This window comes from Leucoraja erinacea, chromosome 3, assembly GCF_028641065.1.
Source record: "Leucoraja erinacea ecotype New England chromosome 3, Leri_hhj_1, whole genome shotgun sequence".
Taxonomy (NCBI): Eukaryota; Metazoa; Chordata; class Chondrichthyes; order Rajiformes; family Rajidae; genus Leucoraja; species Leucoraja erinaceus.
The window spans coordinates 60018505-60162683 of NC_073379.1; positions in this window are offsets into that span (position 1 = coordinate 60018505).

Consider the following 144179-nt stretch of genomic DNA (forward strand, 5'->3'; position numbering starts at 1 on the left):
ATATTTTGACCATTATTGTTTACTTAATCAAAATGTATTAAAAAAAATTGGGTAGTTATGCCTAGTCTGTCTTTGAGGAAGCTTGCTTCCAACAACTCAGCCATTGTATTTCCCGCAATGTACTTCAAGATACATTGGGAATTGGATATAAAGTGCTTTGGGATGTCCTTAAGTTGTGAAAGGCAATAATAAATGTAAGTCTATTTTTGTTTCAATTCCGGCTTTGATCTGAAGGCCACGTATTGGGCTCTTTGTTAGAAGTTCCCATGTTTAATGATGTTCATGTTAAGGAAAGAGCACACAGCGGGAATCTGTAAAGGGCCTGTTCCATTTGTGCGTCATTTTCGCATCACACAGGTGGCGTGAAGATTTTATGAATCCCAAAATCATGGGGCGCCGCACACGACCATGAGTCACTGCCTACGCCACCACGCACTATGCGCGTGTAATGCACGCCATGCGCGCGTCGTGCTTCGTGACGCGTAAATTATGTCGGGTAAATGACGTGCAAATGACGCCCAAGTGGGACAGGCCCTTAAGAAAGCAGATTATTTAATCAGCATCACAAAAGAAGCAGGACATTTCTCAGTTACCCACCCAGCAAGATTTGTAGCACAAACATATATTTTGAGACATCAGGAGACTACTTCAGTGTTAAAACCTGGACGAGTTATGTGTTATAGGTTTTATACTCAATATCCCTATCCCAGACATGACGATAAGAGAACTAAACCAGTTAGTAAATGCCCCATTCCCCAACACACATTTCCTGATACCAATAGAAGGTATATCCTCAAAATATACCAGTTATAAGAAGAATGAGCTCTGTTCAGTAACTCATCTGAGCTTTAGAATAGATGCAGCTTCAGTTTTACAGTAACATTGTCCTGAAGGGAGAGATTTGTCAAATGATATGTTTAATTATCTAGTGTACATAAATATTCTGTCCATCCTGTTAGCCTCTGGAGAGGTTGTAGAAATGAAACTGGAGACAAGTTTGGAGTTTGCTTCCTAGGATGTGAACATTTAGAACATATTCTTCCTATGACTGATGAGTCGGTGTAAACTAACTCCAGCATTTCATAATAAAGTGTTGATGTTTCAAGTATTAACCTCTTGTACATATTGATTAATAAGATTGGACATCTTTTACAAATTGTAGCTAGATCTGCAATCAAGGTCCTTTGCACTGGCGGCCCTTTCTGGGTCATTACATGTGATCATAAACTCATTCCAAGCAGCCCCAGGTAAGCCTCTTTTTGGTGGGCACTTCTGGAGTGTACGTCACCAATGCACTTCCAGTAAGGGCCAAGTTATTCCATTAATGATGCCCCACAGAAATGTCTGGAAAAGCTGTCACAATATTAGAATTTTTCTGATTCGGTCATTGCTAGTGATTTATATCACATGGTGTTTTGCAAACCCTAATTTAATTCCATATTTATAAGTTATCATTTAGCAGATTTGGGGCATAAATTATACTATGGTAACGTCTTAAGTGCGCAGCTAAAGTGATGCTGACACTCCAGGGAGTATTGTGGGTGTGTGTCACTGAGTGCGATTTTAAAATGAGGCTTTGACTTGCCCCAAAGTAACAAATTCCATTGAAGTAGATATTAATAACTCTTCCGGGATGTGAAGCTTTTTTTTATGATCATAGTTTCACCTTATAGCACACAAAACTACAGCATATAGAAGCTGTAATCATACTTTAAAATGTGTGTGACAAATGTTTCATTTTTATTTCAATGGTGCAGTGCAAAGCCCATGATGGCTCAAGGAGATGAGTGATGCTTGCTATTCTCATGATCCTTCTTTGGAGGATCATCGGTCAAATGTCAAACCAAATGTGGCTACAATAACATCGATGGGAAATAGGGGGAGAAGAATTGGAAAAAACCCCAGAAAGACTATAATGTCTGCTTGAACTGAGGCTGTCTTGTTACATGCCCCTTTTGAGGAAACATAGCTCCATAACTAAGCAATCAGGGGAGGAGCAATGGGCCATGACGTCAAAGACACTGATCATCACATTATTGTAACTATATTATAGCTACTGTAAAAGCCAGCCTATAAAGCAGATGCAATTTCAATCACAGTTGATAGTATGTCCAGAACGTAACACAGCCACAGTGGTGGAGCTGCAGTCCCTCGCACCAGAGACCCGGATTCGATCCAGACCTCGAGGAGTTTGCCAGTTCTCTCTGTGACCATGCGGGGTTCCTCCGGGTGTTCCAGTTTTCTCCACATCCCAAAGATGGATGGGTTTGTAGGTCAGTTGCCCCATAGTGTGCAGGGAATTTATGCAAAAGAGAGAGAACGTAGAATTAGTATGAACAGACAATTGATGGTCGGTGTAGATTTTGTGGGTTGAAGGCCTTGTTTCCAGGCTGTATCTCTAACAAACTAATCTAGATTGATCGCTACTTTTTGGAAATCTCACCAGGTAATTAGCAGTAACATAAATGGAATGTGTGTTATTTTCTGAACAATGGTGATCTTTGTGAGATTATATGCTGGGATCTTTTAGGATCTTACATTGCTAGTTTAGAGGATATTTTAAAAAATGAAGAAATAGGAGCATGGGGTGGCCATGCATCCCCCTGAGCCTGCTTCACACTCAACCAACTCGTGTCTGATCTGATCTCAGTCATAACTCCACTATTGATTTGGCTCTCCTTATCACTTGACTCCCATAGTTCTGACCAACACAGACTTGAATATATTCAATGATATTCCTATTGCCCATAAGAATAGGCATTCCTATGAAGCCTATCCTTCAAAGGTTGGCATAGCTATCAATGATATTGCTTTGAGCAATATATTAGTTGATAATGCCAAGCTATGTAGTCAGATCACAGCATTCAAGGTTCTGACAAATTAATCAGATGATCTAAATAATTGCATCTTAAATTTAATGTGACTAAGTGTGTTAGATTATACAGATCAGAACAGGATTAAAAAAAAATTAGTAATAGAAACATTTTCCATGAGCAGACATAGGAAAAACAGTACTTGTGTTTAATTCATTTTATTCTCCTAAATGTTTCAACTCCAAAATAAAACAGCTACAAAGAAAGCTGATCATACACCACGTTGCATTTTGTGTGCACTGGCATTGAATTAAAATACGACAATGCTGCAGACACTGTTAATTAGCATTTGGGAAGTTCGGTACTAATTGAATCATCCTCTTTCCAAAGACTGTGCGGAGTAAGGAATTATACACATGCCTGTTCTTGGGTAAAAACAAATTTCATTTATTTTATTGACCATTCATCTCAGGACAGAGAGGTCCCATTAACCACATGGGTGTGGTTCGTGTACTTATCACAATGGTACAGAATATTTATGTATGCTTAAGGATGCTACAATTACAATTTTAACAATGTGCAATGGTGTAGGTAGCACTTATGAGCCATCCCAGGTTGACACAACTTCTTCTGTCTGACCAGCTATAAGGAAAGATTGGACAAATTTTAACTGTAAGGAGAGGTTGGACAAACTTTGAGTGTTTCCTCTGGAATGCCAGAGGTTAAGGGGAGACCTGGTAGAAATATAAAACATTATCTTTGGCTTAAGATAGGGTAGACAGTCAGAAACTATTTCCCATTGAGAGGGGGAAATTTTAAAGGACACTAGACCAAGTGGGACCCGTTGGGTCCCTGTCACACGGGAGGCCTGGACCCCCCAATGCTACCCGTTTCCCCCAACGCAATATTCCACCACTCACCCATAGCCCCCAACTGTGCAGGTCGGCTCTCCCTCATTTTAAACTTTAAAAAAAAATGCAATTGCACTAACATTTTTTTATTCTTTAAAGTGATTAAAGAACCGACAAGCCCATCTTTTGTTATCCAAATCTAATCATTAAACTTTCAATTTAGAGAGCAATTAAAAGGCTTTGCAATCACATATGTGCTGGGCTAAGCTGGCAGATTCTTCCCCTGAAGGTCATTTGCTGCCAAGGACCCAATGTCCTGGAATAGCAACATTGTAGCTGGTAGGGCTACACTCCCATTGTGACATCATAGCTGTTAGCTGCTGGTGCAGATTTGAAGAAATCCTTCCCAAAGTGGGGTTTTATAAATTTTTAAATGTCAATAACTTGTGAAATATAGTGTCAATCTGAACGAAACTTGACACAAACGACCACAGAACAATGGTGAGTAAGATGGTGCAAAAATGGGACCTGTTCCTGTGCTGCACTGCTCTATATTCAATGTTGTTTTATTGCAGAGCTCAAGACAATAGTATTCTTTGTCCTAGTCTGTTATCTCTAATGCAAGCTTTACAGAGATATATGGGATGCTGCCTTTTCCTTTAGACAACTGGCTGTGGTTTAATGGGGAAAACCCCATTGGAAACTTTGAAATTCATATCAAAGTTATTCATCAAATTATATCAAATATAGATCAAATATCAAAAGTAGACAAAAAATGCTGGAGAAACTCAGTGGGTGAGGTGGCATAAATTGAGAAAAGTGAGTGGGCAATGTTTTGTGTCGAGACCTTTCTTCAGACTGAAGATCAAATATCAAATATATATATATCAGTTGTATATCAAATATATTCATATCATATTTTTGATCAATTATAAGCCTTGTCATAAATTGAGCATTTGTCCTTAAAAATAATTCAAATTGACTGTTTGAATTCCTTCCATTACTTTTTCCCGTCGTTGCATTGTCCTGCAGCCATGTGACAGTACCAGCAATGTGTCTTGTCTAATCCAATTTTTCTTGCGCCCACCGTTAGCAATCACGTATTCAGCCATTTTGTATCATTCTCTGGAGTTCCCTCCATTAATATTTCCTCCTTCGTCATCTTTAAGACCCTCCATTTGGTCAGGCTCCATAATTTTTCCATTTTTGGCTTGGTATCCATTTTATTATCCCTATGTACCATGGCAGTTTTTTTTCATACATAAATTCAAGGTGCAATATAAATAGAATCATTTTTCCGCCAAGCAGCCATCACTGCAGAGTTGATTTATTTTCCTCTATATCCCAGTGTACCGAGGTCAGCTGTAGTATCCAAGCAATTGCCTTTCACTCAGATCGGTTAACTCAGCACAGGCCTGCATCAAACATGAGGCGTTATAGTCTGCATGGCTTATTGCCTCTTTGTTGTTGAAACAAAATCCCACCTTAAGAGGTTATGCCAGTACTTTTAGTAAAATACACTGCATCGTCGCAACACCTAAATGGCATAAATGAACATTTCTAATTTGTGGGATTCTGATGTTCTATTCCGAGAGCAACACAGCAGGAAAGAATTTAACAAACATGTATTAAATAAAAAACAAGGCACAAAAGCAGATTTTATTCAAGATGACTGAGGGGACGAAATGGATCTGAGAATAAAGGCACTAGTCTGAAAAATCATTTCCCTGCAAACATATGGTGGGGAATAGACTATTTATTTGCTCTATAAATGAACCAAAATCAAACAACAAGGTTACAAATAGGACTGAATTTGCTTATGGAAGCAAGAAAAGGTTTGAAAAGAAATTGCTAGTGAAAGAGATTTTCAAAATTATTGCAGATAAGCAATATTCTGATGGTCTAAGTATTATGAGGCATTTGGCTCAGATGCAGTGTGTCCATGTAATGGAAAAAAATGGTGCATTTTATATCGAAGTCACATGAGTGACTATGTGAAGAACCCGCCAGCCCGCATGCGCATTAATATGTCGACACATGGCGCGGGAGTCGGATCAGTTCGAAACTGCTCTGGCAGGTAGTTATTTTGTTTTCAGCGGGCCGCCGCGGAACAGCGGACCCTGAGTAGCTGACGGGCACAGCCTGTGCGGCTGCCGCCATTGGTGCTCTGAACGGGAGCAAGCGGCCAGATTTGGAGGCCGCCGTGGAGGCTCCATAAAGAGCTGGGATTCGATATTGCGGCTGCCAACGTTGGAGCTCCGAATGGGAGCAGGCGGACGGATTTGGAGGCCGCCGTGGGGCTCCGTAAGGATCTAGGATATGATATTGCAGCTGCTGGTGCAGCCAGGTTAGCGATCGCTTCAAAAGATTAGCTGCAGCTGATGAGTTAAAAAAAACTGCGGCCAGGAGCAACTGCCAGGTAAGCTCAGCTGCTGTAGCACCGAGCAATTTTAAACATAGATGCTGCCGGCTGAGGTCGGCTCAGCTTACGCTGGAGCAGCATATAGTGTATGCTTTCTTTTTAGGGCGGCTATAAATAGAGTTGGCAGGTTGGCAGATAGCATACAAAGATCATGTTTAATACTTTGGCAATATAACGATGTATCTTATCATGCCAATAAAGTTTTTAATTGAAAATGAATTAAATTGAATACAAAGGACATTTATTATCACATACACCAAATGGTGTAGTGAAATTTGACTTGCCATTGCAGTCCAGAGCTCCTGGCTTCGGAAGCCTTTTTTGAGCTGTGTCTATCAAACAGCTGTAGGAGCTACACCTGGTTCAGGGTGGTGACATGATAATTTCCGCTCTGTAGAGGGGACAGTTGGAGATTCTTTCATAAGAGACTCCAACTATGTGAATATCAATAGAGCAGTCGCATCTCTGATCTAATGAGGATATGCTTCTTTTAATCAAATGAACAAACTATGCTCCATGTACCGGAGGCATTAACAGGCGGCTCCAGCCATATGCCTGTGCTAACACCTGGCAGGGTTGCAGTATTTCTCCCACACTGTTGTGGGGAGTATCGGAAAGAGGTGACTCCGATTACGATGCCGGCTCATCCAGGTCATATGGGGGCCAGAGGCCTGAGGTAGCGACACCTTGTGCATGGTTGCGCTCTATTTCCTCCCCTGATATACTCCGTTGAGGCTCCAGAAGGGAGCAAGGACTCGGAGTCACTAACAGGTGCAACCTGTCTGGTAAGTACAATAAATAATGATGATTTATACCGACAGCAGAGGACCGCAGCAGTGCGGAAAGCCGGCGGCCACTTCGGAGTCGCTGACAGCGCCGATCTGCACAGCTAGTTCCGATTCAGCTCCAAGAGGGAGCAGCTTGGCAACCCCAAGTCGGGGCAAAGCCGAAGCCGAGTCTGTGAGACAAGTCCTGTCGGATGATTTGGGACAAGAGGATTCTGTCCCCACATCTATGGCAGATGTGATTGACTGTTTGTCTCAATTGGACTATCTTATGGATCAGATGGTGGCACAAAATATGCTCCATGTTACGGAGGCATGTACAGGCAGTTCGAGTCATACGCCTGTAGCAACACCTGCTTCAGGGTTGCAATATTCCTCCCACTCCGATGAAGCGAGTGTTGGTGCCAATAATCTGCTCCGTGTTACGGAGGCATGCACAGGCAGTTCGAGTCATACGCCTGTCGCAACACCTGATTCAGGGTTGCAATATTCTTCCCACTCGCATAAAATAGTGTCGGAGATGGTGGCACAAAATATGCTCCGTGTTATGGAGGCATACGCAGGTAGTTTGAGTCATACGCCTGTGGCAATGCCTGGTTCAGGGTTGCAGCATTTCCCCACTCTGTCGAGGGGAGAGTCAGAGAGCAGTAGAGAGCTGACTCAGAACATGAGTATGTGCCTGAATCCCATGCTTTAATGCATGATGTACGAGAGTCACATCAGGAGCTGCCTGCTCTTGCCCCTAAATTTGCTGTTCCCTCGGGGACGGGCAAGCCACTACAAGAGGAGTTGGCCAGCGGCATCAGCTACCTAACATCAAATCAGCTGAAGGAGATGTGGTCAGACCGGGTCTGCAAATGGAACTTCGCTGAAGCTCCAACAAGCAGATTGGCCTAGGTTCAGAGATGCTGGCAGGTAATGTCTCTTTATTAACCACTGTAAAACTCTGAAATGGAGCAGTCTGTTGGTCCAGGTTTGGGTTTACTGGCAGCATGGGCTGTCTAGTATCTTTTCACTGTCTCTGGGAAAGATCAGGTTGATGCAGAGACATTGGCGGGGTGCCTTGCATAGTAACCTCTGTAAGTTCCAAGTAGGAACAGCTTGGTTACCCTGGTTCAGGGTGTACCATCATGGAACTGGCTGGCCATATGGGTCATATTGACCCGGGAAGCACTGCCTCAACATCTGTGATTGAGATTATCAGGCTGCTCAGTAGAAGGAAGTAGTTGAAGTCTCCCTCAACACATGTTTAAATTTCTGCTCAGTTAGTGGAGTTGCTAGTTCATTGGAAACATCATTGCCGTCCTCTCTGGGATAGGTAGCTACCAGAAGGAAGCTGGTCTGCAGATTCATGTTGTGAATCAAAAATGTATTTATAATAATCCATAGGGTCTCAATACCAGTAGTCCTGATTCAGTGGCAGGTCGAGATTGTATTGCGCACTCTGGCGACTCATACAAGTGGTTTCAGTCAGAGGACTGCGAAGCAATTCCTGATTCAGGCTTGCATTATGCTAAATTCCACTCTGAGGAAGAACACTGAGAATTCGTGCTGACTCTTATAGTCAAGAGTTGACAGGGAACTCGTATTCCCACATTAAGGGGAGACTGTGTTTTCAGCTCTAGTCATAAGGTCCTGATTATATGTTATCAGCGAAATGTATGAATAACTAGATAATGCATCTTCCGCAGCAAGAAAAGCCAAATATTTTCCGTCCGTATGGTCAATAGAGGAACGATGGTTCCAAGTGGAATCAGTGACATCTCACGGAGGATGAGTGGTCTGCCCAAGAACAAAAGGGGTATATTTGTGATACTTCTCAAGATTACAGAAACATGGAGCATGCCGAATCAGGTTAGGATTTGGCTAATCTGATCATGTGTTTAGTTACCCAGTTTAAGATGGATCATTGGCTTTCAGCAATTTAACTGATTCAGAGAATCGATCTTGAAGATGCATACTTTGCCATATCTATACACATGAGCCACAAATTATCTGGTGTTTTGATAAGAAAGCCAGTGGTGGAAGCTAATGCTGCCCTACTCAGATCAAAGGGCATTGTGTCATTGAGGTTTAGATAATATGCAAAATTTGCAGCTGATAAAACCTAGGGGTTTATCAGTAGATACCTCTTGCGATATTAAGGATGAGGCAACATGAAATTTACTACTGCCAACTTTGCCTATTCATTCAGGCCATGGTAAGGCGGCTGAAGCAACTCCTATTTACTCGGTCATGAGTGATGGCTGGGCCAGCCTGTCTTCTCGGGCAGCTAGCTCTGCATGATTGTATGGGAAGTTTGTGAAGAAAATATGTGAGTTACTTTTAAACAGAAGTAACGGAGGTTTTAAACGGAGGTTTGTGTGGCTTTCAGTTTGCGCTTAGAGAAGCGTTTATGTGATAGCAAAATTGACACTGCTTGTGCTGCTTTGTCATTCTCTATAGTACCATGTGGGGACAATAAATGATTGGTTATTCACCCACTGTTCACTAACGTTATGCAGGGTGTCTTTTATATGACCACTCTAAAAGCCTACACTCATTGTAGTGTGCGATGTATATCAGTAAATTATTATGCAAATATTCTTCTACTGTATTCCTAATGGGAGCAGTATTTTTAAGTTGATTATGCTTTCACCAACTGATTTCAGCACAAAGAACACAGTCCGTACTCAATCTCTGGCTCGGTCTCTGAGTCATAACTGATATTGGGGTAGCTTGTTATGAGAATTATCTCATAAGCAAAATAGGCTGGATTGCGTACCTTTGGAGTGACAGCATACCCACCAGAGCAGAGATTGGGGATGTCATTAGGTATACAAATACACTGAGCTTGCTAGTACCTATGAGATGAAAGATCGTTTCTTTATTGTTATTCAATAGTCTCAAGATATTGCTGATGGCTCATTAGCAGCCAATAGAATGGATAGTTCCCTTTCATCATACAGCAAGAGGCTTACATAGTGCGTGTTTATAAGTTATAAAATTTGGTTGAATATGTCTGGATATTTGCAGATAGAATTCTGCACAGCTACATGAGTTATTGTCTAACTCAAAGTCAATCGGGACTATGGTCCGGTTAAGAACAATGGCCATGTATGAAAGTTAGCATCATGGTATTAATAACCCATGTTTTTCTACCATTAATGGTTTATCTGTTTAAGTGTTTCACACACAGATTGGAAACCACAAAGCCTTAAAGGTTTCACGTAGTCACTCACGTGACTTCGATATAAAATAGAAACATTAAACAAGAACTTACCAATTGAAGTTTGATCTTTATTTTATGAGAAGTTGAAGTGAGGGAATACGTGCCCTCCACTCCCAACCCTATTTCTCATAAAGATAATTTGGTAATTCTAAGGTCGTTAATCTTTCTATAGTTTAAATTCAGCAACTAGTCTGTGGTTTCATACAGCTGCTCTGAAGATTGACACGCATGCAGGCTGGTGGTGTCTTCACGTATTCCCTCACTTCAACTTGCCATAAAATAAAGATCAAACTTCAAAAGGTAAATTCACATTTAATCTTCTATTCTAATCTGGATTAAGTTACACATCCAAGTCTCTTTCACCATGTTGCACTCTAAAATAAAAAATGAGGAAGAAAAAATTGGACCATTGGAAAAAAACCTTTTTGGTATACGCTCTGTGAGAAAATCTTACTTCAAGCAGCAGATTCATTTCCCAGAAATAAATATTTTGTATGAATATGAATAGTGTATGCACAGGCTCCAGTCTCCACCAGTATTCTGATTCATTTATGCCTGCAATGGGAAAATGCAACCTGTCGCGTCTGATCATTTTTGATTTCCAAAAGGATTCAATCCATTAATGTCAAGTTTGGTTGACGTGACAACACTGCTCTGTTTAGCATGGGGAATTTGATAAGCTTAAATAAATATCCACCTGCATGAATCAAATTGTAGGAGAGGTATTTCCTAGTCATTAAGTGCAGCAACATCAGGATAATGCCATCACATATGTAGATCAATTCCTCAAACATGGCACTCACTTGTAGTTGGATATTGAACAAAATGCACTTTCAGATATGCTCCTTACTTGGCAGTGGACAGTAAGGATTGCTGTGTATGCTGGCAATAACACTGGCTGTGGGAAGAGATCCAGAGCCACAAAGCACAAAACCCACTCAATTTCACCACCATCGTCACAGTTAGGTTGATATTATTATCAATGCAGACAAGCTGTTAGTGCTAGACTCACATCAACCCACAGGGAGACTATTGATGTCTTTTATAGTAATCAGGGAAGATCATTTAAGATGTTGGTTTGCTCACAGTGCGATCACCAGGATTGGGAGAGAGTCTTCTTCCAGGAAGCTGCAAGCATATTCCATCATCTATTTATATAAAAAGGCCTTCCAGACGTTATTCGAACCTCACGGACCACTGACCTCTCCTGCTCACTTCACTGCTCCTCTCACCTTTCCCCTCTCTGCTGTCCCTTCTCTATTACCGTTCCGTTCTCCTCTCTCTGTTTCTGCTCTGCTCACCTCTCCCCTTCACCCACTCTGTCCTTTCTCTTTTCTTATCCTGGCCCTTTTGCCCCTTCCTAATTCCTTACTCTGGCGGGCAGGTTTGCTAGTGCTGCACGGGTGTGTTTAAACTAAATAGTGGGGGGGGGGGGGGGGGGGGGGGGGGGGGGGGGGGGGGGGGGGGGACAAATTGGATATATAAAGGATGGAGTTAAATGGAAAGAGAGCACGGTGAAAGTTACGAAAGACATCCAAATTAATGGGATGAAAAGTTCAAAAAGGGATAGGAGAGTAAGGTCAGGTGAAATAGGAACCAGTGTGAGAGGGGAGGTGAATACCGAATAAAAAGTTTTAACTAAATATGAATGCGTAAAGTACAAGAAATAAAGTTGATGAGATTGGGGCTCAGTTAATGATTAGTAGGTTTGTTGTTGTGGGAATTACAGAGACATGACTGCAGGAGGATCGGAGCTGGGAACTGAATTTTCAGGGTTAAACGTCCTATCGAAATGGCAGATGGGTGTGCAGAGGGGGTGGGGTAGCTCTGTTGATAAGGAATGAAATTCAGTCTTTTGCAAAGGATCTTATAGAATCAGAAGATGTAGAGTTATCGTGGATAGAACTGAGAAATTGTAGAGGTAAAAAGACCCTGATAGGCTCCCAAACAATAGACTGGATATAGGGTGCAAGTTGCATCAGGAGTTAAAATTACATGTAACAAAGGTAATGCTACGGTGGTTATGGGAGATTTCAACATGCAGGTGGGTGCTGGATCCCAAGAATGGGAGTTTGTAGAGTGCCTCCGAGGTGGATTCTTAGAGCAGCTTGTACTGGAGCCTACCAGGGAGAAGGCAATTATGGATTTAGTGTTGTGTAATGAACTGGATTTGATAAGGGAACTTAAGATAAAGGGAACCTTTAGGAGGTAGTGACCATAATATGATAAGTTTTAATCTGCAATTTGAGAGGGAGAAGGTAAAATCAGAAGTGTCAGTATTGCAGTTGAACAAAGGAGGCATGAGGGAGGAGCTGGAAAGGGACCCTAGCAGGGATGATGGTGGACCAGCAATGGTAGGTATTTCTGGGAATAATCCAGAAGATGCAGGATCATTTCATTCCAAAAAGGGGAAAGATTCTAAGGGGAGTAAGATGCAACCCTGGCTGACAAGGGAAGTCAAGGACAGTATCAAACTAAAAGAGAAGATGTATAACAAAACAAAGATGAGCGGGAAGCCAGAGGATTGGGAAACTTTTAAAGAACAATAGAAGGTAACTAAAAAGGCAATACGGGGAGAAAATATGAAGTACGAAGGTAAGCTAGCCAAGAATATAAAGGAGGATAGTAAAAGCTTCTTCAGGTATGTGAAAACAAAAAGATTAGCTAAGACAAATGTGGGTCCCTTGGAGACAGAAACTGGTGAATTTATTATGGGGGACAAGGAAATGGCAGAAGAGTTGAACAAGTACTTTGGTTCTGTCTGAAATGTGTCACTAAGGAAGACACAAACAATCTCCCAGATGTACTAAGGAACAGAGGATCTAAGGTGACGGAGTAACTGAAGGAAATTCACATTAGTCAGGAAATGGTGTTGGGTAGACTGATGGGAGAGAAGGCTGCTAAATCCACAGGGGCCGATGGCCTGCATCCCAGGGTATTTAAGGAAGTCACTCTAGAAATCGTGGACGCATTGGTAATCATTTTCCAATGTTCTATAGATTCAGGATCAGTTCCTGTGGATAGGAGGGTAGCTAATGTTATCCCACTTTTTAAAAAAGGAGGGAGAGAGAAAGCAGGGAATTATAGATCAGTTAGCCTGACATCGGTGGTGGGGAAGATGCTGGAGTCAATTATTAAAGATGTAATAACGGCACATTTGGATAGCAGTAACAGGATCGGTCCAAGTCAGCATGGATTTACGAAGGGGAAATCTTGCTTGAATAATCTTCTGGAATTTTTTGAGGATGTAACAAGTAAAATGTATAAGGGAGAGCCAGTTGATGTAGTGTTTCTGGACTTTCAGAAAGCCTTTGATAAGATCCCACAGGAGATTAGTGGGCAAAGTTACAGCACATAGTATTGGGGGGTTGGGTATTGGCATGGATAGAAAATTGGTTGCCAAACTGGAAACAAAAAGTAGCAATTAACGGGAGCCTTTCAGACAGGTAGTTACTTTTGGGGTACTGCAAGGCTCGGTGCTGGGACCGCAGCTATTTACAATATATATAAATGATTTAGATGAAGAAATTAAAAGTAACATTAGAAATTTGCAGATGACACAAAGCAGGGTGGCAGTGCAAGCTGTGAAGAGGATGATATGAGGATGATGGGTGACTTGGGTGAATGGGCAGATGTATGGCAGATGCGGTATAAAGCCGATGAATGTGAGGTTATCTACTTTGGTGGCAAGAAGAAGGCTAATTATTATCTGAATGGTGACAGATTAGGAAAAGGGGAAGTACAGCGAGACCTGGGTGTCCTTGTACATCAGTCACTGAAAATAGGCATGTCGGTACAGCAGGTAGTGAAGAAAGCTAATGGCATGTTGGCAGTTGTACAGGGCCCTGGTGAGACCACACGTGTAGTATTGTGAGCGATTGGGGTCTCTTAATTTGAGGAAGGACATTCTTGCTATTGAGAGACTGCAGAGTAAGTTTACGAGGTTAATTTCCGGGATGGCGGGACTGTCGTATGATGAAAGAATGGAATGACTGGGCTTGTATTCACAGGAATTTCGAAGGATGAGAGGGGATCTAATAGAAACATATAAAATTATTAAGGGATTGGACATGCTAGATGCAGGAAACATGTTCCTGATGTTGGAGGAGTCCAGAATCAGGGGCCGCAGTTAAAGAATAAGAGGTGTGCCATTTAGACCTGAGATGAGGATAAACTTTTTCATCCAGAGAGTTGTGAATTTGTGGAAGGCTCTGCCACAGAAGGCAGTGGAGGCCGATTCACTGGATGCATTCAAAAGAGAGTTAGATAGAGCTCTTAGGGCTAGCGGAATCAAGGGATATGAGGAAAAGGCAGGACGGGGTACTGATTGTGGATGATCAGCCATGATCACACTGAATGGCTTGAAGGGCCAAATGACCTACTCCTGCATCTATTTTCTATGTGTCTATGTATCTATGTACCACGTTCCCTTCAATTCTGTCTTTTCCTCCTCCTCCCTCTATAGTTAAGCCCCTCTGTGGAGGCTAGAGTTGCTGATCTCTTGGTTGTGTCATCTGCCCTCATCCTGAGTCTCAATGCCTCCAAAGTCCACAAATCAACCTCTCAGCTCAGTGAAAATACTGGGTGATAAATTTGGAAGTTGATATCTAATACTAAACAAGGCTAGAAAAAAAAATCCAGGGAACATGTAAAATTAATATATGTCCATTAAAATCTCAATCAAAAACAACACCAACTTTCCTTAATGTAACACCATTATGAGATCAAGTGCAACACTCAGTACTTTACAGGACTGTCTACATAATTCAAACAATGAACTGCCTTTTCTGAGAGCATTATACATTTGCATCAAAGCATTATTCAGTTAACAACTGAAGACTTGGAGCTAATTTCTGGGTTTGCTGATATTTCTGCTGACCAAGTATTCCGAACTTAAGTTTATTTTTACCATTCCCACACAACCCAAATTTTTGATGCAAATTTTTTTATTAATGGTTATTTCAGACATCACTCTTTCTTCTGCCATGTCCTTATGCTACAGTATGTAGTGGCTCGCCATTGCTGTACACATTGTTGCGCTAGTGGGTTGTTAAGTGCAAGGTCTGCAGTAATGCATGGATTATCCAGCAATGGGCATTGCAGTAGGTGTTGCTTTGTTTGGGTCTGTGTGCCACAGTCACAGGTTGTTGTACCCTCTGTGCATTGTCATCCTTGACCGCCCGGCCCCGGTTCGCAGTCGGTTCAGACATATCCAGTTCAGCCAGTGTTCATCAGCACCTGGTGGTAAGCACTCTGCTGCTGCTATGCCCATCTTGGTGGAAATAGGGACAGTGGCTAGTCTGTTCTTCCACATCTGGAGGCGAGCTTCAGTTGGTGTTGTTTCCAATGGGATGACGCTGGTTAGGAAGCTCTTACACAATTTTAATTGCCTAGGAGGGGGCACATGGTTATGTAATGGGTGTCTATTGTCTGTCAGTTATTTCTGTCAGCACTCTATCAGAAAACTAATACCTCAAAATAGCAACAACATTCTAAAGGAGGGTTGCCAGTTATGAACTTGTAAAGTTCTTTAATATTTCCTCATGTACGATGGGTGTAGCAAAATTATAAACTTTAAAGTCAAAATTCCCCAGATTCAACTTTTGTACCAGTGTTAGAAACTGCCTACTGAGCTGTCTCCTGGCCCGAAACATTGCTGAGTCTGGAGAAGGACTCCATCCCGAAATGTTAACTATAATTTTTCTCCCGATTTGCTGCCTGACCCGCTAGTTTATACAGCACTCAGTTCTTTATTTCTACTCCCAAGCGAGAATATTTGGTTCTTAGTTCTCTGAGTTTTCTTGAGTGATGCCTGCCTGCACAGTGACCCTCAAATGGGCAAAGATTAGCTGTTGGTTTTAATTTTTCCCAGATTTATCGATGTGGATTGATGTGGCATAGGTACATTGCGAAGACCCAAGCTGTATGAACATTGGAGACCAAGAACTTAAAGCATTAATTCCTTTTTTCAATTTCCTTGGTGCTCCAGGAACATTCAGACACGTGACAATTAGTGTATTTAAAAACAGCTGCAGAGAAAGTATGCTATTGGAAAAGTGTGACTCGTGTTTTGCTCATTTGTTGATGTCTGATTCAGAACATGAATGCAAGGGCAATAGGTATGTTTTGACCTTCATTTTTTGTTGTAATGTACAGCACAGCTGACATATTATGTTGAGATAAGAATTATACATAGAATGATATATATCATTCAGTAGAAGCAACTGTGCAAAACACTGCACGTAAAGCCCATACTGAGGTACTTTTATTGACTATGTATGTGTCTCCAAGGACAGATAAAACTGGGAGTCCTTAACACAGTATTTTCTATTTTACGTTGAGCTAGTTCAGTAAGAACAGAGAGTAATCTGTTTCTGTCAGAATGTTTTTGTTTGGCCATAACAGCATAAAAGAAGAGAAGGTGAAGAAGTGTACAAGGCACCCAATTTGTATATAGATTCCACTTAAAGCTCCTGCAGTCTTATTACATCCTAAAGGCTTGAATTATTTATGGTGAATACATTGATTCATTACCAATTCTTAAATGCATTGTGGCACAGCCATGTTTTAATGCATATAAGCCCGAACTAATAAATTAAACATTAGCTTTGAGAATATTTGGCTTTGCATCAAAACATTGAACTTTAAGAATTTGCTACCAACTTTATTTGATCTTGTTGTTTCCATTGTGCTGGGGGTCTGATTTGACATTCTTGTATTTCATTAGAAAAGGTAAGTTTCATAACATTGTGTCGTTTTTACACCATTTGAGGTTTGAACATGTCACTGCCTTGTGAACATTTCAATCAGAAGATATCAAATTTATAAAATCTTTATTGCCCATCTTACATTTTATGGGTCTATCATGTACTGTTCTAGTCCCTGCTTCATGCTCTATGTGGTTTTGTAATACTCTCCTGGCCTGAACAATGATCACTACTGCTAGAATTACTTTATTGGAATTAACACAAATCCACTTGTGTTTTCCTACTAAGCTTCAGATAGGAGAATAATATTATCTAACTTCTGCTGTAAAGTGTGGATGAGTGGCATATAACATCACAGGCCCGACATCTCACAATGAGTGTTAAGACACACCCAGATTTTACGCCTGGTGTCAACTCTGCCAGGAGCATTCATGTAGAAGAAATCAGGGGTCAGGCAGCGCCTGGCCAGGGAAATGAACCGTTGAAGTTTCAGGTCAAGACTCTTCATCTAGACTGGAAGAGTAGAGGGGAAATAACCAATATAAGAAGTGTGGGGGTGGGGTGGGGAGGAGGGAGAGAGGTGGGTTGGAGCAAGAGATAGAAAGTGTCTTCTCACCTGTATTAACTTATTGCTTCCTAGCCCTTTCCCCATCCTTCCCTCCCATCACTTTATACTGTTTACTTTCCCTATAGTGTTTCAGTGTAGTTTAAGTGTCACAACCCAAAATGATCGCTCATTTCTCCCACGGATGCTGTCTGACCCCTCGAGTTACTCCAGTTGCTATCCCTTTTCTTGCTAAAGATTCTAGCAGCTGCAGTCTCTTGTGTCTCCAGTGGTCATGCAATTGTTATACTACAGGGAGGGTTTTTCAATATTTATTTCAGTCTGGTTGCATTTACAGTTTTACATTTCTTAAGTATATCTCTTCACTTGGGCATGGACTGCTAATCAACCCCAGAATCTGTGGGATCTTCCCAGCATGCAGGACTGGATTTGTATGAGTTTAGGACAGGTATTGCAATAGGCTAAATCAAAAAATCAATGGGACTCAGAGAGTTTTTGAATATGTCAAGAATCTAATAGCTCTGCTGTTAGGAAAGACCTTCATCGACCCAAAACCCATGTGTGGAAGAAGTACATTTTAATGTTATATGCCCACCCAATATATGGTTGCATTGAAATGAACAAAGCCTGCAGCAATGAGCATTTTGTGCCATCAACCAAGACAAATGATGGTTCCCATGCTCCTCAAACCATTCATCAATTGACACCACACTGTGTGCCTAATTGATTAGAATAGTTCAAGAGACTTGCTCCAACAGAAAACAGAACCCAGTAAATAATTCTGATTCTATATCACATAACGTTGCAAAACCATTGGACCTAAACATATTTACCTTTACCCATTGGTTATGGCCTACAACATCCTCTTTGTAGGTCAGCTCATCCTTGGCTTTGCATTGCAATGTGGGAATCAGGTATGCACTGGAGGCAGGATGATGCCACTTCCGCCCCTGAGCAGAGGGCCCAGGTGCACCTCACAAACCTCAGCATTATAGTAGTGGTTGGCATGTGCTGTTAACTGTGACTACAAAGGGAGGTGAAGATAAATTATTTATTAATTTCTCTGTTTTGCATTGTTTTTAATTAATTTGTAATTTTGGAGATATTTACAACCAAACATCATCATTTTTAATGAGGGGATCATGTTTCATAAAATCCACTTCTTCTTGAAGACTTCACCTCGACCTCCATTGATAATCCACTTAGTGACATTTGCACAGTCCCATGGGTCCACATGAGCTGAATGCCATTTTACGGCAATCATCCTGCAAAGTGGAGGTGTCTGGGAACAGTAAGTGTACTCCAGGCAATGGGCCTGGACAACCCTTATGCTCATCCAACAGCTTCATGGAGTCATGGAGTCATACAGCATGGAAACAGGCCTTTCGGCCCAACTTGCCTATTCCAACCAAGATGGCCCATCTATACTAGTCTCATGTGCCCACGTTTGGTCCATATCCCCCTAAGGTTTTCCCATTCCTATTTCCTATATCTGTACCTGTCCAAATGTCAAAGGCATCTTCAACTGCATCTAAAAGTCTCTGATTGTCGGACATTTAAAGAAAGTCAGAACAGATGATCTCTACTGCTAAAAGAGCATCAGGCTATTTCTGGAGTTCTGTCATCTGAGGCCTAGTCATTGCTCACAGCCTCCTCCAGCTTACAGTGTAACCGTGGCAACCAATGCACCTGCTCAACTGGTCCAGCGGGGCTACAAAAGGTAAGGGCAGCAGCAGGGATAATGGCCAGCCAGATCGAACACAATCCAATTTATTAAAGCCAAAGCTAAAGTGAACACTAATGCCTCACACATCAATGTTAATAATTCAAGGCAGAGATTTCCACTGGTGCTAGGCTAGGATCTCAGAGTGATCCCAAGGGAAACTGGGGAAACTCTCTCCAGATGAATACCATTACTTTCCTGTTATGCACCATCTCTGGGATTTTCAGTGTGGCCAGGAATAATATTGGTGAGTAAATGACAGAAATATTGCACGTTACTTTTCTGTTGCAATAACTCTGAGTGATAAAACGTCTGTGTGTCAAGGTTTGCAATGTGAGAGAGAGAGAATAAATGGCATTCATAGCTAATACTTGGATATATTTTTGCTTTAAAAAGAGATTATACTGCTTGGATCAGATAATCGATTACAGCGCAGATAAGTGCTATTGCGTCACTATAATTGATATCAGCCTGCTTCAAGTATGGAGAATAACCTACCCTATGAAACCCATTGGTTTTATCTCAGTTAATTGTAATTCCACTAAGATGTGAAATAGGCCATGGGATTTTCTCTGTTTTGTGATGTAACAAATGCAATTTCATTTCTTCATCTCAGGTAGGTTCCTCATAAACATTGTTGACAAATGTCTTAGACAACTTACTCAATGCAAGGGTGACACGGTGGCTCACCAGTAGAGTTGCTGTCTTACAGCGCCAGACACCTGGGTTTCCAGGTGCGACAGAGGTTTACCTGCATCTCTTCCAACCTCATCTATTGCGTCCGCTGCTCTAGATGTCAGCAGATCTATATCGGTGAGACCAAGCGGAGGTTGGGCGATCGTTTCACCGAACACCTCCGCTCGGTCCGCAATAACCAAGCTGACCTCCCGGTGGCTCAGCACTTCAACTCCCCCTCCCACTCCATCTCCGACGTCTCTGTCCTGGGTCTCCTCCATGGCCACAGCGAGCAGCACCGGAAATTGGAGGAACAGCACCTCATATTCCGTTTGGGGAGTCTGCATCCCGGGGGCATGAACATCGAATTCTCCCAATTTTGTTAGTCCTTGCTGTCTCCTCCCCCTCCTCAGCCCCCCTGCTGTCTCCTCCCATCCCCCAGCCTTTGGGCTCCTCCTCCTTTTCCCTTTCTTGTCCCCGCCCACCCTCGTCCCCGATCAGTCTGAAGAAGGGTTTCGGCCCGAAACGTTGCCTATTTCCTTCGCTCCATAGATGCTGCTGCACCCGCTGAGTTTCTCCAGCTTTTTTGTGTAACCCTGGGTTTCCATCATGACTACAGGTGCTGTTTGTACAGAGTTTGTACCTTCTCCCTGTGACCTGTGTGGGTTTTCGCCGGGTGCTCTGGTTTCCTCCCATATTCCAAAGACATATAGATTTGTAGGCTAATTGGCTTGGGAAAATTGAAAATTGAAAATTGAAATTGTGCCTAGTATGTGTAAGATAGTGTTAGTATGCAGGGATTGCTTGGTGGGCCGAAGGGCCTGTTTCCAAGCAGTATCTATGAACTAAACGAAAAAATATCCCAAATCTTGGTTTTCTGTCAGCTATTTAAAATCCTCCCCAAAATAAAACGTGCTACACTCCTTTGCTGGCACTGCCCAACTTCCTGTAGATGTTTTAAAGCAGGTATTAGGTCCTTTGGACTCGTATGTGAGAGGGGGCTACTGGCTGAGAAGTTGTCAAAGCCCACATGGCAGCAACCTTTGCAGATTATGCCCACATATAGGTCATTTTCACAACTACTTTATGTCAATAAAATAAATATATGTTCCTCAGCTATTTTCACTGCAAGCTCATCCAAAATAGAATTGACTGACCAACATGCAATTCCTGCAATCTATCAGTCACTTTATGTCCTTCATCATTTTCATCTTCCTGTTACATGCAGCATGTAGCATTGATTCTATAGGCTGTGTTTATCAGGAGGGGTCCTTGTCAGTAGCTTGTCAGAAACAAGTAAACATGAACTCCTGATGCTTGTAAAGACTTTGAGCAAGCACCTTGGTTAGATAGTCTCTATATAAAATTGATAATTTGTACAAACCAATCCCACCCAGGCTAACTCATGGTGTTCAGCATTCATGAAGTGCCTTCATAAAGCTGCCTACTAAAAGAGTCCACACTTACACAGTGGTACACACCACCAGGGGGCACCGCACGATGGTCTGGTCTTCGTCTTTTTCATTATTTGTGTTTTTAGTTTGTTGTAAAATGTATGTTTTAGTTTATTTTTGGTTTTTGTATTTGTGGGGGGTGGTGGGGGATTAAAAAAAAATCCCTTTCCTCGATGGGGATGCAACTTTTTCTGTGTCGTATCTCTGCCTGCACTGCGGCCTAACATCGTGGAGTTGGTGGCCTCTTGTTTAGGATTTCTAGAGCATCAAAACCACGGAGCCTGCGGACTTTAACATCTCGGAGCAGGCAATCCCTTTGCCAGGAGTCGGCCTTTAGTGATCCAACCTGCGGGAGTTGATGACTTTAACATTGTGAAGATCGCGGTCCCTGGTTAGGGACCGATTTTGGGAACTCCAAGCCACAGGGGTTTTGACCGTTCCGACGTGGGAACTTTGATCGCCCCGACATGGGAGCTCAATCGCCGGCTGTGGATGGTTCAACTCCCCCGACTAAGGAAGGAAAGAAGATAAGACTTTATTGCCTTATATCACAGTGGGGAATGTGGAGGAGCCGCTGTGGTAGATGTTTATGTCAAATTTTTATGCAGTTGTGTGTCTTGTTTCTTTTTTGGATAGTATGGCAAACCAAATTCTTCGTATGTTGCAAAACATACTTGGCTAATAAATTATGATTATTTTGACTATTTATTAGTAGTAGTAGTAGTAGTAGTAGGAGAAGGAGAAGGAGAAGAGAAAAAAAAATAAAATAAAACCGGGTGCTGTGGTTTCCTCCCACATCCCAAAGATATGCAGGTTTGTAGATTAATTGGTCTCTGTAAATTACCCCTAGTGTGTAGGAAGCAAAAGTGGGATAACAAAGACCAGTGTATGGGTGATTGATGGTCAATGTGGACTCAGTAGCTGAAGAACCCGTTTCCACATGGTTTTTCTAAAACAAAAAAAAACCTTTAAAGAAAATCTAAAATTACACAAGATTACTGTTCAGTCAAGTTTGCAAACTGATTGACCTTGGCTCACTAGACATGATGCATTTGCTAACTTTTGCATTCCTTTCAATGCATGTCTCTGAAACCAATTGTGGTTGAACATTTTCAAGGCTTTCCCTTGGCTTGTGTGGACATTTGCTGATGTTCCCTCAGCTGGCATAGGTCCCCAACCTGGGGAGGCTTATGTCCCTTCTCTCCAATAGGAACAGTACTTTTTACAATATCTGGTCAGATTGCCCTCATTTGTTCCAAAACGCTTTGGGATGTCCTGAGGTATTATCTGAATTAATGATTTTATTTACCTATTAAATCTTCAGATCAACACCCATCTGAGATTGACAGGCTGTTAATGGAAGTTTGCAAATGTTTTAAATTAGCAATGCACTATGCCTGGGTGCCCCTGTAGGAAAATATATCTATTTTAGCAGTTCATTTGAATTAACAGAGAGGTATTAACTTGTGTCTCAGCCAACAGTCCAGTTAACCAAAAGGCCCTTGTTTCTGCCTGGAAGCTGCTTGGTGTGAAATGGCTGCTGAATTTGCCTGCACAGTGGAAGAAACCAATGATTCCATGTGAAGAACTTTGGAAAGTTTCCAGAATTACTAAAACTCAATATAAATTATATGTTTATAAAAGTAATACCCGGAATAGTCATAGTTAAAGCCAGACTCGTGAAATGAGTGCCATTGTTCTTTAAGCTTCTGTATTGTCGCAGTTAACAACCCTGTGGGTGGTGAAAGACAGAATGGATGCTGACTCTTCTAGAAGACCAGTCTACTATGTTGATGCTCTCTGACCTTCAACTGCCTTTCTTCAATCTCAGTATTTCTGCTTCACGGGTAACTTCTACATTTTTAGGATGTGAAGATTATTATCTAAAGTGAAATGTGTGGCATATTACCTGAAGATTAAAAAAAATACCTTTTGTGATTAAGAAATACATTTTCAATAATTCCCACTATTTGCTCCATGACTCTAACGAATTGCTTGATCATCTGGAAAATATGTTACTGGTGCAATAACAACTTTGCCTTAAGGGTTTTTCTAAAGTAATCTATCTCCACAGTCTCCAATTGAGCTTGCTGTTGTCATTGGCTGTGGTCCACAATGAAAGTCACCATTATGTCTTAAACTGACAACACTGATTCCTCCATGGCAGAAGATACTTTTATGTATATTTTTGAGATTTACCCATTCATATGACATAAATGACCACTCATTAGGTAAATACTTAATGCCCACTTTTAATAGATTTCAAGCCAATTTCTACACAACTGTGCCGAAGAGGTACAATGGTATACAGTGGGAGGTATTTTGGAGGTAATGGTGTTCCTGTACATGTCACACAGCCAATCGGCTCTATAGTAGAGGCTGTGTGTTTGGGAGTTAGGATTCGACAATGGCATTTCCATTTAATGTTGGTTAGACACAACCTTGTTGCAGATTGCTATTGTGCAGTATGAGCAACATCGCTATTACTTGCCACTTATCTGGTCAGTCTGAGTTTTCAGGTTTTGCTCTATACACTCACAGGCTGCTTCATTACTTGGTGCTTTGTAAATGGAACTGACGATGAATGTTTACACAAAGGTTACTGCACCTTATGACCTTGTAATGAAGGGAAAGTTATTGAAACCCCAAAGATGTTTCAATAACATTGCCCTAAGTGACATTGCATCAAAGTTTTGTTTAGTTTAGTTTAGTTTAGAGATACAGCACGGAAACAGGTCCTTTGGCCCACCGAGTCTGCACCGACCAGCGATCCCCACACATTAACACTATCCTACATACACTAGGGACAATTTACACTTATACCAAACCATTTAACTTACAAACCTGTACGTCTTTGGAATGTGGGAGGAAACCGAAGATCTCAGAGAAAACCCACGCAGTCACGGGGAGAACGTAAACCTCTGAACAGACAGTACCCATAGTTGGAATCAAACCCAGATCTACTGGCACTGTGATGGGCCTGTCCCATCTAGATGACTCTTTAGGCAGCTGCAGGAGACTATGCGGTCGCCACATGGTTGCCACATGTTCGCGAGTGGTTGCCGGGGAGTTGCCTTCATGGTCGTGAGGAATTCCCGCATTCTGGGAACTAGTTGCGGCCTCATTATGGTCGCCACAAATTTTTCAACATGTTGATAAATTAGCAGCGACCAGAATTAAGCCGCCATGGAGAGTAGCGAGAATTCTCGTGCCGTAGGTGCAGTGGTTGTGGGTTGCCAGGAGGTCGAAGGTTGTCGTAGGTTCTCGTAGGTTGTAGCCGGTGAATTTCATTGGCTCATTGGGGAAAAAAAAGTAAACAGTAGTTTTCAGAACCAAGGATAACCGCCCGGTAAGGTTAATGTCCGCCGAGCTTCACAGCCGGGTATCTCTGGCTTCTTAAAAGTTGTCTCCCCTCCTTCTTCCCCTTTCTCCCCCCTCTTCCACCTTCTCCCCCCCCCCCTCTTTTAAAGGATTTACGTGACCCTTGCCGTACACTGTTATTTCACCGTCTTAATTACAGCGCCAACCTTCCTGTTCATCGCGGTGTGTGTCTGTATCACATTGGCTTTGCACAGTGTGAATTTCACTCGGACAGCGCTCCCCCCGCTTGCCCTGTCCCCCGCCTGCATAACTGGTTGGTGAAGGAAGCGATGTGTGTATGTGTGTGTGTTCTACTCTGACAGTCGCCATTCCAGTCCCCGATGAAGAATCACTCAAGTGGGACAGGCCCATAAGGCAGCAACTCCATTGCTGCACCACTTTGCCGCTCTGGGACTGAGATGATTACTCTCCAACAATGATAAACATCTTACTCTATGTCAGGTATAAATTCACCCAGTGGACAGTTTACCTCTTTTTCCCAATGGCTTGGATTTTCCAAATGTGTTCTTGATGCCAGGAACAATGAAATGTTGCCTTGCTATCTCAGGCAGTCACTTTCTTTTCCCTTCAATATTCAGACCAAACGTATAATGAGGTGGGAGACCAATGTTTTTCTGGCAATAACCAAACCAAACATTGGTTAGCAAATTACTGATGAGCAAGTGTTGTCTGAAATGGCTGTTGAAGATATCTTCCATCACTTTACTGATGAGTGTTGACAGTTGGGGAGAAAAAATAGTGTGATTGGTTTGACCTTGCTTTGTCTTGACAAAATGTAACTGAAGAATGGAGTTGCTGCCTAGTCTAATGAGTTCCTCCAGCCATTTATTTATTACTCATATTACTGAGCAACTTTTCAATAGAATGTAGCTGAGTAATTTTCCATTTTATTGGGCTGAACCTGGTCTATTACCTGGAGGAAAATATAACTGGAGGTTCAGCTAGTAACAGAGGAACAGTGTTTCTCCAGCATAATCAATGAAATGTTGTCAGTTTGTCAGGTCTCATATTATCTCTGTCCCTTATGTTCAGATCACATGGATGAACTTGTTTCTCTGATACAATGCATTTTTCATTCATAACAATACAAACAATACAAACATGCACAGATACATTCCTTATATTGCAACCATGCACAGGTACATTCCTAACAATACAGCCATATACCAGATCTATTCCCAACAATACAACAATACAATAGTACGCAGGACGATGAAGGGTGATCTTATAAAGGTGTATAAAATCATGAGAGGAATAGATCAGGTAGATGCACATAGTCTCGTGCCCAGGGTAGGTGAATCGAGGACCAGAGGACATAGGTTTAAAGTGAATGGGAAAAGATTTAATAGGAATCTGAGGGGTAAAGTTTTCACGCAAAGGTTTGTGGGAGTACGAAACAAGCTGCCAGAGGAGGTAGTTGAGGCTGGGACTATTCCAACGTTTAAGAAACAGCTGGACAGGTACATGGATAGGACAGGTTTGGAAGGATATGGGCCAAACGCGGGCAGGTGGGACTCATGTAACTGGGACATGTTGGCGAGTGTGGGCAAGTGGGGCTGAAGGTCCTGTTTCCACACTGTATCACTTTATGACTCTATGCATCTATAAATATAACCATGTATGGATGCATTCCTAATAATTCAAATGTGCACACAAACATTCCACCAATGGATGGTTTCTGGGAACCAGACTGATTCCTGGGATGTCAGGACTTTCATATGAAGAAAGACTGGATAGACTCGGCTTGTACTCGCTAGAATTTAGAAGATTGAGGGGAATCTTATAGAAACTTACAAAATTCTTAGGGGGTTGGACAGGCTAGATGCAGGAACATTGTTCCCGATGTTGGGGATGTCCAGGACAAGGGGTCACAGTTTAACGATAAAGGGGAAATCCTTTCGGACCGAGATGAGGAAAACATTTTTCACACAGAGAGTGGTGAGTCTCTGGAATGCTCTGTCACAGAACGTAGTTGAGGCCAGTTAATTGGCTATATTTAAGAGGGAGTTAGATGTGGCCCTTGGGGTTAAAGGGATCAGGGGGTACAGGTACAGGCAGGTACAGGATACTGAGTTGGATGATCAGCCATGATCATATTGAAATGGCGGTGCAGGCTCGAAGGGCCGAATGGCCTACTCCTGCACCTATTTTCTATGTTTCTATGTTTCTATGGATGGATAAATTCCTAACAATACAAATATTCACAGGTACATTCCTAGAAATAAGCCTAAACATCAATCCAGAAAGGACACTTCTAATGGTAATGGAGGACCTAAACATTAACTGATGGGCATGATTATGTGAATGGAAGATAACATTCCCAATTTTCAAATCTAATGCTTTATGATCCTTGTAGTTTAATTCTTGCTACTTTTTTCTGGTCATTTAAACGGGGTTTCAGGTTATTTCAGAAGATACCATTGCTGTGGACCAGAAGTCAAATACAGGCTAGGCAGAGATCAGTCAGCCGATGCTGATGTCTTAAATGAAACAGGTGAAACAATTGAATCTTTGCGATAATTCAGCAACTTCATTCTTATTACTGAAGCTGGGTTTTCATTCCCGATTTACTAAGAAGAGTGAATTCCAGCCCCGGTATCAATTGAGATAAGAATGCTGTTCATCGATTACAGCTCAGCATTCAACACCATTATACCATCAAAACTGATCACCAAACTCGGTAACCTGGGCATCGACCCCTCCCTCTGCAACTGGATACTGGACTTTCTAACCAACAGACCCCGGTCTGTTAGGTTAGACAAGCACACCTCTTCAACCCTCACCCTGAACACCGGCGTTCCACAGGGCTGTGTGCTGAGCCCCCTCCTCTACTCCCTCTTCACCTATGACTGCACACCTGTACATGGTACTAACACCATCATCAAGTATGCAGATGATACAACGGTGATTGGCCTCATCAGCAACAACGATGAGTTGGCCTACAGGGAGGAGGTCCAGCACTTAACAGCATGGTGCGCTGACAACAACCTGGCCCTTAACTCCTAGAAGACCAAGGAGCTCATTGTAGACTTCAGGAAGTCCAGAGGCGGCACGCACACCCCCATCCACATTAACGGGACGGAGGTGGAACGTATTTCTAGCTTCAGGTTCCTGGGAGTCAACATCTCCGATGACCTCTCTTGGACCCACAATACCTCAACTCTGATCAAGAAGGCTCACCAGTGTCTCTTCTTCCTGAGGAGACTGAAGAAGGTTCATCTGTCTCCTCAGATCCTGGTGAACTTCTACCACTGCACCATCGAGAGCATCCTTACCAAGTGCATCACAGTATGGTATGGCAACTGCTCTGTCTCCGACCGGAAGGCATTGCAGAGGGTGGTGAAAATTGCCCAACGCATCACCGGTTCCTCGCTCCCCGCCATTGAGTCTGTCCAAAGCAAGCGTTGTCTGCGGAGGGCGCTCAGCATCACCAAGGACTGCTCTCACCCCAACCATGGACTGTTTACCCTCCTACCATCCGGGAGGCGCTACAGGTCTCTCCGTTGCCGAACCAGCAGGTCCAGGAACAGCTTCTTCCTGGCGGCTGTCACTCTACTCAACAACGTACCTCGGTGACTGCCAATCACCACCCCCCCCCGGACACTTATTATTATTTATTCAAATCATTTGCTATGTCGCTCTTCCATGGAGATGCTAAATGCATTTTGTTGTCTCTGTACTGTACACTGACAATGACAATTAAAATTGAATCTGAATCTGAATCTGAATCTGAGATATGTAAGAATTGTGCTTGTGTTGTCAACTTTAACTTTTGTCATGTAAACAAAGGCCAGAGGGAAGCTGGTTTGGGGTCTGGCATTAGCCTGTCTGCAACAATCTCCCTTCAGTGCTTACTTTACATATATTAAATACAAGGATGCACAGCTAATTTATGGAAATGAATTATTCAAAGTATAGTTGCATTCACAAACATTGATCCTGCTCCATTGTGCGTTTGGCAGAGCTGGATTGATAAGAGCCTTATGTTGTTGGAATTTTTGGGATAAGACAATTTGTGTCGAGGTGGCCAGTCGTTCTTCCACATTTCAGAATTATAGAAGGATTAGTTACGGTTCTTCTTTGTTATGGACTGTTCATGTCCTGGAAGATTGTGCACATGGGCACCATTTGGTTTGACCTGATAGCTTGGGTCTTATTTGCATTTGCATTGCAGGATATGGGCTAAATACCTGAGCTCTTGGACATTTTGCATGCTGCCTCAATTTTGCAGGGCATACGAGTTGGACTCTGGTCTAGATGGGTTCAAGCAAAGAGTAGGTATGTTGCAAAGCCTACCTGAAGCGTCGCTGAAAATCTGTCGCTGCGGGTGTGCGCGATTTTGGCGCCGTTTAGAGGGGGGCGGGTTTAAAACGCGATTTTCGCTAGGCTGTTCAAATCGAAGATGTTCAGCCTAGTTAATTATTAACGAAAAATCGCTGGAAGACCCCGTCGCAAAAGCTATTATTAGTTTTAAAGGCCTCGTATAATAGTTATAGCAGTTTAAAAATCAATCTCTAAACCCGCGACCACCGGCAGCTGTCAGGGTCGCATAGAGCAAATAACAGAAGGTAGGCTGCTTATTTTTACATTAAAAAGGGCTTCTTAAGATCCCTTTATACAAAGTTTAATATTGCGATTAGCTCATTTTGGGCCCATTGTATCCCGCAGTATTTTTCTGGGCATTTGAGGCACAAATCTACCGCAATGTGAACGTTCTAAACCAGCGCGTTCACAGGAACCCACTAGAAAGCTGATTTAAATGGACTTTAATTTGCAGCAATTGAACACTAAATTCCATCCATTTGGCCTACAAATTAATGTAAATGAGATTTAAAAATCATGTTTTATTGTGAATTTTTTATGAATATTATTTGGACACTTAGGCTATTTAAAAATGTTAATCATTTATTAAGAAATTGATGGATGTTTAGATCTAGTAATTGGAAGTTTGAAATTAGCTACACTTGGGTAACTAACTAATTATATGCTTTAATTTCAGGTCATCCAAGTAAGATTATTTTATATTTGTTTCAGAATGCTTCAATCTACGATAACTGAAAATTTCATTCAGTTCTCTTAATTTTTAAGAAGGTTATGGGCTTTTGACTGCACACGATCACAGCTTTTTTGTTATGTCCATAGAAAATCAACAGGGAACAAGATGCTAATTTCCGAGTATGAAAATGGCCATAACTTTTTAAATCCTTGAGATATGAAAGTGAATTAGGTGTCAAATTAAACTTCTTTTCATGCTTTATCTGATGGGATAAATTACGGACTTGATTTTTTTAAATCTCAAAATTTTGTAACATTGCTACAAAGAGCACCTTGATCAAAAAAAACCTTGACAACTATGATTATTCATAATATCCTGCTTGCCAAGGTAAGGCAGTCAAAACATGAACAACACTGATTCTAAAGATTATCCAGCCATAGTGGTCTAAATTGACTTATTTTCTCTTTCTTGTGGAAACAATAAGAGAAGTAGCAGTAATGTGATCTACCACCACTCTGGATCCCAACACCCACTAACTTCAATTATACAGTATTAACTTCTCCTGCTATCTAATGGACCAAATCCAGGGAACCTGGTTTGTGAGAGGTCTATCCACTGATTTGAGGCATTGGTTTCAAATGGCTCCAACCTTTTCATTACTGGGTTCTGCCAATTGGCAACTTGATCGTGAAAATCCTTTCCAAAGATTTGCATTCCAACATTCCCAACTACCGGGCTCTGAGGGGAATTATATGTACCGCAGCCTGTTCATTTGCATTTAGCCAAATAAAATGAGTACAACCACTTCCACAATGTAGCTTGACATTTATCACCAGATGCTGTAATATCCTACAATGAGAATGCATATTGATCTTTGCATACCTTAGGCTCCAGATTCTGAATGAATGAATGAGTGAATACTTTATTGTCACATGTGTCAAGTCACAGTGAAATTCTTTGCTTATAAAGGGCGCCATCAACATTTGTGGGATGCATAGAATGATTGGTGTGAAGGAGTGTGAGAAGGTTGTAAGAATTGAAGGCGCTTGTGTAAATTATTCGAGTGCTGCCAAATAACTTCAACTTACAGTACATAAATATAAAATGATTTTCTTTTTGTCCAGGGTGCTTGCTGGGCTGTAATTGTGGATTAAGAAACCATGAGATGGCTTGTGAGAAATTTTGGACATTGTGCATAAGGTTTTCAGAACATTTTACAGTGAGGCTGTGTCAGAAATAGCTAAGATTCACTTCAGTTTAAGTGATGCCAATTAGATTATAGTGTTGAAGATTGCAAACAGTACTTCCTGTGATGTTGTGCTGACTCTGAATTGCTCTACCAAGCTGTAAACGACAAACGTCGAAAAGTCACTGTCAGTATCACGTAATAAAGACAGTGTCACACTGCTAACTTTGTCCAACAAAATTTGGGGCATCATCATCAAATCTTTACTAACCTTGCAAGTGAGTCCTTAGGCTTGTTGAAGGTATCATTTCCACTGCTTCATGCTGTCACATGGCTTGCAATTTCCTTGCATTCGTCCTTTTCCCAAATTGTACCAGTAACACATTCTTCCTCTTCAGTCTTTCTTCCAAGCATTTCACTGCATGAACTCCACCAAATGAGAGAGTTCCTCAGCAGCAGTGAATATTCATACACCCCTTGAACTAATTGGCCCTTGCTACAAGAACCTCCACTCATGTCTGGTCATTCTTATTTGCATTAGCTGACCCTACGATTTTTGATTGGAATCCAAGAATCCAGGTCTACCGATTTCACTGACCATCAACTTCACAGCACTGACAGGCCCCCAGTAATTTCCAGCCAAAATATTTATATGCTTAAATATTAAATTTAATAGGATGCAGTACAATTTGTACCAGGAACACTCAGAAATATAATTAATAATAAAGGTGGTTACAGACCAGCAAGAAATGGGGCATTGAAATGGACAAAAACAATAAAGCTACAAATAAAATGTAAGAATTTAAGACGAGGAGCAGGAGACGGCCATGTGGCCCCTTGAGTCTCTTTCACTATTCAATATCATCACTGATCCTGTGCCTTATCCACTTTCCTGGCCAATCAATAAATCCCTTGATTCCCTCAGTGTGCAGAGATACACTCATCTCAGCCTTGCATATACTCAACAATTGATTATTCACGGTCCTTTGTGGGAGAGAATTCCGGAGATTCACAGCCGTCTGAGTCAAGTTTCTTTTCATCTCAAGCTAACTTATTCTATGACTACGCTCTTGTGTTCCTGGCTCTCCACTGAAAGAAAACAACCTTTCATCATCTACACTGTCAATCACATTCAATGAGATTACTTCTAAATCTTCTAAACAATAAGTATAGGCCAATCCCACTCAATTTCTCCTCAGTAATAGCGGTATGAAGAAATACATGGTGAAAAAAGTGAGAAGAGACAATTTAAGCAAAGGCTTCATTCTTAAAGTGGAAGTACAAACTGGAAGACCAAAGAGAATATGTAACTAAATCTTTGGAATAGGCAAGACAAGTTCACAAACCTGTTTTAATATAAAAAGAGGGTTATGAATGGAAATAATGAAATTTAAGATAGACCTTTATAAAACATGAGCAAAACCTCAGTTTAAATATTATATTTAGCTTTGGACTTATTTTAGGAACAATGTCAAAACCTCAGATGTACATGAGTTGCATAAGGAATAAGGGACTTAAATCATGTAGAAAGCCTGGGGGAACCTGTTCTTTCTATGGACAAGAAGATTTTAGAACCTCAGAAGAGTTATTCAAAATCATGAAATGTTTCAACAGAATAAAGGGAAAGTTACTTGCTTAGAGATTGGAACTCATCCATCCATGCTGTGCTTAATATCTTCTGCAAATTAAGTCAACATCTACTTGCATCTTCCAAGCAAATCTTGAAATTGGGCAAAAATATTTGAGTCATAGTCATACAGTGTGGGAACAGGCCCTTCAGCCTATATTTCCTGCACTGACCAACATATCCATCTACACTAGTCCCACATTCCTGCGTTTGGCCCATATCCCTCTAAACCTATTCTATCCATGTGCCTGTCCAAATGTTTCTTAACCATTGTGATAGTAAGGGAGAGGGGGCGCTGTCCTGTGCATGGCTGACCAGCCAGCAGCTGTCCATCTTTTCATCTCTTTTTTTAAATTTTTAGTTAGTTTTTGTTCTGGAGATCTAGACTTTTTTTATGTGGGGGGGGGGGGGGGGGGGGTATAGGGTGAAACTAACTTTCAGGGTCCCTACCTGGTTGGAGAGGCAGCTTTTCGCCGGGCTGCAGTTTCGACCCGTCCTCGTGGCCTACCAGCGGGTCTGGAGCGGTGTTTCCTGTCGGGGACCACCCAGAACCTCGGCTTCAGTGGCGGCACAGGGCTGGAACGCTATCGTAGAGCGGAGCGGGTGATGCCTTGCTCGGGTCGCCGTGCTGGAGCTCCGAGTGAGCTGAAGACCGCCGAGATAAACATTGCGGAGCTGCAGGTCTTTGGAGCGGCCAGCTGCGGGCGGCGGCGCTGAACTTAAACATCGGGATATCCTGGGATCTCTCGATGAGATCGCCAGTTGTGGAGCTCCAACCGGCACAGCCTTGTTGGCTTCGGAAGCCGCGGTCTCCGGTGAGGGAAGCGGCCGTTCCAGGGTTCCCATGCCGCCGAGAGGATTCTCCCGACTCCGGAGTACAATCATCCGGCGAGGACGGCCTGGAACATTGTGCCTCCTTAAAGGCAACTGTGGAGGCCTCAATATGCCCGACTATGGGTGGACATGGGATGGGGACTGGACACTGTGCCTTTCCTCATAATGGGAACCATTGTGGGGGGATGTTTTTATGTTTACATTTCTTTATTATTGTTATGTCTGTTTTCTTTCTTTATGTGCTGCATGGCAAGAAGCATTTCACTACACCTAGGTGTATGTGACCAATAAAATAACCTTTGAACCTTTGAACTGGCTCAACTACTTGCTCCAGCAGTTCCTATTAAATAGGAACCCAAGGTTCCTATTAAATCTTTTGCCACTCACCCTATAACTATGGCCTCTTGTTCTCTATTCCTCTAATCTGGGCAAGAAACTCTGAGCGTCTACTCGATCTATTCCTCTCATGATTTTGTACAGTACTTTTAAAAATAGTATAATAACATTTTTTACACCTAAACATGTGCTAAAACAGTTCCCCAAAGAAATGTATATCAAGCTCACTGGCTGCTGGGAAGGCAGTCAGAGCTCAACATAGAAACATAGAAAACAGGTGCAAAAGAAGGCCATTCGGCCCTTCAAGCCAGCACCATTCAATATGATCATGGCTGATCATTCAAAATCAGTACCACGTTCCTGCTTTCTCCCCATATCCCTACATTCCGTTGGACCTAAGAGCTATATCTCTCTTGAAAACATAATCTCAAATAACTTCTCTCATTGGCAGCCACAGAACCAGTTTTAAATTGCCAGGAAGATGAGGGGAAACATGAGGGGGACGGAAGGAGAAACTTCCAGTATAGGCAGGCTCAATCTGCACAATCCAATGCACTGACTGAATCCTGTGCTGTAAATGGCACTACCTCACTGCAAGGTATGAGCGAGCTGATCACGTTGGTAGAGATTGCAGCCTCGCATTCGGAAGTGTAGAAGAGAATGCTGTGTTGATTGAGAGAGCACATCACAATATTTCTCTGTATGATTTGAACATTGAAAAATAAGTCTGTCAGATGCTTTGAGTGAAACTTCGATGTTGCATTGGGGATCCTTTACTTTGCATCACAACCACTGATCTACTGGGGAGATTTGTTTCTTTATTTTGTTTTACATTTTGTAATAGAGGATGAAGCTTGCACATAATGCACCAATTTAGCTTTGTTACCGTGCAACCTACCACATCACTGGATGAACAAATTGTGCAGGTGAAATGTCGTCTGTATGAAGGAGAGCCCTGGAGGCAAGCATCACGGCTACTTTACCGATAGCTAGGAATGGATTGACAATAGACAATAGACAATAGACAGTATGTGCAGGAATAGGCCAATCGGCCCTTCGAGCCAGCATCGCCATTCAATGTTATCATGGCTGATTACCCCCAATCAGTACCCCATTCCTGCCTTCGTCCCATATTCCCTGACTCTGCTATTTTTAAGAGCCCTATCTAGCTCTCTCTTGAAAGCATCCAGAGAACCTGCCTCCACCGCCCTCTGAGGCAGAGAGGATTGCTACCTCAACCACTCCCTTTACCAATGGAAAACTGCCAATATCTATGTAGATGCTTCCAGGAGCAGTAGTGTTAGTTATTAGAGCAAAGAATATAAAGTGAATGGCAAAAGTATCAGAAATTACATTTTCCAATATATTTACTCATCAACATGGTGTGACATAGAATGCAATTCATCAGATGTTGGTGGGAGGAAACTCAATGATAAATTTGGAAAGGGAAATGGATAAATACTCAGAGGGGAAACATGTATTGCCAAAGTTTAGGTCAGTTTAGTTTAGAGATACAGCGCGGAAACAAGCCCATTGGCCCACCAAGAACGCGCCGACAAGCAATCCTCTACACTACCACTATCCTACACACAGGGAACAATTTACAACCTTTAACGAAGCTAATTAACCTACAAGCCTGTACATCTTAGGAGTGTGACAGGAAACCAGAGCACCCAGGGAAAACCCTCGCTGTCATGGGGAGAATGTAAAAGCTCTGTACAGACAGCACCCTTAATCAGGATCAAACCTGGGTCTTTGACGCTGTAAGGCAGCAACTCTGCCGCTGCGCCACCATGTCACCCCGAAAATCTTGGAGGAAAGCATTGGAGTGGGACTTTTTGATTAGTTTATCAAAAAGTTGATGCGGGGGTGATGTGCCAAATGACAACTTTGAATGAATGACATTGTAAATGAATGTCATTGAATTCAGCATCTAGTTGGAAGATGAAACATTTGAGAATTAATATACTTTATCAAGAGAACACGTCAGCTTGGTTAAAGACAAATGTGTACTCAATGTAATTTTGATAACATAGGGAGGGTAAAGCCAGGTCTTGAATTAACTACTCTGAAGTAATACTGGATCAGCATGACTTAAGACAATATTACTTTGAGAAATGGATAAAACTGATTACCCATTTGTCTCTCCTATCTCCACTTGACCGCATTAAATACAAATTAGATTGCCAATTTAATTTGTCCATTTTAATTTGAAATTCTTGATCTGAGGTAAATGGAAAGAAAATAGCGAGAAGCATAAGAAGCATGAAATGAACATTTAAAGACTAATTGTGAAGGGGTTCCTATGATAGTGAAAACTACATAGTGCATATTCTCCCATTATATATCCCAGGAACCAGAATAACATGATAATATAATAATCGCTTCACCCTGAGATAGATACTACCAGAGGCAATGTGTTTTTTTTTTCAAATTTCAGATCAAAAACCTCTTATAATACTAAAGAGCAGAGTAAAGCTCGCATAACACTCAACATGGTGAATTGGGTCAGATGAGAATCACCAGAGTTGATCTGTGTGTCAGAGTAGGAGGAGCGGGGTGTGGTTGACATTCATTGGTAATACCAGTTCAAAGTGGAGCCCTGTGTATTTTTGTGCCATTTGAAAGGGTAATGGGTGGGGTCTTGGCAGTTTGTTCTTTTGCTTTTGGACTTCTTGTGCCATACCTGGTGAGGTTGTAGAGGCTGCAGGGCAGTAGATCTGAGGCTCCATGCTTTCCTGCCATTCTAGCCTCTACTAACTGATAGCTCAAACATCCTGTTGACAGCAGTCCCACACTTGGTTGCCCATAAAGGCTGTCTTGATGCCCTTTGGTGATGATAGCTCACAGTTTCAGTTCAGTTTCAGTTTCGTTTATTGTCACGTGTACCGAGGTACAGTGAAAAGCTTTTTGTTGTTTGCTAACCAGTCAGCAGAAGGACAATATGTGCAGGAAGGGACTGCAGATGCTGGTATAAACCGAAGATAGACACAAAAGCTGGAGTAACTCAGGGGGACAGGCAGCATCTCTGGTCTGAAGAAGAGTCTTGATGCGAATCGTCACCCATTCCTTCTATCCAGAGATGCTGCCTGTCCCACTGAGTTACTCCAGCTTTTTGTGTCTATCTTAAGCAGAAAGACAATACATGATTACAATCGATCCATTTACAATTTATAGATGCATGATGGGAATAACATCTTAAGGGAATAAGGTAATCACCGTTTTACCTACCATCCCACGAACAATCACCGCCTGCCCTGCAAAAGGCACAGCGCACGCATTCGACTGAAACCTCCTCTGGAAGTGTACTTTTGGGGAAAGTGGCAGTTGTGATGTGCAGAAACATCCGAATAAAGAAAAAAATGTTGTTCGGTTGAAGACTGAGTCTGATTTCAATGACAACCATCTGTTGTTTTATTCATCTCATCACCTTATTTTTATAAGTTGCCAGAAGGCTTTCATTAAATCAAGCTGCTCTTTATGTTGTCTGTCTCGTAATGCTTACTTTGAAAACACCATTATGCACTCCAACAGAATTTTGAGTTGGAGGTACATTGTGTGTATACTGATTCAGTGAAATGTTATGGTCCCACATCGTTCTCATGGACAGAAATTAAAGCTATACCCCTCGCCTCTCCGTCAGCCACCCTAGCCTACATTACCTTCATTATTTTCTTCATCAGATAGACAAATAAAATGAGCAGCTGGTCTAAGCTTTCTTTTTCACAGCAATCTAGAAATGAAACAATTTGTATTACTCTTTAGAGGGTATGAAAGCAGGATACTGAGCAAGAGTGTTGTTAAAGAATCATTTCTTTATTTGGTGTTTGATTCCGGGTTCTGTCTTAGGTTTGCTCAAGGCAACATCCATAATCCAAGGAACTGCAGATGCTGGAATTTTGAGTAAAGTGCAAAGTGCTGGAGTAACTCAGCAGGCCAGACAGCATGTCTGGAGGATATGGATAAGCAATGTTTCAGGTTGGGACACTTCTGGGGTATATAATGTATAGTTCTCTGGCGCCTCTCTGTCCAGATAAAATGACCTTAATTAGGCACAACTAATATCCTTCCAAAGTCAAAAGTAGCATTTTTGAATCTGGAGAGCTTCATAATGGAGAAACAATTGGAGGATATGAATTCAATATACATCTTAAATGATTGGCAAATGCCAACATTTTGAGGATGCAAGACAGAATTTAATTTTTTATTGGAAACAGGCATCCATCCAGTAGTCAGCTCATCGAGATCAACAATATTAATCAATCATGAGATAGACCAGCCTGATTATGGCAGATGCTGTGTCTGCAGAAAGCTATAATGCTATCTCTGGTTTCATGCAATGCCTCTCACAGACAGCACGTATCCATATAGCTTTATCCGAAACATTATCCTGGCCTAGTAGGTGTCAGATTAGATACACATTACCCTATTAGCTTTGTACGATGCTGCATCGAAGAACCCTACAGAGATTAGAAATATGAGAAATATTAAGGTTAATGGAGAGTGTTGCTTCCGAGAAAGACAGAAAAGTATCGCTTTAATTGTATGAGTAGTGCTTTTAGCATTAAGGAAATCAATATTAACTGGATTTACCAGATTCACTGTTGGGCTTTTATTGTTTCCTGTAATACACTTAATGCATATTGTTTCCAAAGTAATTCCACCATTATCTGCCACTACATCTCTATGGCCTCAGATAATTGAAGTGTCTCTCTCTTAGACAAAAGTTAATTTGAAGTTAAAGTACTTTCCTCTTTCCTCTCGTTAAAAAAAAAGGACGCTGCACTCAGGTGCACTATTGCAAGACAAGGCATAGGCTGTACATAAAATGTGAGCTCTCTCCTTCCTTTCACAGAACACCCTGCTGTTGTCTCCTGCAGCTACAAGAAGGGAAACCAGTACGGATTCAGGACAAATGTACTATGTTACTGTTCTCTATTTACTGACAGAAGTGTCAGTGGAGAAGACCTGATTCTGACAAGATTGCTTCCATCCTATTGTTCCCCTCCCCCAACTTGCTAAAAAGAAGCATTATGTGGTGAAAGTACTGAATTAATATGACAGTGGGAGCTTTGGATGTCAGTTAAGGTTAGGGTTGAATCTTCAACCATCCATAGAATTAAAAATGCATTGGACTTCCTCTTTAACTTTTTATCCTACTGTGCCATGTATTGTTAGCATTTACTCAGCTGGCTGGTGTAGAGCATTAAGACTCTGCCAGCAACATCCATATCAAACAATAAGGAGAACTGAAGAAAGACCTGAAATCGAAGAATATCAGCCACTATTTATTTATTAGCTAATTTATTTTAAATAATTTATATTTAATGGTTTAGCTGTTCTTTTGCATCCATTTCTGCTGAAATTACACAAACATGGGTTGTAAAACAACATTGCCAATTTGTATACATTTTCACTCATTCTTCAGAGGTCTTGCTGTAGTGCATTTATTTTACTAAAACCCTGTCCTTGCCAATCTTACTGGTTACTTCCTCAAAGAGCACAATCAAATTCCTGAGACATGATCTCCCACGTACAAAACCATACCGACTATCCCTAAACAACCCCTGATATCCAAATGCAGGTGTATCTTATCCTTCAGAATCCTCTCCTCTACTACTCTGTAGTTACCGGGTTTATCTTTGCAACCTTTCTTAAATCGAGGCACAACATTAACCACCTATTAACATTAACATTAGTCTTCCAGCAGGTACAATGATGATTTATATATTTCAGCCATGGATCCTGTAATTCTTCTCAAGCTTCCTGTGGTGTCCTTGGATATATCTGATTAGGCCCAGAAGATTTATCTGCCTTCATACATCTTAGGACATTCAGCACCGTTTCAACAGTAATAAAGACTGTCCTCAAGACATCTACATTATCTGCCCAAATTTCCTGGTCTTTACATCTTTCTCCACAGTAAAAGCAGAGGAGAAATATTCAATGGACTTTGTCTATTTCCGGTAGCTCCATATATATATATGCCCACTTTGGTTTCTGAGAAGCCCTATTTTCTCTAACATACACATAAAAACTCTTTGGATTCTCCTTAATCTTATCTGTCAGAGCTATCACATGCCATGTGCGGACAAGACGTTGAAGGATGAGAAGCCGAAGCCAAGAAGCTGAAGCCAAGATGCAGAACGTACATCACGCGAAAAGCCAAGATATCGAACGGACACGATGCCGAAAGGATACGAAGCTGAACGAACACGACGCAGAACGGACAAGACGGCGTATGGACATGACATTGAAAAGCCTTCGAACGGACATGACGTCGAAAAGCCATGAAGCCGAACGGACATGTCGCCAAACGGACATGTCGCCAAATGGACATGTTGCCAAATGGACATGTTGCCAAATGGACATGTTGCCAAATGGACATGTCGCCAAATGGACATGTCGCCAAATGGACATGACGCCGAACGGACATGACCTCTCCGGGGTCCGACACCTTGTTCGTTATCAACAAAGGTCAGCGAATGGTCCAGTCCATCACATCACTGGCGGGGGGAGACAGGAGGGTGTGGGGGGGGGGGGGGGGGGGGCTTGAGCTTGCATTTGTAAAATGGTGGTAGTGACTCCAAGCTGCTGCGATTGCCACAGAGGCAGTGATGTGATGGACGCGGGAATCTGGACCAATCGCTGACCTTTGTCGATGACTGACAAGTGTCGGACCAATCCTGTCTCCAGAGACGTACCTTGGTACAACAATTTAACTATTTTTAAATGTAACAAGGTACAACAATTCTTGCATCAAATATAGATGTTTTAAAATGTTTCATATCTATTTATAATTTCGGCTTCATGTCCGTTCAGCATTGTAAATTTTCGACTTCATTTACCCAATTATGCATTTGGCTCTTTTTGCACTACCCGTTGTACTCGCACACTGTGTGATGTAGTTGTATTTATGTATGTTATAATATGCCTGAATATCAGGCAAAGAATTTCACTGTGTCTCAATACAGGTGATAATAATAATAATCAAATACCAATACTGATGGATCTAAAGATTATCCATGTACACAGTGATACATTCATACACATCAACTGTATTTAACATGGTAATAAATGCACAAGTGGGGTATTGTTTTCAAGGCAAGATGAATTCAGCAATCTTTATTTCCAGTCATGGATGAGTTTAATATTTGTATTCTTTTTACATTTAGTCAGGAAATGTGTGCCATTGGCAAGACCAATCACAAATCTATTGTTTATCCACAACTGTCCTTGTGATTAACCATTCAATCAATACATGGTTGTTTTTCAGAAAGTGCTTGGCAGTAGATGTAAATTAAAAGAATGAAAATACAGCCGTATAAATTAAAAAGTTTGCACATTTATTTTAATATGACAGCTGTTTAATTGATAGCTGCACATACTATAACCATGAAAATGTTGGACATAAACAGTGTTCCTGATTAAGCTACAAGATATAAACCCAGAGGATGTGACCTTGTAACATGATGGTTTCTTTTTCAAAAATACTTTAGTTTATTAATAAATTCCAAACAGTTGAAAACAGTAAGACCGGGTTATATTCTTGTTATTCTTCTTCTAGTTGAAACAAAACACGTTCTTTTGCTGCCCTTAGACTGTTATTCTACTCTTGGTGTTGTAACAAGTTGAGCTTAGAATTATTGATCCACAGTGAATTCAATATCCCATGATGTCTGGCATGGCACCTTGTCCTCCAAACAGTACATGAATCAGATCATATCCAATTATAGTTTGACGCACATCCGGTATCGGTGACGCGGACAATGAGTGTAGGAAAGGTAGCACGGAAGGCCAACAGGGATGGTAGTCAGGCTAATTACGTGAGCCTGATTGGAATAATTTCAGCCAAGAATTCATTTAATCTGATTTCATAATGATTATAGTTCTGCACAGAATAAAGATGATCAAACTATGCACATCACATATTGCAAATTAGAGTGACTGCAAACATAACAGCTGAGGTTTAAACTAAATGGCTGTGTGCGTGGAGGTATGTGTATTAATTAGCATTTCATTTTCCTTATGTCTTCAATATTTTGCTCTTCTAATTAGGGTGTCTCATATTGGGTTTGTCTTCCATGCACAGTTTACAGAGGTTGCTCATTGCAGAGGTCACAATGTGACATGATGCTTTTGTGGGACTCTCACCCATTGGGAAGAAATATCGCAAGTCTGATTATGAAAGAAAGGAATTTCACTGTAGCTCGGACCATGTGACAATATGGTACCATTGAATTTAACACAAGTGACTGGAGGTGTGCATAATTTCCAGTAACAGAACGAGGAGACAGTGGTCCCTGTGGGGAACAAGACAGAATCATAGTCATACAGCATAGAAACAGGCACTTCAGCTCAACTTGCCACGACGATCAACCTGTCCCTTGAAAATGACCTTGAAAACGACCTTGATAGATTTTCTCGTGTGTAATCCAAGGCAGTGAACATTGGATGGCAAAGTTCCTGGCAGACAAATCACAGCTGAGTCCAGTTTGAATAACATTTAATATCCACATTTTCCAGCAGGATTCATTCCAACCAAAATCAGGGGTCACAATAATTTTATTCTCCCACACTGTCGGGAAAAATGGATACAAATTGTACTGACCTTACATCTTGGATTGAATTTTAACTGTATTAGTTTTAGTTAGTTCACTTCCTGCAGTAAAATGGAATAAGCCCATGAAATTAAAAATTGTTCTTCTGGAAAAGTCACCATTCAATTAAGATATTTAAATATTCCATGTATCACTCCGACTGGTTCTTATTTAACAATAGGTATGAAGAGTTCATAATTTTTATTACAAAAAATGTCAGGGTAAAGCTTCATTTTCACCAGACTACTCTCTTTATCACCCATCCAATGGAAGATAAATTGGCAGTGACTATGATGGGCTAGCTATCTCTTTCACCAGACTACTTAGCATGGAAGGAGGATTACATTTTTATATCTTTTGTCCTATTTATTAGCTTCAATCATCGTAGTTTACCTATGTGCATTCTGTAAAGGTATTTAATTATGGAAATATCTTGCTTTGTTTAATTTGAAGAGGCCTCCATGAATAAATTACACTTTACTATAGCTCTTTCCCTACCTACTGTGTAGAGTTAATTATAAAAAAGACAGAATTAACTCCCAAATAATAATTTATAACAATGCACAAGTGCTGCTCAAGGTGTGCTAAAATTGTTTTGCCATTTAAATATTTGTTACTTCAGTATTAGTATAAAGTATTTAATTTTTTGAAATCGTGTCAGTAAAGATATCTGCATTGAACAGGGGTTGTGCATAGTTTGATTGTTTAGTTTTTGTAATATACAGACAGAACTTACAATACAATACAATACAATACAATTTATTTGTTATCATTTGAACCTCTTGAGGTGCAAACAAAATTTGGTTTCTGCAGTCATACACACAAGAAAAAGAACCAAGACACAACACAATTTACACAAACATACATCACAGTGAATCTCCTCCTCACTGTGATGGAAGGCAAAGTCTTATCTCTCCCCTGCACTCCTCCCGATGTCAGAGTCAAAGTCCCCGGCGGCGATGGTAAGTGTCCAGCGGCCATTAAAGCCGCACCGGGCGATGCAAGGCCGTGCTCGGGGTCTTGGTGTTGTAGCCCCCAGCGGGCGATGGCAAGTGTCCCACGGCCGTTAAAGCCGCGCCGGGCGATGTAAGGCCCTGCTACATGTACTTTTCAACCCCGCAACTCGGGCGGGAAAAGTCGCCATTGCGGAAGCCCTGAAAAGCGGTCTCCCACCAGGGACCCGCGGGCTCCCGGTGTTACTGTCCACCAGACCTGCGGTTGGAGCCTCCGAATCTCCGGGGCCTTCAAGATTGATCAGAGGTTTCTTCCTCTTTAAACTGGAAATAATGGAATTGGAAACTCATTTAACCATGACAAAGAAGGTTTTTCGATTTACTCTTTGCATTTATTCCTTTGAAGACAGACAAAATATCACCTGTATATCTGAAAAAAGTAGCAATGGTGGAATCGATGCAGCTCGGTGAAATTCCCCAGCCTATATGGAACTTATTCATACTACTGGTTTGAGACATTCCCACAGAAAACATCTTCACAAATATTGCATTTGAAGATTTTAAACATATCATGCTATATATCTTAGAATTACTGAAATGTAAATTTATTTCGTCCTCCAGTACTATTTTGTTTAACAAATTTAATTTTAGGTTAATTTTAATCTGTGTAGTTCCAATGCTTTGACTTTGTCATAGTTTGCTTGTTTATCTTTCCAAGAGCAATCCCTTCCTGGTCTCTGCATCAAAATGACAATTGGTCTGAACTAAACATGTTTAAAGAAGAGTAAATTAAAAAAAAATACGTTCTCACAATTCAAATTATACAATTTCACAGAAGTCACTTTTGTCTTTGTGATTTCATCAATTCTGTTCTGAGAGTGTATTGAATATACTGTGTCACTGTAATTTTCTCATGGTAGCTAGATATCTATCAGTTATATCGTTTTCATGCCATCTGCCACAAAAATACTCAAATTTATTGAATATAAATCACTTTTTGTCTTAAATGCATTCTCATACTTTGAATCTTTTAAAATTAATATAATATTGATTTGAGCTATATATGTTACCTTAAACCTCTCACTCATGATTGTATCAAAGATAGACACAAAATGCTGGAGTAACTCAGCGAGACAGGCAGCATCTCTGGAGAGAAGGAATGGGTGATGTTTCAGGTGGAGACCCTTCTTCTGACTTTTCAGACATGATTGTATCGTGTGACTAACTACTCTCTATTTGTAACGATGTTCATATGAGATTTGTGCTCCTAATGGGCCTGTCCCACTTAGGCGATTTTTTCGGCGACTGCCGGCGACTGTCATAGTCATAGCAGGTCGTCGAAAAAACAGCGACTGGACCCCCCCTACGACAATGTCTATGACAATGTCTACAACAACCTCTCACCTAGTCAATGTCATTTTGCAGCAAGCTACCGACAACCGGCGACTCATTAGGACGTCCACCTACGACCACACCTACGACAACCTACGTCCACCCGCGACAAGCTACGACAAGGTACGACCTTGTCAGCGACAACTGAAGACAACTTAAGATAATTCAGTGGCCGGTACCTGTCGCCGGTTGACGTAGGCTGACGTAGGTAGTCGCTAATGGAATTCACCGAAGTCAACACCAGCGACAACCTACGTCATCCTGGCGGCACCCTACGACAGCACCTACGTCAGGAGAAGGCAAGCTACGCTCATTGGCGGCAAGCCAACTGTCCCCGAAAAGTTTTGAACATTTCAAAATCCAGTGGTGACCAGAAAAATGCTATGATTCTTATGGTGACTGAGGAGACTGCTCACGACCATGCAGGCAACACCCCAGCGACCATGTGGCAACAGCCTAGTTACCTGTAGTTGCGTAGAAAATCACCTAAGTGGGACAGGCCCATTATGTCTCCGGTCAATAAATCTCCACAGTCTTCGGTGGATCGTTGCTGGGAGTTAAGAATCCAGTAGGGTTGTGTACTTTACAATGGCAATAAACACAGTGAAGTAGTGCAGCTGTTAAAAGTGGGGAGATCATTGATAACTACATGACTGTATTGGCAGAGCCACTCAGAACTAATCACAACACTTTTGAAGTGCAGATTTGAGGATGATGTGAAAAGCTAATACATGCAGGAACTGGTAAAAAATAAAATAAACTCAGAGTAGAAGCCGACACAAACAGACAGTCTAGAAACAAACAGGTTATATTGAAAATCTCCATAATTACATCAATTTGATTACCATGGGCCAGTTGCACCAAAGGGCCTGTTTCCATGGGTATTCCGTAGGTAAAAATATAATCCGTTCTGTATAGCTCTATGACTCTATATAGGGAAATGTCTGTAGGATGGAAAACATTGTCAACAAAGGGACAGAAATGCTTGAAATTAGACTAAAATCAAATGCAAAATAGAAATAAAATAAGGCCAGATAGTTGTGTATCATGGACTAACCAACTAGGATGATTGATTTTCCATTGAATGAAGTGATTAAAACCCTACAACACATTTTCAGCTCACAAAATGTATAGGAAGGATGCTGGTTTAAATCGAAGATCGACACAAAAAATTGGAGTAACTCAGCAGGTCAGACACCATCTCTGGAGAAAAGGAATAGGTGATGCTTTGGGTCGAGATTGACGAAGGGTCTCGACCCGAAACATCACCTTTTCCTTTTCTCCAGAGATGCTGCCTAACCCGTAGAGTTACTCCAGATTTTTGTGTCTATCTACATGTTTAGCTCAGTTCTGTTGTGTTATATGTATGTTCTAATCAGTGGTCAGGGGAGTGGATTTGTGATTGAATGTTTGTTTATGCATGAACGTGATCATATTCCATTCAAGTTCTAATTCATTCTTGCCCAGGATTAAACAACACTGGAAATGCCTCCATTTATTAGGCAATAATTTTGTCCCCTGAACTGAGGACATATTTAAGAGCCAAATTGGTGGGTCTAGAATCCCAGGTATGATGAGCAGATATCTTATCCTGAAGGACATGTAAAGCAAATGTGCTTTTATGACAATCCCATTGTTTTATAGTTCCTGTTATTGAAACTGCATTTAGTTCCAGGTTTATTTAATTTAAATTCTTTAGCTGCCATCGGCAGGATTCAATCTTATGCTTCTCGATCAATGGACCACAAGTCCAGTTGATAACTCATAACTTAGGCTAACACAATAGGCAGAAATGATAGTGGCATTTAAGAGGCCTTTAGTTCAGCATGTGGAAGTGCAAGGAATGGAGGTATATGGATAATTTACAGGCAGATGAGATCCGTTTAACTAGGCATCGTGTTCGCTACAAACATTGTGGGGCCAAGGGCCCACTCCTGTGCTGTACTGTTCTATGTTCTATGTTCTGTGTTTTAACTAAACTACTGTGTTGCTGTACTGTTGCGGGTAAACACACTAAGTCTAACATTCTTGCAGGTTTGCAAGGGTGGCACATCTTCTGACTGCCCTCTAAAAATGTAAAGGAATTTTATCCAGTACAGAAAGCTAATGGAAACGGTATCCTGTCCAAACACAGGAGTGATAGGGAAATCTCTGACATTGAGTCCAGGTCAGTTGATGTGTGTGGCAGGGAAAGTGTGTTTGCTGGGAAGCTCTGCTCTGTTGCGTTGGGAATCATTCAGCACGGGTTGTCAGTTCACAGCAACAAGATGTTTCAATTGTAGAAGAACAATGTGAATCTGGATGAGATTGTGAATTATGAATGGAAAGCTTAGAAAGCGTAGAGATTTCTATGCTATTTAGATCAGTTATTTCTGTGCTATTTAGATCTAGTAAAAAGATGGCAGATGTAATTTAAAGTGGTTAAGTATGAAAACACTATTAGTTAAACCAGGATTGACTGGAACATGTTGGAGGACAAATGGATCTGGATGTCCTTCTACACTGAACACAAACATGTAGGTGTAGCAAACAATTAGGAAGTCAAGGGGTGTTAGTCTTCATTGCAAGAGGTTTTGAAATCAAGAGGAAGGATGCCTTATTGCAATTATACATGTCCTCGTGAGACCACACCTGTAACATTGCATGCTATTTTGGTCTCCTTACTCAAGAAATAATACATTTTCATTTCAAGAATACATAAGGCATCAACTCTACCGCTGCATCACCGTGCCACACCGTCTGCTGGTCAAGAAGTGCAGAAACCAATTGCAGATGGAAGCCCCAAGCCCATGGTCCAGAGGTCTAGAGATTAGCTTATTTGGAATCATGGTGTTGAAGGCTGCACTGTAATCTGTGAATAGCATCCTGACCAGGGCTCCAATATTGTGAAAGTAATCCAGAGCTGCACGCAGTGCATGAGAGCTGGCGTCCTCCAAGGAACAATTTTTCCTTTAGTGAGCTTCAGGGAGTTTAGATTGTCCGGATGACTGGCACAAATGTAGGCCATTATCAATTTTTCACAGCACTTCATTACAGTTGATGTTAGAGCGACAGGGCAGCTGTAGTTGAGACAGGTCACTACATTTTTTGGGGTGATAGAGATGATGATTGTTTCCTTGAAGCAAATGGGGACAAAAGATTATTAAAGAGAGAGGTTGAAGATGTCAGTGAAGGCTGTAGCCAATGTTGCAAGTTCACAAGTTCTTGGAGTAGAATTAGGCCATTTGGCCCATCACATCTACTCCTCCATTTAATCATGGCTGACCTCTGCCTCCCAATCCAATTTTCCTGCCTTCTCCCCATAATGCTTGAAACCCATTCTAATCAAGAATTTGTTCATATCTGCCTGAAAAATATCCACTGACTTGGCCTCCGCAGCCATCTGTGTCAATGGGTTCCACAGATTAACTACCCTCTAACTAAAGAAGTTCCTCCTCACCTCCTTTCTAAAACAGTGCCCTATAATTCTGAGGCAATGACCTCTGGTCTTAAACACTCCCACCAGTGGAAACATCCTGTCCGCATCCACTATATATCTAGGCCTTTCATTATTCTGTAAGTTTCAATGAGGTCCCTCCATGACCTTCTAAACTCCAGCGAGTACAGGCCCAGTGCTGTCAAATTCTCATCACATGCTAACTCATTCATTCCTGCAGTCATTCTTGTAACCCTCCTCTGGACCCTCTCCAGAGTCAGTACATCCATCCTCAGATATGGGGTGTAAATTTGCTCGCAGTAGTTGGGGCCCAAATTTACCCAGAACTCACAACTGATGGGCACATGATTTCAGAACTCATCTAGGGGCTCCATCCGCAATGGGCAAAACAGAATTAAAATAAGACCAGGTAGTTAGCATCACTGGCTAGCCAACTAGGATGATTGGTGTTCCATTTATTGAAGTGGTTGAGACCTGCAATTTGTTGAGACCAGTTTAGCTCAGTTCCGTTAGATTTTGTGGTATTATATGTAAGCTTTAATTAATGGTCAGGGGACTAGATTAGTGATTAAATTAGAATTTGCCCTCATGAAAACAGATCTGACATGCTGCTAAGATGCATGGCCAGAGATGAATGGGGGGGGGGGGGGGGGGGGGACAGGGGTGGGGGGGGGGGGCTGGGGTGGCACGGGTGGATGTGACTAATTGGAGCTTTATTTACCCATTCAAAATTGTTATGAAAAAATAAAAAGGCTTTGGAAAAATAGGTCATGGAAGATCTCAGTTTCAGTTTCAGTTAATTGATTGTCACGTGTATTGAGTGTAAATGACCCAGTCATTCGCACAACATGGTACAACATAGTTTTATTAAAGATCACTTACAGTACACATCAGCATGTTGTTATAGTTTGTGTAACGACTATTTGACTGACAACATGAGCTGAGTTCTGATAATATAAACTGCATAATAGGCGGAGCTTCTACTAATAAAGCACTACAATTGGGTAATGTGGAGTAACCAGTCTACATCTTTCCTTGTAGAAATGTAATAAATAAGGGGTCACAGTTTAAGGATAAAGGGGAAATCTTTTAGGACCGAGATGAGGAAAACATTTTTCACACAGAGAGTGGTGAATCTCTGGAATTCTCTGCCACAGAAGATAGTTGAGGCCAGTTCATTGGCTATATTTAAGAGGGAGTTAGATGTGGCCCTTGTGGCTAAAGGGATCAGGGTGTATGGAGAGAAGGCAGGTACAGGATACTGAGTTGGATGATCAGCCATGATCATATTGAATGGCGGTGCAGGCTCAAAGGGCCGAATGGCCTACTCCTGCATCTATTTTCTATGTTTCTATGTTTCTATGTTTCTATGAAGCACAACTAAATGCAAGCCTATAAGCCGAAACACACTACTACGTGATGGCTAAATCATACAGTACTCAAAATGCTAATAATGCATACAGGGGCGTATAGATGGTTACACAAAATCTCCATATCTAAGGGGTGGCCTACACAGACACGTCCCGCACGGGTGCAGTATAGATCCGCATCTCCTCCCTTCACCGGGGAAGTGACCGGGGAAGTAACCGGGGACGGCGCCGGAGACCCGGAGGGTGGAGGGTGGAGGCAGTGAAGCCGGCGAGCAGGGCGCTGAACGTTGTGGTGAGGCCATAGGTGGTTGCTGTGCAACAGCTGGGTGCGAGGGAGTAGGAGGGTACATCAGACGCGTGACCTCTGGATATGAAACTGCAGGACAAAGTTCCTTCACAGGAAGGAGATGTTGACGGTTGCGTCTGTAAAGGCCTCCGTCGGAGCTTACCAGGTAGGAGCGCGGTAAGTCCAAATGTGATCCAAACGGCCATAGCCCTTGTCAGTCTGAAAGCAAATAACTTGCCCACTAGAGAGAGGGTTAAGTGGTTTGCTGGACCTGTCGAAAGATTGTTTCCATGCATCGTGTCTCAATTGGAGTTGTTTCTGGACAACGGGAGGTGAATGGACCTGTGGCTGCTGCTGCTGCTAGGGCATGGGCTGGGCACCACGGGCTTGACGAGACATCAAGCTTTGGGCTGGAGACCCCAGTATTGGGTTGCAGGCAATGTTCCTTAAGTTGAGCAGGTCCAAGTATACGTCAAATTAAGCAAATTGTGAGTGCTCCATTAATTGTTTGGTGCTACGGACTGCCCGTTCTGCGAGCCCGTTGGACTGTGGAAATTCAGGGCTGCTGGTGACATGGCGAAAATCAACTATTAAGCAAAGTTTTTGAAACACTGACTGGTGAACTGACTGCCGTTATCAGATAGGAGATGTGAAGGGGCGCTGTGTACAGAGAAGTAACGTGACAACTTTTGGGTGACTGCGTCAGATGTGATGGTTTGGAGTAGGTCAATTTCGAACCAGTTGAATACAAGTCAACGAGAACCAGATAGTGTTTTCCACGCCACTCGAATATGTCGGTAGCGACCTTGGACCACAGCAGAGGAGGAACAGGATGTGAGAGCAAGGGTTGTTTCTGTTGCTGTGGCATTAGGCTGTTGCAGACAACGCAGACTTAGACTTTTTTGTGTATATACTTGGTCATACCAGGCCAGTAAAACATGCTCTGCGCTCATTGTAGGGTTGCTTCCACACCAGGGTGGCCCCTGTAGATGGCATCAACGTACTTGTTCCAAAGAACAGCTGGGATGTTTCTTTTTCTTTGTTACAACCACAATGGTGGAAACCCAGTCGGACGGTTCAGTAACCATACCAATGACACCCAGGGACACCATCCATTGGAGCTCATTGTATACTCTGTTGTGCATAGCCTGCGGGATACGGTGTGGTGCTCAGACCACAGGTGTAATAGTTGGATCAGTGGCGATATTGTACTTGATGGGCAGCTTTCCAAGCTTGTCGTCAAATAGTTCTTTGTATTGTGAAAGTATCTGCTGAGTGGAGCCCTCAGTGGGAGTGATTTGATGGACAGCAGGCCCAAAGATAACCAGGCCTAGATCCTGGCATGTGTTGATGCCAAGCAGAGTTGCAGAATCCCCCCGAACAATGAAAAACTGGCAATTCAGTTCAGTTTCTCCAAGTTGGAGCAGTACCTCTCCCCCATAGGCTCGTAACATAGCTGTAGTGTTTGCAATACGTTTGGTATTACGAATTTGTTTAAATTCAGTTAAAGACATGACATTACATTTAGCACCAGGGTCGATCTTTGCAAGTGCAATGTTGCTGTTAACGACGAGAGAGACTTCAGGGTCAAGTTGCTTGTTAGTGGAAGCAAATAGGGAATGGATGTCTGGACTGTTATCTTGGTTCTCAGGGAGGAGAGCAGGGGATGGAGCTTCCAGCTCTTGGAATTTGTTATCAGTAGGTTCATGTTTTAACAGGTGTACATTTTGGTTGGTGGCGCGACTCACCAGTTGCAGTTGCAGCGGCCCCTGCAGCCTGTCTCTGTCTTTTTTTATTTTTTGTCTAGTTAAATGTAGTGTTGGTGTTTTTTTAATACTTGTTTTAAATGTGTACATGTGGGGGGGACTGCTTAAAATCTCTTCCCTGTCCTGGAGACCCGACCTTTTCCCTGTCGGGTCTCCGTTGTCGTTGGGGCCTAGCACCGTGGAGCGGCCTCTAACCTGAACGACCCGGGGGCTCGGGAGACTGCGGAGCTGCGGACTACTCACCATCTGGCCGGCCTCGGAGCGTGGGGAGTGGTGGTGACTCGCTGCTGCGACTCGACTCCTGGGGCTCGGAGGCACCAGCAACGCAGCCGCAGGTCCGGTGAACTGGGACATCGGGAGCTCGCGGTTCCGGGGGGAGAGACCGCTTCTCGGAGCTCCCGCAACGCGACTTCTCCAGCCCGTGTCGCGGGGTTGGAACGACCCGGAGCGGGGACGTACATCGCCCGGCGCGGCTTCATGGCCGTGGGACATTCCAGCGCCTGCCGGGGGCTCCAACTTTGTGACATTTAGACCGGGAGCGGGGCCGTAAATCGCCCGGCGCGACCTAAAATGGCCGTGGGACTTATCATCGCCCGCCTGGGGCTTGGACATCGGGAGAGACATGGAGAACAGGGGAGAGAAAAGACTTTGCCTTCCATCATGGATGGATGTTTGTGTGAATTAAATTGTGTGTATGTCTAGGAAATTGTCTTTGTTTGTATGGCTGTGGAAACAGAATTTCGTTTGAGCCTCACTGGGGCTCAAATGACAATAAATTGTATTGTATTGTATTTTGTCTTGGGAATGATCGAGCCATGCAACAATGACAACATTTCATGAAGTGGTTAAGTTTCTTACAGAAGTGATAAATTTTACCGTAAGCAGCACATAATTCGCGACCTGGGGCGTCCTGAGCCGTCACAGTTAGAGCACCGTTCGATAGATCTCTGAGGCTGCCAGGGTGAGGTGGGTTGTGAATGCCGGTTATGATAGGAGGTGTCGGTAGCATTGACATTGAATGGGGGTCGTGGCCCAGAGCTCAAAGACTTTGTGTGGGAAGCCGTAAGTTCAGCGATTCTGCAAGCATGTTCAGCTCAGTCCAAAGTCAATTCAGAATCGTGAAGCAATTCGTCTCATACCTTGTCACTGAGTAAACCTCCTACTAGTTTGTCACAGATAAGATCTTCACACAAATATCCGAAATGGCAGTGTGCAGCCATGTGTTTTAAATCACTGAGGAAGTTTTTGATAGGTTTTCCTTGCTGTTGGAAGCGAGCAAAAAAACTTAGTACGTTCATTTATGGAGTTGGCTCAAGGTCGTGTAGCTGTCTGAACTTAGTGAGCAGGACTGCAGCGTCATCCATAGTTTCAGCAGGCACTGCAACCTGGTTGTTGTGATCCATAACAGCAGGCATGTATGTAAAACACTCTGCGTGCTTCATTGCTTCAGGGCCAGCAACTTTAAGTAGGATAGAGGCACGCATGTCAGGTGGAGCATTGCGATGAGCAGCACGAATGTAATGGTTGTATTCACGCTCAAAGATGCACCAACATTCAGCGATGATCGAGTCAAAGATGAGAGGATCTGGACAGCAAAGCAAGCTAGCCATGATAGCGATAGCGAGTATAATTAGGTGGACAAAATAAAAACCGATATACTTAAACAAGGAGTGGGTAGGCAACCACTTCTTGACACCATGTAAATGACCCAGTCATTCACACAACATGGTACAAAATAGTTTTATTAAAGATCACTTACAGTACACTTAAGCATGTTGTTACAGCTTGTGTAGCAACTATTCAACTGACAGCATGAGCTGAGTTCTGATAATATAAACCTCATAGTAGGCGGAGCTTCTACTAATAAAGGACTACAATTGGTTAGTGTGAAGGAACCAATCTACATTGAGGTACAGTGAAAAGCTTTTGATGCATGCAATTTTGCAGATAACACCCAAACAAATTGTTGATGGTATTGATTGGAGAAGGGTACCTTTGGCTGCAGAACAATATGATAGATGGAATTTAACCCTGAAACCGTGAGGGTTTTGGAAGAATAAGAAAGGTGAGGAGATGTAGAATATATCAGTTCAGTTTAGTTTATGGTCACGTGTATGGAGGTACAGTGAAAAGTTTTTCATGCATACTAACCAGTCAGCAGAAAGACAATACATGATTATAATCGATCAATTTAGTGTGTAGATACATGAAAAGGAAATAACGTTTAGTGCAAGGTAAAAACAGCAAAGTCTGATCAAGGATACCCTGAGGGTCACCAAAGAATTAGATAGTAGTTCAGCACTGCTCTCTGGTTGTGGTAAGATGATTCAGTTTCCAGATAATAGCTAGGATGAACTGTCCCTGAATCTGGAGGTGTGCGTTTTCACACTTCTATATGTTTTGCCTGATGGGAGAGGGGAGAGTGGCCAGGGTTTGACTCCTCCTTGATTATGCTGCTGGCCTTGCTGAGGCAGTGTGAGGCATAAATGGAGGAAATAGAAGGGAGGTTGATTTGCGTGATGGTCTTGGCTGCGTCCACAATTTGCTGCAATTTCTTACTGTCTTGGATAGAGCTGTTCCCAAACCAAGATCTGATGCATCCTGATAGCATCTCTGGATAACTCTAGCACTTTTTTGAGAAAGTGGATAGTTCTATTTAAACTTAGGTTTATACAAAAAAATAATTACTATTCCATATATGGTAAGAATATGTAAAAATAAACATGTGATAAAATTAATATATTTTGTAGATTATATTTGTGCTTGATCGGGATTGAAGTTATCTTCAAAATAGAAAGTAACAAAACAGGGTAACAAAACAATAGTTAAATATATGACATTCCCACTCACCATTGATTCTTGCACTGTAAATTGTGGCAGAAATGTATTATTTTGACTTTGATTCAGTTTCAGATACTGTAGTTGGCTGTAGGGTATGAGACTGACTCAGTCAGCTAACTCCATTTGTACTCTTGCTTGTCACAGCAGCAAGCTTCAATTTGCACGAAATTCTGTCGTGCTATCATTATATTTATGGTGACAGCATATAAATGAGATATTTCAAATCAGATATAGTTTTAAAGCATCATTAAATGTATGTATTATATAGTCAGATAGAGATAGAGAGGTAGGTGATAGATAAATAAATAGTGAATCTGGTTTAGGTCTTATTTCTGTATTTCATGTCCTGCAGGAATTCAGGATATTTTGATTTACTGCCTTGAATCGTTCTCTGCCCTCTGCTGGGTTTGAATGAAATTGTTTGACTTTAGCGGGCAGTTCAATAATTTTAACATCAAACCAGTTTTCATACAAACCATGAAGTAGAATTTTTTGACATATTATGGACAAATCCACGTTGCATTTCACACATAAATGAAATGTTGGAATACTGACAGAGACTCTGAGATAAAATCAGATGGTTCCATTTCCAAAGTTTTTAGCAAGTATACTCTGCTTTAGGCATGAATACACAGCACTGGGCTGGGAGAATCAGAACCAGCGATTTGATTCAAGTCTCCATTTGCCTAACGAGATAACGTATTTTGAATTGTAATCAAAAGAGCAACCAAAAGATTATTAGTTGTAATAATTAAAGTTTCTGTTCCGCAGCTGGAAATTCCTATAAAAACACGTTGAAATATATCTATTGGTGAGGGTGACTTTTAAATGTGGTGATAAACAATAAACATCCAGCTAAGACAAAAGAATAATTGTAATATTCATGCATTCATGCAGTAACGTAAAGGATGATTCTACAACCTAGGCTCGGAAAAAGTTGTGCTGAATTGTTCTGATAATAAAAAACTGACCAGGAAAGTTGCCCGGGTGTCTAAAATGCTGAAAAGCATAAACAGCGCCCACATGAGCTGATACAACATAGAATCATGAAGTCACAGAGAAAGAGCAAAAAACAGGCCCTTCAGCCCACTGAGACTATGCTGACCATAAACCCCCATACATGTCATGCATCCTACATGACAGGTGACCTCAGTGTTACTGCCTTTTTGATAATGGAAATTCACCCTACTCGTGTTCACAAGGCACCACCCAAAAATTTGAGATATAGAATAACATTTTCTCACAGAATTTGTGTGAAGAAAAAAAGAGCACATTTTTTCCAAATCGCGTTTCTGTACAGAAATTACGGTATGGGAGTCACCGGTAATTCCATGTTTTATTCGCTCCACATTGTTATTAATTCCCCTCAGATTCTACCAATCACATGCACAAACTCCACTCTCACCAGATCATATTTTGGACTTAAGGGGATGCAAGATGGCACAGCAGTTTGTGCTGCTGCTTCACACACCTCCAGGGACCTGGGTTTGATTCCAACTTTGAGTGCTACCTGTGTGGAGTTTGAATGCTCTCTGTGACGATATGGATTTCTTTCCAGTCTTCGGTTATTCCCACATTGGAGGCTAATAACAAAATGAAACAAACCAATGGGCAATACAGAAAAGTAATGGGAGGTGGAATAGGACTAATGGGTGCTGACATGGATCAAATGGGCTGAATAACCTCACTCTGTGGCATATTCTATCTATACATACATACATACATACATACATACATACATACATACATTACATACATACATTACATTACATTACATTACATTACATTACATTACATTACATAACTAAAGCTCTAATCTTGTTATCTTCCGGTTTGCTCGATCATTCTATTTGCTCAAAAACGGTACGCGCTGGCGCTACAATTTTTCGCCAGCTTAATCACCATTCTCCTGAGATGCAATTGCACCGTTTTGTTCCGATCGGTGATCTAATGTAAAAGTTAGCGAGGTTTGAAAAATCTTAAAAACTACGCATGCGCAGATCGATCTCCTCTCCTGCCGTTCAGCGCTGCGTGGATTGGCCTTTTATTGGAAAACACAATTTTCGGAAAGGAGATTGGGTCAGAGACCAGACCCGAAGCAGCCCAGCGTCGGAGACCCAGCCCAGCATCGGAGACCCAGCCCAGCGTCGGAGACCCAGCCCAGCATCGGAGACCCAGCCCAACCCAGTGAGTGGTGGAATATTGTGTTGGGGGAATTGTTGCGTTAGGGGAATGGGTGAGTGGTGGAATATTGCGTTGAGGGATGGGCTGTGTGGGGGGACCAGGCCTCCTGTGTGACTGGGACCAGGCTATCCATGCATTCACAAAGACCTGCACACTGGCAACAGACACTACAGCCTAAAGGGCCTGTCCCACTTGGCCATCATTTGCGCACCATTTACGCGACCTGGTAGCATGTGGGTAGCGCGGGACGGGCGCATGGAGTGGCGTGGAAGAATGTGGAGTTGCGCGCGGTATCGTGCAGCACTCCAGGATTTCGTTCTGTACGAAATCTTACCGTGCCACCGACCTGTCACGTAAATGATGGCCAAGTGGGACACCCTGACGCGGCGCAACGTCTCACCTCCAACAGCGGCTGAAGCAGGCAAGCGTTCACCAAGCTCGGCCTGAGGTTCACGGCCGTTGCGGATCCAGATCCGCCGCCACTCCTACTTCCAGAGCGGGGTCAAGATGATTGGAGATAGACACAAAATGCAGGAGTAACTCAGCGGGACTCAAATGATGTCACGTGCTCCAGACAGCTGTGCGGATGCATGATGATGCACGCGACCGTCGCGCATCAGTCACTACCGGCCTGTCGCGTAAATGACGGCCATGTGTAGCAATGTTACAAAATTTTGAGATTTAAAAAATCAAGTCTGCAATTTATCCCATCAGATAAAGCATAACAATAAGTTTAATTTGACACCTAATTCACTTTCATATCTCAAGTAATAAAAAAGTTATGGCCATTTTCATACTCGGAAATTAGCATCTTGTTCCCTATTGATTTTCTATGGGCATAACAAAAAAGCTGTGATCGTGGACAGTCAAAAGCCCATAACCTTCTTAAAAATTAAGAGAACTGAATGAAATTTTCAGTTATCATAGATTGAAGCATTCTGAAACAAATATAAAATAATCTTACTTGGATGACCTGAAATTAAAGCATATAATTAGTTAGTTACCCAATTGTAGCTAATTTCAAACTTCAATTACTAGATCTAAACATCTATCCATTTCTTAATAAATGATTAACATTTTTAAATAGCCCAAGTGTCCAAATAATATTCACAAATAATTCACAATAAAACATGATTTTTAAATCTCATTTACATCAATTTATAGGCCAAATGGAAGGAATTTAGTGTTCATTTGCTGTAAATTAAAGTCAATTTAAATCGGCTTTCTAGTGGGTTCCTGTGAACGCGCTGGTTTAGAACGTTCACATTGCGCTGGATTTGTGCCCTCAAATGCCCAGAAAAATGCTGCGGGATATAAAGAGCCCAAAATGAACTACTCGCTATAGAAAACTTTATATACAGGGTTATATACAAGCCCCATTTAATGTAAAAATAAGGTACATACCTTTAATTGTTTGCTTTATAAAACCCTGGGGTTGCGAGAGGTTGCGAAGTGAGAGAGTGATTTTTAAACTACTATAAATATTATACAAGGCCATAAAAACTAATAATACCTTTTGCGACGGGGTCTTTCAGCGATTTTCCGTTAATGATTTACTAGGCTGAACATTTTCGATTGGAACAGCCTAGTAAAAATCGCGTTTTAAACCCGCCCCCTCTAAACAGCGCCAAAATCGCGCACACGGGGTAGGGCAGATGCTCAGACACGATTCAGGTAGGTTTTGTAACATACCTACCATGTGGGACAGGCCCTTAACTCACCACAGTGATGTGCCAAGTTAAATAAGTGTTTTATCAAATATGCTTCTATTCCAGTCCACCAAGTGCTCCAGAGGAAGAGCTCTATTTAGAGCAGAATACCGTGCACAGCCCAAACCAAGCATCAGTCCTAATCTACCTACTCCAATGATGACACACTCCATCATTTTATTAGCTCTATGGAGGAAGGGAGAATCATTCAGAGTTAGAGGAGAGAGCACAGACCCATTATGAGAGGAAATTACAACAGATGCAAACTGTTCACTGCGTAACCTGTTTGAGAGGACGTTGACAGCCAAAGATACGGATTTAGATTTCAAAGCACAACATCAGTACTTTCTACATTCATTTCAGATCTTGCTAAATAACTTAGAGGCAAGATAGCAAAACCACCTGACAATGTTGTAGCTTACTGTATGTGGAGAACATGATCACATGGGAGCCACCTGCAGTATAGACTTGTTGAATAATCTCCAAACGTTTGGGAAAGGTACCGACTTGAATGTTGTAACTGAGGTTCTACTCAGCTTTAATCTACAGAATCTCTCTTGTCCCTATCCACCATATTGGGATGTCAAATGCACCAGCAACCACATTGCTTGTCGATGATTTACTTCATTGTTCCTCTTTAACTGTATGGTTAGAATGCCCAACAAGAATGCCCTTACAAGAATGAGCCCAAATCATGTTGTCTTTCACACCCAGAACACCTTCCTATTACACTTTGACCAGCAATGTTTCTCATGGAACATAGGCTCAATGTATTACTAGTTGCAGGATATTAGACATTTTAGATCAAATCTTCAGTGTATCCGTGCTGTTACTGTCTTGGTGTATTTTAACACGTGAATGAGGCTAAATTGCCACATTGCTAATTGTATTTGAGTGTAACCTAATAATGTAGCATATTTATGTGATGGGGTTCAGTTCAATTACTTCAGTTACTGCATGTATATTTAAAGTGAAGTCACTGTCATCATTATAGGAAATGCAATCAATCTGATCAGAGCAAATGAGATAATGGCAAAGTAAATAATTATATCGGTGATGTTGACTGGAAGATAAATATTGCCATTCTCTGCTTCAGTGATGCCTGGAGATCTCTTTAAGTCTCATTTGAAAGACAGCTTCACCAAGAGTTGGCATAGCAATACAGTTTCTGCTCTAAGTTATGTGCTCATATTTCTGGAACAGGAACTGAACATGTGACTTTCTGATTTAGACTAAGTTACAAGTTAAAGAGCCTGCAGACGCAAAAATCTAGGATAAAAACTGGATACTGGAAGTACTCACCAGTCAACCAACTTCCGTGGTAGGCCTGACCTGCTGAGATCTACCAGCACTCTACTTTTAGTATTTAGACAATAGACAATAGGTGCAGGAGTAGGCCATTTGGCCCTTTGAACCAACACCGCCATTCAATGTGATCATGGCTGATCATCCCCAATCAGTACCCCGTTCCTGCCTTCTCCCCATATCCCCTGACTCTGCTTTCTTTAAGAGCCCTATCTAGCTCTCTCTTGAAAGTATCCAGAGAAACGGCCTCCACCGCCCTCTGAGGCAGAGAATTCCACAGACTCACAACTCCCTGTGTGAAAAAGTAAATGGCTTATCCCTTATTCTTAAACTGTGGCCCCCGGTTCTCGACTCCCCCAACATTGGGAACATATTTCCTGCCTCTAGCGTGTCCAAACACTTAATAATCTTACATGTTTCAATAAAATATTTTTAGCTACTACTACTGTGTCTGAGATAAAAAATAAGGATAGTTGACCCAGTAAATAAGGATAGTTGATCCAGTAAAAGGATCAAACCTTTCACTCTCTTACAGATTTTGTCATTTTCAATGCTATGCAAATTTACAACATTTCTTATTTCGATTTTTTTCTTACTTTCTTAAGGCATACAGAGACCATTCAGCTTATTAATACTATGGCACCTCTTGAAGCATTAACATCAATCCTATTACCCCCCCTACGCCCCACCACTCTACACTAAGAGTAATTTACAGAGCTCAATTAAACTGCAAGTACACTATTGTAATGTGGGTGGAGATTTGTGCAGCAGCATGGTCACAGGTTGAACTTGCAAACTGCTCACAGTCAGCACTGGAGGTCATGATTTAGCAAGGGTTGCCAGAGCTGTGAGCCACCAGGATAAGCAGTTGTGTACCATGCAGGCTGATCCTGCCCAACCTCCCAACCACCCCTGCCCCACCTGCTATCATGTCCTCATTTAAACTTAACCCAATTCCAAATTCAGTCCAAGAAAAATAATTATACATTTTGAAAAGCAGTACCGTGTAAACCCCTGACTTGGCATTAGATGCTATCATTGTTGACAGTGGCTACTCGTTCCCCTTACCCTTTAGACTGGTGACACAACAACCACATCATCTAAAAACAGATGTCACAATGCAAATGTTAAAGGCAAGAATCAGCACAAAACAAAACACTGATACCTTAGGTTGGAAGAACCACTAAAAATTAACCAAAAATACGTTTGATTTCCTCCCTTTCCCTGTGTCCCACCAGGATGCAAACCCTCACAATTTTTGTCTACTTTCCATCTCTGGCCTTTGTCCACACATCAGTCCAACAAAACCCTCCTTACCTGTATCCACATTACTTGCCTGGCTCTGTCCCGTCCCCCTCACTTTCCCTGCTTTTACCCCCCTACTTCAATGAAGAATGACCCCAACCTGAAACTCCATCTATCCATGTCCCCCAGAGATAATGCCTTACCCGTTGAGTTACACCAACACTTTGTGTCTTATTTCCCTCTAAAAGTTAAACTCACTATCAGTGGAATGTAATCTTTTGCTCATTTTCTGTCTAGCAGAATAGGAATGCTGTGGAAAGTTAATTGGTTGTAATATAGAGTTAGCCCAATGGAAAATTATTTTTCATTTTTTAGTGCATCATGCTCCTATGGAGTTGACTATTGTGTGTAGAAATATTTCTACTGGTGTGAAATTCATCTTTGGTTGCTAATATGCCAGAATATTGACTGCTCATAGCACTGAAATCTGCACATTCAATTATATTGTTATTAATGGACCCAACATTGCAGAGATGAGAGTCCTAGGTCTCCTCCATTGTCAGAGTGAGTCCAAACGCAAATTCGAGGAACAGCATCTCATATTTCGCTTGGGCAGCTTACAGCCCAGTGGTATGAATATTGATTTCTCTCACTTTAAGTTGCCCTGGCATACCCTCTCTCTCTATCCCTCCCCCACCCAAGTCACATTAGCTTCTCGTTTTCACCCATCAAACAGCTAACAATGGCCTGTTTCCTTTATCATCATTACATTTTTGCATACCTTTTATTCATTGTTCTTTATCTCTCTAAATCATCGTCCATCTCTCTCATTTCCCTTATCCCTAAACAGCCTGAATAAGGGTCTCGACCCAAAATGTCACCCATTCCTTCTCTCGAGAGATTCTGCTTGTCCCGTTAAGTTACTCCAGCTCTTTGTGCCTATTGCAGATGAGAGATGGCTATTACGTTCCAATGTGGTTAGAGCTGGCAATTTAATGCAAACTACTCGCCTATCATTCCATTGCAGTGAACGAATGGTTTCCTCTTTGTTTCCCGGTGTTTTTTTTCTGTCTGCTTCATGACTGTTCAATTCTGTGGAGATCAAATCTCAGAGGGGAATGTATAGAAGAAAAACAAAAGTGTAAAGAATATTGTGCGCAGGCAGAAGATTAAACTTTATCTAGGTAGCTTATATGGGAACTAGCAACAACATGGAATTGCTTTCCCTGCAATGGTTTATGACTGTAGCAACAGGAATGTTCAGGCATCAAATCATTGTCCATGCATGCTATTACTGTGTTTAAATAAAATCTTATTATAAACAGATCATATGCTATGCCTTATTGTGTAGGAAGGAACTACAGATGCTGGTTTACACCCAAGATAGACACAAAATGCTGGAGTAACTCAGCGGGTCAGGCAGTACCTCTGGAATAGGTGATGTTTTGGGTTGGAACCCTTCATCAGACTGAAAGATAGAGAAGGCATGAACAAAACACGGCGGCAACAAATGACCTCAGGAACGGTGGATGCGATCTCGCTGGCCCTCCACTCCGCTCTGGACCACTTGGACAACAAAAACTCATATGTCAGGCTGTTATTCATCGATTACAGCTCGGCATTTAACACAATCATCCCCTCCAAGCTGGTTACCAAACTCGCAGAACTGGGTCTCTGCGCATCCCACTGTAATTGGATCCTCGACTTCCTCATTCACAGACCACAGTCTGTTCGTATTGGTGGAAATGTGTCAGCCTTGATAACAATCAGCATGAGAGTACCGCAAGGCTGCGTGCTCAGCCCCCTGCTGTACTCACTCTATACTCATGACTGCGTTGCCGGTTACAGTGCGAACTCCATCATCAAGTTCGCTGATGACACCACTGTTGTGGGATGTATCACTGATGGGGATGAGTCAGAGTATAGAAGAGAGATCGAGCAACTGTTGATATGGTGCCAGCGCAATAACCTGGCCCTCAACACCAGCAAAACCAAGGAACTGATTGTGGACTTTGGAAGGAGTAGGATCGGGACCCACGGCCCCGTTTATATCAACGGTTCAATGGTTGAAAGGATCAAGAGCATCAAATTCCTGGGCGTGCACATCTCTGAAGATCTTTCCTGGTCCGAGAACACTAATGCAATCATCAAGAAAGCTCATCAGCGCCTCTACTTCCTGAGAAGATTACGGAGAGTCGGTTTGTCAAGGAGGATTCTCTCTAACTTCTACAGGTGTACAGTAGAAAGCATGCTGATCGGTTGCATCGTGGCTTGGAATGGCAACTTGAGATCCCTGGAGAGGAAAAGACTACAAAAAGTAGTAAACATTGCCCAGTCCATCATCGGCTCTGACCTTCCTTCCATTGAGGGGATTTATCACAGTCGCTGCCTCAAAAAGGCTGGCAGCATCATCAAAGACCCACACCATCCTGGCCACACACTCATCTCCCTGCTACCTTCAGGTAGAAGGTACAGGAGCCTGAAGACTTCAACAACGAAGTTCAGGAATAGCTACTTCCCCACAGACATCAGGCTATTAAACCTGGCTCGGACAAAACTGATTATTAATAACCAATTATCTGTTATTTGCACTTTATAATTTTATTTATTCATGTGTGTATATATTTATATTATAATATATGGACACATTGATCTGTTTTGTAGTAAATGCCTACTATGTTCTGTGTGCTGAAATAAAGCAAGAATTTCATTGTCCTATTCAGGGACACATGACAATACTCACTTGAACTTGAGCTTGATTTGAACTTGAACGACTTGAAAACTGATTTCATAATGGCCCACGTTGGCTGACAGGGATGGATGAGAATGGTGGAACTCGTAGGATGATTAGCTTAAGGAGGGAGAGGCGGGGGGGGGGGGGGGGGGGGGGGGGGGGTTATATGGGTGGGTGGAAGGAAATGCAGGAGTTACTTGAAATTAAATAAATCAACGTTCATCCGTTGAGTTGTAAACTGCCCCAAACAAAATATGAGGTGCTGTTCCTCTTATTTATGTGTGGCCACATTAGTAATAGAGAAGGCACAGGCCAGAAAGGTCAGTATGAGAATCTGAAGGAGAGTTAAAATGTTTGGTAACTAGGAGATTGCGTAGGCCAAGGCGGATTGAGCAGTAGTGTTCATTGAAACAATTGCCAAGTCTACGTTTGGTCTATATATAGGAGCCTACAACGGGAGCATCCGATACAGTAGATGAGGTTGGTGGAGGTGCAAGTAAACCTCTGCCTAACCTGAAAGGACTGTTGGGGTCCTTGGATGAAGTTGAGGGAGGTGTTGCATCTCCTGCGGTTACAGGAGAATATATCTGGGGAAGGGGTGGTGTGGTTGTGAAGGGATGAGTGAACCAGGGAGTTGCGGAGGGCACAGTCTCTCCGGAAGGTAGAAAGGGGTGGGGATTGGAAGATGTGACTAGTGGTGGGATCCCGTTGGAGGCGACAAAAAGTTGGAGGATGATGTATTATATGCAATGGCTGATGGAGTGAAAGTTGAGGACTAGGGGGACTCTGCCCCTGTTACAACTGGGTGGAGCAAGGGTGGAAGTCCCGGATACAGAGGAGACACGTGGGAGGGCACCATCTATGACAGAAGGGGGGAACCATTCTCGAAAGAATGAGGTTATCTCGGAGTATGGAATGCTTCACCTTGGGAGTAGATGCTGCAGAGATGGAGGAATTGGGAGTTGGGAATGGAGTCTTTGTAAGAGGCAGGGTGGGAAGAAATGTCATCCAAATAACTCTGAGAGTCAGTGGGTTTGTAATAATCTATTTCCTGTGGTGGAGACGGTGAGATCAAGAAAGGGGATTGAGGTGTTCAAAATAGTGTTCTGCCTTATTTCCAGACTTGCCCTTAAATTTAACATTGGTTTTATTATCCATGACTGTATTCCTCATCCAGGTATCCAACAATCTACCCTTGCAAATTTTGTAAAAGATTTTCATAAGGAGAAGACAGATTGTGTTGACTAATATTTAAATAATATTTCCTGCAGAAATTGATTGTCAATGCCTTGCAAATAGATAAATGATAAGCGATTGCCTAGAAATATATCTTTAGTTGATGGAACTAAATGCTACATATTAACACCATAACTTATTCAATGGAACTAAGTTTTTGATACAGAGTGCAATACACCAAAGTTAATGAAAATAAATGTGTGATAGGAAGGATTTAACTGAAGGAAAGGCCAGCCCTGCATTGAAAATGAAGACTAAGCCAGTGGAGCACTAGCCAGCTACTTGTGTCACATAATGGTAATCACTCAGTTCTTTACAAATGGAATTTAATGCCTTTACATAAAATGGATTCTCGGGTAATTTATGGCCATCATTATATTAAGAATGAACTCTTAATATAATACAATCTGACATTGACTGTATTATCACATGTTATTTTATCAAAAGATCTCTTTGAAACACAATGGTTCCGGTGCTGCAGAGACTATGGTAGCATCAGCTGTGGAAAGGAGAGATGTCTTATAACATTGCTAGGCCACTAGTGTCAGCAAAACATTGTGTGGAACTTTCTCTGTGATTTGATGAGGAGGGTAGTTACTTTTTGGTTGAATTACCTTATTCTGTTTCACACTTCATGTGATCCTTTATAGTTCCCCAATAATGGGAGCTATTGGTAATTATCTGTTCTGAATGAGCTATTATTGTCTTTTCTTAAATAGTTTTATTTCCTGAAATAGGATTACTTGCCTTGTAGTTGTAACATGGCAGCTTTATTACAAATCAATCATCTATATTACTAAAACTCTGTTCTTGACCGGTTTTGGCTTTCTGTGCTGCGGTTTCCGAGACTACGTCGCCACCTACGGCCGTCATTTTTGGCCACCTCACTCAGAGTCCCCCTCCGCCGCATGTGTGCCGAGGATTTTTGCCGTCGATGAAAATTGACAGAGATATGAATGTTTTTACAACATTCCCCATTCTCTCTGCTGCCCCTGCTGGAGGGAGGGGGAGGGACTGTAAAACCAGGAAGTGGTGTGCCTCAATCAGTCTCTGCAAGTGGTGTGCCTCAATCAGTCTCTGCAAGTGGTGTGCCTCAATCAGTCTCTGCAAGTGGTGTGCCTCAATCAGAGTTTTGAATGACACTGACAAATGTCTACAGCACTGTGAGTACCCTTAATTTGGTTTGAAAATGAAAATATGGTTAGAAGTAAAAAAGCTAATAGTTGTTTGGGTTTGGGTTGAAGTAAAAAGGCACTATCTGCCCCCCCCCCCCCCCCCCCCCCCTCTCCTCTCCCCCGCCCTCCCTCTCTCCTCTCCCCCCCCCCCCTCCTCACCCCCCTTCCCTCTCCCACTCCCCCCTCCCTCTCCTCTCCCCTCCCTCTCACCCCTCCTCCCCCCCCCCCTCCTCTCTCTCTCTCCCCCCCTCCTCCTCCCCCCCCTCCCCCTCTCCTCTCCTCTCCTCCTCCCCCTCTCCTCTCCCTCTCCCCCTCCCTCTCCTCTCCCCCCCTCCCCCTCTCCCCCTCCCCCCCCTCCCTCTCCCCCTCCCCCCCTCTCCTCTCCCCCCCCCTCTCCTCTTCCCCCTCTCCTCTTCCCCCTCTCCTCTTCCCCCCTCTCTCCTCTCTCCTCTCCGCCCCTCTCCTCTCCGCCCCTCTCCTCTTCCACCCCCCTCTCCTCTTGCCCCCCCCCTCCTCTTCCCCCCCTCTCCACTCCCCCCTCCGATCTCTCTCCCCTCTCCTCCCCTCCATTAGCGTGTGTGGGGTGGGGGGGGGGGGCGAGGAGATAGTTAGTGTGTGATGCTGCATGCCGCCTCCCCCCCCCCCTCCCCCCACAACCGCACGGTGGGGGAACAGACCCAACGGGTCTGCACTTGGTCTAGTGATTCATAGAAATCTCCACACAATTGATTCTTGTTGGTAAAGGCACATTGGTTCTTAACACCCACATTATGTGATGATCCATGAGTCTCACATACCCAGGTTGTTTTGAAATGAACATAGTCTGTTCATACTATAATAATTTCAACATAAATTCCATGCTGTTGAAAGTCCAATGATTTTACTTGATGTTAAAGTGCATGCTTTTGCAAATACTATCGTCAGCCAAAATCAATAAGGTTTTACTGAGATCGGTTTTTCTATCTCTTTACACAGTAACGTTTCAGAAATATAAGCTAGTTGAATATGGTCTCTTGTTTACTATTTCATCCATATATTCATGAATATTGTTATTTTTTACTTTTGGGTTGCTATTATTTCCATAGGGTTTATTCAATGATTATATTAAATCAATGTATAAAATCAAGCAAACCTACAAGATACAAGATACATTTATTTGTCGCATGTGCCAGTTGACACAGTGAAATGTGATCACCATACAGCCATACAATAAAATAAAGAACACACCACATGATAGAGTTCAACAAAAAACATCCCCCCACAGCAGAATCAAAAGTTTCCCACTGTGAGGAAAGGCACCAAAGTCAGTCATCTTCCTCTAATGTTCACCCGTGGTTGGGGCCTCCAGAGCCCTCCGCAGTCGCCGCTACGGGTAGCCCGCCGCTCATGCCCACCCGCCGGGATGCCGGAACTCCGACGTCGGAACAGGAGGCCAACGCCAGAGGCCCGGACCTCCGAATCGGCCGCCCCCCACCAGAGTTTGTGGCTCCCGATGTTCCCAGGACATGCCGGGCGGATACTCACGCTGGTGGCCCTTGACAAAGCTCAGGCCCTCCCGAAAGCTCAGGCCCTTGACTCCTGGCAACATCCTCGTAAATCGTCTCTGCACCCTTTGCAGCTTGACAACATCTTTCCTACAACACCAGTTGATCGGAATGTGGGGTCAATATAAAACAGCATCAGGTGCCTTTCCCACTTAGGTGATTTTTTGCGATGACTACAGGCGACTAGGCTGTTTTCACATGGTTGCAGGATAACGCCTGTACGGTCCTGTGTAGTCGACTCAAGACATCTAGAGAGTTGTAATGTTTTTCTGGTCGCTGCTGGATTTTGAATTGTTGAATTTAACTTGTCGCATGTAGACGTAGGTTGACTTTGGTTGTCGAAAGTTGTTGCCTGTGTGGTCGTAGGTTGTCGTAGGTGTGGTCGTAGGTGGACGTCCTAAGTCGCGACAATTGGGTCGCCGGTTGTCGGTAGCTTGCCATAACATGACATCGACTAGGTGGTAGGTTGTCGTAGACATTGTCGTAGAGGGAGTTCAGTCACCGTGTTTATTGGTGACCTGCTACAATTGTGACAGTCGCCGGCAGTCGCCAAAAAAATCGCCTAAGTGGGACAAGCCCTTTAGTGTAGGATTAGTGTTAACGAATGTCTAAGAGTCAGCAAAGACCTGGCAAGCTAAACTTCCTGCTCCTAAGTTATATAACTTTAATACTCTTATGTTTATGTTTCTATTTTGCCTTTCTCCACCAGTCAATATTAGTATAGTTGAGTCATAGATAACAAAAACACATCCTTTGGCCCATCATGTATGTATGACTGCAGGCAACGAAATTTATTTTATCCTGGTGACAACGTGCAAACACCATGACGACAGCACCCAGGGTCAAGATTGAAAATGGGTATTTTGACATTGTAAGGCAGCAACTCTACTAGATGCACCATGGTACTGCCCTTACTTTATTTGGCAACCTACAAGCATTTGTTTCTGGATCTCATAAAGCTTTTGTCAATGTGAGTTATTTTGATTTATTGCATAAAAAGTGTAGGAGAAATACTAGACTACAATTAAATAAGAAATATTATATTTATATTATACCTTTGCTGATGCAAATCAGTGGTTTAATATTTTTTATAAAAAGCAATGACTTTTAGAATTAGAATTAGAATTAGAATTTCCTTTATTGTCATTCAGACCTTACGGTCTGAACAAAATTTTGTGCCTGCAGTCATACATACAATAATACAATAATAAACAACAATAAACACAAATTAACATCCACCACAGTGAGTCCTCCAAGCGCCTCCTCACTGTGGTGGAGGCAAAATCTTAGGGTTGCAGTCTCTTCCCTCCTCTTCTCCCTCTGCGCTGAGGCGATACCCCACCGGGCGATCGTACAAACAGTCCCGCGGCTCACCGAACCCCGCAAACGGGCCGGCTCAAACACCGCGGCCCGGGATGGTCGAAGCTGCCGCCCTCCAGTCTAGCGGACGCAGCCGCTGGCCCGAGGCTGAACCCCGGACTCAGGTCACCGCCGCCAGAACGCCGTCCCAGCCACCGGAGCACCGTTCCAGCCCCGAGCCGGATCGCCCTCACATGAGTGCCGTTCCTCCCTCGAGCTGGGCAGCTCCGACGGGAGCGCCATTCCACCCTCGGGCTGGGCCGCCCCGACGGGAGCGCCACAGCCCCTCACGGGACAGTCTCAGCCCCGCGCCAGGCCGCCGCCCTCACAGGAGCGTCACAGCCAGTCACGGGAGCGCCGTTCCAGCCCCGAGCTGGACCGCTCTCACGGGAGCGAGCCCAGGGCGAGTCCTGACTGGCTCTGCCTCCGGAGTCTCGAGGTCGCCAGCTCCGCCATTAGGCCTCAGCGCAGACGAAGGCAGAGAAGGGGGATACGACAAAAAAGTCGGTTTCCCCCGAAGGGAGAGACAGCAAGCCCCGTTTCAACCTCCCCCCCCCCTGTGACACTTTTAGAAATCTCCATCCTAGGCATGGTTCTAAAAACTTATCAAGGTCATAACATTGCCATCAGGAAAAGCAAAGCCAGAGTGCAAAGTCTCCACACTGAAGACAGTTGTGCTTATTTATTCCATTGAGACACGCAGCAAAAGACTACTTGTTTTGTGTTATCTCTGGTCTTAAGAAAATAATTGAAGCAGGACATGTAATTATTTTTGAATGTCGTAAGGTAAAGTTTTTTTTTTATCCTAAGGCACATCAACTCAAAAACTAAATTATGATTGGTGTAAAAGAGAAGGATGATGAAGAGCATGGCTGAGTGCAAGGTTCACAGTCAACCTGCTCTTATTGCAGGAAATAGGAGACAAACTCCGTGCAGTAAAATGTACAATGGGAGTTAAAGACCCATTAGGGATATTGATGCCAACATGATTGCTGGTTTAGAAAGATGTGAAACATTACTGAACTTGTGCCCTATATAGTCATTGAATTCAGGCAATGAAATCGACACATCGCCTTCAACAAGAAATTTCAGTTAAGTGACAGAGATCTTCAATAGTGGGAAATACACCAAAAGCTATTTTTTGAAACAGCTGATTTTTCTGAATGCAAGGAACAATCGCAGCAGAGTTCAATATTACTTTGGGTCTGGATCTGACTGAAGAAGATGAACAGTAGCAAGAATATAAATAAAGTACCAATGCTGTTAAATGTTACCCCTCTTGTATTCAACATGTGCTGGTATAAAAGAGATGAAATGCATATTACATTTTGTGTTTGATATTTAGTTCCATGAAAGATAACATGACAGAGTGGTGTAGTATAAATGACATCTGATGTGATACCTTCTATTTTGCGGTACTGTCCAGTATTAGACTTTTCCAGAGCTTTGGGACTTGTTGTACTCTCTTACCCACTGTTGTACTCTCTTAGGCATAGCTCCTGGGGATTAACATCAGACCAATGTCTTAAGAGTCTGTGGTTTGACAGCCGTATCTGAGCTGTGCAATTGCCTAAAGGAATACTGCCAGGTAACATGTACTCTAGTTAATGCTTTTGTCCACATTGTATGTGGGATTTGGGCACTACTAGCTAAGCTGTATTTATTGCTCATTGCTAATTATCTTTAAAAAATGGTGGTGAGCCACCTTCTTGAAGATCTGCAGTCCTTTTGCTAAGATTCTTCCACTTATCCTTCTTTCGTGTGGCGTGCACAGCTTAAAGTTGTTGGACGATTTGTTCTATTTGATCATCCGTTTGTGCACCTCGAGTTAATTGCAGTAGTCGAAAGAGGGCGGACATTGTGAAGGTTGCAATCTTCCACCCCATCCTTCCACTGTGCTGCAGGCAAGGATTTCCAGGATTTAGACCCAGTGATGTTGAAAGAATTGTGATATATTTCCAAGTCAGAATAGTGTGTGATTTGCAGGGGAATCTGTTGCTGGTGATGTTTCCATTTAGTAGATTGCACAGGTTTCAGGGATATTGTTTGAGTAGGCTTGATATGTAACAATTGTATATTTTGTCGATGGTGCACAGTGCATAACTGGTGGAGGGAACTAAAGTTTCAGTTTGCATAGAGGATACCAATCAAACAATCACACATTGCTTTATCCTGAATGGTGTTGTTTCATGAGCAATATGGAGCTATACTTATCCAGGCAAGTGGCAAGTATTTAATCATGCTTCTAACATGCCTTGTAGATGATGGGGTATCAATCACCATAGGACAACCAGTCACTGACCTGCTCTTTTTGCCACAGTATTTAGCTTCAAGGATCAACAGTGGCTTTCCAAGGATGTTGATGGTGGGTAATGCCATTGAATGTCAAGGGTAAATGGCAAGACTCACTCTCATTGGAGATGATCAGTCGCAGTCACACGTGATGCACAAATGTTACTTGACATCTAAACACAAATGCCTGTTTTTTTCTTGGACTTATTGCATGCATTTTCTGAGAAGTCACAACAAGAATTGAGCAGTTTGGAATTCATGTGCACATGCGTATTTCTGAAGCTATGGTGGAAGAAAGGTCATTAATGGAGCAGCTAAAGATGGTTGGGCTTGAATACTGCTAGGACTCCCAGCAGTAGCTTTTCGCAGGCTGGCCAAATTGACATCCAACAATAACAATAATTTTCCTTTGTTTAAGATGTGGTTCCATCCATTTGAGTGCATTCGTTTGATGCCCAACAAATTCAGTTTTACCAGGGTGCTTTGATACCATGTTTGGTCAAATGCTGCCCTAATATCAGGGCAGTCACTTATCTCACAACTGAAAGTCTATGCTTTGGACCACATCTGGATCAAGTCTGAGATGAGGTTTGAAGCAGAATGAACCTGCTGAAACTCAAGGTAGGCAAAGGTAGAAAATTACTGGTGAATTAGTGCTGTCCAAAAGTATTGTCACCAAAACCTTCAATTTCTTTGCTGGAAAAAGGGAGAAGGATGGTTGGGGAGTAATTGAGATTAGATTTGTTCTGCTTTTTGTGAATAGGATAAACCTATAAATGTCCTACTGTACATTCATATGCCTGTGGTATAGAACAATATCTCCATTGAAGTATGGAAGCAATGCACAATATTATATTCAGGTATTACTTGCAATCATCATTAAAAATTATGTAATATGTATGCCATTATTGCCCAATTGGACAGTGGTTGTAATTGTTTAGATGCAGTACACTGTTGATTTTCCATGAGCATAATTGTAACTGATTGCACCAGATTCTCATTGCTCTCCTTCTCTCCTCTTCTCCCCACTTCTCTCCCCACTTCTCTCCCCCCTCTCTCTCCCCTCTCTCTCCCTTCTCCTTCCCTCTCTCTCCCCTTCTCTCCCCTTCTCTCCCCTTCTCTCCCCTTCTCCCCCCCCCCCCCCCCCCCCCCCCCGTGCTCTCTAAAGGATTTACCGTGCTCTGTGGCAGCCGTAGCTTCATCTGTCGTGCAGACAGCGCTCCTCCGCTCTCCATGGCCCACACCTTCGTGATGTGTTTGTATGTGCGTGTGTGCAGTCTGTAGATGCAGCTCGCGCTTCGGTCGATCCAACTCGAGGCTTTGCAGGCGAGTGACCAAAACCTCCTGTGACCTTGTGGCAACCTTGCAGCGACCATGGTTGCGGGGAAGGTCGCCAGAGGTTGCTGTTTAGGTCGCCCAAATGGGACAGGGGCAGAACAGTTTTATTCTTGTTTCTCAGTCTCATAATGGCTTCTTTGACTTTCATTGGCACAACTTTGAGCCTCATGTTGATACACAGCAATAAAGGTTTCCAAAGGTGATCGAAAGACTGGAGGAAAGACTGAGAGTTCTCTTGCATGAAGGAGGCAATTAAACACACCTGAGCAATTACAAACACCTGTAAAGCTATGTGTCCCAAAAATTAAGGTGCCCTGAAATGGGGGGGGCTAGGTATATATAAACACAGCTGTGATTTCTACATGGTGAAACCAACATGTATAAAAGTGGCTTTTTTATAAAATCTGACAATGTGCACTTTAACCACATGCAATTTTTTTCCATTACAAATCTCAAATTGTGGAGTGCAGAGGCAGATAAATAAATGATGGGTCTTTGTCTAAAACATTACGAAGGGCACTGTATATGTACTGAACAGGTGGGATACTAAAATATTAGCAATCTGACCCAACCCACAACCAATAAACAACACTGATATTTACAGACAATTCAAAAGGCAAGGCTGAGAAAGTTATGGTCGTAATGCAGGCAAAAGGGATTATTGTAGAGAGATATTAAGGCCAGTGTGGACACAATGGGCTGAAGGTCCTGTTTCTGTGTTTTATGACTCCTTGACTTTATAACTTTAGGTTACGCAGCCCTTCCGAAAGATACCTCTAACACCTATTCTACCTATACCTTCTTAAGTACATAGGATTTGGGGTGGTGAAGGTAGAGAGAAGTAGAGGCTGCTTTAATTAGCATAGTGCCTGGCTCTTATTCCCCAATAATAATATAATACCAATCACACAAAGTGAGTTTTACATCAGGGAAAAGTTACATCGCCACCACTATTATTCTGACTGCTGCATTTCTTGGCTGTGATCTCCCATAATCTTGGGGGTATTCTGGCTGGAATCTTCAGTCATGATCCTTAGAATTCTATTTTGTATCTGTCTGCAGCTTGTTTTTTTTTAATGAGAGGACTGCAGGTTTTATTAGGCAATGTTCAGCTGGCTTCTTTGGCCTCGCAAGAAGATTTTTCTTTCCACTTTACTTTGTCAAAGACTGAGATAAAGTCTAAGAAGCAGGAAATCAATAAAATTAAGACTGGGAAAATGTACATTTAAACTGCTGAAATCATGAACAAAGTTCTCCAAATATTCCAACATCAGCTTTTATCTTGCAGCTATAGCAGTGCCACTTGTATCTTCAGATTAACCCTCCTTGATTTCAATGTGAGATTTCCTTTCAAAGGTTAAGAGGCTAACGAAAGCCATGGACATTTTAATATATATTGATCAACAAAGTGGTTAATACATAAAATACATCATATGATGAGCAGCAGAGAATAGAGAACAATCATTGGTGATTAAAATTTTATGGTTAACTGAATAAATGATCATCACCCCTCCTTCACTTTAAAATCCTACTTTCTAGCCCTTTCTGAGCTATATTTTCCACATCAATTATGCCTTTCGCAGCAAATGACCCCCACAATGCGGTGAAGGGATTTGAGTGAATTATATTGGGAAATGGCGGGGCCAAAACAGCCGCTGGCATGTAAAACTGAAGGCTGCGTCTGATTGTTATTGGAGAAGGAATGAAGGGATGAAGAGGAGACATTGAATAAATGCAGCTACTTGCCTATTGATTAATTATCACTGTTCACTAACAAATTGTCCAGGCTTCCTCTCTAAGCGAACCTGCACATTATACTCCAAAGGGACAGAAATATGGGTCTGAATTTAAGTAGGAGCAAGGAGGCGAGAGAGAAATGATTGGAAAATTCACACTTAGGTCTTCACTGCATGTGCAGCAAACTGTATTAATTTAGCTGATTTGCTATCGGAAAGAGATGTTAAATTAAATTGAAAAAGTTGTTTGAAAGGTAAATTTGCAATTAGACCCCCTCTTATTGACAGGTAATTACGTCAAAACTATATTATTTCAAGGTTCCAGTCACATTAATGTGATGGAGTGTCTTTGGCTGTCGAGAGAACAAGTAGACTCGTCCTTGTAAGGTCGTAGATAACTGAGATTTCACTGAGCGAGCAAGGCACTGCAGGAGCAGAGCAAAAGTCCCCTAACACAGTCAATGCTAATGTATTGTTTGCAAGTAGCAACCTCACACCAGGGAGGGTTCATAGGCCATTTGAGGAAAACCACACATCCTCTAATATAGCTGTCACATCAATGGACAACCTGACTCTTGGCTTCGCTGGCTGAGCATATTTTGAATTTTGCCACATGACAATCAGCTGATTGTTTTTCCCCATTTCGCTAGCAATAATTGGCAAGCTTTAAAACTGCAGTGGAAATTCAAAAACACATTAACTGAATGGAACCAACAATGGAAAATGTATTTATAGAGAGAATAAATAAACTTATTTTAACTCTCTCCCCCCCAGCCAGAATATTATGGGGGAGACACCTCCAATATCAATGTCAGGTGCCCACGCTAGACCTGTTCTTTAGAGCTGCCAGGCTTAATCAATCACCAATGGCTCCATTACCAGATAAAGCCTCACAGGAACCAGGTTTCTTGGCCAGCAGTCATTCTGTAGACACGTTAAAATTTAATCTTATCAGCTTTTCGTTCAGACCAGGAAGGGCACTCGTGCTCCTTTTGACTTCCCATGGAAACAATTGAGCTATCTCCTTATTCCCAATGTTGGGGTGTCCAGAACCAGGGGCCACAGTTTAAGAATAAGGGGTAAACCATTTAGAACGGAGACGAGGAAACACTTTTTCTCACAAATTGTTGTGAGTGTGTGGAATTCTCTGCCTCAGAGGCAGCGGAGGCAGGTTCTCTGGATGCTTTCAAGAAAGAGCTGGATAGGGTTCTTAAAGATAGCGGAGTCAGGGGATATAGGGAGAAGGCAGGAACAGGATATTAATTGGGGATGATCAGCCATGATCACATTGAATGGCAGGTGCTGGTTCGAAGGGCCGAATGGCCTACTTCTGCACCTATTGTCTATTGTCTATTCCACCTATTTTAGGCAGACCAGTGCGAGGCACCCCACCTTCTCAATACTCCACCACATCATGAGTCACACTCAGAGGGTGTCCAACATAGCAGGATGACCAGGTCATCAATCTAACTGTGTAGGAAGGAGCTGCAGATGCTGGTTTACAATGAAGATAGACACAAAATACTGAAGTAACACAGCGGAACAGGCAGCATCTCTGGAGAAAAGGAATAGGTGACGTTTCGGGTTGAGATCCTTCTTCAGACTGAGAGTAATGTGAGAGGAAAATAGAGGTATGAAAAGGTACAGAACATGAAGTAGGGTCTCGATGTGAAACGTCACCTATTCCTTTTCTCCAGAGATGCTGCTTGACCCATTGAGTTACTCCAGCATTTAGTGTCTATCATCGATTTGACAGTTTGCCACCTGGTAAATGGCACAATTTTGTTGCATGAGACATTGCCATTGAGATTAGCAGCACCTACACATGTAAGGCCTTGGCTGACTCTTCAACTGATTAATCATCCCCTGCCCGGGTGGTGAATCTGTGGAATTCATTGCCACAGACGGCTGTGGAGACCAAGACATTTGGGTATTTTTAAGGTGTTGATTAAGAATTACGTCAATGGGGAGAAGGCAGGAGAATTGGGTTGAGAAGGTAAAATGGATCAGTTATAATTGAAAATGTAGTGGACACGATGGGCTGAATGGCCTGATTCTGTTCCTATGTCATATGATCTTATAGTCATGGCCATCTCCGTGTCCTGCCTCTTTCTTATTAGTGTCAAAACCAGCGTTCCACAATGACAGCTTTCAAACAAAACTGAAAGCAAGAGATGTGATAGTTTATAGATCATTAAAGAGAAGGGGGGGGGGGGGGAGGGGGGGGAGCTGGGGGTAGTCAAGGGGGACACAATGGAGAAGGGATTTTCTTTTATGGTTGCGGATGAGTGCAATAAATGATGAAAAGGGTGATGATCCAAGGCAAAATATTCTGCTTTCCTTCAGATTTCTAGCTTTTCTTAATACTGCAGTGGGTAAATTATCAGGTCTTATTCTCAATGAAATATTATGTGTACAATGGTTTTGGATGTGTGTCACAATGGTCTCCATTTCATATGGGTATAATTAACAATCAGAAATAGGCAATTGTGGCTACTGAAATAGTATCTTGAAACAAATCACACAGGAAGAGATACAACGTCAGTGCTGACCTTAAAACTAACACAGCAATGTAACACTAAAGTGCTAAAATTGTATTTCATTGAGCAACATAAATTAGAATTATGCAGCACTGAACACAATACATAAATCAAATTTAAATGGACACATGCACAATTCCTTCAACAGCTTGTATCCAATCTCTCTCAGTAAAGTGCTGAACAGAGACTTGTAAAGCTCCCACCAGATGCATAAGGCAAATTGAAAGATGCTTGTATCCCGATGTGCAGTACCTGAAGCAGTGGCTTTGTCTTTCTGCTGGAGAATGGTGCAAGGCACAGGAGAAGGAGAACCTGAAGAGTGCAAGGTAATGAAAGAGGGAGCTATACAAATCTTTTCAAATATCATTTGGATAAAATTTGGATAACATTTTAGTAGCAATGTTACAACATTTTGAGATTTAAAAAATCAAGTCTGTAATTAATCCCATCAGATAAAGCATACAAAGAAGTTTAATTTGACACCTAATTCACTTTCTTATCTTCAGTATTAAAAAAGTTATGGCCTTTTTAATACTTGGAAATTAGCATCTTGTTCGCCATTGCTTTTACATTGACTTAACACAAAAGCTGTGATTGAGGACAGTCAAAAGCCCATAACTTTCTTAAAAATTAAGAGAACTGAATGAAATTTTCAGTTATTATAGATTGAAGCATTCTGAAACAAATATAAAACATCTTACTTGGATGATCTGAAATTTTATATTGAAGTCACATGAGTGACTACGTGAAGAGCCCGCCAGCCCGCATGCGCATCAATACATCAACGCATAGCACGAGAATCGGAGCAGTTTGAAACTGCTCTGGCAGGTAAGGGGAATTTTTCTTTCAGGAATGGGCCGCTGCTCTGAAAATAGGGGCAGCGGGCCCGGAGAAGCTTGCACAGCTTGTGCAGCTGCCGCCGTGAAGGCTTCGTACGGAGCTGGCGGTTTTCATTTTTCAGCTGACGGTGCGACCGGGACAGCGACCACCGTGGAGGCTCTGTAGAGGAGTTGGCGGCTACTAATAACGGCTGCCGGCGTGGCTGGGACAGCGACCACGGTGGAGGCTCCGTAGAGGAACTGGTGGCAAATAATAGCGGCTGCCGGCGTGGCCGGGATGGCGACCTCCGCGGAGGCTCAGCAGGAGCTGGCGGGTTAAAAATAGCGGCTGCTGGCTCAGCCGGGACAGCGATCGCCGTGGAAGAATGGGGCTCCACTGGAGCAGGCGGCTGTTCGGAGCATCTGATGGGCAAGGCCTGTACAGATACCTCCATTGGAGCTCCAAAAGGGAGCCAGCCAGAGGCCTGAGGAATCAACACCTGGTTCAGGATTGCGTTCTATTTCCTCCCCTAAGAAACTCCGTTGAGGCTCCAGAAGGAAGCAAGGACTCGGAGTCACTAGCAGGTGCAACCTGTCTAGTAAGTAAATATAAATAAACAAACAAACAAATAAATAAAGAACAAATAAATGGATGAATAAATAAATAAAATGAAAAAAGGAAATGTGCTCCTAGCTCAGGAGATACAAGATACAAGATACAAGATACATTTATTTGTCACATGTGCTAGTTGGCACAGTGAAATGAGATAACCATACAGCCATACAATAAAAATAAAGAACACAACACACGATAGAGTTAAACATAAAACATCCCCACACAGCAGAATCAAAGTTTCCCACTGTGTGGGAAGGCACCAAAGTCAGTCTATTCCTTTAATGTTCCTGATGTTCACCCGTGGTCGTGGCCTCTCCGAGCCCTCCGCAGTCGCCGCTAGGGGCGGCCCGATGTTCACGCCCACTCGCCGGGGTGATGTAAGTCCGACGTCGAGGCTGGGCGACCTCTTCAGCGGCCTGGACACTTACAGGCTGTGTTAGTCAGATGCCTGTGGGAGCAACACCTGGTTCAGGGTTGCATAATAATATCTCCCACTCAGAAGAAGGGAAGCAACACCTGGCTCAGGGTTGCGTTATAATATTTCCCGCTCAGAAGAGGGTAGTGTTTGAGATTCTTACATAGGTGACTCCAACTATGTGGATATTGATATGGAAATCGAACTATTGGGGGATATGCTTCATTTTCATCATATGAAGGAGCTACCGGCTCTTGTCACATATTTGCCATCCCTTTGGGGATAGGAGATTCACTGGAGGAAGATCTGGCTTAGAGTAACCAGGAAATATGCCAGTCCAGATAACTGCCAGACTTTTGGATGTTCCAAACGTCAATTTCATCAGTTGGAATATCTCAGTGATGATATGTAGGCAAAGAATTATGTCAGCGAGTCCAAAAACCGCTCTGGAATCATTACGGCCTTTTGCAAGTCAGTAGATGGGTCTCAACTCTCAGAAGTGCAGAAAGCTGCATTAACACTTCTCTGTAATACACAGTTGGGGCTATTGCCTTCGCAAAATTCTATATGGCATGAGATAATTCCCAAAATGGCTCATTTTTACAGGGCCAGTAACATGCAGCCTGCATAGTATCTCTTCAGAGAGGACTTATGTAGCAAGTTGAAGACTTGTAGGGGGAATTTAAGGTGGCTGCGGGGGTGGAGTACCATCCTATGTGGGTAAATCTCCAGTATTCTGGTGATTTTTCACCCTGTATTGAAAGGGCAGGAAGCGCCATTGAAGCTCCGGAAAGGTCGGGAGTCACAAGATGGCCTCGCAAGAACATCTTGTTTAGCCAGGCTTGCAGTAATGGCAGGCGTGACCTGTCCAGTGAGCCCCTCTGAGGCTCTGAAGGAGCAGTTGGCCAAAGGAGCAGCCTGTTGATCCCGGCTGGGAGAAACTGGCAGCGCAATCTGCACAGTCAGCTCCAAAAAAGGCAGAAGGCCGCAGGAGTAGCAGGTTTGGAATTATGGCAGGTGTGGCCTGTTCAGTGAGCTCCGCTAAGGCTCCGAAGTAGCAGAAGGGGTCGAAGGAGCGGCCTGTCAAACCAGGCTGGGAATAACTGGTAGCATGTCCTGCACAGTAAAGCTCCAGCAAGGCTCTAAAGAGGCTGTCGGCCGAAGAAGCAGTCTGTCCCATTGGGCTGAGAAATGCAGGCAGGCGTGCCTTGCAAAGCAATATCACTTTTGAGATCCGGAAACAAACTGTTTTGCAAGCGTGGAGCTGAAGATGTGGTCAGACAGGATCTGCAATGGAACTTCGCTGAAGCTCCAACAAGCAGGTCGACCTGGGCTCAGAGACACTGGCAGGTAAGGTCTCTTTACTAACCTCCATAAAACTCCGAAATGGAGCAGTCTGTCGCCCTGGGTTTGGAATTACTGGCAGCATGGTGAGTCTAGTACCTTTCACTGTCTCTTGAGAAGAGCAGGTTGATGCAGAAACATTAGCAGGGTGCCTTGCATAGCAACCTCTGTAAGTTCCAAGTAGGAACAGCTTGGCTACCCTGGTTCAGGGTAGACCATCTTGGAACTGGCTGGCCATATGGATCATCTTGACCAGGGAAGCACTGCCTCAACATCTGTTATTGAGGTTATCAGGCTGCTCAGTAGATTGAGGTAGTTTGAGGTTTCCCTCAACACATGCAGAGTTGCCAGTTCGTTGGAAACATCATTGCCATCCTCTCTGGGATAGGTAGCTACCAGCAGAAAGCCGGTCTGGCATTTAGCATTTTTTTAAATCTGAGCTGCAGGTTCCTGTTGTGAATAGAAAAAATATATATAATAATCTGTAGGCTTTCAATACCAGTATTCCTGATTGAGTGGCTGGTCGAAGAGAGTGTGTTCCGCACACTGACAGGTAGTTTCAGTCAGAGGACTGCGAAGTAATTCCTGGTTCAGGGTTGCATTATGCTATTTTCCACTCTGAGGAAGGAGGCTGAGGATTCGTGGTGACTCTGACGGTGAAGAGTTGACAGGGAACTTGTAATCCCACATCAAGTGGATGTTGCGCTTCAGCTCTAGTGATAAGGATCTGATTATATGTTATGAGCACAATAAATAAATAAATAGATGAATGCATCTTCCGCGGCAAGAGAAGCCAAAAAATTCCGTCCATACGGTCAATAGATGAAACGATGGTTATCCAAGTGGAAACAGAGACGTCTCACAAAGGATGAGTAGTCTGCCCAAGAACAAGGTGGGTATATTTCTGATATTTCTCAATGTTGCAGAAATGTGGAGCATGCTAAATTGGGTTTGGATTTGGCTAGTCTGATCATGTGTTTGGTTACCCAGTTTAAGGTGGATAATTGTCTTTCAGCAATTTAACTGATTCAGAGGAGTAGGGCCTCTATTGATCTTGAAGATGCATACTTTGCCATATCTATAAACGAGAGGCACAGATATATCTGGTGTTTTGATGACAAAGCCAGTGGTGGAAAGTTTATGCTCTACCTAGGGGTTGTCTTCAGGCCTAGGCTATTTACAAAGATTCTAAAGCTAATGCTGCCCTACTCAGATCAAAAGGGCATTGTGTCATGGAGTTTATAGACGACACGCAAATTTTGTAGCTAATTAGACTCAGGGGTTTATCAGTAGATGCCTCTTAAGATATTAAGGATGAGGCAACATGAAATTTAATAATGCCAGATTTGCCTATTCATTCAGAGTGTCCATGGTAAAGGTGACTGAAAGAAGCTCATATTTACTCAAAGTCACAAGTGATGGCTAGCTCAGCCTATTTCTCATGCAGCTAGCTCTGCATGATTGTATGGGAATTTGTGGAGAAGACATGTGAGCTACTTTTAAACAGAAGTAGCAGAGCTTTGTGTTTCTTTCAGTTTGTGCTGAATAATAATTTACTGACTATGTTATAGTACAATTGACACTGTTTGAGCTGCTTTGTCATTCTCTATACTACCATAAGCAGGACAATAAATGATTGGTTAGTCTACCATTGTTGACTAACATCATGCAAGGTGTCTTTTATATGACCACTCTAAAGCCTAGACTCATAGTAGTGTGGAATGTATATCAGTAAATTATTATGCAGATGTTCATCTACTGTATTCCTAATGGGAGCAGTATCTTCTAAGTTGATTATGCTTTTAGCAACTGATTTCAGCACAAAGAACACAGTCTTTACTCAATCTCCGGCTCGGTCTCTGGGTCATAACTGACATGAGGGTAGCTTGTTATGGGAATAATCTCATAAAACAAAACGGGCATGGTTGGGTACAATTTAGAGTTGACAGCATACCCACCAGGTCGGAGATTGGGGGCGTTATTATGTATACAGGTACACCAAGCTTGCTAGTACCCATGAGATGAAGAATAGTTTCTTCATTCTTATTTAATAGTTTTCTCAAGAGATTGCTGGTGGCTAATTAGCAGCCAATAAAATGGATGTTCCCATTTGATCATCTTCTTGCAACAGCAGGAGGCTTACATAGTGCACTTTCAGAAGTTATAAAATTTGGTTGAATATGCCTGGATGATTGCAGATAGAATTCTGAACAGCGTTGCATAGGTTATTGTCTAACTCAAAGCCAATTGGGACTGTGGTCCGATTAAGGGCAATGGCCATAGACAATAGACAATAGACAATAGACAATAGATAATAGACAATAGTCAATGGGTGCAGGAGTAGGCCATTTGGCCCTTCGAACCAGCACCACCATTCAATGTGATCATGGCTGATCATCCCCAATCAGTACCCTGTTCCTGCCTTCACCCCATATCCCCTGACTCCGCTATTTTTAAGAACCCTACCTAGCTCTCTCTTGAAAGCATCCAGAGAACCTGCCTCCACCGCCCTCTGAGGCAGAGAATTCCACAGACTGTATGCAAGTTAGCATCATGTTGTGAATAACCCATGTCTTTTCTACCATTTATGGTTTATCTGTTTAAGTGTTTCTCACACAGATTGGTTTACTGCATGAAACTACAGAGCTTTGAAGGCTTTACGCAGTCACTCACTTCGATATAAATAGAAAGATTAAACAAAAACGTTTGAAATTTGATCTTTATTTCATGAGAAGTTGAAGTGAGGGACTATGTGCCCTCCACTTCCAACCCTGAATCTCATAAAGATCATTCGGTAAGTCAACGGTTATTAATCTTTCTATAGTTTAAGTTTGTGCAAGTGGTCTGTGGTTTCATACAGTTGCTCTGAAGATTGACAATGGGCTCTTCACGTATTCCCTCACTTCAACTTCTCATAAACTAATCAAACTTCAAACGGTAAGTTTTTGTTTAATCTTCCTATTAAAGCATATAATTAGTTAATTAACTAATTGACCGTTGCGACGGTAATAGTAATAAACACCCAGACTGCCTTGAAAATTCAAAAATGTGATATTCTCAAGATCAGAACTTTAATATTGTATTATATGCTGTAAGTCCGTAACAGATAGGTAAATAAATTACAATTTCTAGCAATAGACCAAGTCTTTATGGCAAAGATCAGTTGCTAGCTGGTACATTGGCATATCATAATCAGTAGCATCATCATACTCCTCAGATTGTAACTAATAAGCAACTCTGTACACCTTGTTTTTCCTCAACTTTTCAATTTTGGCATTGTAAACTACAAGTTTTTGCTCTTCAAACCACGCATGACATGCCTTTCTGCCCACTACTTTCCCATTAAGAATGTCCTGTAGATTATCACATTTGGAGTAGTACAAATTTGGATAATCTCTGCGAATGCTGTCTAAATCAGTCTCTTTTGCTGGGCATTTGGATTGACAATTTTTGCATTTCTTCTTCGGAGACATCTGTTTAAAATGTAAATGAAAAAAAACTCTGAACAGCATTAACAGAAAAAAGTTATTATTTACAGTTTTAGAAAAAAGGTAGAAATGATAAAGTTAAGCGCTAAAACAAATAGTAAATGCCCAACAAAAAATTCATATTCATCAGTTTCATCAAATCAATTATATTAATTTAATCAATTAAATTCATCTAAATTCAATTACTGGATCTAAACATCTATCCATTTCTTAAGAAAAGGATTTTTTTTTTTTTAACAGCCTAAGTATCCAAATAACAAACTAATCCCATTCACACAAGAATTCACAATATAACATGATTTTTAAATCTCACTGTCATGAATGTATATGCCAGATGGAAGGAATTTAATATTTAATTCCCTAAAACCATTGTGGATATTTAGTATAAAAAATATTGATTATGAATAGACAATAACACAAAATATAGATTTAGATCCTCTTATGACATGATCGTCCAAAAAATGAGGATTTAAATCATCTTGTGAGTGGGTGTTTCTGGAATGCGATCGATTGGAACGTTGCCTTAGCAGTGAATTTAAACCCCATATCGGCAGGAAAGACACTGCCGGTTCGTATGGGGCCCAGATAACATTTTCGCGTCGTAAAATTAGATTAAAACCACCCCAAGAAGCAAGATTATATATGAAATATACGACTTACCTTTTGTTTTGTCCTGATATTACGATCCGTCACGTTATAGGCGTTGAGGGCGTTCTTTTTCGCTTTTTACTTTAATCCAACTATTAAATTGTCCAACGATTTTTTAATTAAAAAATCCGGGAACGGAAGTCCGATCGATTTTTCTTCATCGACTAGCAGCCCGAGGAAATCCCTCTCCGACAAGCGATACAAACCTGTATTTTAATCCCGCCCCCCCTCAAAGGCGCCTAAGTCGCGCACACAGCCAGTGGCAGATCTTTAGCACCACTGAAGGTAGGCTTTGTAACATCGCTAATTTTAGTGCAATTATGTGCTGGTGCTATTTTCTGCAGTATAATACCACCAGTAGCACTAATGTTTAAAGTGGTCATTTCCTCAGTCCGGCTCTTGATAAAAGCTCTGTTGCTAATGGGATAATACCTGCTCATGACCTGAGCCAGTTGTCAACTGCTGCCTTAATGTTGTGTTACACTTTAATCTAGTGATAGTGATATAACCAAGCTGACACTAATACAGCAATGTAACACTAACGTGCTAAAATTGCAGATACTGGTTTAAGCCGAAGGCAGACACAAAAAGCTGGAGTAACTCAACGGATCAGACAGCATCTCTGAAGAAAAGGAATAAGTGATGTTTCAGGTCGAGACTCTTCTTCAGACAATAGTTTTGATGGGCAATACGCATCACTGAAAAGAAAGTTAACAATATTTTCTGCAAAGACTTCTTATTTTGACGATGGTTAGGATATAAAACTCAGCAATACTTGAAGTTATTGAGACAATCAATTTCTTACATTTAAGGACAACCGGTATAACTACATTAAATGAGGAAGGATTTGTTGAGAGGATGAAATGAAAAAAATGAAAGAAAGATAATGGAGATAAGTGAAAGAAAGGAAATAATTATCAGCAAGTGCTTGTGGGTCAAGTGCTTTGTTTTTGTACTGGAATTCCTACATTTTGCAATTGGCACCATTTGATGATTTTCAACAAAATGCATTTGCTTTCTCTCACCACTTCCAGGAGGACACTGGAGGGAAAAAAAAACCTACTGGTCTCAATAGGAGAGGTTACGATGTTACACAGATTTCGAAATTATGTTTAGCTAATGCAGGTGCAGTGGAAAATGACAAGGAAATTATATCAATGCCAGAAATGTGATATAAACCAGTAAAGATCGAAAATATATATCAGGTATACCCCAACAACTGTCTGGCTATTTAACACTAAAAAGTCCAACTAAACCCAGAACAACAAACTGCTCTGGACTTTGTTATTGTTTTTCAATTATAGACTTTTTAAATGTATTGAACTTCTTTTTATTGTATATTATGGTATATACTGAATGCTTTCTTTATATATCTGTTCTGTTGCTGCAAGTAAGAATTTCATTGTTCCGTTTCAGGACATATGACAACAAAATACTTTCGACGCTTGACCCATGATCAGGCACCATCTGTGGAATGATTAACCAAGTCAATTGGGGTTGGTGCTTTGCAGCGGGATTTGTTAAGCAGTAGAATTGAATACTGCTGTGGGAGAAGGAAGAGATAGGAGAAGGATGATGGCAATGTTCAGATGAATAATGTGGAGCTAGGAGACTACAAATTCCTTGGGAGGCCAAGGTGAGCCAACAGGTTGAATGGGGGACATGAGAGACTAAAGCAAAGGTATTATATTACCTTCGCCCAAGCTGGGATGTAATGTTAAAATTGTGCAAGGCATTGGTGAGACCAAATCTGGAGTATGGTGTACAATTTTGGTCGCCCAATTATAGGAAGGATGTCAACAAAATAGAGAGAGTACAGAGGAGATTTACTAGAATGTTGCCTGAGTTTCAATAACTAAGTTACAGAGATAGGTTGATTAAGTTAGGTCTTTATTCTCCGGAGCGCAGAAGGTTAAGGGGGAACTTGATAGAGGTCTTTAAAATGATGAGAGGGATAGACAGAGTTGATTTGGATAAGCTTTTCCATTTGAGAATAGGGAAGATTCAAACAAGAGGACATGACTTCAGAATTAAGGGACAGAAGTTTAGGGGTAACATGAGGGGAAACTTCATTACTCAGAGAGTGGTAGCGGTGTGGAATGGGCTTCCAGTGGAAGTGGTGGAGGCAGGTTCATTGCTATCATTTAAAAATATGGCATATGGATGAGAAGGGAATGGAGGGTTATGGTATGAGTGCAGGCAGGTGGGACTAAGGGAAAAAAGTTGTTCGGCACGGACTTGTAGGGCCGAGATGGCCTGTTTCCGTGCTGTAATTGTTATATGGTTATATGGTTAAAGGGCACATGCAAGGCAACAGGTTAAATTTATTTCCTTTATCATCATTACTTTTGCATATCCTTCTTTCATTTGTTTTATATCTCCCAATATCACTTTCTATATTGCTTGTTTCACTTTTCACTGACTCTCAGTCTGAAGAAGGGTTTCGACCCTAAACATCACCTATTCTTTTTCTCCAGAGATGCTGTCTGCCCCACTGCGTGACACCAGCCTTTTGTCGATCTTTGGTTTAAAACAGCATCTGCAGTTTCTTCCTATTCATCACATGGAATAGGTTACATTCCATTTGGTTTACATGGTCAAGGTCAATTGAGAATGGGTTGGGGGTGGGTGGGGGGCTGAGGTGAAGTGAAGTAACAATGATTTATGTGTAATATTAGTTGGTACCATGCAAAAAATTGCATCATGTAACCAACCTATCTTTGTCATTGCAACATGTTTAAAGTGGAACTTTCAAAGGAGTCTGTCTGTTTCTGGAAAAGCCACAGAACAAAACAAACACTGTTTTTTGACACAAGCTGTTCCTTTATTTGTTTTTTTGTGTAGTTAGTTGGGATTGCTGACTATTTTCCAGTATCTCAGAGAGAGGTGTGGAGATGGTTGGATTTCAAAGAGCGACAGGAACGAGATAGACGGAGGATGTCAACTTACCGACAGAGATGGGGATTGAGTCATGTTAGTGATTACAGTATGTACCTTATCATGGAATAATAAATAAAAAAAACTATTGGAGGAACTCAGTGGGTCAGGCAGCATCTATGGAAGGATATGGGCAGACAATATTTCAGGTCAAGACCATTCATTTAGATTGCAATAACTAAAGAGAGACAGCTAGAGGTGAAGGGACACAGATGGCGCAAGAGCGGTTAAGCACAAGGTGGATCCAGGTGAGGAGAGAATAGCTGGCTGGTGGGGTCAGGTGGGGGAATGATGGATGGAGGTAGGAGGGAGGGAAGTGGGGTTAAGAGAGGGCTGCGGATGATGAAATCTGATAAGAAAGGAAGTGTGGAATCAAATAAGAGGGTGGTGGTGGGCAGACGGGAATAGAGGGGGAATGGGATAGGGGACCAAGTGGGAGGAATGTGCGGGTGATCGGCAATTGGGGTAAATGGGGGAAGGGAAGAAACTGAGTTTAATTTAGGTTAGTTTAGAAATACAGCTTGGAAACAGGCCTATCAGCCCACCAAGTCCATGCCAACCATTAATCACCCGTACATTAGTTCTATCTTATCCCACATTCACATCCTACACACTAGAGGCAATTTACTGAAGCCAACAACTCTGCACATCTCTGGAATGTGGGAGGAAACCGGAGCTTACGGAGAAAATCCGCATGGTCACAGGGAGAATGTACCCGTAGAAACTGAACAAACACCACCCGTAGTCAGGATCGAACCCGGGTCTCTGGTGTGTGAGGCAGAAGATCTACTGCTGCACATTGTGATGAGTGGCTGGATGTAAGCCAATGCAAGTCGCCTCATTTTTAATGTTCCCTCGTTATTTTTTTAATTTAACCTTTAAGATTCAGATTCAGATTCAGATTCAATTTTAATTGTCATTGTTAGTGTACAGTACAGAGACAACAAAATGCATTTGACTTCAATTACTGAATGAAAGGCCATCAACCTGAAAATTTGAACTCTGTTTCTGACTACATTTCTGCTAAATGTTACCTGCATTTCATTAAAAAAAACCCATTGAGATTTTCATAGTGGGGGGGGGGAGGAAGTAGGGGGAATGTTTCTTTTTTTTTAAACACGATTTTCATCGTGGGTGGGTGTGTGGGTGTAGGGGGAGGTGAGTAGTGGGGGGCGCGCAGGGGGATAGAGGGAGAGGAGGGTGGTAGGGAGGGGGAAAGTGGGGGAGGTGGGGACGGAATGTTGGGGGAGGGGGGTAGAGGGAGTGGAGGGGAAGAGTGGGGAGTGGGGGATAGAGGGAGAGGAGGGCAGTGGGGAGGTGAGGAGGGAGAGTGGCGCGTGGGATAGGGGAGGTGAGGAGAGGGGGGGCAGGGGTAAGAGGGAGAGGAGAGGGGTAGGGAGGGGAGAGGGGTTATGAAGGGAGGGAGAGAGAGAGGGGGAGGGAGGGAGGAAGGGAATGACTGAGGGTAGGGGAAAGGTGAGAGGGGGAGGTGAGGGAGGGGGTGGGGGGGGAGGGGAGGAGGAGAGGTGAAAGAAGAGGGAGGGTGAAGAGGAGGGGGGAGGGAGTGCTGGGGGATGAGGGGGAATGAAGGATGATAGTGGTAGCAAGAGGGATGGCGAGGTGATGGAGGAGGGGAAGGGGAAGAGGGAGTACGGTAGGGAGGGGATGAGGGGAGGAAGCAGAGGAGGGTTTGTGGAGGGTGGGGAGAGTGAGGATAATGGAGGAGGGGAATAGGGGACTGAAGAAGGAGAATGAGATGCATTCACATTGATCTTATATTTTGCAGGTTATTGCCATTTTAAACTTAAAAACATTGCAGTTGCGCTCCCACTTGCTGGCCGCGCCTGCACAGTTGGGGAAGGTTGCCGCCACTCGCGTGACAACGGGGATCTCTGGCATCACAACGGGAATCTGTCAGCTGCGCCTGCGCAGTTGGGGACTATGGACCAGTGTTGGAATATTACCTTGGGGGACGGGTCCTACGAGTCCGCACCTGGTCGAGTAATATTTAAAAAAAACAAAGACATTGAATATTATTCATGAGCAAAACCTGTTCGACTCGAAGAGGCTGTGAATTATTTAAACAGAAGTGACAGTGTGTGAGAGGAAAGAGGATACTGAAACATTTATTTTCTGATCTGCTTTTACACTAGTGTTCTCTGATGCTTCCTTTGCTTTGCAAAAGAGCTACCACTTGCAAATTGAATACTCACCTTAGATTTACAGTCTCAGTCTAGCGCTGAGAATTACTTAGATATAGGGAAGAGAGGAATTTTCACTGCAATACAGCAGAGTTTTGTGCATCCATTAGTTAATCCACAATCTTTCAGAACTGAGCATAAGAGGCAATCCTCTTACATTGCAGGGGCGTGTAACCTCTGAGAGCTACAAATACTCCACAGCCTATTACCCTTCCTATAAACAACCATAGCAGTCCTGGTTATTGCTAACTATTAGGGATTAACATTGTTCTCATTATGGCCAAACTGAAGATCAGGGACCCATCGACAATGACATCAGTGGAGTGGATTTCTGGAACTTTTTCACATGTTTATGCTCAGTGGTTGCTCAGTAACTAAAAAGGCAATACTGGGAGAAGATAACTAAAAAGGCAATACGGGGAGAAAAGATTAGCTAACCAAGAATATAAGGGAGGATAGTGAAAGCTTCTTTAGGTATGCGAAGAGGAAAAAAATAGTTAAGACCAAAGTTGGACCCTTGAAGATTGAAAAAGGTGAATTTATTATGGGCAACAAGGAAATGGCAGATGAGTTGAATAAATACTTTGGATCTGTCTTCACTAAGGAGGACACAAACAATCTTCCTGATATACTAGTGGCCAGAGGATCTGGGGTGACGGAAGAACTGAAGGAAATCCACATTAGGCAGGAAAAGGTGTTGGGTAGACTGATGGGACTGAAGGCAGCTAAATCCCCAGGGCCTGAAGGTCTGCATCCCAGGGTACTTAAGGAAGTGGCTCGAGAAATCGTGGACGCATTGGTGATCATTTTCCAATATTCTATAGATTCAGGATCAGTTCCTGTGGATTGGAGGGTAGCTAATGTTATCCCACTTTTTAAGAAAGACGGGAGAGAGAAAGCAGGGAATTATAGGCCATTTAGCTTGATGGTGGGAAAGATGCTGGAGTCAATTATAAAAGATTAAATAGCGGCACATTTGGATAGCAGTAACAGGATTGGTCCGAGTCAGCATGGATTTACGAAGGAGAAATCATGCTTGACTAATTTTCTGGACTTTTTTGATGATGTAACTAGGAAAATGGACAAGGGAGAGCCAGTGGATGTAGTGTACCTGGACTTTCAGAAAACATTTGATAAGGTCCCACATGGGAGAGTAGTTTGGCAAAATTTGGGCACATGGTATTGGGGGTAGAGTGTTGACATGGATAGAAAATTGGTTGGTAGACAGGAAACAAAGAGTAGAAATTAATCGGTCCCTTTCAGAATGGCAGGCAGTGACTAGTGGGGTACCGCAAGGCTCGGTGCTTGGACCGCAGCTATTTACAATATACTACAATGATTTAGACAAAGGGATTACAAGTAACATTAGCAAATTTTCAGATGACACAAAGCTGGGTGGCAGTGTGAACTGTGGGGAGGATGCTATGAGAATGCAGGGTGACTTGGACAGGTTGGGGGAGTGGGCAGATGCATGACAGATGCAGTTTAATACAGATAAATGTGAGGTTATCCATTTTAGTAGCAAAAACAGGAAGGCAGATTATTATCTAAATTGTGTTAAATTGGGAAAAGGGGAAGTACAACGGGATCTGGGGGGTCCTTGTTCATCAGTCAATGAAAGTAAGCATACAGGTACAGCAGGCAGTGAGGAAAGGGAATGGCATGTCGGCTTTCATAACAAGTGGAGTTGAGTATAGGAGCTAAGAGAACCTTCTGCAGTTGTACAGGGCCCTAGTGAGACCACACCTGGAGTATTGTGTGCAGTTTTGGTCCCATAATTTGAGGAAGGACATTCTTGCTATTGAGGGAATGCAGCACAGGTTTACAAGGTTAATTCCTGGGTTGGCGCGGCTGTCATATGCTGAGAGAATGGAGCGCCTGGGCTTGTACACTCTGGAGTTTAGAAGGATGAGTGGGTCTTATTGAAACATATAAGATTATTAAGGGTTTGGACACGCTAGAGGCAGGAAAGATGTTCCTGATGTTGGGGGAGTTCAGAACCAGAGGCCACAGTTTAAGAATAAGGGTTAGGCCATTTAGAACGGAGATGAGGAAACCCATTTTCACACAGAGAGTTGTGAGTCTGTGGAATTCTCTGCCACAGAGGGTGGTGGAGGCCGGTTCTCTGGATACTTTTAAGAGAGAGCTACAAAGGGCTTAAAGATAGCGGAGTCATGGGATATGGGGAGATGACAGGAACGGGGTACTGATTGGGGATGATCATGGCTGATGATCAATGTGATCATGTGGGCCATGTGGGCATGGGAAAAAATTGGTGCACTGGAGGAAACCCACGTGGTCACAGAGAGAACATGCAAACTCCACACTGACAGCACCCAAGCTCAGTTTTGAACCTAGGTCTGTGGCACTGTGAGGCAGTTCTACCAGCTCTCTACCAACTGTGCCACAGTGAATGTCCAAGCCATGTCATTCTGAAACACTAATGGTGAAAATGTCCTTAAAAGAGCATCAAAATAGTAAGATTAAACAAGAACTTACCAGTTTGAAGTTTGATCTGTATTTTCTGAGGAGTTACGATGAGGGATTACGTGAAGAACCCGTCCAGCACGCATGCGCAACATACTTCAAAGCAGTGGTGTGGAATCACAGGAAACACAATAATTGAAATAAACATAGTAAAGAAAAAGAGAACTAAGATACCAGTTGATCTCTATAATTGAGGGTGGGAGCGGAGGGCACGCAATCCCTCATCGTAACTCCTCATAAAATACAGATCAAACTTCAAACTGGTATGTTCTCGTTTAATCTTACTATTTTACTTCGGAGTCACGTGAGTGACTACGTGAAGATTTTAAAGCTCTGTGATTTCAAACCGTGTAACAGTTCATACTTCACTCGCTGCCGAAGTCATTCAAGGGAGGAAGTATGTTATCGTAATCAACCATGAATCTGTTTGTAAAACAATAATGGTATTTATTAAACAATAACAAAAAGAAAAATGCTCCCCCGGGCTTAAATTATATATTTGCAGATTCTAAAACTCTTTCTGCAAACAATACAGGTCGCTAGCGGCTTATTGTAGAACGTAGGCAGGATGTCCATCCTCTTAGCTGCCGATGTGGATGCTGCCCTGGTGGAATGAGATGTATATATGTCAGTATCTACTCCAGCAGCTACCAGTACCTGCTTGAGCCATTTGAGATAGTTTGGCTCGACACCCGACCATGAGGTTTCTTGTGGCTGACCCATAGGGCTTTTTCTCTCCCTCGGGGATCTCTTGTTGTGTTGATGTAAATTAGTAAGTGGGTCATGACACTTAACCGTGGGTCAGGTGGGTATGCCCGGAAATCCATAACTAGGCCTGAAGTTCCTGGCCTGCTCTGCTTTACCAGCTCCTGAATAGTGAATGTGATACGGTCTGGTGTTATAACCATGTTGTCCAGTCGCAGTAAGTGGAGGGACTGAACTCTTTGTGCTGAGACTAGTGCCATCAGCATGATCATTTTCAATGTTAGCTGTTCCAGGGTGAGAGACCTGGCTGGTGACCACCCCCAGGTATGTCAGGACCACACTGACATCCCAGATTTGGGTGTACCTAGGTCTAGGGGGGTTGAAGTTGAATATACCTCTCATCAGTTTGATCACCAGCGGGTGAGACCCTATGGCCTGTTGTCCTGGTGACTGTTTTAAGTAGGCTGACAGAGCACTCCTGGCAGTATTGATGGCGCTGTAGCTCAGTCCTTCATTATGGTGAAGGCCGGCCAGGAACTCCAGTACATTGGTTATGTTTGTAGATGAGTATGTAGTTCCAGTATTCGAGCAGTATCTTTCCCATTTCCTGATGCTTGATAGGTATTGTTTTCTGGTGGACATACGGTTGGACGCTGTCATCGTGTTGATGGTCCTGTCAGACAATCCCAGGCACAGCAGTGGTCTTTTCATAATCTGCAACCCAGTAGTTTAATTTTGTCATGGCATGGATGACTTATGCCTGATACCGGGTGAGTCAATAGGTCTGGGCTACTGGGAAAGGTCATTGGAGTTTCGATGACCATGTCGAGGACCACTGGGAACCATGGCTGTGTAGGCCAGTCGGGTACTACCAAAATACCTGTAGCAGAGTCCATCTGTATTTTGCATAGTACCCGACTGATGAGGCAGAAGGGGGGAAAGGCATAAAATAAATAGTTTCCACAGTCCAGCGTGAATGCATCTATTGCTGCTGCCTCAGGGTCTGGTTCCCAAGCGGCATACATTGATACCTGGTGATTTAGTCTGGATGCAAACAGATCAATATCAGGCGTGCCATATTGCTTTGTAATTTTAGCAAATGCTTTGGGATTTAACATCCATTCGGTGTTACCATTGAATTTACGTGACCTCGTGTCTGCCACTATAATTTATGCACAGTGTCTGTAGTAAAAATGATTCTAGGTTAGTCCATCTACCACATGTGCTGGATATGGTATTAGTTGCTCCCCAGCCTTGAGCACTGGCATCTGTTTGTATAGTTAACATTGGGTTATTGATGATGATAGGGTTGGAACTATGCTAAATGTTCTCTATCCACCATTGTAACTCTGATATTGCTTCAATGGGTAATTTCATGGTTCGGTCAAAGTGACCTGCATGTCGTTTTAATGCCTGCACCTTTGTCCTTTGTAGGTTTTGCTAATGCAGAGGTCCAAATTGTGTAGCAGGAAATGCTGCTACTATTTTGCCAATTACTCTTGCCACTTGTCGGATGGTTCGTCGATCGTTAACCATTAAATTGTTACACGTCTGTGCCAATTCTGCTGCTTTATCTTTTGGCAAAGTTACAGACATGTGGACTGAGTTAATTGTGAATCCCATCTAGTCCATAGTTGTGGATGGCGTCAACTTAGATTTATCTGGATGTAAGACAAATCCCAGGGTTTCAAACAATTGTTTGGTAGCTAATACAGCTGATTTAGCCAATTCCATGGTTTTTCCTACTATTAGAATATCATCAAGATTTGCCATGACAATATGTCTCTGTTTTTTTTATGTTGCCAAGGCTGGTTTTAATATCTTGGTAAATACTCTTGGGGCTGATGTTAACCCATTAGACAACGCTTTAAACTGCCATTGTTGCCCCATCCAGGTAAATTTCAGGTATCTGCGATGATCCTTTTGAATGGGTACTGAATAATAGGCATCTTTTAAATCGATGCTTGCCATAAAGTATCCTTTGGAAATCAGTTGTTTGGCAGTTACAAATGTTTCCATTTTGAAATGTATATACTTAACAAAGGTATTTAGCGAGGTTAAGTCAATGATGATGCGACATCCACCATCTTTTTTGTTTTTGGTAAATATATTTGAGACAAAATCCAAAGGTTCATGTTTGGATTTCTCAATGATACCTTTTGTAAGTAACCTCACCAGTTCTGCTTGACCCTCTAGTTTTTCTTTGACTGAGAGGGTAAAGACCCTTTGGGGTGCATGCTGAACTGGTGGCATATTTTCTTGAATGAATTCTATTTTGTATCCATGAATACTGTTAAGTATATAACCATGATTCGTGACAGACCTCCATGCTTCCATGAACAGGTGTAATCTCCTCCCTGTTAGTACAGTTCCCCCCACTTTTCATATGCTGGTAGGAACCAGACCCACCTACCTCCATAGTTATGGGAGTGTGCCTTTCTTCGGTTTCTTCATCCATCGTTGTGCTGCTGGATGTACTGCTGGTTGGGGGTGGCGCATTTTCCATGGGGTCCACTCTGGGCCCTGGCCTTAAAAAGGCTTTCGGGGATGGTATGCAGACCCCGAGCTTTCACCAGTCCCGTGAGTTTGACGTCAACTGGTGGACGCGGTGGGGTACTGCCGTCTGGGTTGTGTGGGTCTGCTCGTTCCGGGGCCTGCCCTCATGAGGCCGAATGCTTTGGACTCTTCCTCTAGGTCTTTTACTTGTTTTGACAAGTCCTTACCAAATAGCAGGATCTGTGGCTCTGAGGCCAGTGTTTTGCGCAGTCCTGCAAATTTGGGATTGAGGGCAGGTCTTATTATGTCCTTACGGAGGTTGTTTATTTCCTATTGGGTGTTACTCAGCAGAGCTAGAATGTCTTGCTGGTTGGTGGTGATGTCCACCCCATCCAGGGAACGAGCATAGGATGTTATGGCTGACGTCAGGAGCTTGAGGATACGCTGCAATTTTAGTTACTGGTTTCGGATACTCTGCCCAACGTACCCCCAGATTTGGCTGTTGACGCCGGTACATTTAGCGAAATGCAGTTCTCCAGAGGCGAATATAGTTCTAGTGCCTCATTGACTACCTGTTCTTGTAGGGGTTTGAAGGACAGGTAGTCAAGGCTGGCCGCCAGTTTTGTTTGCAACGGCCACCCTGCTCATGGTGTAGCCACGTAGCGATTCACCACACCCAGCAGCTATTCCTGGTCCTGTACCCCGTGTATACTCCCGACATCTTCGGCCAGTGACCCCTGTTCCTGACCAGCCCAGTCCTGGTCGCCAACACTGCCCTCGGCTGAGGGGGGAAGCGATGGGCAGTGCATTGTAAGGCACTGGTGAGGGAGTGCCTGAACTCCCTTGGCGAGACTGCTCCAGCTCCCGAAGCAAGTCTCTCTGGAGCATTTGCTCCATGAGCTTTTCCATGCAGGTCAGGCGGCTGCCTCTGCCGCTCTCAGGCGGAGAGTCTTCCTGGTCGGAGTCATCAGAGATTACCGGCCGGTTAGTTTTCCGTTTTGATTTGCCGCCAGTCCGCTGCTGGTGGTCAGGCTGCTTTAGTGGTACTGGGCTCGGCTCGGTATCAATGATTGTGGACCGCAGGGTGTGCGGTCCAGGTGCCACCTCTCACCCCCCACTGATGGAACGCTCATGTTCTGTTGGAGTCGAACGGGGGGTGGTCTTTTTTCCTTCTCGTGCTTTGCTAATTTTCCAGTTTTTTCTCGATCTGGAGAGCACAAAGCAGAATCAAGTTTTCCAATTACAACCTCAGAGTAAATACCTACCTGACGGTCCGTCCATTTAAGCTTGTAGCAGGAGCGCCTGTACTCCCGTTCATCGCTGTTGCACTGCGTGAACGCTCATGTCGCGCATGTGTGCTGGACGGGTTCTTCACGTAGTCACTCGCGTGACTCCGAAGTAAAATTTGCTGTGACTCCCTCAGAAACCTTATTTAATGTATATTAATATGATTCTCACACAACTTCTAAAAAACTTACAAAATAAAGTGGAGCAAAAGAAGCACTGAGAAGTTCCATCACAAAACTACTATCAATAAACTGTACAAAGGTCAGATCTGGCAGATTTTCCCTTTACCACAAAGCAAATAACAAAGAGTGATTTTTAACTTCAGTGCCAAAAAACGCCACAGCCCTGATTGCCTACTAACCTGGAAATGGGGTGTGAGGTTGAAACTAGTTTGATGGTCTGAATCTGGATTAAATACCTTAGCTCCCAAGACTAAATAAAACTCCGAGGTGATGTGTTGCTCGGCCCTGGCCCACCGTTTTGCTGTGTGGGTCTACTGTGAACTGATGAAAAAGATGTAACAACTCATTACTTCAGCTAATGATTCTTAACATGGGTTCTCAAGCAATGTGTTTTGCCTTTGGAAGCCAACTGTATAATACTAAGTTGTCATTATTTTACAAAAATGGTTAAAGTGCAGATACTCAAAAATGTGACATTTCTGTTTGTAATAACTATCTTGCAGCTATATAAATAATACAGAGAGGATAAAGGACCTCTGTTTTGCTCCCCCAGTGCTAGGTAGTTTCTCCTGGCTATCATTTGATTGAATTGAATTGAAAGATACATGGAAACAAAGATACATGGATCCACCGAGTCCACGCCAACTATTAATCTCTCGTTCAAACCAGTTGTATGTTATCCCACTTTTGCACACAATTCCTACACTTGAAGGGCAATTTACAGAGGCCATTTTACCTACAACCTGCACATCTTTAAAATGTGGGAGGAAATTGGAGCAACGGAGGAAACCCACATGGTAACAGGGAGAACGTGCAAGCTCCACACAGACAGCACCCAAGGTCAGGGTCAAAACTGCGTCTCTGACATTGTGAGGAATCAGCTGTGCCAATGTGCCACCCACTGTGCCAATCTGTGCTGCCCTACTCTAAACTATAATGTATTTGCATTGAAGTGATCATTACACATCTTCCACAAGAATACCTCGTGCATTTACATGCTACCAATAAGGTATATGGTGAGTTAAATATCTAGATTAAATATTGAAGGGCTTGGCTCAATTTTTCCTTTCTTGTCAATTAAGAGCAATGACCACAATTAACTAAGTATTCCAGGTATAGCATTAAGAAAATGGTACTAACTGATGGTATTCACAGTTGAAACAACTGGAAAGCAAATTACGTTAAACCTGTGGCAAGAGACAAGGTACAAAAAGAGAAACAGAGACAGAAATCTATAATGTGAAGAAATCCAACCTGACATTAAGGATTTGCTACAGACCACTGGGTTAACTCAAGGAGGAAGGCAATGTGCTCTACAAGAGATGAGAATGTTGTTATTTTATTGCAATCAACTTTGTGTTTAATTGGAAAATCCCCGGTGAGTCAGTTTGAGTCGGTAAACACAAAGCATGGACTGCATCATGCTCAGTGGATTAGAAAGCCACGAGAGGCACTGCTCATCTCGACATGGTTTTTTGTAAATTACGCAGACACCATACAGGAAATAGAAGCTCTAGTGTCCCTGAGGGATGGTGCCTGATGAATGATCAAGCTTAAAATCATCAGACTTCCAGTTATAAGGAAACAGGTTAAAAGAGTGATCAGATGGCCAGAAGTAAGTGTAGAACAACACACAGATACAAAAATAAGCAACCCAAAAGATATTTTTTTAATCCAGTTTGTAATTAGATAATCTGTCCATTTTCTACTCTACAGGGCAATATCAGAAAGTGGACAAGGATGGCAATGAATACTTCAGTTCAGTACTATGCAATGAAAAAGCACAATGGCGACCTTTTAAGTCATGTCATGGAACTGGCATTTCCCACTGTGAGTGATGCTCATGACTTACCGATTAGATGTGCATTAAATTATATCCTTCATGCACAGTACCCCTTCTGAACACTGGTAGGGAAATCAGAAGCAACCATCATTGGCCAAAGTCAAATCTTGAAAGTGTTGTACTGGACTGGGACTCATTATATGTGTTCTATCTTCTGGGTTCTCTCCCTTCCCCCGTGGTACTAACACACTGTATCCCCACTCCACACTCACTTTGAGGCCTACCACCCCTCTTTCGTCAAACAAGGTGCAAATCTAACCAAGTCATCCCTGCACTCTAGCCTTGCCTACAATCTGATCTCCATTGGCCAAACACCACCACATCTCCAGATACAGGGACAGTTTCTTCCCAGCTGTTATCAGGCAACTGAACCATACTACCAACATCTAGAGAGCAGTCCTGATCTACTATCTACCTCATTGGAGACCCTCAGATTATCTTTTATCTGACTTCACTGGACTTTATCTTGTACTAAATGGCACTCACGTTTTTCCTTTTATCATATATCTGTACACTGTGGATGGCTCGATTGTAATCATGTATTGTCTTTCCTCTGACTGGTTAGCATACACAAACAAACTTTTCACTGTACCTTGATACTTGTGACAATAAATCAAACTCACTCAATCTCAAACTCATTAACTCAAGACCAGACAGTTAGGAGATCAACAAGCCTGAAGGAAGAAATGAACAGGAAACAAAATTTGAAGGTCGGCAACTTCAGCTTGGCATTGTTTCAATTGAAAATCAAATTCTTGTTACTCAAACTATAAAAGTTATTCAAACCACAATAGTAAATCAATTATAAAATGTTATATAAAAGCATTACTCAACATTTTGATACCAGAATTTGGACAGCAATTGTATTCAAACATAAAATGCAGTACTCAATCTTCCATGATTTTGCACACGAAAGATCAAGATAGATCATTGTCAGACCAGAGATGAGGGATGACTAGTTCAGAGTTGGGAGATATCCTTCAATCTACACTTTAATGTCCTAAATTCTGCCCTTATTTTTAAAGAATGCTCTTCTGAAGAAGAATACCAACCCAAAACATCACCAATCATTGCTCTCCAGAGATGCTGCCTGGCCCGTTGAGTTACTCCAGTGCTTTATGTCCTTATTTTTAGATGTTGACTTTATATTATTCCTGATTACCTATAACGATAAGTTGACAGTAGAGAAATATACCATTTTCAAGCATATGTATTTCTCCATGGTATAAAATTAGGTTCAATAAACAATGAAAAGACTCACAGACTGTGAAAGGAAACATGGAAGAAATAGTGAAAGACAAGTGGAAGCCAAACCTAATATAAAGTAATGTAAAGTAACATATGTTGACAGAAGGAACAGGGAGAAATAGTTTAGACCAAATTGTATGGTTCTCGAGTGTGCTGGGCATCCTGGGTATGTGCTTCTAACTCGGAAGGTGATTCTGTAGAATTGATTGCCACAGAAGGCTGGTGGATGACTTTTCAATCCCAAGAGCAACTGAATTAGGAGATGTCCTCATTCTTTAAGAAACATTATAGATGAGGCTCTCACTAGGTCTGCTCTTGCTCCCCCTCCCCCTATTCATAACAAGGACAGAGGCCCCCTTGACTTCACATTCCACCCCATCAGGCGTCGCATACAGCATATAATCCACCAAAATTTTTGCCACCTCCGACGGGATCCCACTACTGGCCACATCTTTCCATTTCCACCCCTTTTCTGCTTGCCGCAGAGACCATTTCCTCTGCAACTCCCCAGTCTACACGTCCCTTCAAACCAAAATCACCCCCTCCCCAGGTACTTTCCCCTGCAACAGCAGGAGATGCAACACATCTCCCTTTACCTCCCCCCTCGACTCCATCGAAGGACCCTGACAGTCTTTTCAGGTGAAGCAGAGGTTCATTTGCATCTCCTCCAACCTCATCTACTGTATCCGCTCTTCCAGGTATCAACTCCTGTATATCGGCGAGACCAAGCCCAGGCTCGGCGATAGTTTTGCTGAACGATGGCTGATCAGTTGACCTTAACCTACCTGAATTCCCAGTTGCTTGTCACTTTAACTTCCCCTCCCATGGACCTTGTGGCTAAAGGGATCAGGGGGTATGGAGAGAAGGCAGGTACAGGATACTGAGTTGGCTGATCAGCCATGATCATATTGAATGGCGGTGCAGGCTCGAAGGGCCGAATGGCCTACTCCTGCATCTATTGTGTATGTTTCTATGTTTCTATTCCCAATCTGACCTTTCTTCCTGGGCCTCCATTGTCAGAGTGAGGCCCAGCGCAAATTGGAGGAACAGAACCTCATTTTTTGCTTGGGTTGCTTACACCCTAGCGGTGTGAACATTGACTTCCACAACTTCAAATAGCCTTTGCATTCCTTCTCTCTCCATCCTCTCCCCCTTCCCAGTTGTCCCACTAATCTTACTGTCTCCGACTACATTCTATCTCTGTCCCGCCCACTCCGCTGACATCAGTCTGAAGAAGGGTCTCAATCTGAAATGTCACCCATTCCTTCTCTCCTGAGATGTTGCCTGTCCCGCTTAGTAAAGGGCCGGTCCCACTGTACGAGGTAATACAAGAGTTCTCCCAAGTTTTCCCGTGATTCGAACTCGGAGAATGTCCGTAGTGGGTCCGTAGGAGTTTGTGGATGTCTCGTAGTGGCTCGTACTAGCAACGGTAGGTACTCCGTAAATCCAGTAAACTCTTGACATTTTTTCAACATCGTGAAAAATGTCCACGAGTTAAAATCTACTTGTGATGAAAAAAATTGTTACTTTTTACTCTTTTGAGCCTCTACGAGACATCCACGAATTCCTACGGAACTGCTACCATACAATACAATACAATGAATACAATCAGTTTTATTCGTCACTTGCACATAAAGTGCAAGTGAAGTGAATTTTTCAGCAGCGGTACAATGAAAAAGGACACGGAAAACAGTCAAAATGTAACACAAACATCCACCACAACATTCATCACTGTGGTGGAAGGCACAAAATTTGGCCAGTCCTCCTCCATTTTCTCCTGTGGTCGGGATCTCAACCCTCAGCAGCCGCTGCTGTGGGCGTCCAGATGAGTGAAAGTCAAGGTAAGTCCTGAAACGGTGCCTCCCCCACCGGAGAGATGGGGGAGGTCTATGGACATTCTTCGAGATCGAATCATGGGAAAACTCGGGATAACTCTTAAATTACCTCGTACGGTAGGACAGCCCCTTTACTCCAGCATTTTGTGTCTTCGTGCAACTGAATTAGTGCCGCCTTTGAAATTATGCCAGAGTTGATGATTTAGTGTTACACCCAACTGGAACTTCAGCCAGATTCTTCCAGACACCATTCACTGAATAGTAGACCTATCCAGGAAAATGGGTCTGAGTATATAATGTAAGTAGAATAAGAGATATATAATCCATGACTTTGCTTTCAACACAGGAAGAATATTAGTTTTGTGATACCTGCTCATCTGTATCACAATCAGGAACCAGTGCTTCCACACCTCAAAAAAATAAATTCCTTAAATAGAATCCCAAATTTTCTGGAATTTGATGGTATTTCCTGAAATTTTCAAAAATGCTTCCTGCGTGGTATTTGTTGTTGGGTTTTTTTTGCGGGCACACATTAACAACACAAAGAAGAACAAGGCAATACAGATCTATGTAACTACACCGTATCCGCCTGGTTCTGTTATTCACTTATACAATGTTATGCAAGGCAGCTTTTGTTGCCTCCAACAGCTTTCATTGTCTTCGTTTTTTCAACCTGCTCTCGTGTGTCTCAGTCTCTGCTCTCCCCCTCTCTCCCTCCCTCCCTCTCTCCCTCTCCCCGCCCTCTCTCCCTCCCTCCTCCTCTCTCCCTCCCCTCCCTCCTCGGCCCCCCCCCTCTTTCTCTCCCTCCCCCTCTCTCCCTCCCGTCTCTCACCCTTCCTTTCCCTCTCCCTCTCCTCCCTCCCTTTACCTCCCCCCCTCCCCTCCCTCTCTTGCTCTCCCCTCTCTCCTTTTTCCCTATCTCTCCCCCCTCTCTCTCTCCCTCTTTCTCACCTCTCCCTCTCTCTCTCTCCCTCCTTCTCTCTCTCTCTCTCCCTCTCTCTCGCCCTCCCTCTCTCACCCCACCCTTTTTTCCTCCCCTCCCTCTCTTATTCTCCCCACCCCTCCCCCTCTTGCTCTCCCTCTGTCCTTCTCTTCTATCTCTCCACACCTCCCACTTCTCTCCCTCTCTCCACACCTCCCTCTCTCCCTCTCTCCACCCCTCCCTCTCACCCTCTCTCCCCACCTCCCTCTTTCCCTCTCTCCACAACTCCCTCTTTCCCTCTCTCCACACCTCCCTCTCTCCCTCTCTCCACACCTCCCTCTCTCCCTCTCTCCACACCTCCCTCTCTCACTCATGGCCCCTTGAGCCCACCCACCTTTCTGTAAACTCAAGGCCATCCAAATTTAACTGCAATCCCACCGCCCACTGGTAACCTTTCACCACTAGGCTTATCCAGAATTCTACCACTGCCTGAAATTTAATCAAAGGCTGAACTTCCACTGAGAAAGAGAATTCCAAAGAATCATTGTTATACGAGAATTTTCCCGAACAGTCTGTGATCCATAGCGCTGTGTTTAAAGCCCATAGCGCTGCAGCCGATAGCACTATATTTAGAACTCACAGCGCTGCAGCCGGCAGCTCTTTGTTTAATTCCCACGCGTTAAACTGACAGCGCTCTGTTTAATCCTTTGAGCGCCAAACCAGCAGTGCTGTGTGTATTACCTTTACACCCCTTCGCTGGCTGGATGTGGAAATTTCCTGAAATTCCCCGAAATTATTCAATTTCCCTAAAATTACCCGAAGCCAACCAGAATTTCCCGAATTTCAATGTTGAAACACTGTCAGGAACTATACTTTGTGAATATTTGCCCATATTAAGGTCAGTCCACATCTCCTGTCGCTGAACACCTCCGCTCAGTCCACCTGGGCCTATGTGATCTCCCGTTGGTAAACATTTTAACTCCCCTTCCCATTCCCATACTGACCTTTTTGTCCTGAGCGACCTCCACTGTCAGAGTGAGGCCCAACGCAAATTGGAGGATCAGCACATCATATTTCACTTGCGCAGCTTACAAGCCAGTGGAATGAGTATTGATTTCTTTAACTTCAAGTAACCCTTGCTTTCTCTCTCTCTCCATCTCTCAACCACCCTAGTTCTCTGACTAGTTTTCCCTCCACAAATGACTGAGAGGCCAAATTCTACTCTAACTCCAATTACAAGATTACAGGTTACACTACTGTAGTGGGCTGTATCGCGAACAATGACATGACAGGGTACAGGAAGGAGATAGAGACCTTGGTGTCAAGACAACAACTCTCTCAATGTCCTATCTCGTGGTTTTATCTAGTTATTGACTTCATGACATCAGGTAGTGTGCATTCTCCAATCAGTATCAATGGTGCTGAAGTGGAGATGGTTGAAAGCTTCAAGTTCTTAGGTGTAAATATTACCAACAACTTGTTCTGGACAAACCACATTGAAGCTATGACCAAGAAAGCACATCACGCGTCTATTTTCTCAGCAGACTAATGGGCCTGCCCCACTTAGGTGTCTTTTTAGGCGACTGCAGGAGACCAAGCAGTCGCCACATGGTCGTCACATGTTCGGGGAGTCGCCTTCACGGCCGTGAGGAGTTCCCACATTCTGGGAACTAGTCACGGCCTCATTATAGTCATCACAAATTTTGCAACATGTTGAAAAATTAGCGGCGAATAGAATGAAGCCGCCCTGGAGAGTAGCGAGAATTCTCGTGCCGTAGGTGGGTCACCAGGAGGTCCTAGTGGGTTGCCAGGAGGTCGAAGGTTCTCGTAAGTTCTCGTAGGTTGTAGCCGGTGAATTTCATTGGCTCATTGTGAAAAAAAAAAGTAAGCAATAGTTTTCAGAACAAAGGATAACCGACCGTAATGTTAATGTCCTCCGAGCTTCGCAGCCGTGTATCTCTGGCTTCTTAAAAGTTGTTTCCACTCCTTCTCCGCCCTCTCCCCCACCCCCTGTCCCCTCCTCTTTTAAAGGACTTACTGTACACTGTGCTTTAGCCGTCTTAATTACAGCGTCCTGTTCATCACGGTGTGTGTCTGTATCACCTTGGCTTTGCACCGTGTGAATTTCACTCAGACAGCGCTCTCCCCGCTTGCTCTGTCCCCCATCTGCATACCGGGCTGGTGAAGCAAGCGATGGGGGGGGGGGGGGGTGTGTGTGTGTGTGTGTGTGTGTGTGTGTGTGTGTGTGTGTGTGTGTGTGTGTGTGTGTGTGTGTGTGTGTGTGTGTGTGTGTGTGTGTGTGTGTGTGTGTGTGTGTGTGTGTTCCACTCTGTGTGTGTGTGTCGTGTGTGTGTTCTAGTTGCCAGTTTTTTCAGGCTACTTGCCCGGCAACATGACAGTCGTTGGCAGCCGCCTGAAAAATTGCCGAAGTGGGACAGGCCCATAAAGATGTTTGGCATGCCTGCATTGAATCTTACCAACTTCTATAGATGCACTGTACAAGTCATCCTATCAGCATGTATTGCAGCTTGCTTTGGCAACAGTTCTGCCCAAGACTGCAAGAAATTACAGAAAGTTATGGATATAATTCACTTTCACACAAACCTGCTTTCTCCCCATTGGATCCTTCTACACTTCATGCTGCCTCAAGGAAGCAGCCAGTGTAATCAAGGATCATTTACAAATGGTCACTCCCTCTCTTCCGCTCTCCTTTTGGGGGTGGAAGAAACAAAAGCTTGCAAACAGCACCATCAGATTGAGGAACAGCTTCTTTCCCACTGTTATCAGACGACTGAACAGTCCTCCCATAAACTAAGGTGTCATCCCGACCTTACAATCTATCTCATTCCAGACCCTACACGTTTTTATCTGCACATTCTTTGAAATGTTATAGCGTTGTTACACTATATTCCGCACTCCGGTATTTTTTCTACATACACAAACTACATTGTGTAATGCTTGATTGTGCTCATGTATAGCATGATTTGACTGGATAGCACATGGGCAAAGTTTTTCACTGTATTTGAGTAGATGTGACAATAATACCAATGCCTGGAATACTAAGAGAGATGCCATTTCCACACAGAAAGACTGGGGGCCTTCATGAGGCGCACAGCAACAGCAGTGGGGTGATTCAGTAGTGGCAGTCAATGGCAGGAGTCAAGATGAAAGGAGCTGCCTGCAGCACCATAAAAAAATCAATGATCTCATATTAGTAGCAAAGGTCAAATGCTAGGTCTCTCCATTTACTCCATAAGCTTTTCATGCTGCAGTCCCACCACTCACCCATAAACAAGCTTTGATTATAAGGTTTCATATCTAACTTATGCTAAGTTAGAAGTTACTCTCTCAAAGCTGATCCTGATAGTCCCAAAGCAGCTGGATGTGGTTCTCGAAAGCTATCTACAGTCTTTGCTGCTAAAAGTCATCAGCTTTTCACCAGCCATGTTTCAAACACTGATATTATAGAGGTGTACATGATCATGATAGGGTAAATGCAGAGTATTTTACCCACAGTAGGGGAATCAAAAACATGAGGACTTAGGTTTAAGGTGAGGGGGGGGGGGATTTAATAGGAACCTGAAGGGCAACATTTTTACACAAAGGGTGGTAGGTGTTTGGAAGAATCTGTCAGAGGAAATAGTTGAGGCAGATACTATTACAAGATTTAGACATGTACATGGATAGGATAGGCTTTGAGGTATATGGGCTAAATGCAGGCAGGTGGGACTAGTGTAGATGGGGGATGTAGGTCAGCATTGCCAAGTTGGCTGAAGGGCCTGTTTTCACATGGAATGACTATGCAGTAGCTTTGGTACAAAGAAAAACACAAAGAAGAAAGACTGTGCATACTGTAACTACCACCAGATTTATGGGTTGATAATTGTTTTTTTTATTTTTTATTTTTATTTTATTAGAAGCAATGTACATACATCTTAATCATAATATGCAACATACTACATTTCTTGTACAAATTCTTTTTTTTTAAACTTTAACCTGTAATAGAAAAAGAGAAAAGGACAAAGAGAAAGAAGAAGAGTGTGGATAGTAGTGAAGTGTAGTCCGCAGTAGTTGGCGTTAAGTGAATGATAATGGTTAAGTAGATTGCGTGCTTGAAAATGTGAAAAGAAAAGAAGAAAAAAAAAGGCCCCACAGAAAAGGCGGGCCTTAAAAAATGAAAAAGAAAATAAGTAAGGAATCTAAAAAAGGTAAGGCAAAGCAAGAAGGAAAGTGAATGTGCCTAATTCCTAACGATTCACACCCATCACCTAGTTCTAAAAGAGTTACTTTCCAGGGTTGTGTTGCACCATATTACACCTGTAACAAATCAATGAAAGATGACCATATTGTTAAGAATTGCTCTTGTTTTCCTGCTAGAACAAATCGCATTTCCTCAAGATGTAGTATTTCCGACATATTTGTAATCCACATTTTAAAAGTTGGGATAGGAGCGTTTTTCCAGAATTTAAGTATAAGTTTTTTTGCCATTATCAAACCGTAGTTTAATAAACATCTTTGATAATTGTTTTTTAAACTGCAGATCTGAATGACTGAAATAAAAACTGAAAATGCTGCAAATATTCAGCAGGTCAGTCAGCATATGTAGAAAGAGTTCACATTTCCAATCCAGGACCTTTGTCATCCAGAACATCCCAGACCTGAAATGTTGATTGTTTCTCTTTCCAAGGATAGTTAGTTGCAAGTTGGCATGTTTTGGTTTATAAATTCGGATCAGAAAGTATTGGATTTACTTCTTTGAGGCCAGTTGGATCCTGCGATGATGTCGCACAGTTGGGATGAGTTTAGAGCGTTAATAGATGGAGACTAGGGATTGTGTTCATTAGTATGGGCTTGGACTAAGCTGTGGGCAGCTAGCCATCGGAAGGCTGATAAGGTTACCTCCTCCCTCTCCCTTCCAATTCCTCCTATGCCACAACTGTTCACCATCTAGCTTGTTGAAAGGACGGAATCCTAATGATGTAAGGTTGTTCAGCGTACAGCAGACTACAAAGAAACTTGTGAACAGGGTCCTCTGGGCCAATCTAGATATTGGAAGACACACTACCTCTACACACGGAGGCAAGAGACATAGATGCTGGTATCTTGAGTAAAAAACAGAACCAATGGGATATCGGAAGCGGGGTAATGGAGAGTCGATGTTTCAGATTGCAGCCCTACTTCATACACAGTCTGGAGAATGGTCCCAAGCCAAAATTTCACCTGGCCATTTCCCTCAGATGCTGCCTGACCCGCTGAGTTTCTTATACACATTAAAGGTCACCTCTAACTATTTGTTCAGCAATATTATTTCCATTGTATGGATGGTATCCACAAGTGCGGGAATTTGACTATATATTCACGAGCCATGTCATCATCAAATAACCATCACCACCCCCCTTCAGCATGTTGTTATTTTAATGAACACTTCAGCTACTTTTGCAAATAGAAAATTGCTTCCATATTCTTTCTTCAAATTATATTGTTATTTTATTGATTTTAAAATCACAGAGAGCAATTATATTTCAGAAAATGTATTCCTGTTGCAATGGACCATTGCAGAATGGAGCCATCATGATTGTTGCCAGGAAACTGAGCATTAACCAGTATAATACATTTCTATGGGCATGCACTTGCTGGATAATGTTTAGTATGGTATCTCTCTTAATTGCAAAATATTTTAAGAATCATATTCAGCATTCATAAACCATGTTGTCAAAACCTCTTTCTAGATAAGCAAACAATGACATTAGGTTGTTTAAAACAAATGGATTCATTGTGAGCCCTTCTTTTGCTTGGTGATGTTCAAGTAGAAGAATAGCTCTGTGAGTATCCTAGGCTGGAAAGAACTGAGAAAAGACCTTTCATCAAATACCACAGCTCCTCGCACTTCCAGCACCTTGTCTTGCTGTGGTTGCCCTCTGTCCATTTTCCTGTTCTGTAATATTCTAATGCTTTTTAATTCACTCATACCTGTGAGTAAATGGTTTAAACAGATATATGTTAAAGACAAGACAAATGCTTTGAAAATGTTCAGTCCTCTCTCTGTAAACTTTGGTAACAATGGAAAGCTTGAGTAAGCATGGAATACTTGCAGAATTGCAGACAGACTAATAGAAATCAAACAACAACTTACCTGTAGGTAGTTGATATTTCTTTTTTTTTTAATTCTACAGCTGGTTTGGGGGAAAGGAGAGTTTGTTTGTTGGGGAACAAGCGTTCATCTATGTAGGCTTTATGAAAGGCATTAACAGGAGATCAGATTTGCAGCATTGCTGCTAAATCAACATTGCGTATTACAATCTGCTTATTTTGCAATTTTTTCACAGTTGCCAGCTGTGCTTTCAACAATATCCCCATCAAGCTGCTCTGTATATAATGGCACAAATAAGGTACGCACAGTAAATGGCTTTTCTTAACTGATGTGGTATCCATTCATTCCAAATGATACATTGACAAACAAAATTAAAACAATATTTTGTGGTGTGTGATGATTCTGACTAAACTATCCCAATTAGGATATAGCTAATTTATCAGCTAATCTCACATTAAATTCCTCAAATGGATAATGATATATAATATATATTATTTTAGCCAAGAGGACAATAAAGTACCTTTGGCGTTTGCATTGAGGTATGAAACCTTGCCTATTTTGAAGATAAAATGGTTGATTTTACCTGGTCCATGCATCACATCATTCAAAATTAGTTATGGACCAGAAATGGATATTTAATTTACCAAATTTTAAGTCTTTCTCTTCAGCAGTCACCAAGAGCACCCTCCAGTGCTATTATTTACGCATGGTGGTTTCAAATGGCACCACTGGGACCAGAATACAACTTTAATTAGGTATGGAGGTCACAGCGACTTCACTATAGAGTGTAGATAATGGGCCAAAATAACCAGACCTCAGGGTGAAACAACAGGTTAGTCTGGTTAGATTTAAATAAAGAAGTAATTGAAGTAAAAAAGTAATCTGAAGCCAGGAGTGAGTTCTAATGGGCCTGTCCCACTTCAGTGACTTTTTAGGCGACTGCAGGAGACTATGCAGTCGCCACATGTTCGCAGGTGGTTGGCGGGGAGTCGCCTTCATGGTTGTGAGGAGTTCCCGCATTCTGGGAACTAGTCGCGGCCTCATTATGATCGCCATGAATTTTTCAACATGTTTAAAAATTAGCGGCGACTAAAATCAAGCCACCATGGAGAGTAGCGAGAATTCTCGAGATGTAGGTGGGTTGGCAGAAGGTCTTAGTGTGTTGCCAGGAAGTCGAAGGGTCTCAGAGGTTCTCGTAGGTTGGAGTCGATACTGACGGGTGAAATTAATTGGCTCATTGGGGAAAAAAAGGTAAGCAGTGGTTTTAAATGTCCAACGAGTTTCACAGCCTTGTGTCTCTGGCTTCTTAAAAGTTATCTCCACTCCTTCTTCCCCCTTCTCCCCACCTGTTGTAAAGGACTCCAATCTTTTAAAGGACTCCCCCCTTCCCTTTTTAAAGGACTCCACTCCTTCTCCTCCCCCTCTTTTACAGTACACTGTGCTTTAGTCATCTTTTTACAGCGACAACCTTCCTGTTAATCGCTGTGTATGTCTGTATCACCTTAGCTTTACGCCGTATGAATTTTTTAGACAGGGCAAGCGGGGGGAGCAATGTCTAAAAAAAATCACATGGGCTGGTGAAGGAAGCAATGTGTTTGTGTGTGTTCCACTCTGACAGTCGCCGTTCCAGTTCCCCGTTTTTCAGGCGACTGCCGGCAACTTGACAGACGCCCGCAGTCCGCTGAAAAATCGCCGAAGTGGGACAGGGCCAAAATTTGTCAGGTGTTACAACAGAGACTTATCCTGATATCTCGAAGGTAGACAAAAATGCTGGAGAAACTCAGCAGGTGAGGCAGCATCTATGGAGCGAAGGAATAGGTGACGTTTCGGGTCGAGACCCTTCTTTATCCTGTTATCTCAATTTGTTACTAGAAATCAATAAACATCAATATGACAAAAGCTAGTAATCTTAAGATGCGACCCATTGTATAGAATTTATCATGCCTGCTTCTCCTTGTTTAGTAAGACAAATAAATTAGTCAACCTTCAGCAATTTGTTTAATACCAGCTTTTTTAATAATTAATTAATACTGCCATATCCTTTTTTTTAACCAGTTATTCTATTGATTTTATCATCACAAAGAGCACATATTTTAATAAGTTTGGTCATGCTGCCTGAAGATTGTTGTAGGACCATTTTACTTGTAGATATTTACAGAAGACAGTTGCAGAAGGGAACAGATTTTACAGCTTGAAATGCAACTTTGCTTTATCCTGTAATTACCTTCACTTGTTCCCTATTCCTTTTTCACATAGAAAGGTAAAAATCAGGAGGAAAAAAACAATGGAATAAAAACAAATTAATTTAATTGACTTGGATGTATCCTGCTCATCACATTTTATCACCAATTTAGCTTTAACTTGGAACAGAATAATTCATTCATCAGTTGTCTTTAGAATCGGAAAATCAATTGCTCAATTTGCAATCAATTTATGTTATTGCAGATCTCAAATTGGAATTAGTTTCTAAACATGCTTAAATATTTCAGTGGCTTGAGGGATGAAAATAATGCCATATGTTGCTATATCATTATAGGACAATTTACATCTTCTCATAAGACAATTCTCCCAACTGACATTGAGTATGAGAGTATGGCAATACAACTTCCTTTTCAACTTCCTTATTGAACACCCTTTCCCACCTTCACAGATAATGTATCAGTAGTTCAGAAAATTTACTTTAGGACTGTCAAATAATGTATTTGGTTATTGGTTTATGAACCCCAGATGAGCAGGTGAGCTCAATACATTGGCCATCTTGTATTGGCCTGTGGAAACCAATAGTTATTAATTTTATGGCAGACAAATAAGGCGGCCATAATCAGTCTTAACAATCAAAAATGATTTCTTAAAATGTTTCTTTAATTGCTATGCATTCACTCATTTTAAACAATGGAGATGAGAAATAGATGTTTTTTTTAAATTGCAGATCTTGTGGATTGTTCCATCCTATTGGAAATCTTTAAAATTGACACTTAATCATGTTATCATTGAAACAGAAAGTGGAACATCTTCAGTAGTGTTTCAGTTCACTTAAATGTAATGGAGGATTTGTGGCTTAATAAATTTAAGGGAGCCTTAATTGTGAGATGGTTCAGATGTTGTTTTGTAATTGCAGGATGCAGTATACATTTTCATTGGATTTTATTCCAAAGCAAAATATGAAAGTAAAATTGCAATTCCACATTAAGCAGGAAAAGCAGTTAACTGAATATTAGCAGCACGTGACTAGAATAGTTTTTCTAAATACAGGGTTGAAAGTAAGATGTATCCAAAAGTTAGTCAATAGTTCAGATACTTGGATAAGAGTGAGCATTCAAGCCCAACAAATTAAAACATACAACATAGAACAATACAGACATAACAATCTGGAGTAACTCAGTGGGCCAGGCAGCATCTCTGGAGCATCTGAACAGCGGATATCGCAGATGTGGTTGGAGGAGGTACAAGTGAACCTCTGCCTCACCTGAAAGGACTGTCAGGGTCTCTAGACAGTTGAGGGAGGACCATCACTTGCATCTCCCCCACCCTGGTCGTCAAACTAGTTTCACTGTCATCCTGCTGGGTTTCACTGTCTGTATTACACAATACCACCTTCCCCCCCAGCCAATAATGGAACATTGTGGGCTCCACCTTTCTTTGATCATCGTTGCTGGCTTTCAGCTGTCTTTTTGCAGATCTTTCATTAATTTGTTCTATCCCTTTTCATATCTCTCAGTTCCCTCTTCCCTGACTTTCAGTCTGAAGAAGGGTCTCAACCTAAAAAGACACCTATTCCTTATCTCCAGTTACTCCAGCTTTTTTCATCTATCTTCAGTGTAAACCAGCACCTGCAGTTTCTTCCTACACATAGAACAGTGCAGCACAGGAATGGGCCTTTTGGCTCACAATATTTGAGTCGAATATTAGTAAATAGTTAAATCACTTTACCAATACAAATTATTAATAATTTGTGCTTATTCAGAAGGGACAGTCTACCAGAAAATCCAGTGTAAAATACCTTAGCTTAAATGATTTCAGGCTGTTGGCTGAACTGTTATGGATTCTTCCCTAATGGCCAAGATTCCAAATTATATGCTTTAATTGCAAATGTTATTAACCACATCATTCTCCCAAGTCCTTAATTGACACCATAAACTTAACTCCATCCATTGGAAAAGAGTGCCAATTATCTACCTCCTGAATCAGTGGCCACAATATTATCAGGCGTACAGATCGAGCTGAAAAATGTCCATGATAAAGGGTAGAACTACAAAGCAATATATTTGATTCACCCTTTGAAACCAGTAGTAACTTTTACGCATTGACTTTGATGTGGACCTCACCTTTAAATCATGAACCTCATGCAAATTACTTTCAATTGGGAGTCTGATTATATTATTTCTGGAATTGTTTCTCAAAGTAGAAATTGCTCTCTATATCTTTGCAAAGCTAAACATTTTTTTCATGCTAGCTCAAAAATGTATTTCACCATGTGCCAGAGTTTTGCAGATAACTCGATACTTACACCAGAGGGGGTATAGGGAATAAATTTACTTTCCTGGAAAATGTAACAACATGCCATTGAAGGACATTAACAATACCCAGTGAAATTAAAAGAGCCAATGAACTGTATGTGGATTACACATAATAAACCATCTTAAAGAAAAAATAACATTAAACCCATACTAAAGGATTAAGGCTTATTTCTGTGCATGAAATCTAATATCTTTAATCTACAACTTTTGGGTTGGAGGGACAAAAAAGGGTGAAGTTTGGTGTTTTATCAATCGTCAGCAACCTGCAAAAGAGCTCTGTCAGAATTTAAACCCAAAGCATGGAGGTCGCATTGTGATTGAGAATTAAACTAAGCTCCCAGTACATTGCTTATCTGATTAGTTCCTTCTCTTAAGCACATTTACATGGTTATTTTCCTCTTGAAGAAGCTGAAGAACTTTGTTTGGATGGTAAGCAGAATAAGAATAGCAGTTAAAATGAAACATCTACACATTCCTCTTTGTTAGATTTATGATTTCAACACCAAACTATTTGTTTAAGCGGCAGAAGAAATGACTGTTGGATGTTGGCAAACCTATGATGCAGAGATGCAAATAAGAGTCTTACGACATCAATAAAACTTCCATGAGTTTCTAACTAGGCCTGAATGAGGAGATCAGTGTGGCTTCCTGATAGTCAGAGCTAGATATGATCTCCGGAAGTCCATCAGGAAAGCCAAGAGCGCCTACAGGGACAAAGTAGAATCTAACTACTACAGCTCTGACCCCAGATGCATGTGGAGTGAATTACGTTGCTTCATGGATTACAATGGGGAAAACAGGAGCACTGTCCAGCCTACCGGTTCATTCCTGGATGAGCTTAACACCGTCTATGCCCGGTTCGATGCAGACAACATAGTGCCCACCATGAGTCCACAGGTGTGCAGGGGGACTACCTCACCGACCCCGCAAACGGCAGACATGAGGCGGTCCTTCAAAAACGTCAATGGCCGCAAAGTTCCAGGGCCGGATGGTATTCCAGGGCAGGCTCTCAGGGCGTGCACTGATCAACTGGCAGAGGTGTTCACCAACATCTTCAACCTCTCCCGGAGTCAGTCTGTGGTACCCACTCCCTTCAAAGCATCCATCATTGTTCCTGTTCCAAAGAAACCATTAATCTCCTGTTTAAATGATTACTGTCCTGATATCAGTCATCATGAAGTGCTTCGAGTGACTAGTCAAAACTCACATCTGCTCCTCTCTCCCTGATACCTTGGACCCTCTTCAGTTTGCGTATAGACCAAACAGAGCCATGGACGATGCCATTGCCATGGCAACTCACACCGCACTCACCCACCTGGACAAAGGGAATACATATGTGAGAATACTCTTCATTGACTATAGCTCGGCATTCAACACTATCATTCCCTCAAAACTCATACCCAAGCTCCTAGATCTTGGACTGGAGACCTCCATCTGCGGCTGGATATTCGACTTCCTGACGGGCAGGCCGCAGGTGGTGAGAATTGGCAGCCACACCTCTTCCTCACTGATCCTCAACGCAGGCGCACCACAGGGCTGTGTGCTCAGTCCTCTACTGTACTCCATGTTCACACAAGACTGTATTGTTAAGCACAGCTCCAACATCATCTTAAAGTTTGCTGACGCCACGACCATCCTGGGCCTCATCACAGACAATAATGTGACGGCCTATAGAGAGGATGTAAAGGCACTAAACAGCTGATGCCAGGAAAATAACCTCTCTCTCAATGTCAGCAAAACTAAAGAGATGATCGTGCACTTCAGGAGACAGCAGGGGAGTGGACACCTCCCCATCCACATCGGTGATGCTGAGGTTGAAAGGGTCAGCAGCTTCAAGTTCCTCAATGTGCACATCACTGAGGATCTGTCTTGGACACTGCACACGGACACAATAACTAAGAAAGCCCGCCAGCGGCTCTTTTTCCTGAGAAGACTGATGAAGTTTGGCATGAAAGCCAGCATCCTCACAAACATCTACAGTTGCACCATCGAGAGCCTGTTGACGGGTTGCATCACAGTCTGGTGCGGGAACTGTTCTGCCCACAGCTGCAAATCACTACAGAGAGTGGTGAAGGCGGCACAGCACATCATTGGCAACTGTCTCCCGGCCATTCAGGACATTTTCCACCGGCGGTGCCTGCGGAAGGCATACAGCATCATCAAGGACCACAGCCACCCAGCACGCAGACTGTTCTCCTTGTTGCTGTCAGGTAGACGATATAGGAGCATGGTTGCACGCACCACCGGACTTAAGAATAGTTTTTATCGTCATGCCATCAGGCTTCTGAACTCATAAACACATCATATATGTTGATTATTTTATTTATTATTGTCTTTTACCTACCAATGTCACTTTTATCTTATCTTTTTTTAACCTTAATTTTATCCTTGTGATATAATTGCAAAGGTGACCCGTTGTCTTGTCAAAAACATTTAATTGTACTGGTGACCCTGTGTAAACCCACATATGACAAATAAAACTGAATTGAACTGAACTAAACTGAATTAAGCCTCAGGCAGCATGTATCTTTGCTGGGCTTTTTCAATACCTAGTGTAATGTTTAAACAAACTAGCACATTTCTCTGCTTGGTTACATAACATTATTTAAAACATGTGCCAATGCAGTTTACTCTTCTAAATGCGATTTCAATACAATTGATGTTCATGTCTTTTAAGTCTTGTTGGAGTTAACTCTGCTGCCAAGAGGTTGAGCAGAAGGTCTACTTACAAAGTGCTGTCAAAGTTAAAAGCATTTTGAAGAGTTGTCAGGATACATGTTCCCAATCAATTATCAACTCGCCTACATAAAGGTATGCAACCTTTGCCTGACAACTCCTGCTTACCACCTCTCACATCAGGAACAGCACAAAACAAAACAAATCTTTCACTATGGCATCTGTAGTCAGTGGTTCAGCACTCAACATTACTTTGCTGTTAGTATTTGTAACTTTTGTTCTGCTTGAGTCTGGATTTATGTGGTAACTTTGGTGTTGTTACTGTCATCACAGAATATTGAACACTTAGTCTCTTTGAAAATTCAAAATATCTTTTTCAATTGTGTACTGGTAATATAAGAAATGACAGGTACATCTCCGCATTGATGTACTCCACAGTGGCATGAAGATCTGGGCTGAACAAACTGCCAACCATGTACTGCCTTCCTGTTAACATCTGGTATTTACAGATAATTACAGAATTACAGATAACGTACATCATGGATGGAGGCTAATTGCCCATCGTATCTACGCCAGCTCTATACAAAAGCAAAGTAACTTCTCCCATCCCTGCTCCCTGTTCCCATATGCCAAATTTTTTGCATTCAAATACTGATTTAATTTCTTTTTGAAGACTTGATAGAATTTTCCTCCACTACCCCACGCATTGTACAACAAATATATTAACTCCTCACTACATAGAAATGTTTTCATCATTATTTTGTTTATGATCTTCTTTTCTGTGTCTATGATTCTTGAAATTTTTCCCCATTGGGAACAGTCCCTTGCTATCTATTCTGATTATATCCTTCACAATGTTAAATGCTTCTGCCAATCCTCTATAAGTCTCCTTTGTCCAAAGGGGTACAGCCCCAGCTTCTTAGTCTATCCAGATGGCTGAAGTCTATTTCCTTGGTATCACTCTGGTAAGTTCCTTCTCTGAGTCCTTAACATATTTCCCAATATCTGATGCCCAGAAATGGATACAACAGTTCAAATTGGCCACACCATTGTTACAAAGGTATTTCATAATTTCCTTGTTTTTTTACACCATGCTTTGATTTATAAAATTCAGATTCTTGTATGCTCCATTAACCAATTTCTCCACACGCCATAGTATTTTCAACAATTTATCCACATGCATCCACCAATACTTAAGTCTCTGTACCTTTTTTAGACCAACGTCTTCTAATTTACAATACCACTCCTCGTTCTTATTTCTGAAACTGTCACTTTGCAAACACACAATCTTAAATTTCATCCACCATGTGTCTGTCCATTCCACCAGCCCAGCTATCTCCTACCTTACCATTCCAGATTGTGTGTTAGCTGCAAATTCAGAAGTTGTGTCATGTTAACCGAAGTCCAATGAACTGCTTCTACTCCGGACCCATGGCGAACACCACTTTACACAGGTCCATAAAACTATTTTTTGCAAGTAATGACAGAGATATCTTCATAAGCAATCCCTATAGGTGGAATACAGTGCCTGGCGGTGAGGAAAGGTTGGTAGTTTATATGCTGCTTCTGCAACTATGTGCTCTCAACACATGGAGTTGTCGTTCAATCCAAACTATCTCACCACAGTGCGGCTCCTTACCACCAGCGATGTTTCCATTTGGTGGAGCTTATCTTCAGAATTCATGGGAAACTGTTCAATCCCAGCCGATTGCAATTTAGAACCCAGATCGCCCCCAACTTCGGTGGACAAAAGCAATATGCAGAGCGCACTTGTATGTTTTCTCAGAGGCCAAACTCCAAGCCATCATCAACTTATTCACTGCAGCATATGAGAGGATGGGGCCTACACTCAACGACCATTGTTCACTGCCAATCTGCCCTTGTTGTACAAACTTTATCTCTGATTTTTATTATTATTTTAGGGAGAATAACAAATGATAGTATAACTTAGTTACACTCACAGAATTATGCCTTTTAGCCAAAGTCACGGAATACATCATCACCCATCCTGATCCCCCTGAGTAACAGGATAGGCTCACCAAGTATGAGGGCTGGCAATATACAGTCAGAAGGATAGTTTTATAAATTGGCTTAAGCTGCAAAGGTGAACACAAGCAAGGGATCATCTTGCAGATTACCACCTGCAGATCTCTGTCAGCGAATGTACCCCTCATGTTGAATATCATTTGGAAGAAATACTGACACCAGCAAGGGCACAAGATGTACTCTGACTGCAACTGTTCTCATTTGAAATATTTTTTTTGTCAGTGTGGCCGAGTGTCATAGAGTCATTCAGTGCAACTTGTCCATGCTAACTAAGTAGACTAATAGAACTGGTCCCACTTGCTTGCACCTGGCCTATTTCCCTCCAAACCTTCCCAAACTATGTATCTAAGTTAACTGCAAATGTCATAACTCTAACCGCTTCTACCATTTCCTCTGCCAGCTCGTTCAATGTGAATACCACCCTCTGTGTGAAAATGTTGCCTTTTTAAATCTTTCTCTTACCTTAAATCTACGCCCTCAAGTTTTATGCTCCCCTACTCTTATGGAAAAGAACTGTGGCTATTAGTCTTATCTAGACCTCTCATGATGTTTGCAAGGTCATTCCCTGGCCTCCAATGCTCCAGGGGTGGAAACAGCTGTCAGCCTCTCCTTACAACTCAAACACTCTAGTCCTGGAAACACCCTTGTAAATCCTTTCCAGTTTAATGACATTTTTCTTATATAACATGACATTTAACCCTTTTTCATGACCAGAGCCTCAATATCTTTTGTCACCAGGGTTTGCTACTGCTGCCGGCCTTGTTCTTCATTCTACCAAGAACTTGCAGTCCCTGAACTCTCACTGTATACATTTGAAAGCCTCCCATACATAGCAGATGTATTTTACATGCAACAACCTCCTCCCCACCCCACCCCCTGCAAATCAATTTATGAAAGTTCCTGCCTAATCTCATCAACATTAGCCTTGCTCCTATTTTGAACTTCAGATTTTGGACCAGTACCATCCTTAAACGTTCCTACTTTAAACATAAGCAAATTATTATCACTGGTCCCAGTGTTTCCCCCCCCTAACAGTTCAGTGAGTTGTCCTGCCTTATTTCCCAAGAGGAGGTCAAGTATGAGATCTTCCCTAGTAGGGTCTGGTTTCCAAGCAATGCTTTATAGTATTGTATAGGAAAGAACTGCAGATGCTGGTTTAAACCGAAAATAGACACAAAGCTGGAGTAACTCAGCCTGTCAGACAGCATCTCTGGAGAAAAGGAATAGGGACGTTTCTGAAGAAGGATCTCGACCTTAAAGGTTACCTATTCCTTTTCTCCAGAGTTGCTTTAGAGTGTGTCATTGAGGAGGCTTGGTCAAATCAATGTCAATGGGAATTAAGTGGAACTCTATATTAGCTCGTCTTTTCTAGCAAACAAGGAATATGCTTTTTCGAGGCCATTTAGCTTATCTAAGACCTCAATACACATGTTTTCAAGGCAGCATTATATCCGGCATCTTCAGTTGCTTCACTAATCATATCTATATTTCTATATTATATATTTCTAATATAGAAATAAAAAGTTCACTATTGATTGCACAATTCCATACACAAGATGCGAAAATATCTCCTCAAAAACCATGACCTCTTGAAGGAAAGGATAACTTATTCATGGGAATACTGCCATCTAGACAGCTCTTCTAGCCACAGACCAACCTGGGCTGACATATATTTCTCCTACATCGACTCCTTCAAATCAGGAAACACCTTGCAGTTTTTACCATGTATACACTTACAGCACAATGCATATCAATTCAGGAAAATCAGCACATCAGCAGCTTTTCAATGGTAATTAAAATTGCAGAATAAAAGCTGACCTGCTTCACGATGTCCACTACCTATGAATAAATAAAACAATGTTAAAGAAATATACTTCAACACACAATTAAACTCATGAATGACGAGAATTATATATTCATAACTATGGCTTCCCATGTGCATTTGACTCTTTAACCTAATCATTTTAAATTTTCTGGTTTAATTTTGTTAAATCATGCCATTACTATTTTCTTGTTCTTAAAATTAAACCATACACACATCAATCATTTGTTACTTATTATTCCTACTTATGAAACATGAGGACATATTGCATCTTTGAAATTACGTGTGGAATTTATTTTTTCACTCTTCTCATAGTGCATAGATGGCAACTCATAACAGCCATCCAGTTGAATGTCTGACACAAACAAATGTGTGCATTTCTATCAATTTCTTAATTTCCATAGATCAAAATACAACACAGTAGGAAGATGATCACTTACAATTGTTTTGAATTGACTTTCTTTACTCAGGGAGTGTCATTTAATTGCATATTGTCAGAGTGAATGTATGCTTTGCAAATCATTAATTTGTCCATGTAACTGAACAAAACAGAAATCAACATGTCAGTAGATTCCCCTGCAATGCAAATTTAGCTCAATAACACATAAATTATTCAAGAATCAATGGAAAATAATTTTAGGTTGCATCTAATCACTTGCACAACTACATGTAAAGTGAGGATTCTACAATGATTATGTATTCTTTCATTTAATTTATTGAAAGATGGAAAAGGTTCAAAGCAGTCCCGCTCCTTAGAATTTAGCAAGGAATCTATTTAGTTTTGAAACATAAAATAACAAATTTACAGCAAATTTGTACTCTGTCAAATAATTATTGGACACCATTTTAAGACCCAGATACTTTGATTCTGGGGAAGGAATAGAAAACAATGGAAAATCCATTCAATGTGATAGCTGACCGGATTTCTGTTCTGTGAATCAGAATTTATGTTATTCATTTGCAGTACGTGAAAGTTGACAGCAAGGCCAGCATTTAATATTCATTGCCAAGTCCCGAGAGCCACCTTTTTGAAAATAGATTCAGTTATAAGAACATAAGAATCGTGAACAATACTAGGCCATCTGGCCTTTGAGCCTGTTCTGCATTTATCAAGACCATAAGATCATATGACTTAGGAGCAGCATTAGGTCATTTGGCCCAACGGGGTCTGCTCAATCTTTCAATCATGGCTTATCTATTTTTCCCTTTCAGCCCCATTCTCCTGTCTTCTCCCCATCTTTGATGCACCTTAATAATCAAGAAGCTATCAATCTATTGGCTAATTTTGCCTAGTTTTCTGTCTCTGTATCATTTTCTGTGCTTTCTCTTGATTACCTTAATATCTTGCAATCTACTAATCACTGATTTGAGTGAATAATGAGTTAATAACTGAGTTAATAATGATGTTGTGATTAAGTCTCTTAACCTTTCAGGGTAGAGACGTACAAGACGCTAGTGAGGCTGCATTTAGAGTATGGTATTCAGTTTGATCACCCTGCAAAGAGATGTTGTTAAGCTGGAAAGAGTGTATAGAAGATTTACGAAAATGTTGTCAGGACTTGAGGGTCTGAGCTACAGAGAGAGGTTGGACAGGTGAAGACTATATTCCTTGGAGTGCAGTAGGTTGAGAGGTTAGGTTTAGTTTATTGTCACCTTTACCGAGGTACAGTGAAACACTTTTGTTGCGTGCTATCCAGTCAGCAGAAAGACAATACATGAATACAATTGAGCCATTTACAGTGTATAGATAGATGGTAAGTGAATAATGTTTAGTACATGTAAAGCCAGCAAAGTCCAATCACGATTGTCTGAGAGTCATCAAAGACGTAGATAATAGTTCAACACTGCTCTCTGGTTGTGGTAGGATGATTCAATTATCATCTACAGGTGTATAAAATCATGAGAGGTGCAGATAGGATAACTGCACATAGACTTTTACCCAGAGTAGAGGGATCAAGAATCAGGGGACATAAGTTTAAGGTGAGAGTGGAAAGATTTAATAGGAATCCAAGGGGCAATTTTTTCATACAGAAGGTAGTGGATGTATGGAATTAGCTGCCAGAGGAGGTAGTTGAACAGGAACTAACACAACATTTAAACAACATTTAGACAGATATATGGATAGGATAGTGGGATATAGGCCTACAACAGGCAAATGGAACTAATGTAGATGGGGCATCTTGGTCGGCATGGGCAAGTTGGGCCCACAGGGCCTGTTTCTATGCATAGGACTGTATGACTCAAAGAGACTGCTTCCTCTATTTGAAGAGATTACTCTACATCTCAGAACTAAGTGACCTACTCCTTATTCTGAGTTTGTTATCTCCAGCCCTTCACACACAAGGCAGGGGAAACATCGAAGGTAGACAAAAGTGCAAAACTCAGTGGGTGCAGCAGCATCTATGGAGCGAAGGAAATAGGCAATGTTTCAGGCCGAAACCCTTCTTCAGACTGAAGTCGTAGAGTTGGAGGGAAGGGGGAATCACAGAGGGGGAGCAGTTAGAGTTTGTAGAGTTGGAGGGAAGTCTACCTTTGATTTTGCCTACCTTCGATTTTCCAGCATCTGCAGTTCCTTCTTAAACACAGGGGGAAACATCATCCGTACATCCATCTTATCAAGTTCCATCAGAATTTTACCATGTTCGCTGGAGATGTTGCAAGACCCATTGATTTCAGCAAATTGCCTTGTTTTAATAAACTGGCATCCGCAGTTCCTTGTGTCCCAAAATCATGTTGTTTTGGTACTAATTTGGATAACCTCACATTTTACCAGATTATATTCATGTGCCATGTTCACATTGCTTACCTATAATCAGGAATGGTTACAGAGGACTGGAAAATCACAAATATGACTCCATTGTTTAGGAAGGTAGCAAGACAAAATAAAAACAATTATAGGCCAGTAAGTCTGACTTCTGTGAAGGATAAAATGTTAGAGTCTGTTATTAAGGATGAGGTTCATGGTACTTGGAGCACGATAAAATAGGCCAAAGTCAGCATGATATTGTTAATGGTAGATCTTGCCTGACAAATCTGTTGAACTTTTTTGAGGAGGTAACAAGCATGATTTTCAATTAAGAGTGGGCGGATGTTGTTTACTTGGGATTTTCAGAAGACCTTTGATAAGGTGCCACACATGAGGCTGCTAAACAAGATAGTATGGTATTGGTATTAGATGCAAAGTACTGGCATGGATAGAAGATTGGCTGACATTGCAGGTTTGTCAGTGGTAAGGAAGGCAAATGCAAAGGTAGCAGCCATTTCAAGGGGACTAGAATATAAAAACAAGGATGTTGTAGTGCGTGGGTCTCAAAAGGAAGCACAGAGTCCAGTGTTTTGGGAGGCACCTTTTATTATGTTCCTCCCGGTTGTTGGGAAGACCAAACCAGAGAGAGATGGCACCCAAACCCCTGCCTTTAAACCCTCTGGCTAAGGGCCGCCTCCGGACTGAACCACTCCCGTGCCGAGGGGTTCAACAGTACGATGGCACGACCCTTGGGAGCCACCACAATGTAATGCTCAGGCTTTATTAGTTGCTGGTGAGGCCATATCTGGAAAATTGTGAGCAGTCTTGGGCCCTAGATGTGAGGAAGGATGTGCTAGCTTCAGAGAGGATCCAGAGAAGTGTACAAGAATGATTCCGGCAATGATTGGATTAACATATGAGGAACGTTTGAAGGCTCTGTGCCTGTACTTGCTGGAGTTTAGAACAATGAGGGGGGATCTCAATGAATCCTACCAGATAATGAAATGCCTGGATGTTGCCAGTGATGGGAGAATAGGAAGGTGGTCAACGGTTAACGGAAGAAGACAGGAGAATGGGGTTGGGAGGGAAAAATCGATCATCCATGATTGAATGGTGGAGTAGACTCGATGGGCTAAATGGCCTAATTCTGCTTCAATGTCTCATGGTCATATAATAACCCCCTCCACCTTTAAATCTCTTGATATCCTCCCCCCTCTTCACAAACCTATTTAGATTTTTATCATTAGCAAACTTAGATCTACAACATTTTGTCCTACAACCCAAATTACTGATATAGATTGTGCATAGCTAGGGCAAAAGCTCTAATCATTGGGTGTTCCTCATGTCATGACCTGCCTATCTGAGAAACCCATGTTTATTCGCATTTATTGTTTTCTGTTTATAAATCATTTCTTAATACTTGCTGATATATTGTATCTGTCTTTCTTGATTTGTGTAGGATGTTTTCAAAAATCCAAATGGATATATTACATGAATAGGACAGGTTTAGAGGGATAAGGGCCAAATGGAGACAAGTGGGACTTGTCAATGGGACATGTTGGTCGGTGTGGGCAGGTTAGGCCAAAGCATCTGATTCCACACTATATGCTTCAATGACTCCATGACTAGCACATCTGCCATTTCCCCTTATCTATTCAACAAGTCACATCTCAAAAACTTCCAATTGATTAGTCAAACATTATTTTTTGTCTTCTGTCATGAAGACAGACAAAATATTTGTTTAATTTCTTTGCTATTGCCTTATGGCCCATTATAAAGTCTCCCTTCACTGCCAGCCAAGTACCCACATTTGTCTTTTTCATTGTTTATTATTTGTACACCTATACAAACTCTTAGAGTCTGCTTTTATGTTTCTTGTCAATTTATTATCAAGAGACAAGAGTCAAGTTCCTAAGAGTGTTTAATTGTTATATGCAGCAACATATCAATGAACATTTATGGTGAGAGGGGAAAGATTTAGTTGAGGTGGGAAGAAGCTGTTCTTAAACCTGGAGGTACCAGGGTGATGTGGATCTTTGACATTAGTTGCCTTCTTCCTGTAGATCTCTTCAATGGTGGGGATATCAATACCCATGATAGACTGGGCAATGTCCACCACTTGCTGCAGCCTCCTTCATTCTTGGGTGTTTAAGTTGCCGAACCAAGCCGTGATACAACAAGTCAGTATGCTCTACCATATATACGAGATAGACATTCTATCTCCATTAATTTCTTGACCTACCTTTGTTGAATTTTAAATGCTCCCAATCCGCAGACCTAATGTTATTTCTGGCAACTGGAGAAGCTTCTTGTTTTGATTTAATGGTTTAATTTGTCCTGCCAGTCAGGAACATATACTGTTTTTCCATTCGGGTTATTTGCCTTAAATGAGTTTATCTTTTGTAAGAAATGTACTATTTCTTTAACTGCAAACTGTTGTTCTCCCATTATAATTCCTCTTGATGTAGTTTCCCAATCAACCACACCAAATCGATTAATGTGCCTTCATAGTTCCCTTTGTTTAGTCTTAAAGACCCTAATTTCAGATTGGACCACTGCCCAACTCAAAATAAAATGTGTTTATATTATATTCACATTTCCTAAAGACCACTTTACAATAATTATTAATTAACTTTTTCTTATTGCACAAAACCAGAATTAAAACAAGTTTTTCCTGGTTTGTTTCAAATAAAAATTTCATTGTTCTGTTTCTAGGCATATGACAATAAAACACTCTTGACTATTGATCTAGCAAACAATATTTCATATGTTCCACGAATTTGTCTTCCATTTTGTTATTGCCATCCTAACTCTCCAGACTATATGTAATTTAAAGTTCCCACCAATTATTTTACTACTCTTTTGTATACCCTTCCAGCATCTCCTTCTATGCAATGGCCATTATCACACCTACTATTTGATTGCCTACAAGTCATACCAACATCTTCTTTAAAGTTTCATAGCTCCACTCAAATTGATTCCAATTCTACATCATGATCAATTGAGCCAAGTTTATTTCTTACCACAATAACATGTTAACACTTATTAATAATGCTTTCCTATTTCTTTTTCCATTTGCTTGTCCTTTTATAAATGGAAAATACCCTTGAACATTGACCTACCAAAGTTGGGCAACCTGCAGGTATTTTCCTCTAATAGCAACTGATCATAACACTTTACTTCATGATCAAATGTGTCATTGATTCATCTACTCTAGTTGGACTTGCTGCCTGCATTTAGTTTTAATTTTGTTCATTCGCTTAATATTTTTCAAATATTTACACAATTTTCTGTTTGCCTTTGCTTCCGGTGGGTGGCATTCAAATGTGCGGCTTTGTCCTGAGTGGTAACAATATTATTGATTATTGTTGTAAGTGCATTCAACTTAGGAATATTCCATAACACTCCAGAATTGGGCAGTTTGGGTAGCTGAGACTCACAGGCCCCTTGCCATAGCTTTAACCCAGACTTGGAGTATGTGATTAATATGGAGCACAAGTGCCTCTTCAAGTTAATTACAAAACAAAAAGTAGGTTTCCATCTTTCATGCGTGAAACTTTTTCAATGAAATAAGGATGAGCAAAAATGTGTCACAAGCAGACAAATGATCAAAGAGAAGAACTTAAAGCATTATCAAAATTACATTTACACACGACTTTCTGTTTTCAATTATGCCTGTCGCCTAAAGTTTATTTTTAAACTACAACATAATTTTGGTTATTAAGGATCAAACAATGGCTAATGTTTTATCCTTGACTGAAAATAAATTATGAGGTGTACATAAAATGGTTTCCAGTTCAGTCACAGATATCTTTGGATGAGTCAAGAACGAATTAAGCCAATAATGCTTGGCGAGTCAAACTAGGGATAGAGAAACATAGAAAAATAGAAAATAGGTGCAGGAGTAGGCCATTCGGCCCTTCGAGCCTGCACCGCCATTCAATATGATCATGGCTGATCATCCAACTCAGTATCCTGTTCCTGCCTTCTCTCCATACCCCCTGATCCCTTTAGCCACAAGGGCCACATCTAACTTCCTCTTAAATATAGCCAATGAACTGGCCTCAACTACCTTTTGCGGCAGAGAATTCCAGAGATTCACCACTCTCTGTGAAAAAAGTTTTCCTCAATCTTCCTGCATCTTGCCTGTCCAACCCCTTAAGAATTTTGTAAGTTTCTATAAGATCCCCCCTCAATCTTCTAAATTCTAGTGAGTACAAACCGAGTCTATCCAGTCTTTCTTCATATGAAAGTCCTGACATCCCAGGAATCAGTCTGGTGAACCTTCTCTGTACTCTCTCTATGGCAAGAATGTCTTTCCTCAGATTAGGAGACCAAAACTGTACGCAATACTCCAGGTGTGGTCTCACCAAGACACTGTACAACTGCAATAGAACCTCCCTGCTCCTATACTCAAATCCTTTTGCTACGAATGCTAACATACCATTCGCCTTCATCACTGCCTGCTGCACCTGCATGCCTACTTTTAATGACTGGTGTACCATGACACCCAGGTCTTGTTGCATCTCCCCCTTTCCTAATCGGCCACCATTCAGATAATAATCTACTTTCCTGTTTTTGCCACCAAAGTGGATAACCTCACATTTATCCACATTGTACTGCATCTGCCATGCATTTGCCCACTCACCCAGCCTATCCAAGTCACCTTGCAAACTCCTAGCATCCTCCTCACAGCTAACACTGCCCCCCAGCTTCGTGTCATCCGCAAACCTGGAGATGTTGCATTCAATTCCCTCGTCCAAATCATTAATATATATTGTAAATAGCTGGGGTCCCAGAACTGAGCCTTGCGGTACCCCACTAGTCACTGCCTTCCATTGTGAAAAGGACCCGTTCACTCCTACTCTTTGCTTCCTGTCTGCCAACCAGTTCTCTACCCACATCAATACTGAACCCCCAATACCGTGTGCTTTAAGTTTGTATACTAATCTCTTATGTGGGACCTTGTCGAATGCCTTCTGAAAGTCCAGATACAACACATCCACTGGTTCTCCCTTATCCACTCTACTAGTTACATCCTCCAAAAATTCTATAAGATTCGTCAGATATGATTTACCTTTCATAAATCCATGCTGACTTTGTCCAATGATTTCACCACTTTCCAAATGTGCTGCTATCCCATCTTTAATAACTGATTCTAGCAGTTTCCCCACTACCGACGTTAGACTAACTGGTCTGTAATTCCCTGTTTTCTCTCTCCCTCCCTTTTTAAAAAGTGGGGTTACATTAGCTACCCTCCAATCCTCAGGAACTACTCCAGAATCTAAAGAGTTTTGAAAAATTATTACTAATGCATCCATTATTTCTGGGGCTACTTCCTCAAGTACTCTGGGATGCAGCCTATCTGGCCCTGGGGATTTATCGGCCTTTAATCCATTCAATTTACCTAACACCACTTCCCGGCTAACCTGGATTTCACTCAGTTCTCCCATCTCATTTGACTACCGGTCCCCTGCTATTTCCGGCAGATTATTTATGTCTTCCTTATTGAAGACAGAACCAAAGTAGTTATTCAATTGGCCTGCCATGTCCTTGTTCCCCATGATCAATTCACCCGTTTCTGACTGCAAGGGACCTACATTTGTTTTAACTAATCTTTTTCTCTTCACATATCTATAAAAGCTTTTGCAGTCAGTTTTTATGTTCCCTGCCAGTTTTCTTTCATAATCTATTTTCCCTTTCCTAATTAAGCCCTTTGTCCTCCTCTGCTGGTCTCCAAATTTCTCCCAGTCCTCTGGTAGGCTGCTTTTTCTGGCTAATTTGTACGCTTCATCTTTTGTTTTGATACTATCCCTGATTTCCCTTGTTATCCACGGATGCACTAACGTCCCCGATTTATTTTTTTGCCAAACTGGGATGGACAATTGTTGTAGTTCATCCATGCAGTCTTTAAATGCCTTCCATTGCATATCCACCGTCAACCCATTAAGAATCAATCGCCAGTCTATCTTGGCCAATTCACGTCTCATACCCTCAAAGTTACCTTTCTTTAAGTTCAGGACCCTTGTTTCTGAATTAACATTGTCACTCTCCATCCTAATGAAGAATTCAACCATATTATGGTCACTCTTGCCCAAGGGGCCTCGCACAACAAGACTGCTAACTAACCCTTCCTCATTACTCAATACCCAGTCTAGAATAGTCTGCTCTCTCGTTGGTTCCTCTACATGTTGGTTTAGAAAACTATCCCGCATACATTCCAAGAAATCCTCTTCCTCAGCACCCTTGCCAATTTGATTCACCCAATCTATATGTAGATTGAAGTCACCCATTATAACTGTTTTACTGTTGCATTAATTTCTAATTTCCTGTTTGATGCCATCCCCAACTCCACTACTGCTGTTAGGTGGCCTGTACACAACTCCCACTAGCGTTTTCTGCCCCTTAGTGTTTCGCAGCTCTACCCATATCGATTCCACATCCTCAAAGCTAATGTCCTTGCTTTCTATTGCGTTAATCTGCTCTCTAACCAGCAATGCTACCCCACCTCCTTTCCCTTTCTGCCTATCCCTCCTGAATATTGAATATCCCTGGATGTTAAGCTCCCAGCCTTGGTCACCCTGGAGCCATGTCTCCGTGATCCCAACTATATCATAGTCATTAATAGCTATCTGCACATTCAACTCATCCACCTTATTACGAATGCTCCTTGCATTGAGACACAAAGCCTTCAGGCTTGTTTTTACAACACTCTTACCCCTTATACTGTTATGCTGAAAAGTGGCCCTTTTTGATTTTTGCCCTGGATTTGCCGGCCTGCCACTTTTACTTTTCACATTGATTCTACCCTCATTTCACACCCCTCTGTCTCTATGCTCACACATTTAAGAAACCCTTTCCCTTTAACGCCATCCTCCACTATCCCATTCGACACCCCACCCCCCTTATTCAGTTTAAAACCACCCGTGTAGCAGTGGCAAACCTGCCTGCCAGAATGCTGGTCCCACACCTGTTAAGATGCAATCCGTCCCTTTTGTACAGTTCCCCCCCCCCCCCCCCTTACCCCAAAACAGATCCAAGTGATCTAAGAATCTAAACCCCTGCCCCGTGCACCAGTTCCTCAGCCACACGTTCAGGTCCCGTATCTCCCTGTTCCTGCTCTCGCCAGCACGAGGAACTGTAAGCAAACCGGAGATAACAACCCTGGATTTTCAGCATTTTTCCGAACTCTCTAAAGTCACGCTTCAGAATATTCATCCCCTTCTTTCCGACATCGTTTGTGCCGACCTGCACTACCATTTCCGGATGTTCACCTTCGCCCTCGAGGTTTTTCTGCACTCTGTCCGTGACATCCTGGATCCTGGCACCAGGAAGGCAGCACACCACCCTCGCACCCCGTCTGTTGCCGCAGAAACCCCTGTCCGTACCTCACAATGCAGTCTCCCATTACAATGGCGTTGCCTGCCTTAGGCCTTTTTGGTTTTGGCTCAACAGCCCTATTCGCATCGCAAGCCAGTCCGCTGCTCAGTGTAAACACATCTTCTGTCCCGACAGCTTCTAAGTGGGTGAACCTGTTCACAAAAGGTACAACACCCGGGGACATTGGCATTCCATGCTTCCCTCCCTTTCTCACTGTCTCCCACCTTCTCTCTTCCAGTACCTTAGGTGTAACAATCGTACTGTAGGACTTGTCGAGGAACGACTCTGTTTCTCGGACAAACCGGAGGTCATCCACTTGCTTCTCCAGTTCCCCAACACGGTCCTTCAGGAGCTCTACCTGGATGCACTTCTCGCATTTGTAGCAGCCAGAGGCACCAGCGGTGTCCTTGACCTGCCACATACTGCAAGCATCGCACTGAATCACCTTGCCGGACATCTCCTTCTTTCATCTCTAACTCTCAAACGTATTGCGTGGTCTCCTCTCCTCAGCCTCCTCGCCAAAGACTCACACTTTACTCACAGGGCACTTCCCTCACTAGGCCGCTCACTCACTGCCACTCACTAAGAGCAGTCGTGCTTAAATTGTCTGATAAATTGTCCAATTTACCAATTTACAAACCAATTCCTCAGTTTTCAACTGTTTTCCCGGCATTGACTCACTTCTCTCCTCCCACTCGGGCTAGAGCCAATCAGTCTGATCTCTTGCTAATGTCCTCCTGCTGTTGCTCCCAAATCTACAGCAGTTCTGAGAAGAACTAATTAGTAAGTTTTCTGATCATTTTAACAAAAAGAACATTATCTGAAATGAAAGATGTGGTTACCAGTCATGGATCTCTTAAAATAAATAAGCCTGACTGAAATCTCAGCTCTCCATATAAACTCCGCTGTGCATTTTGTTAAAATAATACTTTTGCCTGGCCTTTCTATATAATGCTTTCTAATTCGATTAACTTTTCCAGATGCCATTATCCAACATTGCTTCAGTAATCCAAGATTTTTTCTGTGTGCTGCGAAGCAAAACTGTAAACTTGTTTTCAAAGAAATGTTTCCATTATCATTAGACATAATACATGGAGCAAGTGTTTCCTGATTGTCAGCTAAGGTTGTTTAAAATTTTCCATTGTGCCAATCAGAGTTGCTTAATATTTATAGCAATGCTGTCTCATTTTTAGCTGCCATTGCCAATTTTGGTTAATATTCCCAGTGTCACCTTGCTTTGATGTATGTTGACATAATGTAACTTATTGTTGGAAACTATTGTCTAATTAAAGAATAATCTATGCCCATGTCACCATGTCTCAAGCTCTCTTCATTGAGATGCAGGTCCAGACAATTAAATGACAACTCAACTGTCAAATCACTCACTATCTAGCACTCTTACTCAATAGAGACGATGCATTATATAATTTACCAGATGAGGTGAAAATGAGAATTAATTTTCAAGCTATCGTCAGGAAACAGACAAGGGAGTGATAGGAAGTGACTCAGTGCTGGCTGTGCAATTTGTTATTTACAGATAAATTAAGACAAATTATGGAAATTGAAAAAAAATAAAGTTGATCAGTAGCTGAAAAAGGATCAGTTATGTTTACTCTGAACCGATTATTGCAGAATGCTACATGCGGCACAGCAGCCTGCAGCAGCTTCACAGACAGTGGTGGAAGGAGCTGACGGCATTGTATTGAACCAGGCCGACCCCTTCATCATCAATCCAGTGCTTCCAGTACACCAGGCTGTAAAGTGAGATATATATGAATTGCATATCACCTTGGGCCTAGATCGGACGTTTCAGAGTCTTGGAAGTTGCAAGATGGCGGCGGAACGTAGCGACTCTCTGCATGCTGTTTCTGAAGATGATCTATTGTACTAATGTAACATATGATTTCATTGATAGCATGCAGAACAAGCTCTGTCCATCTCTGTACATGTGACAATGAAGAAACCATTGAACCATCTGTATTAGACACAAAAAGCTGGAGTAACTCAGCGGGATGGGCTCGGATGTTTCGGATCGAGACAAGAGTCTTGACCCAAAATGTCACCCATTCCTTCTCTCCAGAGATGCTGCATGTTCTGCTGAGTTATTCCAGCTTTTTGTGTCTATCTTCGGTTTTAACCAGCATCTGCAGTTCCTTTCTACACTAACGATGTGTACTTTTCAATGACACATATCCTTCAGTTCTAACTCACATCTCCCTATACAGAAAGGTACAAGAATTACAAAGATTATTTGCACTGGCAACATTGTGTGATTTATTTTTGCGAAGCACAGAAATGAAATTCCGAAACATAACGCTGATGGGAGCTGCATGATTACCTATTTAGTTAGCAGAGTGGTTGCTAGGCTGTTCTTCACAGGTACCAGCAATGATCCTGTTACTTCAATAGTGGCACCAGTCGGCCACTTGAATCAGTGAAGGAGACTATGCATTAAGCAGCCACTGTGATCAGCTGCAGTGATAAGCTCAGTGAATTCAAACACATCGCATAATAAAAATCAATCAGTTTCAGTCCTGTTCGTGGTATGTAACCTGCATCGCCAGCAAAGGTTCCGAGTGGTAGACTAAACTGTGAACAGTCACAGAAAGAAAACACATTGTGCACAAAATAAGGACAACATAAGATAATATTTTACTTCACAGCCTAAAGATGTGAAGCTTCAATCTTACACTTTATTGTACAAGGTGAGGACATTCTACTGAAGATCTCAAATACCGAAAACAGTGCCTGAGGGTATTGCTTTAAAGTGGAAATAATTTAGCCGTAAATCAGAATGTTTGCCTCCCGACTTTAATGAATAAAAGCTTTGAAATAACATAGGGCTGGCAAAAGTGATAATTATCTCTCAAAATGAATAACAGAGATTTCTTAAATTATCCAGTCTTGAAATGCTTTTAAGCTGCCTGACATTTTTTCTCGCCCTTCTTAAACAGTACAGTGTATTGAAGTGTATGCGATTCCTGCAGTACAAGCAGAACTTTTTACCCTCTAACTCAGCATGTAAAGGACAATGCAATTAATAACAGATGGCACAGATGACCACGTCCTTGTGAGAGAGTCTTATTGGCACATTCTGCTAATTGTATCACATATAACACAACTAAAAGCATAATAAATCTGAGCTGGAGAACATTTTATGCAAGAGCTCTCCTCCTTTCAGATGGTAAATTGCTCTGCTGTTGAAATATCTACAACCTTATGACACCCAACTTGCATTAGCTTAATTGCTTCTCTCTGTATCTATGGTTAGAGGGACTACTGGAAAGATTTCAGTGTATTAGTCCATCCATTGTGGTTCTTTTGGCAACTTTATTTCCTTTTTACTCAGCAGCACATCAGATTGTGGCATGTTCAATCAATGTTTAATTCCACATAGAGTTGCTAGATACAATATGCATTAAACAATTGAATTCTGATGCCTGGTACTGCAATGTATAGCAATTGCATTTTATTTTCTCGTATCTTGGAAAATGTTTAGAGACAGAACATTTTATAATTTTCATACCCATTGCTGATCCATAACAGACAAAACATTTTTTGTCAGACTTGAGTTAGTTCAGTTCAAAGCTTCACTGTATGCTATCCAAATGCGACTCCCTTAATCTCAAAAGACAGATTGTTACTACCCCATTGGTTTTATCACACCAGCTATCATTGTAACTGTGCACTTACATTAGGATTAGAGTTAATTTTATTCACCATATTGTACCAATGTTTATACTGCAGCACATCTGATTTTGTACTGTTTAATACTGTTATTAGCATGCATGAGAGTACTTTGATCCTATTATCATGTATACAAGAAGACTGACGCATTCTTTCCTCTACAGTTTTTTTTTATTATTCACTTGTGAGTCACTAAGGTGTGCATCACTTTTAGTATCACGAATTCAACATAAAACCCCATGATACAGAAAGGCATGAGGCAAGTCAGTTTCCAAAATAGCAAAAGGCCTTTTGATGCAATTAAAGACGCAGAGTGAAAAGGCAGCACGCAAGAGATTTGCAGCCAATTGATTGAATTAATTGATTAGTCTGGCACATTAGGGTTGACTTTCTGAGTGTGCACTCTTGGTGGGTATCGTCAGTTAAGGGCCATATATATATTAGAAATTTGCAACTGTGCTGCCCTTGTTTCCAGATCCATTAGGATCAATGGGAAAAACATCATAGGCAGAGTACCTGCATTGTACTGATAGGTTTTAGTTTTGTTTAGGTTAGAGTTACAACACAGAAACAGGCCCGCCCAGTCCGCCCGACCAGCGATCCCCGAATATTAACACTATCCTACATGCACTAGGGACAATTTACACTTATACCAAGCCAATTAACCTACAAACCTGTACGTCTTTGGTGCATGGGAGGAAACCAAAGATCTTGGAGAAAACCCACACGGTCACGGGGAGAATGTACAAACTTCGTTCAGACAGCACCCATAGTCGGGATCGAACCCAGGTCTCCGGTCATGCAAGTACTGTAAGGCAGCAACTTTACCACTGCGCTACCATGCCGTAGTTTTACCAGCAAGTGAAGTACCCCAGCATTACCACTTATTCCTAACATTCGCATGATGCTATAGTGGAGCCTAAAAACCACTTAAATTCAGATCCGATCAAAATTTGACTGCATTCTTACATCAAGTTATTTGTATTTGCTCTTTTAATTGTGAACTTAAAGCTGCTGTTAAGTAGAAAAGAAGGGAACATGACATGAAGGTATTTATAGGATAGCTTTATTCAGTAAATTTGAGGCTGAGATATTCAATATCCTAAGGGAAGTTTAAAAAGGACATTAAGTGTCACAGAGCTCCACAAATTCTGCGTTGCCAATGCCAGTGAAAGGTGATTATATTACTCACTTCCCAGGGTATTGACAGCAGTCAGGGCAAGTATGGATATCAATCAGGTTATAAGAGCAAATCAAATTAATCACAAATGTGCCCCCTGAGAGAATCTTCCATTGTAATTATTTTGAGTTATCTTTGAAAACAGTAGGGTGTTCGGGCTGCAGAAGCCAGCACAGGAGAATTGCTATCCACTGTATTTCTCCTAGGTTACCTATTTCTTCCAGAGCTGACAGAGGTCAGGTAAGTCGCAGTGGGTTTGATATCTGCCCACAGCCCCAGCTCACTCCCTGAAAGTTCCCGTCACCTCTCTCTTTCCCTAAATTATCTCCACACCCCTATCCCTCAACCACCATCCTCAGCCTCAGCCTCAGCCTACTTGAGGCCTTACTCCAATGCTCGGTTATACTTCACACTGTCCTCATCTCCAACATTCGGAAACACCTGAGCTTTATAAGCATGCATTTCCAAAGGCTTTATTATCTATTTATCAAGTATCTGCAAAGTAAAGCAACATGACAAATTTGCATTTGTAAAGATGTAGACAAAATGAATAGAGAAACAACATCAAGAGTCAAGAGTGCTGAATTGTCATATGTATTGAGAATGGAACAATTACATTCTTATTTGCAGCAGCATAACAGGCCTTTACACATGTAGGTTAAACATAATAAACACAATTCAATAAATTAATAACCCCAATACTAGTGGGAAAACAGCCTGAAGTCCCAATGCAACCACAGAGGGTCCATAGTTCATATTTAAGGTTAGTGTTATGTAGTGTTCAAGAGTTATGTAGTGTTCAAGAATTGTTGGGAAGAAACTAACCTTGACCGGATGGTCCTGGTTTTCAATGTCTCGTACCTTCTTTCTGATGGTAGGAATGAAATGAAAGCATGGCCAGGATAGTGTGGGTGGTGTATCCTTTAGAACTAGTGGCTAACACTACCCAACACTAACAGTTCAGATCAGTCTCAGAGGAGGAAAATGAAAGGAATATTTTGCTGAACGTGGTGAATGTTGTTTTCATCTGAAGGAAGCATTGGCAGCCTGTTCAGTTCTGATTCCTAGTTCTGTTTCTTCATTTAATTATTGGAACAAAAATGCCCATCTCCTCACAAACAGTTTCCAACTGGTGCTCAAAATCAGGTTTGTCATTTGGGTATGCAGGTTTTGGTCACCCTTTTATAGGAAACATGTTGTTAAGATGGAAAGGGGGCAGAAAATATTTTGCTAGGATGTTGCCAGGACTTGAGGGCCTGAGCTATAGGGAGTGGTTGTGCAAGTTAGGACATTATTCCATGGAGAGCATGAAGATAAGGGTGATTTTATAGAGGTGTATAAGATCACGAGATAAATAGATAGGGTAAATGCACTTTTATCCGGAATAAGGAAAATCTTAAACCAGAGGACATAGATTTAAGGTGACGGGGGAAAGATTTAATATGAACCTGAGGGGCAACTGTTTTACATGAAAGGTGGAAGTTATATGGAATTAACTGCCAGAGAAGGTAGTTGAGGCAGGTACTTTCGTAATGTTTAAAAACCATTTGGACAAGTACATGGATAGGATAGGTTTAGAGGGATATGGGCCAAATGCAGGCAGGTGGGACTAGCATAGTTGGGGCATATTTACGGCATGGGCAAATTGGGTGGAAGGTTGTGTGATCCTATGACTATGTTTCTATTAATTGTAAAGACATAAGGAATCTGTGACTGAAAAAAGGGAAACAGAACTTTTGGGCATAGGCCACTATAATAAATAACCTTTATAGGACCATATAACCATATAACAATTTTCAGCACGGAAACAGGCCATCTCGCCGCAGAAGTCCATGCCGAACAAATTTTTTTCCTTAAGTCCCACCTGCCTGCACTCATACCAAAGGGATCCATTCCCTTCTCAGGCAGGTATGCCTATCCAATTTATTTTTATGATACCAATGAACCTGCCTCCACCACTTCCACTGGGAGCTCATTCCACACTGCTACCACTCTCTGCGTAAAGAAGTTCCCCCTCATATTACCCCTAAACTTCTGTCCCTTAATTCTGAAGTCATGTCCTCTTGTTTGAATCTTCACTATTCTCAAAGGGAAAAGCTTGTCCACATCAACTCTGTCTATCCCTCTCATCATTTTAAAGACCTCTATCAAAAGTCCCCCCTTAACCTTCTGCGCTCCAGAGAATAAAGACCTAACTTATTCAAATCCTCATCTCTGTAATCTAGTTGTTGAAACCCAGGCAATTTTCTAGTAATCTCCTCTGTACTCTCTCTATTTTGTTGACATCCTTCCTATAATTGGGCCATTTGACCAAAATTGTTACACCATACTCCAGATTTGGGCACCACCAATAGGACTAAGATACAATTTTAACATTACATCCCAGCTTCTATACTCAATGCTCTGATTTATAAAGGCTAGCATACCAAAAGCTTTCTTTTTCAAGTATATGAGATTCCACCTTCAAGGAACTATGCACGGTTTGTGACCCAGATCCCTCTGTTCAAACTGTATTCTTCAATTCCCTACCATTTACCATGTACGTCCTATTTTGATTTGTCCTGCCAAGGTGTAGCACCTCACATTTATCAGCATTAAACTCCATCTGCCATCTTTCAGCCCATTTTTCCAAATGGCCTAAATCACTCTGTAGACTTTGGAAATCCTCTTCATTATCCACAACAGCCCCTATCTTGGTATAATCTGCATACTTACTAATCCAATTTACCACACCTTCATCCAGATGATTGATGTACATGACAAACAACAAAGGATCCAACACAGATCCCTGAGGCACCCCACTAGTCACCTGCCTCCAACCCGATAAACAGCCATCCACCAAATGTGAGAATTTTTAAGACAAAATCATCAACCTTTGATCTCCTGGTTCGTCCATTTTCTTTTAGCCATTTTGCTGGAGGTGCTTTAATTCTGACTGGGAATGGTACCATTTGATATCACCCACAGTTAACATGAAAGAAATCAAGAAACGTGCACCATAATAGGACTAAGATGCAAAGGTTTTCGAGGTCTTCAATTTAATTTGACATAATGAACATTTAGGAAGCTTCTGTTTCAAGTGGGAGCTCCAGCCATTGAAAACAGTATTTGGACAGAATTGTGAGGAAAAGAATATTAAAATTAATTCAATACATTTTCTGCTATTCAGATAGTCATTTGATATTACTGACAATGGAGTTCCGGATAAAATATAGCATTCACTCTTCGTAAATATGTCTACTGCAGCCACAAATATAATGCAAGGGAAATCCAATGATAGGTTTCCTTTAAGCCTTCTATACTGAGCACTTGATACATCCCACATGTAGGATTCCAAAAGGTATTGTCTGTAAAAGATCTATAAGACTTGCACTGAATAAAATATTACTAACATAAAACCATATAAATTATGAGAGGCATAGTTCGGGTAAACACTCAGAACCTTTTGCCCAGGATGGAAATGTCAAAGACCAGAGAGCGTGGCGTTCAGGTGAGGGAGGTAAAATTTAAAGGAGATGTGCAGGACAAGTTTTTTTACATAGAGGTGGTGGGTGTCTGGAATATGCTGTTGGGGTTGGTGTGGAGGTAGATATGATAGTGGCATTGCAGAGGAATTTAGATTAGCACATGGATAGGCAGGAGTGGAGGGATATGTATTTCATGCAGGCATCATGTTTAATCTGGCATCGTGTTCTGCACAGACATTGTGCACCAAAGGGCCTGTTCCTGTGCTGCACTGTTCTATGTTTTATAGCTTCACTGTATCCCTCAGTTATCTGTTCCATATCCACTCGTCCACTATAATGTTGGGTGGGGTTTGAAATAGGATTGTAAGTTTGGACGTGATGGGTTGGTGATGTGTATTAGGATATATGGCTGAGAAATCTAGAAATATGTGTTTCTTCAAATAGAGATTTTATCTCCCCAACTGTTGATTTCAATGGCACCAACTTTGACATTTATTTCAGTCAAGCAAGTATGTTTTGTGGAGATCTGTCATAAAACAATGACAGGATAGAAAACTGATGCTCCATTTCATTGTATAATTTGGTCCAGCCATCATTAATAATAATCAGTGGCATAATAATCACCCCAATTAAGTAGATTTACCCTGAAAAGAAGTGGATAATGAATGAGTGGAAACAACTGTGTCATCATCACAGCCAAGGGTGTCAGAAGCACATTGACTTTGGCTCATGTTGGGCAAACAGGCCCAGCGTTGGACCCCTTTCTGAAAAGTGCTTTTTCTCAAGTTTTACGACACCTTCATTTGCGAATCACTAATCGAACTCTACCATGTACCAAACAATTAAGCAGCATTTGATAATGCTATTTTAAGAATTTGTAAAAGAGGTATTCCTTGATATATTAGCAATTAGCCACCTGTTGGATTAACCCAGGATTGAATTAGTTTGAAGAACAAAAATATGCATTTTCGTTCTTCAATTTCAAATTTGAGGCCAATGAGTAATTTAAGTTTAAATTGCAGAGAATGTCTTGAATACCCAGAAATTTTTCAGCAATGTTGTTTACCTATCTGCCAGTCTGTGGTGGGGCATTTTTTTTTATCAAGTACAAAGCCTTTTTAATTTTCACTTTATAAACATAATCAGACATAAATGACGGGTCATCAACCTGATATGTTAACCCTGTTTTTCCCTCCATAAACATTGCCTGACCCGTTGAGTATTACAGCCTCTTCTGTTTTTACTGTTATTCCGTTGGCCGATCTCAGCTCAGTATTTTGAGTGAGCAATTTGGAACTTGGTGTGGAAATAGATTATTTCATTTTACGATCTTTTCCCACATACTGAAGCTTTTATGACTTTTAATTAGTACTGCAGCATATATTTTATTAAATCACAGTGCGGTTAAGTGCCAATATTTATATGCTTCAATGAGATGGAGAACTCTGCAGGACTAAATGTGTTCAGTTTGATGTGTTCTCAGGTACAATTGAATATTTCACTTGATGGATAGTAGAGCAATCTAAGCTTGGAAGTATTTATTTCAAATTGCCACATCAGAAATCGAAAGATTCAGGTTCGTATCTTTTAAATTATTTACAATTGAAGGACTATTTGTTAACTTAATGATAGTGAAACTTCAATAATGTTTTTCACAACTTTTTAAATTAATGTTTGTTTGTCTTTGTGACGAAAAGTATCTTTTTTGTTGCATTCTTGTCTTCTAATTTGTTCTTAATTCATTCACGCCTGGTAAATATATTACTTACTGTCCTTTTTTAACTGCCCTTCACAAGATGGTGTCGGGCTGCCTCTGAAGCAGAGTAATTCTCCTGGTGAAACGACTTAGACAGCTTTATGAAATTGTCATAGTTTGATTAGTTTCTTGCGCTGTTCCAGAGGGCAATTGTAATCAGCTATATTGGTGTGTACTTGGCATCACATCTTGGCCAGACTTAGTAAAGACAGTGGAATTGCTTTCTTGAATGTTCTGCCATTTCTCAACCATATAGTTTTAATGACAATCTAGCTGCTTCATTGTCACCTTTACTGATCCTCGTATTTTTAGTTCCATATTATTGAACAAATTGATTTTCAATTATATGTTCCATTACATATATTTAATACTTAAATACTCTCAGCAATAAATTAATTGAGTGACAATGTGTTTTATGCAATGGTAGAGGTGTCTGAATGACAAAGAAACAAGGAGAGATTCTCAGTGAGGTCTGATACCAGAGTTAAGCAAATTAGTGGAAATTCAAGGTGTTCAATTGATGTACCCTGCAACACACTCGTTAAATAAATTGAAACATGCACATGAGATGAAGAATGGGAGGTTTTCCACTAAAACTCAATGATCAGTTAAACTGCAACATACCACAGGAAGGATTGTTGAACCTTGGCTCTTATCAATCCCTGACTAAATTGGAATATGACATGTACAGCTGTAGGAGGATATTGGAGATGTATGGCACTAAGCTTGGATATACAGCCTATCTGGTTCAGTAAAAAGGTTAAACATTATGTTTTTCATCCATGGGAACTAAATAAATTGGAAAGATTCTAGGTAAATTATCCTCTTTGAAGTCTACTTCATTCCACACATTCTGTGTAGAGAATATCTCAAACCCAATTTCAGTCTCTTGAATCATATTTCATTCTGCAGGCACAGAGAAACTCTGCCATCCAAAAGGGCAGGAAATCCTGGCATGCTATCCTGATTACATCATTGCTGAATCAAAACACACAACAAGAAATCCTACAAGGACAGTAGCTCTCCAGAGCTAACAGCAAAACTGTCAACAAATGCCTTGGTCTTATCAAACACACAGTTTTACTTTAAAACACTGTTCCCTCTAGATTAGATCTTTTACCATCACCTTCCAGAGCCTACCATTGGGTGTTAGGTCCTCTTTCCCTCCTGCAACTTACAAGTAAGGAATAGACGGAGTAGGAACTCTCTCCATGTGAAAGGAGGCAGAAAGATCCTGGCGGCAGACCAATGTCTCTCTCCTTTTCTCTAAAATGCTGCCAGAATGTAGATAATTTCCTTTCCTTGGCAATGTAGATGGCATTTCTTTCTGAATAGAACAAATGGTCTGAATAATTTTAATTTTAAATGTTATTTCTCACTCTGTGCTTCTTAGATTCTTCTGTAACAAAGGATATTGCAGTGCAGACAGAGTTAATGAACTGGGATGAAATAACTGCACCTTAGTTACACATGTACTGAACAGTAGAGGCTCATATATATTCATATGGTGAGAATAATATATTCCAGTCAGTAGCCCAAAGAATACATGAATTCTAATGTAGATAAGTAGTACTTCGCTTCCATCCTGTAAAACCTGTAAAGCTGCAGCAAGTAAGAATTCCATTTTTCCGGTTCATATCCGGTGCATATGACAAATAAATAGCCTTGAATTTGAATCTTAAAACCTCTAAGCTTAGTTCGACCACGAATTGTAAAGCTACATCTTTTTTTCTTTTCTAACCCATCACTGAACATTTCACACATCTTCCAGAAGAAGTCCACGTCACATGTATTTATCTATGTCTCAATATTTTATAATTGAGGGGTGGTGCAGTGGTACAGTTAGTAAGGCTGTTGCATCACAGTGCTAGAGATTTAGGTTCATAGAAACATAGAAAATAGGAGCAGGAGGCCATTCGGCCCTTTGAGACAGCACCGCCATTCATTATGATCATGGCTGATCATCCCCAATCAATAACCCGTGCCTGCCTTCTCCCCATATCCCTTGACTCCACTAGCCCCTAGAGCTCTATCTAACTCTCACTTAAATCCATCCAGTGATTTGGCCTCCACTGCCCTCTGTGGCAGGGAATTCCATAAATTCACAACGCTCTGGGTGAAAAAGTTTTTTCTCACCTCTGTCTTAAATGACCTCTCCTTTATTCTAGGACTGTGCCCCTGGATCTCGACTCGCACAACATTGGGAATATTTGTCCTGCATCTAGCTTGTCCAGTCCTTTTATAATGTTATATGATTCTATAAGATAACCCCTCATCCTTCAGTGAATACAAGCCTAGTATTTTCAATCTTTCCTCCTATGACAGTCCCGCCATCTCAGGGATCAATCTCGTGAACCTACGCTGCACTGCCTCAATCACAAGGATGTCCTTCCTCAAATTAGGGGACCAAAACTGTACACAATACTCCAGATGTGGTCTCACCAGAGCCCTATACAACTGCAGAAGAACCTCTTTACTCCCATACTGAAATCCTCTTGTTACAAAGGCCAAATTATTTTGATTCTGTCACCGTGCCCTTACTTAAAAATTGATCCAATATATCAAGAACAATATTTTTGTTTTGTTGAGGAAAAGATTATTTACAGATGTTATAAGCCACGTGGAGATTAATGTAATGTCGGTTATTAATTATTGGAGCCTCGAAATGACAAAATAACATTAAAACGGGATAAAAGCATAAGACATAGTATTCTGTAAAACATTTGTAAACTAATGTTGTGTATGTCACTTTCTCCTCACAATAATTAAAATTGAGAATCAATGAAATCATAAATAGACTGGATTTAATGAATTATTTGAGTCAGTGGAGAACATATCCCACTTGGTGATGAGCATTGGGAATTCAAATAAAAAAAATATTGGGTAGGCTGAACACTTTATGTACATTTATCACAATTTTTATTTCCAATCACGCCTTTGGAAGCAACATTCAGGAATGAGCACAGACTGAATTGTTTTCACTAGTTTCACTCTGTTGCCTGAAGTAAAATATAACCATTATGAGCGGAAAGACTGTGCCAAATGGAGTTCAATGACAAATCATTAGGATCTAATCCACAAAGGCAAAAGTTAATTGAAAAAACTAATGTAATCCAGGCCTTATCACATTTCCTCAGATTTAAAGAAGAAAGTGGAGGCGAGAGTGAACTGTAACACTGAGGGAAAGAGGATTTGGCAGATGCCATTTAGATTATTGTATTCAGACTGAGGTGTGATCTAATTGACGTATTTGGAATAATAAAAGGATTAGATGCGATAAGTTAGGCCTTCCAGGATAGAAAATCCCTCTCGAGGGATAGCTTGTCACCTTCATTACAGTGAATGCTCAATTGTAGTGATATTAGCATGGGTATTTGCAGTTGATTTTAACTTTATGGATATTCTGTTTTTTTGTGGAAATTGCCAGCTATGGTAATGTTACTGTAGCTATTGTGTTCTCTTGGGAACCTTCTCCACTTTCTTACCTGAAAGAATCTGTTTACGATAGTTCTATAGAGATATTATTCCACACACTTCAAATGTTTCAATGGGGATACAACCTCTGTTCTGTTTGTTTAAAGCTCAGATGAAAAGAAGATAACAAGCAGCAGCACCAGAAGTGCCAATAGCAGCAGCAGCTGCAGCAGCAGAAACCTGAGCCTTGGTTGGTCAAAAGGTCTGCTTCCATGCTCTACAACACTGTGGACACAAAGTGCTGGAGTAACTCAGCAGGTCAAGCATCATCTCTGGAGAACATGGATAGGTGATGTTTAGGTTCTCAACCCAAAATATCACCTATCCATGTTCTTCAGAGATGCTGACCTGTTGAGTTACTCCAGTTATTTTGTGTATCTACAGTTCTTTGTTTCTACATCTATACATAACTAAAATTCTGATCTTGTTATCTTCCAGTTTGGCGATCTTTCTATTTGCACAAAAACAGTTTGCGATAGCGCTGCGATATTTTGCCAGTTCATTCACCGTTCTGCGCTGCGTTTGCACCAAGTTTCGTTCCGATCGGTTGAATGTCATAAAAGTTAGCGAGGTTTAAAAATCTTAAAAACCACGCATTCGCAGATCAATCTCTTCTCCTGCCAGTCAGTGCTGCGTGGATGTGTCTCTTCCCCTGTCACTCCCCAGGACGGTCCTCCCCTTCCTGCCCCATCGTGTCTTTACTGGAATGAAGGTGGTCAGCGGATGTTTCCAACCGGATTTTCAGAGGGACCCGAAGCAGCCCAACCCCAAGCAGCCCAGCCCCAAGCAGCAGCCCAGCGCCGAAGACCCGACCCAGCGCAACCCAGTGTGGGGGACCCAGCCCAGCCTGGAGTCAGAGATGTTGCGGATGTCGCCAAACAGAAAGCGGAGACTCTGATCCCGGCAGAGGAGAACGACAAGCGACCAGCTGTTGTTGTGAGTCCCCATTGCACCATCAATTCCAGCCATTACCCCTCTGGCCCCTCCCCTCCCCCAGGACGAACCCCTCTCCTCCATGGCTCTTCCCCCATTTTTTCCCCGAGCACACTACCCCCTCCCCACAACCCATCCTCCCCCATAACCCCGCTCCCCACAACCCACCCCCACACCCAGAATACCCCCATCGCCCCCCACAACCCCCCCCCCCTGCCCCCTTCCTGAAGCCCCCCTGCCCCCACAACCCCCCCCCCCCCTCGCCACGACTACCCCCCGCCCCCCCCCCCGCCTCCACAAACACCCCCGCTCCCACAATCCCTAC